A 144,179-nucleotide genomic window follows, 5' to 3' on the forward strand; every position below is an offset into this window, starting at 1 on the left:
GTGGTTTTCCCTACTTTTTTCAATTTAAGTCTGAATTTAGAAATAAGGAGTTCATGATCTGAGCCACAGTCAGCTCCCAGTCTTGTTTTCACTGACTGTATAGAGCATCTCCCTCTTTGGTGGCAAATAAACTAAGCAATCTGATTTCAGTATTGACCATCTGGTTATGTCCATGTGTAGAGTCATCTCTTGGGTTGTTGGAAGAGGGTGTTTGCAATGACCAGTGTGTTCCCATGCAAAACTCTGTTAGCTTTTGTCATGCTTCATTTTCTACTCCAAGGCCAAACTTGCTTGTTACTCCAGGTATCTCTTGACTTCCTATTTTTGCATTCCAGTCCCCTATGATGAAAAGGACATCTGTTTTTGGTGTTAGTTCTAGAAGGTCTTGCTGTTAGTTCTAGAAGGTCTTGTAGGTCTTCATAGAACCATTCAACTTCAGCTTCTCCAGCACCGATGGTTGGAACATAGACTTGGATTGCTGTGATATTGATTGGTTTGCCTTGGAAACAAACAGAGATTATTCTGTCATTTTTGAGATTGCATGCAAGTACTGCATTTAGAACTCTTTTGTTGACTTTGAAGGCTACTCCATTTCTTCTAAGTGATTCTTGCCCACAGTGGTAAATATAATGGTCATCTGAATTAAATTCACCTATTCCAGTAGAAATAACAAGATGACATGGTAGAAGGGTGTGTGCTCATCTTCTCCTCTGAGAACTCCAAATTGCAATTCACTTCTGATCAACCATCGACAGGAGAACGTTGGATCCCACCAAAAAATGATACTCCATGTCCAAAGCAAAGGAGCAGCCCCAATAAGATGGTAGGAGGGGTGAAATCTCAATTAGAATCAAATCCTATATTTTCCAGAGATGCTTGGAAGGTTTAAGCAAAAGCATGTGCACACCAGGACCCAGAGACCCCACAGAGACTGAGTCAGACCTGCCTTTGAGTGTTTGAGTGTCTCCTGCAGAGGCACAGGTCAGCAGTGGCCTGCTGTAGGGACAAGGGCTGTGGCTGCAGCAAGTCTGGGTCACCCAGCATGTGGCATAAGCCCACTTGGAGGAGGTCACCATTAACCCCACCATAAAGCTGCTGAGCAGATTACACACAGACTGCATAACAATTATAGCAAAGAAATTCTCACACTGTTAAGAAAGTTCTAGGACTGACAACAGATTTCCCAATCTGAGGATCCAGCAAAGAGACTGAAAACTCCCAGGGAATTTGACTTTGGAGGACAGTGGGATTTGATTGTAATCAAAGTTCTGTAGAACTTCCACAGGACTGGGGAAACAGACTCTTGGAGGGCACAAACAAAAATTTGTGCACACCAGGAGCCAGGAGAAAAGAACAGTGTCCCCATAAGAGATTGAGCCAGACTTGCCCGTGAGTGCCCAGGAGTTTCCAGTGGAGGCATGAGTCGACAGTGGCCTGCTACAGGGTCAGGGGCACTGAATACAACAGTGTGTGCACAAGTCCTTTTGAAGGAGGTTGCCATTACCACTACCTATAGTTTGGCCTTAGGCCAAACAACAGGGAGGGAACACAGCCCTGCCCATCAACAGAAAATTAAACAAGTTTTACTGAGCATGACCATCAGAACAAGACCCACTTTGCCCCACAGGCAGTCTCTCCCATCAGGAAGCTTCCATAAGCCTCTTATCCTATTCATCAGAGGGCAGACAGAATGAAAACCACAATCGCAGAAAACTAACCAAACTGATCACATGAGCCATGGCTGTGTAAAACTCAATGAAACTATGAGCCATGCCATGTAGGGTGACCCAAGACGTACGGGTCTTTGTGGAGAGTTCTGGCAAATGTGATCCACTGGAGAAGGGAATGGCAAACCACTTCAGTATTCTTGCCTTGAGAACCCCATGAACAGTATGAAAAGACAAAAAGATATGACACTGAAATATGAACTCCCCAGGTTGGTAGGTGCCCAATATGCTACTGGAAAAAATTGGAGAAATAATTCCAGAAAGAATGAAGAAATGGAGCTGTTAGGTAGTCAGAAAAGGAAAAAGAAGTCCAGAAGGGGGGTGGCTAAAAGACAAGCAAGGGAAAAGCCCACCAAAATAGAACAAAGGAGGGTCTGAGGACTGGAGTGAGGACCTCAGGTAGAACAAACAGCACTCCTGGGTAGCCCAATTTACATAGAGCGGGCCCAGGGGGTGGAAAAAACATACAAAAAGAGGGGCCAAAGAGCCAGGAGTCTCTCTCTCGCCTTCCCTCCTCTTCACATCTTTTGGGTCGGCATCTTCTCACACCTTGAGGATGTATTTTTCTTTATTTTCTAAATGAAACTGAGCTGTAACATGGAGCTGTAACACTGTCCCAGAGCTGTGATGCACAGGGGGCTTTAACGTCCATCGCTTCAAATTTTTGTTGTGATGAGACAGAACTGAGGAAATTACACACTCTCCTGACAGAGCCAAAGTGAAAACAATGCCCAGTTGTGAATGTGACTGGTGATGGAAGTAAAGTCTGATTCTTTAAGAAACAATATTGCATAGGAACCTGGAATATTAGGTCCATGAATCAAGGGAAATTAGAAGTGGTCAAATAGGAGATGGCAAGTGTGAACATTGACATTTCTGGAATTAGTGAACTTAAAATGGACTGGAATGGGCAAATTTAATTCAGATGACCACCTTACATAAAGTCCATTTACATATATCATTATCTAGATTCCACCAAATTTTATAGCTTTAGTTTTCATAAGGTTTCAATCAACAAGCTTTGGTCTTAGTGGAGAGATTAGAAGGCTTTTTCTTTTTGTTCCCTGTCTATTTTACCTACTTGTTAATAAAAGGCTCTGGGATCCCCAGAGTTGGGTAATGCCAAGGAAGTCAGGCCCTTAGCCTGACTGTCCCAAAATAGCTTGTCAACTACAAACTGGCACTTACCAAGAGCATTGCCAATGACTGAACAACAAAGGCATTTGTGATTTGCCTCTATGGAGAACCCCATCCTGCTGTAGATGTTGACCTTCAACAACCCCTGAGGGAGTTCAAGGTGGAGTGAGGCACTCTGTGCCCAGGGAATCTGGTGGGAAATAATAGCTAGACCTTTTTTGTTTTCTTTCCAATTTTTTAGTTGATATTCTTAATTGCTCTTTTTTAGCATCTGTAAGGCCCATTGTGAAGGCTTCAGTGAAGCTTCCTAAACCGATTTTTCTCATTAAAAAAAGTTGTTAGGTTAATTTGACTTTTGCTTTATAGGTCCCAACAAAACAGTTGTTTACAATGCATAGCTATTATTTCAATGAAGTAAAAAAAATTTTTTTATTTTATTTTAAAGAAAGGAGCTACCACAATGAATTAAAAAAAAATTCTTTGGATGGTTATTTAGAATGGGATAAGTAAAATAGAAATTTATGTGATTAAAACAAGATTTGATATTACTACACTACCTAAAGTGGGCTTTCCTCATAGCTCAGTCGGTTGAAATTCCTACCTTAATAAATCACTTATACAGGATTCCTTGTCTCAAAATCTGTTTCTAAATCTAAAATAAATACCTACTAAATCTAAATCATGATGTTAAGCAATAACAATGACTTGCTATAGAGGTATATATATAACACTGCTGAGATATATTATGAAACGATAATACTGAGAAGGGAGTGGTTATCATTAGTGAAGTGAAGTGAAGTTGCTCAGTCGTGTCCGACCCTTTGAGACCCCATGGACTGTAGCCTAACAGGCTCCTCCCTCCATGGGATTCTCCAGGCAAGAGTACTGGAGTGGGTTGCCATTTCCTTCTCCAGGGGATCTTCCCGACCCAGGGAGTAAGTCTCTTCAAAGAAAGTAACATTTAAACAAATTTATAAATATTTAAAATCAAATATTTAATACAATATACTCTGAGAATGAAAGGACTCTTTTGTATTATACAGGTTATATCAATAGTGTCTAATATGGGGCTTAAGACAGTGCCTAAATATTTTTTGACAAGTGAATCCATTTTCAGAATTAGTTTTGATCTTTCTTTATTTTCCCCAAGTTTGACAATAATTTCAAGGAAAACCTTAAACCACAAAAGTAATCATGGGAGTGATTTAAATTCTTGATTTTAAATATTTTTATTTGATACAAAATAAAGTCTACAAAATCTCTTTCCCAGTAAACTGTTATCAAAGCAAAATCTGTTTCCTTTGCTTAAAATGCCCTTCATTTCTTTTCATCCTAGTTGATACCTATGTATTCATTTATATTTCAAGAATTTAAATCACTACCTAGACCATCTGTATATACAGTTGGCCCTTGAGCAACATGGGTTTGAACTGCACAGATCCACATATATGTGGAATTTTTTCAGTACACTGCTACATGATTTGAGGTTGGTTAAATCTGTAGATAAAGAACCACAGATACAGAGGCTGATTATAAATCATATAGGGATTTTAGACTACACAAAGGGTCAGCACCTCTATTCCCCTGTTGTCCAAGGGTCAGATATAATAGGAAAATACTCAACAGACTAAGATGCTCTTTCTTTTTTAATGTACTAATTCATAAAAGTAGCAGTTAATCTCAATGTTCTAAAGTCTCTATCATGTTTCAGATATTCTGCAATGTTTTGATTGTGAGTTATAGATAGTAGGAATTTACAATTGAGAATTTGTATTTGAATACACATTCAAGCTGCTAGTATTCAATATGTGGCTCTGAACAAATAATTTACCACCATGAAAATAAACACAGTACCTATCTTACAGAGTACTAAGAAGAGTATGTGAGTTAAAGTGTGGAAAATTCAAATCACAGTGCCTGGAATATAGTAGTCAGTCAGTCAGTCAGTTCAGTCCCTCAGTCGTGTCCTACTCTTTGTGACGCCATGAATCACAGCACAACAGGCCTCCCTGTCCATCACCAACTCCCGGAGTTCACTCAAACTCACGTCCATCGAGTCGGTGATGCCATCCAGCCATCTCATCCTCTGTTGTCCCCTTCTCCTCCTGCCCCCAATCCCTCCCAGCATCAGGGTCTTTTCCAATGAGTCAACTTTTTGCATGAGGTGGCCAAAGTATTGGAGTTTCAACTTCAACATCAGTTGGTCCAATGAATACCCAGGACTGATCTCCTTTAGGATGGACTGGTTGGAACTTCTTGCAGTCCAAGGGACTCTCAAGAGTCTTCTCCAACACCACAGTTCAAAAGCATCAATTCTTCAGCACTCAGCTTTCTTTATAGTCCAACTCTCACATCCATACATGACCACTGGAAAAACCATAGCCTTGACTAGATGGACCTTTGTTGGCAAAGTAATATCTCTGCTTTTTAATATGCTATCTAGGTTGGTCATCACCTTCCTTCAAAGGAGTAAGCATCTGTTCTAACTGTTGCTTCCTGACCTGCATATAGGTTTCTCAAGAGGCAGGTCCATCATCACTAGTGTTGGTGTTATGGCTGGGGTTGTTTTTGTTATTCTGTCATACACAAGATTTGCACAGGTTCTGTGACTTTTTTGCTGTAGAGTCTAAGTTATTTTGTTCCATTCTTCTGAAAGATTAGGAAGGATGAATGACTAAAGCATACATTTACAGAAACCTTGACATGCCAATCATCTACAGAATTCTTAGTTCTCTCATTTGTCTCAAAAGCATACAATAAACTACATCTTGGCAAGACAAATTCATATGTATAAGGTTGGCTTCCGTTTAGTGAATGACTGTAGAATTTCAGTATAACCAAGAGTACTATTGTGTGCTGAAACTTCTCCTCTAGCAAACAAGGAAAAACAAATGCTTTTACACTGTAGAAAAACAACTTTAAAGATATTCAGTTAAACACTTGATAAATACTTAGACGTTGCACCATCCATTGTAAGCCAATTACAAAAGATAAGATGCTTTTAGTCTTAAAATTAGAACACTTACATTTTGCTCATGTAATTCTGTTCTGTTAATGATAAAAATCATCACTCAGCTTCTTGTATTTGAAATGAGAAATCAGTTACAGCTGTCTCATTGGTAAATTTTCTGAAAGAAATATAACTGCTCACTTAATTTGTTTCAATTATTTTCTGATTAAAATGTCTAATTTTATAAATGGAAACTAGGGTCTCATAATAATAATTATTGTGCAGTAGTTTGAGCATTCTTTGGCATTGCCTTTCTTTGGGATTGGAATGAAAACTGAGCTTTTCCAGTCCTTTGGCCACTGCTGAGTTTTCCCAATTTGCTGGCATATTGAGTGCAGCACTTTCACAGCATCATTTTTCAGGATTTGAAACAGCTCAACTGGAATTCCATCACCTCCACTAGCTTTGTTTGTAGTGATGCTTTCTAAGGCCCACTTGACTTCACATTCCAGGATGTCTGGCTCTAGGTGAGTGATCACACCATCGTGATTATCTGGGTGGTGAAGATCTTTTTTGTACAGTTCTTCCATGTATTCTTGCCACCTCTTCTTAATATCTTCTGCTTCTGTTAGGTCCATACCATTTCTGTCCTTTATTGAGCTCATCTTTGCATGAAATGTTCCCTTGGTATCTCTAATTTTCTTGAATTCTCCAAGCCAGGCTTCAGCAATACGTGAACCGTGAACTCCCTGATGTTCAAGCTGGTTTTAGAAAAGGCAGAGGAACCAGAGATCAAATTGCCAACATCCACTGGATCATCAAAAAAGCAAGAGAGTTCCAGAAAAACATCTATTTCTGCTGTATTGACTATGCCAAAGCCTTTGACTGTGTGGATCACAATAAACTGTGGAAAATTCTGAAAGAGATGGGAATACCAGACCACCTGACCTGCCTCTTGAGAAATCTGTATGCAGGTCAGGAAGCAACAGTTAGAACTGGACATGGAACAACAGACTGGTTCCAAATAGGAAAAGGAGTACGCCAAGGCTGTATATTGTCACCCTGCTTATTTAACTTATATGCAGAGTACATCATGAGAAATGCTGGACTGGAAGAAACACAAGCTGGAATCAAGATTGCTGGGAGAAATATCAATAACTTCATATATGCAGATGACACCACCCTTATGTCAGAAAGTGAAGAGGAACTAAAAAGCCTCTTGATGGAAGTGAAAGAGGAGAGTGAAAAAGTGGGCTTAAAGCTCAACATTCAGAAAACGAAGATCATGGCATCCGGTCCCATCACTTCATGGGAAATAGATGGGCAAACAGTGGAAACAGTGTCAGACTTTAGTTTTTTGGGCTCCAAAATCACTGCAGATGGTGATTGCAGCCATGAAATTAAAAGACGCTTACTCTTTGGAAGAAAAGTTATGACCAACCTAGATAGCATATTCAAAAACAGCGACATTATTTTGCTGACTAAGGTCCATCTGGTCAAGGCTATGGTTTTTCCTGTGGTCATGTATGGATGTGAGAGTTGGACTGTGAAGAAGGCTGAGCGCCGAAGAATTGATGCTTTTGAACTGTGGTGTTAGAGAAGACTCTTGAGAGTCCCTTGGACTGCAAGAAGATCCAACCAGTCCATTCTGAAGGAGATCAACCCTGGGATTTCCTTGGAAGGAATGATGCTAAAGCTGAAACTCCAGTACTTTGGCCACCTCATGCGAAGAGTTGACTCATTGGAAAAGACTTTGATGCTGGGAGGGATTGGGGGCAGGAGGAGAAAGGGACGACAGAGGATGAGATGGCTGGATGGCATCACTGACTCAATGGACCTGAGTCTGAGTGAACTCCGGGAGTTGATGATGGACAGGGAGACCTGGCATGCTGCGATTCATGGGGTCGCAAAGAGTCGGACACGACTGAGTGACTGAACTGAACTGAATAATAATTATCTAAGACTTCAGTATTATATATATGGACTAACTGACATCAGTCACTTGCCAACCGCTTCAATATAATTTTCTGCACATAATAACTGGGAGAAGACACTGGGGATGTTTAAAAGATAATTTGAATATCAAGTTCAGTAAGGCCTGTCATTTTTCATTGCTTGGTTAAATAAAACCTGGATAAATACTTAACTATGAAATATCATACACTCCTTTTTACCTATACTTCAGACATAATAAAGGCATCAAAACAATGGTTATTAAACCTGGGAGTTTAATTTGTCTCAACTTATTCTTTTGGTTTACAGTTGAAAGAATATAATTAAAAATCAGGTTTGATATTTTATACTACTTTTACACACTTAGCTCTTTCAAAATAAAAATGATATACAATGTATACCACTTTTATTCAGCTCCTCACTGTGGTCCAGGAAATAGTGTTTGTTTTTTAGTATAGGTTTGAAAAATGGCTCTGACAAGTTTCCAATACTGTTCACACACTATTTTGAAAACTTGAGGGTCTCCAAATCAATATTTTTTTCATTTGGTCCCAGCAGTGATAGCTTTCCTTGCTATTGTGAAAATTATTCCTTTTTGCAAGTAGAATGGCAAAATCTGGATCATGAACATCAAAAGTTCATGAATTTCTAATTCACTTTGAAAGGCTCTAAAATACTTTGCACATTGAAAAGGCTTTGTAGTTCAAATAATACTTTTAGCAAAGTTAAAGTATCACCCAGATTATTCTTGGAATACTTGGGAAAGCATTATGTGAAATTATACTGCAATGCTTAGGTATTTCATTGAATTGCGTCTTCAAGAGCCATCAATTTTTATAACTCTTCTGAATAATTTCTTATACTATCAAGCACTCTTATCAACAGATATTTATTGAATTCAGAATTTCCCTAAGTGTTATATATAGTGCAACATATAGAAAATACAATTTTTACTTTTAGTAAACAGTGAAATTGATTACCCCTGCAGAATTTATGATTAACCTCTCTGCTCAAAACTTTATTCTCTTTCTTGTTTTGTCCTGTTCACCTCAGGATTGAGGAGTATCAAAGAAAATGGAAAATCAAAACCACGGAGCATCTTATAGGGTCCTCCTAGGTACAAAAGCCCCTCCATTTCTTGTTTGTAGAAAAAAGGCTTTAGTCTCCTAGGCCTTCCCTGAGCTCCAAAGAGCAGACTCAATCAGTTACTAATTAGGGAAGTGATAGAACACAAAAACAAAGGGAAAGCAATAGTTCAGCAATAAAACAGAGTGCTAGTTGCTTCTCAAGGAATATACATAACAATCTGATGCATATATTTGAGTTCTGCAGAAACTAAGACCCTCCCCCCCACACTCAGGTAAATGATAGTGACTCCATGCATATAGACCTCACACTGGTTGGAAAAGGAAGGTTGATGATTAAGATTCCCAAAGCATCATCCTGTTAGCTTACCACCAACCAATCAGAAGAAAGTCCACAAGCTGCAACCCTCATCTCAAATGTTGCATTTAAAAACTCTTCCCCGAGAGCCAGTGGGAAGTTTGGTCTTTTAAACACAAGCTGTCCTTCTCCTTGCTTGATGCCTTGCACATAAATGCTGTATTTTCTTGCCCCACAACCCAGTGTCAGTGTGCAATGTGGTGCAATGGTGTATTTGCTATGTGGCGTGCAAATGGACTCAAGTTCAGTAACATTAATTTTTATTTGGGGAAATACATTGAGTAGAAATAATTCTATTAGAGAAGTTTTAGGTGTAAATCTGTACGGCACTACTGCAAGCTTAATAGTTTACAGAAGAGGAAGACCATTAAAGGCTCATATTTATGGAGAAGTCTCAAGGGGCAGTTGAGGATCACACTGAATTTGAAGAATAACTAGAATTTAAGCATGAATGGAGAGAGACTATTACCATAATCCTTGCATTTTTGTTTATAAGAAAATGTCTTTTTCATCTTTAGAAAAAATATTAGATTATTAGAGAAAGGGAGAATTTCGCACATCAAAATGTACCCCTTGGCATAAGGATTATCTTGACCTGGTTATTTATAAGAAACAGCAGGAAAAAAAAAAAAAAAAAAGAAACAGCAGACAAAGCAGAAGCTCTGAAAACCAAGAAGAGACATTTAACATTTATAAGGAACCTCCATTTGTAAGTTTCTCCCTCACTGTACAAGGAAGAGGGGGATGACTAAATCTCTAGGAACCTTTTATCAATGGAGAAGGCAAGACATAAATTTGCATAATAACCTTACTTTTGTTTGTTTTACTTTTCCTGATAATCTCCCATAATTGGCCTCCCTTCTTGCCTGTGCTAACACATCTTTTGTCTTTACCTGAAGATGGCATTTAGGCTGTGTGCTTGGGCTATTTCACAGAGGTATTCAGTTTTCCTGGGTATCTTCTATATATAGAGGAGGTATACATGATATTAAACTTCTGTTTGTTTGTCCTCTGTTCATTTGTCTTTTATTATGAGAAGGTGGGTCTCAGCAAAAACCTAGAACGGTATAAGGAAAATTATTTTTCCTCTTCTAAACTAATAAGCAGTATATATACAGGAAAAAAAATTTTTGAGAACGAAATGTATGTATAGACTTTCAATAAACATTGTGAAAATGCAGATGAACCATTTGTAAATTGTATCTGTTTTCTTATATCAGACTATATTTTAGTGGTCAAAGAGTTGTCTGTGGAGTTAGATCTTAATTTAAATCCTGGCTCTGTAGTTTAGCAGATATGTGATTTCTGTGACTATGACAAAGCCTTTGACTGTGTGGATCACAACAAACTGTGGAAAATTCTTCAAGACAAGGGAATGCCAGACCACCCGACCTGCCTCCTGAGAAATCAGTATGCAGGTCAAGTAACAGTTAGAACTGGACATGGAATAACAGATTGGTTCCAAACAGGAAAAGGAGTATGTCAAGACTGTATATTCTCACCCTGTTCACTTAACTTATATGCAGACATGAAGCACAAGCTGGAATCAAGATTGCTGGAAGAAATATCAATAACCTCAGATATGCAGATGACACCACCCTTATGGCAGAAAGCAAAGAGCAAAAGAGCCTCGTGATGAAAGTAAAAGAAGAGAGTGAAAAAGTTGGCTTAAAATTCAACATTCAGAAAACTAAGATCATGGCATCTGGTCCCATCACTTCATGGCAAATCAATGGGGAAACAGTGGAAACAGTGACAGACTTTAATTTTTTTGGGAGCTTCAAAATCACTGCAGATGGTGACTGCAACCATGAAATGAAAAGACGCTTACTCCTTGGAAGAAAAGTTATGACTAATCTAGACAGCATATTAAAAAGCAGAGAAATTACTTTGCCAACAAAAGTCTGTCTAGTCAAAGCTATGGTTTTTCCAGTGGTCATGTATCGATGTGAGAGTTGGACTGTGAAGAAAGCTGAGTGCTGAAGAATTGACGCTTTTGAACTGTGGTGTTGGAGAAGACACGTGAGAGTCCCTTGGACTGCAAAGAGATCCAACCAGTCCATCTTAAAGGAAATCAGTCCTGAATATTCACTGTAAGGACTGACGCTGAAGTTGAAACTCCAATACTTTGGCCACCTGATGCGAAGAACTGACTTATTAGAAAAGACCCTGATGCTAGGAAAGATTGAAGATGAGAGGAGAAGGGGAAGACAGAAGATGAGATAGTTGGATGGCATCATGGGCTCAATGGACATGAGTTTGAGTAAACTCTGGGGGTTGGTGATGGACAGGGAGGCCTGGTATGCTGCAGTCATGGGGTAACATAGAGTCGGACATGACTGAGTGACTGAACTGAACTGAACTGAACTGATCTTGGGAAGTTATGGATCTCAGTTTCTTCATCTATAAAGTCAGTAAATTCTTTGCAAAATGTAGACATTTACTCTGTAGAACCACAGTACATATTCATAAGATATTGCCTATTATTTATCACGTTCTATTTTTATGTATTCTGCTCTATTTCACAAAGGATTTGAAATAGCAACAATAATATATAGAATAAGATAATATATAACTGGAATTATTCCTTTAAAATGAAGTCAGATCATTTCAGTTCATCTGCTTAAACCCTTCAATGAATTTCCATCTTAATCAGAGTAAAAACCAAATCCTTTATTTTATACTGGCCTATCAGGTCAGTTCAGTCACTCAGTTGTGTCCGACTCTTTGTGACCCCATGAATCACAGCATGCAAAGCCTCCATGTCTATCACCAACTCCCGGAGTTCACTCAGGCTCATGTCCATCGCGTCAGTGATGCCATCTAGCCATCTCATCCTCTGTTGTCCCCTTCTCCTCTTGCTCCCAATCCCTCCCAGCATCAGAGTCTTTTCCAATGAGTCAGCTCTTCGCATGAGGTGGCCAAAGTACTGGAGTTTCAGCTTTAACATCATTCCTTCCAAAGAACACCCAGGGCTGATCTCCTTGAGAATGGACTAGTTGGATCTCCTTGCAGTCCAAGGGACTCTCAAGAGTCTTCTCTAACACCACAGTTCAAAAGCATCAATTCTTTGGCACTCAGCTTTCTTTATAGTCCAACTCACATTCATACATGACCACTGGAAAAACCATAGCCTTGACTAGACGGACCTTAGTCAGCAAAGTAATGTCTCTGCTTTTCAATATGCTATCTAGGTTGGTCATAACTTTTCTTCCAAAGAGTAAGTGTCTTTTAATTTCGTGGCTGCAATCAACATCTGCAGTGATTTGGAGCCCCTCAAAATAAAGTTTGACACTGTTTCCATTGTTTCTTCATCTATTTCCCATGAAGAGATGGGACCAGATGCCATGATCTTCGTTTTCTGAATGTTGAGCTTAAGCCAACTTTCCCACTCTCCACTTTCACTTCCATCAAGAGGCTTTTTAGTTCCTCTTCACTTTCTGACATAAGGGTGGTGTCACCTGCATATCTGAGATTATTGATATTTCTCCCAGCAATCTTGATTCAAGCTTGTGTTTCTTTCAGCCCAGCGTTTCTCATGATGTACTCTGCATATAAGTTAAATAAGCAGGGTGACAATATACAGCCTTGACGTACTCCTTTTCCTATTTGGAACCAGTCTGTTGTTCCATGTCCAGTTCTAACTGTTGCTTCCTGACCTGCATACAGATTTCTCAAGAGGCAGGTCAGGTGGTCTGGTATTCCCATCTCTTTCAGAATTTTCCAGTTTATTTTGATCCACACAAAGGCTTTGGCATAATCAATAAAGCAGAAATAGATGTTTTTCTGGAACTCTCTTCCTTTTCCATGATCCAGTGGATGTTGGCAATTTGATCTCTGGTTCCTCTACCTTTTCTAAAACCAGCTTGAACATCTGGAAGTTCACGGTTCACGTATTGCTGAAGCCTGGCTTGGAGAACTTTGAGCATTACTTTACTAGCATGTGAGATGAGTGCAATTGTGTGGTAGTTTAAGCATTCTTTGGCATTGCCTTTCTTTAGGATTGGAATGAAAACTGACCTTTTCCAGTCCTGTGGCCACTGCTGAGTTTTCCAAATTTGCTGGCATATTGAGTGCAGCACTTTCACAGCATCTTTTTTCAGGATTTGAAACAGCTCAACTGAAATTCCATCACCTCCACTAGCTTTGTTCGTAGTGATGCTTTCTAAAGCCCACTTGACTTCACATTCCAGGATGTCTGGCTCTAGGTGAGTGATCACAGCATCGTGATTATCTGGGTGGTGGAGATCTTTTTTGTACAGTTCTTCCGTGTATTCTTGCCACCTCTTCTTAATATCTTCTGCTTCTGTTATGTCCATACCATTTCTGTCCTTTATCGAGCCCATCTTTGCATGAAATGTTCCCTTGGTATCTCTAATTTTCTTTCCCATTCTGTTGTTTTCCTCTATTTCTTTGCATTGATCGCTGAAGAAGGCTTTCTTATCTCTGCTTGCTATTCTTTGGAACTCTGCATTCAGATGCTTGTATCTTTTCTTTTCTCCTTTGCTTTTCACTTCTCTTCTTTTCACAGCTATTTGTAAGGCCTCCCCAGACAGCCATTTTGCTTTTTTGCATTTCTTTTCCATGGGGATGGTCTTGACCCCTGTCTCCTGTACAATGTCACGAACCTCATTCCATAGTTCATCAGGCACTCTATCTATCAGATCTAGGCCCTTAAATCTATTTCTCACTTCAACTTTATAATCATAAGGGATTTGATTTAGTTCATACCTGAATGGTCTAGTGGTTTTTCCTACTTTCTTCAATTTAAGTCTGAATTTGGCAAAAAAGGGTTCGTGAGCTTAGCTTATAATGTCCTCTAATTTCTGGCTTGTTGTTAGATTTGACCTCATCTCTTACTTACTCCCCGGAATTCACTCTAATTTAGTGAATTGGCCTAATCAATATTTTCTACGTGTGCCAGGAAAATTCTTTACTCATCTGCTTGACTATCTTAGTCCGGCTGTCCACAGAGCTCCTCCCTCATCTTCCTTTTCTGAATCATTCCCAGGCCAATGTGTTTAGAACTGAAAACCTCACTCCCGATTGAGTGCATTTTATCCTTTTATTCTTTTTCACTTTTCTCTATAGCATTTATTGGGTTTCCCAGGTGGCACTAGTGGTAAAGAACCCACCTCCCAATGCAGGAGACTCAAGAGATTGGGGTTCGATCTCTGGGTTGAGTAGATCCCCTTGAGGAGGGCATGGCAACCCACTCCAGTATTCCTGCCTGGAGAATCCCATGGACAGAAGAGCCTGGTGGGCTATAGTCCATAGGGTCTCAAAGAGTCGGACATGACTGGAGTGACTTAGCACACACACATAGCACTTATCCCTCTCCTTCTTCTTCTCCTCCTTTTCCTTCTACTTACTTATTTCTTATTTGATGTACCACTAGAACATAAGTCCCACAAAAGCAAAACTTTGTGTTATATATATCCGCAGCTTTATGCTTAGTAGAGGCTCAATAAATATTATTGTCATTCATGCAATTACTGGGTTAGCCAAAATTTTCGTTCAGGTTTTCCCACTGTTATGCAAAACCTGAATGAAATTTTTTGGCCAACCCATATTTGCAAATTTAATGAAATGTCATTTTGTTTCAAATAAAGCTGTCTTCTCTTTGGATACTGCCTTTTGTTGAATAAATATATTGCACATTTATTATCTCATTTAATCTTTACAACTACATGGTAAGTTTGGTAGAGTAGGAATTAATGTTCATTTTCTCACATAACAGGAAACTGAGAAACTGAAAGGGGAAATGATTGATGCAAAGTTACACAATTAGTAAGTTGCAGCATTGGGATAAGAAGTTATTTTCCTTGGCTAATTTTCCTTCATATGCTGTTTCCCTAGCTTGACAGATGAAGGAAATGAAACTTATAATACGTATGCATGCTGTTGAAGTTGACCTAATATTTTAGATTCACTGAGCATTGAATATTTCCCGGTTTTCTTCAAGGATAGTTCAGTCACTCGCAAAACTTATTTCTGGAGAGCTTGTGAATTTTTTTCAGTGATTGCCTGAGAATTTTCATAGATTCATCCTCTTAAAGAAATGCATATCTGTGTAGCAATCAATGCTTATTGCCTGCCTAATATGTATGAGAAAATATACTTGTCACTGTACAGACTACTGCTGGTTCCTCTTTCTAGAGTGTTCTTCCCCAACCTTAGTGTTTTATCCTTCCTTCTCATCACTTGGGTTCTTAATCAAATATCATCTTCTCAGAAAGGCCTTGATTGAATTCCCTATCAAAAAGACCTAAAACTATATTTTGTCTCACTTGCAATCTTTTCCTGTTAATTTCCTTAATATAATTTGTCACTTCCTAAAAGGGTGTTGTTTATTTGTTAATTATTTTAAGAGTTCCTTACTAGAGTGTCAACACCATGAAAGCATCTTTTTCTTTTTTGGTTGTGTCCCCAGTGTCTAGAAGTGTGTGGCACATAGTAGGAATTCAATAATTAAGGGGAATAGAATTTGCCACTCCAAAATATACCCTTTTGGCATAAGAATTATCTTGATCTGGTTACTTTTAAGAAACATCAGATACAGGAAAAGCTCTGAAAACCTAGTAGAAACTACTCTTTTTTAGGGGACATTACATTTATAAGGGAAATCTCCATTTGTAAGAATGTCTCCCTTGGTGTACCAGGAAGAGAAAGATGTCCCTAAATCTCTAGAAACTTATTAATGGAGAAAGCAGAGACTTAAACCTGCATAATAACCTTACCCTGTTTATTGTGCCTTTCCCATAACTAACCTCCCCCACCAACATCTTTTGTTATAGCTGGAGATGGTATTTAAGCCGTTGGCTTGGGCTATTTTGGGGAGTTACTCACGAGAGGTTCACATATTATTAAACTTTTGTTTTTCTCCCGTTAATCTGTCTTTTTTTTTTATTGGGGGAGAAAGCATCTCAGTTAAGAAACTAAAAAATTAGTTTTCCTCCCCTGTAGTAAAAGCATGTTAATTGAAAGAATAGTCATATTGTAATTTATGCTTCAGAGTGTTCATTACAATTAAATAATAAATGTAGAGTTAATTCTGTATACATTTATCCACTTTCACACTGTAATATAAAATCCATGGGGCATGAATTATATCTTTCTTGTTCATTGCATCTGAGCTAAATGGTTTGGAAACCACAAAAGTTCTATTGCTTACTCTCAAGGAATCTAGAGATTTATTCTCTATATGGAAGAAAAATATGAGGAAATGAAAATATAAGAATTCAAATAGCAGATCAAGGCAATATAAAAGTAAGGAACTTGATACATGCTAGGCACTCAAATTTGTTGACATTAAGCTATTAAAAATAGTATGAGATTAGATGACAGATATTAAGAAATATTCAGCATATATTCTTAGAAGTGTTACAAAAGCAATGTAGGTTGAAGAAGCCAGAAAGGGTTTCATATAAGAGGCTGCTGCTGCTAAGTCGCTTCAGTCATGTCTGACTCTTAGCGACCCCATGGACTGCAGCCCACCAGGCTCCTCTGTCCATGGGATTTTCCAGGCAAGAGTACTGGAGTGGGGTGCCATTGCCTTCTCCAATATAAGAGGCAGAGGTCAAGTATTTTAAAGGTAATGAATCTTACACAGGAATAGGAAAAGTATTAGGGGAACATTTGCATAGGTGCAGCTGAGGATTGTCACTGCAGGTAAGCAGTAAGAAGAAAGGCTAAAAATTAGGTTGCCAGGAACTCGAAATGCAGTTTTAGATATCTGGACTAATAAAGTTAATCTGTATATCAGGACCCACAAAATGGAGGCTGCCCCAGTTGTTCGGCCCTCTTCACAAATCTAAACCTAAATCAACCTGCATTTACGGTAAACGCCTATCAAAGGAAGCTAATATTCACCGGTTATAATACTTTCAACTCAGCTCCAGCTAGCTCACTTTATCCTAGAACTTGCTCTTCTTCTAAGGAAATCTCTGACCTCCTAGGCAATCATGCCCCATTTCCACATCGCCACTTCTAATGCTGTATAAACCTCACTCTTGCCCCAGATCCCTCAAACAGTGCTCTACTAAGGCACTGTATTCCCTCAACCCATGGATATTTTTTTCCCCTTGAATAAAGTACATCAAACTCATTACTAAATTATTTTAGCTTTGTCATCTGGTAATGACTGTCGGGAGATCAAGAAAGGCTGGGAAAATATAAATGTGATATTTTAGAGATAATCAAAAAGGCACACATAAATACAAGAGTAGAAACTGAAGGAAGGAAAATGAGATAGTAGACCAGTAATGAAGAAAGTAGCAAATGTTTCCAGTGGAAACTTAAAGGCAAGTGTTGAGGTAAAACACACATTTTTCTAATCAAAATCACATCCCTAAAATATTTTCTGACTTGTGACACAAAGATGATAATTGATCTGCTGTACTCAGGGCAAGGATGTATCATTTGCTTTTTCTCAGTAAATCACGTTTGTGAAGAGGTTCAGAATGACACCTATCCCACCCTCCTCACCCCACCCCAAATGTGCCACTTTGGCATGTAGATTATTTTGAGTTGAATGCAAACAAGACCTAGAATACTCAAGAAAAACTGTATCTCTCTTAACTGCTTTAAAAAAGTTTAAATAAAAGGCCTGGTCCAGAAAGAGAGCTATTACCAAGAGATAATTTTTTTCTGAATGACCCATCTGTGTGGCAGGACAAACATCTAATTACCAAACATCTGCTCTTCTTATGTCCTGTGAATGACCCTCCTCCCTTTTAAAGTCCCAGGATCCTACCCCATTCCTTAGCTCAAGATGGCATGCAACCCTTAATTGCCTGGCTTATTCTTGGGTTTCATTGTCTTTGCAGAATCCTTCTTCATTCATAATTAAATTTGCTTTTTTTCCTGTTAATCTGTCTTACGGGAATTTGATTATTGGACCGGCCAGAGAATTCAGAAGGGTACAGGAAAAAGTTTTTCTCCCCAAACATTTAGATATTTCCAAACCATTATATCCTATAAATTACTCAGAATTATATATATGTTTATCTTAAGAATATCAGAGCAACCACATCATTTATTAGAAATAAAAGTTTTGTTTATATGTTTCTGGTTAGAAGCACTTTTTTTTTTCAAAGGCCTGGTAAGCATTCACCATCTGCTTAGCTGGTTTAGAACAAATGCTCTTGTTCCTACCTTTAAAAGGGTAAATTCCCTGTATGATACATGTGCAAAACTCCAAGTAGAGTTAATTGGGATTATATGTGAAGAACAAAGGGAAAATTATTTCCAAAGAGTGAATAAACCTATATACATTCATGACCACTATCATCCCCTTTTAAAGAAAAAGAAAACCTCCAATGCTATAACTTATAAAAAATTAGAATGTCTCCAAAGAAAAAAAGAGGAAGAAAAGGAAAAAGAAGCATTTAACCTCTGTCAGAGCAAAAAAACAAAATATAATAAGAGGACAAGTGAAAGGGCTCATTAGGATCCATTCATTCTAAGATACCTTTTGGTTATAATTGATGATATGAAATAATATATTTCATTAAGGAGGAAAAAATTATCTCAAGTACTCTTTTAATTTATATTAAAATTGGGCCCATGAATCTAAAGGTATTACTTAAGTTGTAATTTTTGCAGAAATTGAGGTTATGTTACATTGCAAACCATAGACTAATTCAGCCTGGTTATGGTATGATACTAAATGCCAATGGAACAAAAGGATGATTCACTGCTTGAGGTAGAGCTTGTAATTCCACAGCAAGGACACTGCAATTTAGCCTGAAGCAATGTACTCCAGTGCCTTTTATTATTACATGGTGCATCACTGCTTGTCATCAATTTTGCTCCAAGGTAAAAAATCCCCATGATCACAATTATTTTGAGTAGTTTGTGAAAATTCTTTTTTGGAAGGAAAAGGAAAAATTTCACACTGACAATAATGTTACTATAATATATTAAAAGCAGTGTTTTTTTTTTTACTAGCTATGAAACTGAAAGCAGATTCCATTTGCTGTTAATTATTATTAAGAATATGATAATTAAAAAATTACTTTATAATTTTGAAATAAAAATAATTATTATTGTTACCTATTATTTTAGGAACAAAGTTGAAAGTTCTGCTTTCTGCTGCTGCTGCTGCTGCTGCTGCTGTGTCACTTCAGTCATGTCCAACTCTGTGCGACGCTGAACTTACTGCAAATTAATAAAACTTCAGTTCAGGAGGTCAAGGAACAGCAAAAATTATTTTAGGAAAGAGGAAAGTGCTAGAAGAAATCTAATTTCCTTCTGGTGTTCGCCTGCTTATCCCTACCTGAGCCCACAGTATTTGCTTTTGGGTAACCAGCTCCTTGTTGCTCTGACCATTGTCTAAACATTTTTTTTTTCCACATTGCATGGCTTGTGGGATTTTAGTTCCCCAACCAGGGATTGAACCCAGGCCCTCAGCTGTAAGTGTGTGTAATCTTAACCACTGGGCTGCCAGGGAATTCCCTAAAACTAGTTAAATGGCTTAATTTAAAACAAATTTATTTTGACATTTTCCTTAGTGCCAGATTAATATTGCTTTGAGGACTGTGATTTTAATGCTAACAAACACACACAAATCTTCATATTTAATTCCAGAGATCATACTTTTTTATAGCTATATAAACCCTCTAAAACTTATTTCAATTATGTTTTCCAATTTTTGAGCCATTTCTTCTGCCTGTCTGGATAGGTGATGCAACAGAGGTCAAGACATTTTTGGTTACTTAAAAACACTTAACCTTATTAGGTTACAAATGAAGAGAGAGTTTTCATGAATGTGTAACGTAGTATATAATCTTACAGGAAATTGAAGGAAGCCTTAAACAGCTGTTCATGAGCCCTATGATTCAAGGTATTGCTCTCAGAAAGGAGAAAAGAATTTCTGTGGAATGCTCATTCCACAATAGCTGAATGAATCATTTCCTGTTGGCTCCCAGGACAGCTATGACCCTTTATTTCCTGAAATATAATTAGGGCACGGTTTTAGAGTGTGCTTAAGAAAGGTATAAGAAATAATATTAAGCAAGTTTGCTTAATTAACTTTATGCATTATTTATACAACTCAATCTATATTGAATAACCTCCTTCCTTCCTCTCTCCCCCAGAACGCAGATACCAAAAGCAGATATTTCTGTGCAACTGTTCACAGAATTCTGAATATTTTGAAGAAATAGATTGCAGTTAATTATGATTTAATATGTTTCCTTCTATCTTTTCTAAATGATGATTTGTGAAATCAAATAAATGTCTATTTAAAATTTATTGACTGCTGGGAAGCTCAAAGGTATATCTCAGTTTTATCTGTGGTAAATACGCAGAAATCAAATAACTTTTAATTACTTTTTAGTGATATATAATTTCCATACAAGAAAGTATGCAAATTTTGTGTACAGATGGGTGAATTTTTATATTATGGGAGCTTTTATGCCCACAAATTCACTACCCAGTTCAAAAGAGAGACTGTTTGCAGCACCTCAGAATGTTGTTTCCACATGCTTTTCCTATCAGTACCAACCAAAGATTACTACTCTGACCACTATATACTGTGAAATTTTGTATGGGACTTATGTCATACTATATGAATTATTCTTGTTTATGTTTTGACTTTATTTTTCTTTACCTACCTCTAAACTGCATGTTCCTGATTTATTTTATTTATGTGTATAGGACATCTTGTATTCTTAACTTGGACCAAGATAGGCCATAAAATATTCTTGTACAAGTGTTGAATAATTTCCAAAATTACTAAGGAAGTGAGACTTGAACGGGAATGTAGGAAGTTGAAGTGAAGTGAAGTGAAAGTCGCTCAGTCGTGTCCAACTCTTTGTGACCTCATGGACTATGCAGTCCGTGGAATTCTCCAGGCGAGAATACTGGAGAGGATAGCTGTTCCCTTCTCCAGGGGATCTCCCCAACTCAGGGATCGAACCCAGGTCTCCCATATTGCAGGTGGATTCTTTACTAGCTGAGCCACCCGGGAAGCATACAATTACTGATACACTTCTGAATTTAAATAATAAAACTGAAATATTAATATAATCTTGCCTTTAAAATTTTAAAAGACATTTTATCCAACATTCTGCCTTCATTCCCCTAAAAATAGATGTATCATTAGACTCAATATGTACATCAAAAATATGACTCTGGGACTTAATAGTGCCTCTGATTAGACAATAAATCAGTAACAATATCTCATGTGAGGGACTTCAACTTCCAGAGTAACAGACTGGGCTTACCTGAAATAATGAAATATCAGGTAATCTATTGGAAATAACAGCTATATTGGAAGAATCCAATAATGGAAAATCTTGGAAATAATAGAAAAACTGGAAATAACAGAAACAGAATAGGGAAAGGAACCTAGGTGGAGCCCAGCAGAATTTCTGAATTGAGGACACAAATGAATCTGGGGAAACCAAAGCAACTAGACTTCATAGGATAGATTATGTGAGACTAGAGAAAGACAGAGAAAAAAGTCTGAAGTTCCACAGAAGGACTTTCTTTTAAGTATTTATCTGAGTACTAATGTGCAAACATGAGGAAACCATACAAGGCCTTACATGTTCTGTGGCTCTCTTTGTTTGCTCTGAGCCCCTGGAAGGTTCTTCTTGTTGACTTAAAAAAAAAAAAAGAAGAAAAGTACAATGTGAGAGTTGTAAGTTAAGTTTTATTTGGGGCAAAATGAGAACTGCAGCCTGGGAGACAGCACTTCAGATGGCTCTGAGAAACAGCTCCAAAAAGGGGTGGGGAGGGGGATGTCAATATATATGTGATTTTGGTGAAGGTGGAGTTCATGCAATCAAGCACTAACCTTACAAAAATGTTTTCTGCCAGTCACAGGGAGCCGATGTCACCATGAAGGGGTTTAATGCTTTTCTAGATATGAAAAGATGCAAGGATGGGGTTCAGAAGGTCAGTTCCTGAAGATATCTAACTAACTTAACACATGTTCCACCAGTTTTCTTGGAGGACCAAGTGCCTCATTCTTGTTATCCACCCTGAACTCCCTTCAGAATGTGTCAAAGGTCAACAGCTGCAGCTGCACAGGATTCAGTCACCAAAGAGACAGATGGCAAATGCCCTGGGCAAGCACCAATTTGTTGTTGACATCCTCAAAGACTAAATCACCTAGTCTTCTTTGTCTTTGTCTTTTGGTTACATTTAGACACTGAGTCACTTTTGAAAGGTGGGCAGAGAGGAGAGACAGATATGTTCATTCTTTCCATTTCTTCCCTGCCTCCTTGAGATTCTGGGGCAATTGTCATTCCAAGTGTGATCCCTGAACCAGAAGCATAGGCATCACTTGGGAACTTGTTAGAAACAGAATTTCTGGCTCACTCCAGGTTTTCAGAATCAGAATCTGCATTTAAATAGGATCCTTAGGTGTCTCAAATGCATGTTATCTTTAATAGGCACTCCCTCTTCCAAAGCTCCAGCTTTCACCAAGTTAACACCTTTTCTTCCTCTTGACTCTTCTGTCCCAAGGGCCATAATGGCTTTCTACTGTCACTAGTCCCTAGTTAGATCCCTTAACTCTGTTCACATCTCTGAAAACAGACCCTTTTAAAAGCTATTTTCCAGTTAAACACTTTTGAGTATATAATCTGTTTCCTGATATACACTTATGATGCATAATATATTATCTATCTTGATATCTGTATATCTACGTTGGTAACTACATATATCTCTACCTCTGTCTTTTACCATCTCTACCTCTAGTGTCTTTATCTCTACCTCTTCCTAAATTTCCAGTCTTCATACTTTAAACAAGTACATGGTATTTTGTAGCAGCTTTTTCTTAGTTACAGCTCAATTATATCAAATTATGTACATAACAATTTCCCAACAAAGCAAATTCAAATTTAGAGTTTATGAAGAAGAATTTACTATCCCTAGTTCATTAGGAAATTTTGTAAATCTAGGGAGGAAAGCATGGCATAATTTTGCTTGCATGTTAGTGTGGTGAGCAGTCTCTAAATTGGTACTCAATAATCCCTGCCTCCTGGTAAGTATACTCTGTGTAATCATCTCCCCTTGAGACTATGCTGGATGTATTGGCTCCTAATAAAGAGAGTATGGAAGAAGTGATGAGATATGACTCTAAGGTTAAGTTATAAAAAGATAATGACTTCTGATTTGGGTGCTTTATCTTACTTTCTCTTGCATTGCTTATCTTGGAGGAAGCTAAGCTACAACGTTGTGAGGAAGTCCTATGGAGAAACCTATCTGCAAAGGGACTGAGGCCTACCAACATGCACAGGAGTGTAGATCTCCATCCTCACATCATTTAACACTGGGGATGGGCAGCCCCAGCCATAGGGACAAAAGCTTAACTGTAGTCTCACAAGAGACCTTCAGCTGGAGGCAACAAGCTCACCTCCTTCCACGTTCCCTGACCCACAGAAATTGTAAGATTATAATGTGCTGTTTATAGCTGGTAAATTTTGGAATAAATTTTTACATCATAATTTTTAAACTGATTTTTCACAGAGATGCCAGGATATATCTTTTGTACTCCTTTTTTAAAAACAGTTTGAGGGGAAAATGCATATGAAAACATAAAGTGAAAGCAAAAATCAATGATAATAATGAGCCAACAAATATATGTGGCTGCAAAGAGAGCACAACCATTCCTGTTTCATTAGAAACAGTGTGAGGAAAACAACTTTAATCCAGTGATGTTGGTGGTCAAATTGAAAGGATTCCAAATATCTTTTAAAATTCAAATAGTTTTCAAATAGGTTTTTTCATCACTAAGAAACACATAAAGCATAGAAGAAAATTCCAAGTTTACAAACATAGGTATGTTCATCTGAGAGAACTATCAATTTTTCTTTGATTTTTTAAAATATCCTCTCTCCTTACCCCCACACTCTCTGGCCCCCTTTTTAGATGAAAGGAGAACAGTGAATAAAAATGCGAAAATGAAGTGTCATCTCCACAACTGTGTTCTTTTAGAGGCCAAAACAGACTGTGAACATTTAGAGGTCTGGACTTCAACGTAAATAAATGTTATTATCTTGATGAAATCTCTTGGTTTATTTTTTTCTAGATGTGTAAAATTACAAAGTGGTATACCTCATAACCATATTGTTAAAAATAAAGCCTTTGTGATAAGTACTATCATGAGGAAAATTAATACTCCTTCTGGATCCAATGGTTAGAATAAGACATATGAGGAGAAAGAAAAAGATAAGAAAAGGTTTTGGGAACAGAGTTGGTTAAAGACTAGAGCAGGGATACTCAAAGTTGAAGAGTCATCAGAATCACCTAGAAGGCTCACCATTAAACTTATACATGAAAATTTCTGATGTCTGAGATTGGGCCCCCATTTTTATGCCTAACAAATTTCCAGGTCATGTTGATTCTCCTAATCTGGAACCACATTTTTCTAAACACTAGAGTATAGTGTGTGGGACTTGTCAATATTTCAATTTAGTCAATGGTCTCTAAGCTTTATTTGTTGCACTCCTATTTTAAATTCTCAGTGAAGGCATAAATATCAGTTATCCTGGTAGTTATTGATGTTTCTCTTCCTTTATCTTTGGGGGAAAGTGGAAAGAGGGGGAAGTGATTGTATAAACCAGATATTTGGTGTTGGCTAATTTTGTAATAGCTCATTTTGTGAAGTGAGGAAATATTTTTGGTTAGCAGGAAAATCTTGATTAGTTACTGCTGCAGATTAAGGGCTCTTTTAAGGAAACTCCTTGATGAATAGTGTAAAACTACTTCACCGTGGAATGGCCTGTTGGAGGCTCTGCCCAGTCAACTGGATATAATTGTGGTACAGAAAGAGATAGCTGTAAGCTTGACCTAATAGTACCATCTGTATGAAAAGGAAAGGAACAAATATTTAGTGAACAATATATAAAGCTTTTATGAATTTAATTATACTACTGTTACATATAGTTTTTAAATCTTATTTATACTGGATTTATATAGCTTGAACAAAATCAATAACATATATATGTGTGTGTGTGTGTGTGTGTGTATATATATATATATATATATTTGTGTGTGTGTGGCACTGTTAAGCTCTAAATTTAGGTGTTTCTTGGCCTAGTATAAGTAATACTAAATGAGAGTAAGGTTGTTCTGCAGATTTACATCATTATTCTTTCCACTGATAAGAGTTTCTAGACATTTAGAGTCATCCTTCTCTTCCTGTATTGAGACACCCTTACAATTGGAGATTTCCCTTATAAATGTCAATGTCCCTTAAAAAGAGTTATGTCTACTTGGTGTTTTGAGCTTTTTCTGTGTCTGCTGTTTCTTAAAATGTACTAGCTCAAGAAAATCCTTATGCCAGAGATATATTTTAGGGTGGCAAATTCTACTCTCGATCAAAGAGAAATGACTTATGATCTCTTAACTTTGCTCCCCTGTGGTTCTGTATTCTCATACCGTGGCTTCTGCAAGGACTTCCTCAACCTTTCCTGTGACTCGACCCTAGATCTCAATGTGTTCTAAGGATTATTTGATCATATCTCTCAGAATTTTGGTCCTTAATTTTGACAGGTGGCACTGGCAGCGCTGTTTCAGTTTGGAGTTCTCATTCCTGGTCACATGGGGCTGAGGAAATTATTTGTTGTATTGTTTATTGTCCATTTTATTCTTTACATTTACTGTATGGAGAGATTTGAGAGAGGGTATGTATCAAAAATTCTACTTTATTATATTCAAGCAGAAGTCTTAAAGTATGTTTTATTTTCAAACTTGTTCCCTGAACTGCTCCCATCAGTAAATACAAAAATAAAGAAGAGAGATTAAATCTTTTACCAAAGATAATACTGTTAACAATGCAAAAGAAAAAAACAAAATAGACCCTTAGTCAAGGGTCATTTTTGGCCAGCCTACTCATTAATTTATTATCTTGGAAGTTAATTATTAGAGAAGTGATTTTCCTAACCTGACAAGGAAAGTAAAGCAGGAAGAGATGCTTAGCATCAAAAAATATTTTTCTAATAGCCAAGAGAAGTTGGTAATAGTGAGCCAAAAAGAACTAGTTAATATGTTATATCAAAGTTGTCAGTTTTAAAACTTAAATTTCATTTCTATTCTTTTTTCCTCACAACACATACACTATTAAACTGCTGGATGTTTAGCCTAACTGTCCCTCCAAGGTTGCTGCTCTTTTCTTAGATACGTCTTCACAATCATAAGAAATAGCCCGGAAAGGGTAACTAAAGTATTACAGCTCCAAAGCAGTCAATAGGCTTTAGCACCTCCAGTATCTTCTTTTAGGTTAAATTGTATTGCAATGCTTTAAAAAAAAACTCGTTGCCACAGTAACCTTAGTAATCTGCTTTTTGAGAATCACATGATTTTTTTTTTTTTCATACCGTTCCTCTGGTGAATTTATTGTTCCTATAGAACTGAGAGTGGAGGGGAAGCATTGGGGCTAAATGCTATGATTTTATATTCTTACTTGATGGTTCTGAGTGAGACTAAAGGAAACTATCTTCTACCATGTAGAGTTTGTGTTTTGGGAAAGGAGAAGGCAGCTCTTAAATTCACACAGCTGCAGGCTATTAAAATCGAACAGAATGCAATCAAAATAAATTCTGACATCAGAACATAACACTTTTAAGATCTTTTTTGGCTGTGTCTACTCATAAACAACTGTTGGAAAATCAGGCATGAACTAAATTGCTCAAATCAATGGTTAGTTGTAAAACAATATGTAAGTAATCGATTGACTGTATTCTACTATTGATTCAAAGTGACTTGTATACATTGGCCTAGACTTTAATAATAATACATAGAAAACAGAGAGGATTACCGAGCATTTAGCATAGGTAGTGGTTAAATGAATTTTTAAAAACCATGAAATTTCCTATAATAACTTTCATCCAGGTGCTTCTTCACAAGTGAATCTCTTGCTCTCTTTCTTTCCCTCTGTCTCTCTTTTGAATGGTTTGTACAGCTATGCTTTTGTTCCTGACAATTTTTATGTTTAAATTCAGGTAGCTGTCTCCAAAGAATTTAAAATTAAAGTTGTTTTTTTTTTTTAATTGCCTCATCTAAGCATGTAGCCCTAACAAAGTACATCAGGTAAAGTGTTACTATAGAGGTACATATGCAGTGTTCTCAGATGGAAAATGTCAGTATATTATAAGACATTCAGGCTGTTGGATGTTTTGGTGATATGAAACATAACCTATTTTACCTTAAAGTAACTTCTTTTTTATCCCCACTCCATTCTCTCAGCCCATACACAATCATGATGGGAGACAGAAAAATCTACTTCACATTCCAGTTATAGCAATGCATATTTTCATTTTGACACGTCTCTAGAGTAGATGGTGTAGGGATTGTTTTCACTTTTATTTTGAATAAAATGTAGGTCTCAGATAAATATTTGTACTTAGAAAATTAAAGTCATGTTTCATTTGGAGTTGTGTACAAAGACTTACTTGAATTTTTCTAGAGATATTTAACTAATTATATTTTCATAAATTGATTCACACTTTTAGGTTAGAGTTTAATGTAAAACTGTGACCAATATCAAGCTTGAAAATGGTGCACACTTACACTGAAAACTTTATTTTTAAATTCATTGGTAAGATGAATAAGGGAAAGCAAGAGATAATCAGGATAAATACATGTCATATTAAAATCAGTTTAAAAATATTGGCATACACTATAGATAGTGATCATTTTTCCTTTTATAAAGTCATAATGCAGGACTTTTTCCAACTATTCACAAAAATGTGTTCAAAATTTTACTATTTTATTACCAATGTTGAGAAAAGTAACTATTGGATTAAATTTTTATTTTTAATATTTTAGTAACACCTCACTTTATAACTTTTCTTTCTTTTTCCTTCTTTTGAATGGTACATTCATCCTTTGACTAGAAGAACTCTACAATTTTCTATTATTACAAGCTTTAATATTTGAAATGTTAATAAACATTCATAATTCTAAAATTTTCTATTACTACAAGCTGTTTTATATATGCAGTCTATTAATAACTGATTCTTATTTAGGTCATACTCAGTTGTAAGCAACAAATGTTCATTTTAAAATAGGGGCAAAACAATGACATTGGTTAAATTTCCTACTAAGTTACCTATATCGGGAAAGGAGTACGTCAAGGCTGTATATTGTCACCCTGCTTACTTAACTTATATGCAGAGTACATCATGCAAAATGCCAGGCTGGATGAAGCACAAGCTGCAATCAAGATTGTCGGGAGAAATATCAATAACCTCAGATATGCAGATGACACCACCCTTATGATAGAAAGCTAAGAAGAACTTAAGAGCCCCTTGATGAAAGTGAAAGGAGAGTGAAAAAGTTGGCTTAAAACTCAACATTCAGAAAACTAAGATCATGGGATCTGGTCCCATCACTTCATGGCAAATAGATGGGGAAACAGAGGAAACAGTGACAGACTTTATTTTGGGGAGCTCCAAAATCACTGCAGATGGTGATTTCAGCCATGAAATTAAAAGATACTTGCTCCTTGGAAGAAAAGCTATGACCAACCTAGATAGCATAAGCAGAAACATTACTTTGCCAACAAAAAGGTCTGTCTAGTCAAAGCTATGGTTTTTCCAGTAATCATGTATGGATGTGAGAGTTGGACTACAAAGAAAGCTGAGCACCAAAGAATTGATGCTTTTGAACTGTGGTGTTAGAGAAGACTCTTGAGAGTCCCTTGGACAGCAAGGAGATCCAATCAGTCCATCCTAAAGGAGATCAGTCCTGAATATTCATTGGAAGGACTGATGCTGAGGCTGAAACTCCAATATTTTGGCCACCTGATGTGAAGAACTGACTCGGAAAAGACCCTGATGCTGGGAAAGATTGAAGGCGGGAGAAGGGGACGACAGAGGATGAGATGGTTGGATGGCTTCACCGATGTGATGGACATGAGTTTGAGTAGGCTTCGGGAGTTGGTGATGGACAGGGATGTCTGGCATGTTGCAGCCCATGGGGTCGAAAAGAGTTGGATACAACTGAGTGACTTAACTGAACTGAAGTTACCTACTAAGAGATAATAGCACTCACTAAACAAGCACTGTTCTAAAAACTTTGACCTAATTCAGGTATTGGAAAATAAGGGCAAATACTTTGTCAGTTATAGTGAGAGTTCACTATATATTACCAAGGATGTGGGGTACAGCCTTTAAGTCTCCAAATAGGTAAACTGATACTTTAATAAAGTGCTTCATAGCAAGATTTGACTGTTCTGAAAAAAAAAATGCTTAGAAGAGAGTTCTGAAAATGCACATCTACAGCTTCAGAAAAGCAAAGAACGTACAGATGTGTTATATTCTCAGAAATGCTTTGCTTATCTATTATTTAGCATGTTTCAGCTAACATGTCAATACTTGCTAATTCAGTGAGCTATAGATAGGTAAAGACTTATAAATTCTTTCTTCTTCTGATTTTAGGCGTGCCTGTACTCTTTTACTACCTGTTATATCATGAGGAATATTATTAAGTTGTTTATCTGCAAGGTGGAAAAAGGGAGGAAATTTATACCAAATGTTCTTTAAGGTTTTATTTCATTTTTTGGTTTGTTTTTAGGTTGCTAATTTCTTTCTCCTCCTTTTTTCCTGTCCTCTTCCTGCTCCTCCTCTACCTCTTCTTAAGAGTATATGTATAACAAGCTGTGGATTTTAGTGGTTTTTCTTTCTTTTGAATTAACAGTGTATGAAGTTTTAGCTAACACAAAGCCAATAGAATTTTAGCACAAACTTTGGCACATTTTCCATATCAAGCATGCTGTAGTCCATGGAGTCACAAGGAGTTGGATTTTGTGACTGAATAACAACAGTGATCTTGAAAATCCAAAAGTTGAGACTTTGGAATAACTAATACAACTGAAAAAATTCACTGAAACTAATAAGGAGAAGGAGCAAGGTCTAGTCCTTCAAAGGGGAGGAAGGCAATTCACAAGAAGACACAAATGCAAATATTTGGTAAACAAAGGTTTGCCATGCCTTTAGGGGAATCTTTCTTATATAAGGCAAAGTTACCTTTGGTGATAGCTCTCTTTTTGGTACAGAATCCATATCCAAATTCTTTTAAACAATTAAGGGGGAAGTAAAAAGAAAATGACATGAGTTTGAGCAAGTTCTGGGAGTTGCTGATGGACAGGGAGGCCTGGCATACTGCAGTCCATGGGGCCGCAAAGAGTCGGACACAATTGAACTGAACTGAAAAAGAAAAACTTCCTGAATTTCATGTTTCTTTAAAATAAGTGAACTAAAATGAACTGCAAGCCAAAGAGACACATTTTGGGGTGGCAAGTAATGCCAAAAAATCTGAAAAAAATATAGTAAAACTTTCATTTAAATATAAAACTTGTATTTGTATAAGAATAAATCTAAACAAAATATATCTCATAAGTCTACATGTAAAACTATACAATTTAAAAACTCCTTAAAGGAATATACAGAAATGGAGGCATATACTGTTTATGAATTGGAATATTCAGTAATGTAGAGATACCAATTATTCCTCAATTTAATTATAGATTCAAAGTAATTCCAGTCAAAAGCACTATAGATTTTTATGAAATTTGATAAGCTGTTTCTCCATTGGTTTTGGAATAAAAAAGGAACACATATAGATAAGTAATTTTTGAAATATAGTTAAGTATTGTTACTATATGGTTATTAAGCTTTTGGACACAATGATAGAATAACAGACAAAAAGAATAGAATACAAAACCCCAAAATAACTCATGTGCATGGCCACTTGATTCATGACAGACATAGTGAAACAGGAGGGAATGGGGGCAGAGCACAACCTTTAAAAGAATGATATCGTTATTGATATTATTGATCAGAACTAACTAGGTCCAACATGTGGAAGATTCGACTTCCAGTGGACCTTGAGTCCAGGATTGTGGGTTCAAGTCCAATCACATACTTGAGTCCCAGGACTTAATGAAGCTCAGCTTCTTTATGTTTCAGCACAAAAAGAATTCAGTGAGAGGCAAAGTAATAGATATGAAGTGGATTAATTTAGAGAGATACACATTCCATAGACAAAATGTGGTCTTTCTCAAAAGGTAAGAACTGCCCCAGAATATGGAGTCATCTCAGAAAGTGAGAGAGGCCCCGGAAGAAACATACCCCACAGAGTGTGGGCCATTTCATCAGGCAAAAGGCCTTCATGACAAATAGATGGGGAAACAGTGGAAACAGTGACAGACTTTATATTCTTGGGTTCCAAAATCACTGCAGATGGTAACTGCAGCTATGAAATTAAAAGACGCTTGTTCCCTGGAAGGAAAGCTAAGACCAACCTAGACAGCATATTAAAAAGCAGAGACATTACTTTGCCGACAAACGTCTGTCTAGTCAAGGCTATGGTCTTTCCAGTAAGTCATGTATGGATGTGAGAGTTGGACCATAAAGAAAAGCTGAGTGCAGAAGAATTGATGCTTTTGAACTGTGGTGTTGGAGAAGACTCTTGAGAGTCCCTTGGATGGCAAGGAGATCAAACCAGTCAATACTTTTTTTTTTTTTTTAACTTAAAAAAATTTATTTATTTAAATTGGAGGCAAATTACTTTACAATATTGTGGTAGTTTTTGCCATACATTGACATGGCAAATGGAATCAGCCACAAGTGTACATGTGTCTCCCCATCCCAACCCCCCCTTCCACCTCCCTTCCCATCCCATCCCTCTGGGTTGTCCTAGTATACCAGCTTTGAGTACCCTGTTTCACGCATTGAATTTGGACTGATCATCTAGTTCACATATGGTAATATACATGTTTAAATGCTATTCTCTCAAATCACCCCACCCTCACCTTCTCCCACAGAGCCCAAAAGATTTCTCCCACAGTCTCCCACAGTCTTTATATCTGTGTCTCTTTTGCTGTCTCACAGATTGGGTCATTGTTACTGTCTTTTAAAATTCCATTTATATGCATTAATATACTGTATTTGTGTTTTTCTCTCTGACTTATTTCACCCTGTATAATAAGCTCCAGTTTCATCCACCTCATTAGAACTGACTCAAATGTGTTCTTTTTAATAGCTGAGTAAACATCTGCTGGATCATGGATAAATGAAGATAGTTCCAGAAAAACATCTATTTCTGCTTTATTGACTATGCCAAAGCCTTTGACTGTGTGGATCACAATAAGCTGTGGAAAATTCTGAAAGAGATGGGAATACCAGACCACCTGACCTGCCTCTTGAGAAATCTGTATGCAGGTCAGGAAGCAACAGTTAGAACTGGACATGGAACAACAGACTAGTTCCAAATAGGAAAAGAAGTATATCAAAGCTGTATATTGTCACCCTGCTTATTTAACTTCTATGCAGAGCACATCATGAGAAACGCTGGGCTAGAAGAAGCACAAGCTGGAATCAAGATTGCCGGGAGAAATATCAATAACCTCAGATATGCAGATGACACCACCCTTATGGCAGAAAGTGAAGAAGAACTAAAGAGCTTCTTGATGAAAGTGAAAGTGGGAGAGTGAAAAAGTGGCCTTAAAGCTCAACATTCAGAAGACTAAGATCGTGGCATCTGGTCCCATCACTTCACAGGAAATAGATGGGGAAACAGTGGAAAGTGTCAGACTTTATTTTTTTGGGCTCAAAAATCACTGCAGATGATGATTGCAGCCATGAAGTTAAAAGACACTTACTCCTTGGAAGGAAAGTTATGACCAACCTAGATAGCATATTCAAAAGCAGAGACATTACTTTGCCAACAAAGGTCCGTCTAGTCAAGGCTATGGTTTTTCCAGTGGTCATGTATGAACGTGAGAGTTGGACTGTGAAGAAAGCTGAGTGCTGAAGAATTGATGCTTTTGAACTGTGGTGTTGGAGAAGACTCTTGAGAGTCCCTTGGACTGCAAGGAGATCCAACCAGTCCATCTTAAAGGAGATCAGTCCTGGGTGTTCATTGGAAGGACTGATGCTAAAGCTGAAGCTCCAGTACTTTGGCCACCTCATGCAAAAAGTTGACTCATTGGAAAAGACTCTGATGCTGGGAGAGATTGGGGGCAGGAGGAGAAGGGGATGACAGAGGATGAGATGGCTGGATGGCATCACTGACTCAATGGACATGAATTTGGGTGAACTCTGGGAGTTGGTGATAGACAGGGAGGCCTGGTGTGCTGCAATTCATGGGGGTCACAAACAGTCGGGCATGACTGAGTGACAGAACTGAACTGAACTGAACTGAACTGAATCTTCCATTGTGTATATGTACCACAACTTTCTCATCCATTCGTCTGCCAATGGACATCTAGGTTGCTTCCATGTCCTAGCTATTGCAAACAGTGCTGCGATGAACATTGGAATACACGTGTCTCTTTCAATTCTGGTTTCTTCGGTGTGTATGCCCAGCAGTAGGATTGCTGGGTCGAATGGCAGTTCTATTTCCAGTTTTTTAAAAGGAATCTCCACACTGTCCTCCACAGTGGCTGTACCTTGCATTACCACCAACAGTGTAAGAATTTTCCCTTTTATCCATACCCTCTCCAGCATTTATTGCTTGTAAACTTTTTGACAGCAGCCATTCTGACCAGTGTGAGGTGGTACCTCATTGTGCAAGCCAGTCAAGGAAATCAACCCTGAATATTCATTGGAAGGACTGATGCTGAAGCTGAAGCTTCAAACATTTAGCCACCTGTTGCAAAGAGCCAACTCATTGGAAAAAAACCCTTGATGCTGGGAAAGATGAAAGGCAAAAGGAGAAGAGTGTGACAGAGGATGAGATGATTAGAAAGCATCACCAACTCAATGGACCTGAATCTGAGCAAACTCTGGGAGATACTGAAGGACAGGGAAGTCTGACCTGTTGCAGTCCATGGGGTCTCAAAGAGTCAGACAGGACTTAGCTACTGAACAACAACCCTGTGCCTCAGTTTTTCCATCTATCAAGCTATTCATCTAACAATATAATCTGCTTTCTAGGATTTTTGTGAGATTAAATCAGTTAACATACATAAACTTCTTAGAACAGTATCTGGATAGGGAATTTTATACAAACACTTGACATCATTAATACTAAGGAGAATATATTAGAAGAGCAGATGGCTGAGATACAAAATTCAGGTTACAGAGAAAAATTTTTGAAAGAACAGAGAGCAGTTAACTTGGACCAAAGACTAAAAAACCACATTATAAGTGTCTTTATAATGTGTTGCTCCTGAAAATAATGTTAGGAACAAAGAAAAGTCACAGAAGATAATCTTTGCTTCAACATGAGTATATGTCATTTGTTAAAGTATATATCAGAAATTAAAACATTGAAAGAGATTAAACTCAATGATATGTTTTAGATATAGCATGATTAATGATTGCTGCTTCCAACCTCTCTCTTTTGTTAATAGCCTGTCCTTAAATCTTCTTGTATTGGGAATTGGGGGAGTGAGAAGATTAACAAGTGATAGTTACCTGATTTTTTGGGAATTTCTGAGTTCAGCATACAGTCAGTTATTTTAAGTATGACTTTCTTCTCTTTACTTTAGTTCTTTTGACAATTTAGGCTGTTTGAAAAACATATATATTTTTAAATTTTTGATACTGTGATACCACATTTTATGTGATTAAATTCTTGGATATTGCATAGCATGCTCTAGTGGAGTTTTAAGGGTATCCTACTAGGTTAGCAAAGAGTCTCTGTTTTAAGCTCCCTGAATGGACCTGTGCTGCCCAGACTCTTCAACTTCATGTCTGGGACACTCAAACCATCCCACGATCAAGAAACTGCCCAGCAGGTCATATCAGAGATGCTGCTTTAAACCAAGTCTGTTGTCCATTTGTCTAATCTGATTTTTCAGTTAGTTGAAGATATTGAATGACACCCAGATTCCCATGCATTTCTTGTGTTTTCTTTATGGCACTTAATCAAAAGATAAGTATTTGTTTATTTATTTGTTCATTGTCAAAAGGACACAATCTTATTCTGTTTGATTAATCACCACAAATCCAAGAAGAGATCCTAGCACAAAGAAGTATACTAAGTAGGTGACCAATTAATGGATGAGTGAATACATGAATGTACATATCTCTTAAGTACAGATGATCATTTTGTGAATAATGTGTTACATGTGAAGTCCATCTGGGAATTATCAACAAAATTGAACACATACAAAAAATTGAGTGTGGGGAACACTTAATAAATACCATAAACTTAAGATATATCTGTATTTCATTGATATTAAAATTCATTTTGTATTGCTCATAATAGCTGAAAAAGCTCACTCCTGACTTTATTGATGCTAATTACAATGTAAAACACATTTTAATAGCACCATAATGGATATAATTAATCTCTGCAATGTGATGAATCCATTATTTAAATTACTAATTGGATTTCAATAAGCATTTAGTAGATCGTCAGTGATTTTAAGTCTGTGTAATGAGTGATTGGAAGTCTTATAAAATATGACACATTAATACCAAAGAATGTAAATAGCAAAAAAAAAAATGTCAGAAGTATAACATCTTAGGAATCTCTTAAAAAAGATATTCAAAATTTAAGGACATGGAACTCATGTAAAACAAATGGAGTCTACTAATCTAACATGTAGATAAGTATTTGATTATAATAATAATTTTGTAGGAAGTATAGACTTGCAGAAACCTAAGGGAAATTGTAACTTGAGGGAGAGGGTGCAAGAGAAGGAATAATTTGCTGTGGAAATTATACTGGTGATAGACACTGAGACGACCCAGAGGGATGGTACAGGGAGGGAGGAGGGAGCGGGGTTCAGGATGGAGAGCACGTGTATACCTGTGGCAGATTCATGTCGATGTATGGCAAAACCAATACAATATTGTAACATAATTAACCTCCAATTAAAATAAATAAATTTATATGTATATAAAAGAAATTCTAGAGGCAGGATGGTTTATTAACTTTGGCATCAGACCTGAATTCAGATTTTGACTCTACCACTGACAAGTTGGGAGACTTAGGCAAATTATAAAAACTTTCTAAGTTAATTTTTAACTTTAAAATTTAAATATTTAAAAAATCTCTCTCTTTTTTTCCCTACATTTTCTTTCTCTTTTCCTTCTTTCCTGGCTTTTCTCTCTCTTACTCTATCTCTCTCTATGGGTACACACAGATGTGTTTGAGAACCCTGGATTTCTTTCTTTATAAATGTAGTACATTTTTAGCAATATTATTACCATAGGCTTTTATAGCTTAATCCATACATAAGACCTATTTTCCTCTCTGGGGGACATATTCTCAATGCAAAAGGCTGGTAAACATTAGGACAGATATAGTGAAAACTAAATTTATTGTACAGAGAAATATTTTACTCATCTGCTTCCACTGAAGTCTTCTGTGCCTGTTTTTGAAATAATATAGTTCAGAAGTTTTATTGATCAGATTCAACATTTCTTGATGTGATCAACTCATATCAACATCATTCTGACTTGATGGACATATTTCATTTTTCTCTGCCAGTCTTTTTTGTTTCCTAGATTTGAAGAGCAGATTAAGTCTATAAGTTTAGAATAAATAGTTGATCAAGATCTGTAAGGAAAATATATATGAGGATAGTTTCTCATTCTAGTTCACCATTTATTCCAATAATTGTAATCCTTTGGCTGAAAATACTATCCTGAAACCAAAGGGCATTCAAATATTTGTATTTTAGATATTATATGAGAGCATATGAAATATTTGTATTTAGAGTAAATGTGAGCATGCTTATGTGATCTGCAGTGATGACAAAAAATCTAAAATTGGCCTTTTATAAGGTAGCACTACTGCATTTTCTGGAGGAGAGCATGGCAACCCACTCCAGTATTCTTGCCTGGGAAATCCCATGGACAGAGGAGCCTGGCTGGCCAGGGTCCATAGGGTTGCAAAGAGCCAGACACAACTGCAGCAACTTAGAACGCATGCACGTGCTACTGTATTTGAAGGAAAAACTGAAATAATGGACATAAATATTTTAATTTTTAAATAATGGAATGAAGTATATTGGAGTTCAGCAACAAAGACTTCTATATCCTTTAAATCTTCTTTAATAATAGGCATGGTAATTCTCTTTGTATATGAGGAGAGTTTGGGTTCATCAAGTATATACTGTTTACTTTGTTATCCTAAATTTGTGGTTAATCTACTTTCATCTCTGCTCAAGTATCATCATATTTTTCAGTTTTTTAAATTTTCCATTGCCTTTTCTTCATTTTCAAGGTTCAGGCTACTACCAATGACCCTCTGGGTTTGCCCACAAGCAGGAGAGTGCCAGGAAGAAAAGCAGGATGAGCACAAGGATCCAGGACTGAAGCCAAGGAAAAAATGGTAATGGACATACCTACATATAAAGATTTTCAACGAAGACTAAATTAGGTGGTATTTGGAAGTTTCCTACAGAAAATGAACATTACAGAAGTCTTCTACACTAGTATGGTAGTAAGACATATGTCAATAAATGAAAGCTCTTTTGTAATTGACTTTCTCTAATTTGAATTCTAGACACTTAGACATCACCGCATTATTTTTAAATATCTACTCAAGAAATCATTTCCCACTTTTAGACATGAATAAAGAACACTGAATTTGGAGTTAAAATATTTGTTTCAGAAATGGCTGCATCTCAAAACAGTCCTGTGATGTAAATTTAACACAATTAATTTCTCTTGTGGTGATCCACACAGTCAAAGGCTTTGGCATAGTCAATAAAGCAGAAATAGATGTTTTTCTGGAACTCTCTTTCTTCTTCCATAATCCAGAAGATGTTGGTAATTTGATCTCTGGTTCCTCTGCCTTTTCTAAATCCAGCTTGAACATTTGGAAGTTCACGGTTCACTTACTGTTAAAGCCTGGCTTGGAGAATTTTGAGCATTACTTTACTAGCGTGTGAAATGAGTGCAATTGTTCAGTAGTTTGAGCATTCTTTGGCATTGCCTTTCTTTGTGATTGGAAAGAAAAATGACATTTTCCGGTCCTGTGGCCACTGCTGAGTTTTCCAAATTTGCTGACATATTGAGTACACCACTTTCACAGCATCATCTTTTAGAATTTGAAATCGCTCAACTGAAATTCCATCACCTCCTTAGCTTTGTTCGTAGTGATGCTTTCTAAGGCCCACCTGACTTCACATTCCAGGATGTCTGGCTCTAGGTGAGTGATCACACCATCAGGGTTATCTGGGTCGTGAAGATCTTTTTTGTATAGTTTTTCTGTGTATTCTTGCCACCTCTTCTTAATATCTTCTTCTTCTGCTAGGTCCATACTGTTTCTGTCCTTTATTGAACCCTTTATTGCATGACATTTTCCCTTCATATCTCTGATTTTCTTGAAGAGATCTCTAGTCTTTCTCATTCTATTGTTTCCCTCTGTTTCTTTGCACTGATCACTGAGGAAGGCTTTCTTCTCTCTCCTTGCTATTCTTTGGAAATCTGCATCCAAATGGGTATATCTTTTCTTTTCTCCTTTGTTTTTCACTTCTCTTCTTTTCACAGCTATTTGTAAAGCCTCCTCAGACAACCATTTTGCTTTTTTTCATTTCTTTTTCTTGGGGATGGTCTTGATCCCTGTCTCCTGTACAGTGTCATGAACCTCATTCCATAGTTCATCAGGCACTCTGTCTATTAGATCTAATCCCTTGAATCTATTTCTCACTTCCACTGTATAATCATAAGGGATTTGACTTAGGTCATACCTGAATGGTCTAGTAGTTTTCCCTACTTTTTTCAATTTAAGTCTGAATTTGGCAATAAGGAGTTCACGATCTGAGCCACAGACCACTCCTGGTCTTCTTTTTGCTGACGGTATAGAGCATCTCCATCTTTGGCTGCAAAGAATATAATCAATCTGATTTTGGTATTGACCATCTGGTGATGTCCATGTGAAGAGTCTTCTCCTGTGTTGCTGGAAGAGGGTGTTTGCTATGACCAGCATGTTCTCTTGGCAAAACTGTTAGCCTTTAACCTGTTTCATTTTGTGCCCGAAGGCCAAATTTGCCTGTTATTCCAGGTGTTTCTTGACTTCCTACTTTTCCATTCCAGTTCCCTGTAATGAAAAGGACATCTTTTGGGGGTGTTAGTTCTAGAAGGTCTTGGAGGTCTTCATTGAACCGTTCAACTTCGGCTTCTTCAGCATTATTGTTCGGGGCATAGACTTGGATTACTGTGATATTAAACGGTTTGCCTTGGAAATGAACAGAGATCATTCTGTCGTTTTTGAGATTGCAAGTACTGCATTTTGGACTCTTGTGTTGACTATGATGGCTACTCCATTTCTTCTAAGGGATATTTGCCCACAGTAGTAGATATAATGGTGATCTGAGTTAAATTCACCCATTCCAGTCCATTTTAGTTCACTGATTCCTAAAATGTCAACGTTCCCTCTTGCCATCTCCTGCTTGACCACTTCCAATTTGCCTTGATTCATGGACCTAACATTCCAGGTTCTTATGCAATATTGCTCTTTACAGCATTGGACTTTGCTTCTATCCCCAGTCACATCCACAACTGGGTGTTGTGTTTGCTTTGGCTCCATTTCTTCATTCTTTCTGGAGTTAATTCCCCACTGATCTCCAGTAGGATTTTGGACATGTACTGACCTGGGGAATTCATCTTTCAGTGTCCTATCTTTTTGCCTTTTCATATACCAGACCACCTGACCTGCCTCTTGAGAAATCTGTATGTAGGTCAGGAAGCAAGAGTTAGAACTGACATGGAACAACAGACTGGTTCCAAATAAGAAAAGGAGTATATCAAGGCTGTATATTGTCACCCTGCTTATTTAATTTATACAGAGTACATCATGAGAAATGCTGGGTTGGATGAAGCCCAAGCTGGAATCAAGATTGCTGGGAGAAATAACAATAACCTCAGATATGCAGATGGATCACCCTTATGGCAGAAAGTGAAGGACTAAAGAGCCTCTTGATGAAAGTGAAAGAGGAGAGTGACAGGTTGGATTAAAGTTCAATATTCAGAAAACTAAGATCATGGCATCTGGTCCCATCACTTCATGGGAAATAGACGGGGAAACAGTGGAAACAGTGACAGATTTTACTTTTGGAGGGGCTCCAAAATCACTGTAGATGGTGGCAGCAGCCATGAAATTAAAAGACACTTACTCCTTGGAAGGAAAGTTATGACCAACATAGACAGCATATTCAAAAGCAGAGACATTACTTTGCCAACAAAGGTCTGTCTAGTCAAGGCTATGGATTTTCCAGTGGTCATGTATGGATGTGAGAGTTGGACTGTGAAGAAAACTGAGCGCTGAAGAATTGATGCTTTTAAACTGTGGTGTTGGAGAAGACTCTTGAGAGTCCCTTGGACTGCTCAAAGATCCAACCAGTCAATCATAAAGTAAATCAGTCCTAAATATCCATTGGAAGGACTGATCCTGAAGCTGAAACTCCAGTATTTTGGCCACCTGATGTAAACAACCGACTCACTGGAATAGACCCTGATGCTGGGAAAGATTGAAGGTGGCAGGAGAAGGGGATGACAGGATGAGATGGTTGGATGGCATCATCGACTCAATGGACATGCATTTGAGTAAACTCTGGGAGCTGATGATGGACAGGCAGGCTTGGCTGCAGAGTTATAAAGAGTCAGGCATGACTGAGAGACTGAACTGACCTGAATTAACTTCTCTAAATCATTCTCATTTATAGTATCAGAATCATAGTTTATACTTGTAATGAAGTGAACTGAGATCATGAGTTATGAATATAAATACAATTTACAAGATGTAAGACACCTCAAGTTATTATTTAATTACACAAATATTGAACTCATCCAGGATATTTACATAGCCTTCTTCAGAGAAAGATATGGGAGTTTCCAAAGAAGATTTACTCAAGTAACCTCCCTTCCTATGCCATCTCCTATCTCATATGTTTTGTTGTTGTTCAGTCTGCTAAGTTGTGCCCAACTCTTTGCAACCCCATAGATTGCGATAAGCCAGGCTCCCAGTCCTCCACTATATTGCAGAATTTGCTCAGTTCATGGCCATTGAGTTGGAGACGCTACCCAACCATCTCATCCTCGGCTGCCCTCTTCTCCTTTCAGTGCAGTTCAGTTCAGTTCAGTTCAGTTCAGTTCAGTCACTCAGTCATGTCTGACTCTTTGTGACCCCATGAATTGCAGAATGCCAGGCCTCCTTGTCCATCACCAACTACTGGAGTTCACCCAAACTCATGTCCATTGAGTCGGTGATGCCATCCAGCCATCTCGTCCTCTGTCCTCCCCTTCTCCTCCTGCCCCCAATCCTTCCCAGCATCAGAGTCTTTTCCAGTGAATCAACTCTTCGCATGAGGTGGCCAAAGTATTGGAGTTTCAGCTTTAGCATCAGTCCTTCCAATGAATACCCAGGACTAATCTCCTTTAGAATGGACTGGTTGGATCTCCTTGCAGTCCAAGGGACTCTCAAGAGTCTTCTCCAACATCACAGTTCAAAAGCATCAATTCTTCAATGCTCAGCTTTCTTCACAGTCCAACATTCACATCCATACATGACCACTGGAAAAACCATAGCCTTGACTACACGGACCTTTGTTGGCAAAGTAATGTCTCTGCTTTGGAATACGCTATCTAGGTTGGTCATAAATTTTCTTCCAAAGAGTAAACGTCTTTTAATTTCAGGGCTGAAATCAACATCTGCAGTGATTTTCAGTTCAGTTCAGTTCAGTTGCTCAGTCGTGTCCGACTCTTTGTGACCCCATGAATCACAGCACGCCAGGCCTCCCTGTCCATCACCAACTCCTGGAGTTCACTCAGACTCACATCCATCGAGTCTGTGATGTCATCCAGCCATCTCATCCTCTGTCATCCCCTTCTCCTCCTGCCCCCAATCTTTCCCAGCATCAGAGTCTTTTCCGATGAGTCAACTCTTCCCACTAGGTGGCCAAAGTACTGGAGTTTCAGCTTAGCATCATTCCTTCCAAATAAATCCCAGGGTTGATCTCCTTCAGAATGGACTGGTTGGATCTCCTTGCAGTCCAACGGACTCTCAAGAGTCTTCTCCAACACCACAGTTCAAAAGCATCAATTCTTTAGCGCTCAGCCTTCTTCACTGTCCAACTCTCACATCCATACATGACCACAGGAAAAACCATAGCCTTGACTAGACGGACCTTTGTTGGCAAAGTAATGTCTCTGCTTTTGAATATACTATCTAGGTTGGTCATAACTTTTCTTCCAAGGAGTAAGCGTCTTTTAATTTTGTGGCTGCAGTCACCATCTGCAGTGATTTTGGAGCCCCCCAAAATAAAGTCTGACACTGTTTCCACTGTTTCCCCATCTATTTCCCATGGATTGATGGGACCGGATGCCATAATCTTCGTTTTCTGAATGTTGAGCTTTAGGCCAACTTTTTCACTCTCCACTTTCACTTTCATCAAGAGGCTTTTTAGTTTCTCTTCACTTTCTGCCATAAGGGTGGTGTCATCTGCATATCTGAGGTTATTGATATTTCTCCCAGCAGAGGCTTTTTAGTTCCTCTTCACTTAATGCCATAAAGGTGGTGTCATCTGCATATCTGAAGTTATTGATTTTTCTCCTGGCAATCTTGATTCCAGCTTGTGCTTCTTCCAGCCCAACGTTTCTCATGATGTACTCTGCATATAAGTTAAATAAGCAGGGTGACAGTACACAGCCTTGACGTACTCCTTTCCTATTTGGAACCAGTCTGTTGTTCCATGTCCAGTTCTAACTGTTGCTTCCTGATGTGCGTATAGGTTTCTGAAGAGGCAGGTCAGGTGGTCTGGTATTCCCATCTCTTTCAGAATTTTCCACAGTTGATTGTGATCCACACAGTCAAAGGCTTTGCCATAGTCAATAAAGCAGAAATAGAAGTTTTCTGGAACTCTCTTGCTTTTTCCATGATCCAGCGGATGTTGGCCATTTGATCTCTGGTTCCTCTGCCTTTTCTAAATCCAGCTTGAACATTTGGAAGTTCACATTTCACATATTGCTGAAGCTTGGTTTGGAGAATTTTGAGCATTACTTTACTAGCGCGTGAGATGAGTGCAATTGTGTGGTAGTTTGAGCATTCTTTGGCATTGCCTTTCTTTGGAATTGTAATGAAAACTGACCTTTTCCAGTCCTGTGGTCACTGCTGAGTTTTCCCAATTTGCTGGCATATTGAGTGCAGCACTTTCACAGCATCATCTTTCAGGATTTGAAATAGCTCCACTGGAATTCCATCACCTCCACTAGCTTTGTTTGTAGTGATGCTTTCTAAGGCCCACTTGACTTCACATTCCAGTATGTCTGGCTCTAGGTGAGTGATCACATCATCTTCTGCTTTAGCCAGATATTTTTCTCTTTTTTTTTTGGCAAGGAGACGGATAAAAACAGCCTCAAGGGGCTTCAGTGCTTTAAAACAAACATCAATTTCTTTAGGATACTATCACACCAGGTAGAGCCACACTTAGTTGTACTTTTAAAGCAGCTATTTAGTTTACTTATTCTGTGTAGGATAAGCCACTGGAAGAATTTCAAAACTAAACCTGAGGTCTGGTTATCCTTTCTAGTGTTGGGGCAAATTATCATCAGTATAGGGGAGAAGATTATCTTTTCTTTTTTTTTTTTATCTCTCTGATCATATTAGCAGTGTTTTGAAGTATTCTTGTGAGGCTGGACTATTTCTGAAACTATAGTGAAAATTCATGGACTCAGGCCTCAAATGTAAACTTACCCTAGAGAGATTTGACTAGTTGGTTGAAACTTATTAATAATGAGTTTAAATTATCTGTTATGGAACAATGGAATATGTTCTGTTCTATGGTCTCAGGCTACATTCGAAATTTAGCTAATCATCTCAGCATGGTAAGCCAGACTGAACTGGATGAATCAGCAGAAATAAATCTCCATGACTACGAAAATTATATGCCCTACTGGTCTAAATTAGTATCATTATGCTTTGATATGGAGAAAAGCAATTGGATTTTGAATACAAATTGATAAACCTCAAGCTGACCAAATTTCCCAAACTTCCTCTGATATCTGGTCAGTTATTTCTAAGTTCTAAATTATACCTCTAAGTCAGAGTCATGTTCATAATAATAATAATAATAATAAGCAGAATAACACTTGATTAATAAGATTCCCATATTTGGAAATGATTGATTCTAGTATGTACCTCATATGAGACTGAGAGATCATATGTATGATCAAGATTTTCAAATCCCACTAGCATCCCTAGCAACAAATATTTCTTCAGTGACTGGTAACATGTCAGAAGATTTTGGTTGAGCATCAAGGATCAACTCAAAAAACCACCAGAAACACCTGTTGTTCAAGCAAGTCTAAATTTATTACATTTAATGCAGTGAAGGAGAACATCTTGTCAGAGGGTTAGTGATGTCTCAAAATGGGGGAAATTAGGAAAATATAACTTATAGGGTTTTATGGCTTGGGATGGATGACTTTAAGGTAGGCTTTGTAATGTGGAGAACTGGCTCAGAGTGGGCAGAATTTACAATATAATAGCTTTCAATTGATAGGTACAGTGAAGCAAGGGCTTGAAATACTCTTGATAAGTAAGCTTACTCTTGATTTTAAAAAAAGGTTTTTAGTTGAGTCATAGTTTTACCTTTGAGGAGTGGACATTTCTTGGTGCAAGAGCTAAGGTATTTTTCCTTGGTATCAGTACAATTTTACATAGGGCAAGAAAGTATGCCTGGTTTCAGTATTGTTTAACACAAGGGCAAGAACTAATATTGGTATTAGTTAATTAAAAATGAGATGAAGAGTAAGTAAATCTTTACAGAACCACCTAATGACAAAAATTATCTTAATGAGATTGTTGCATCTACCTCATTGCAAAGAAATTACTCTTTTCAGTTGTATTATTCTTAGTTAATTCTTTCTATGTCTACTCTATGCCTTTTTGAATGTAACTGAATGGACTGAGAGAGCAATTACTCCTTTTCTGAGGTAGTCAATACTCTATATCAATTTCAATTCACTATTTTTGGTACTCAAGAGCTTTTGTATGTGTATATCTGCCTAACTTATTTTTCCATACTCCATATCAGAGGCCAAAAGCAGTAAAAGAAGACTGTGAATTTTTTCATCTTTCTGTTAATTGATACTTTTGGCATTTCAAATGTTGATACTGTATCATGCATAGGTTAAAAAAAAACTTTCACTTTTTGAAGTTTGTTATTTCAAGTTTTGATTGGGAGATCACATTTCTTTTTGGCTACACCATCTTCCATCAGTGTTATAGACTTTTGTTCCTTCTACCTTGCTTCATTAGTCCAAGATAGAAGGCATTCTATCTTGAAGGAAACTCATAGAAGTCCCTTTTATTCCATTTGCTCTGTTGATTTGGTTTTTAAAATAGTTTTTCATTCCTTTGCTGTCATTTTATTGGGTTTTAGGAAGAAAAGGAGAAAAGAATGTATACTCGGTCTATCATCTTGACTGAAAGATGTTTTGTTAATTTTACATATCAATTGGGATATTCTGTTTATTTTTAACTGATTATTAAGTAAAGAAACCTCTACTATCCTAAAATATATTGTACATCTCAATGGAAAGTAATATAGAATGGCGAAAAAAATAACTCTAGATTTAGATTCAGTTCTAGTTCTACTTTTGATGATTCTAGCTATATGAAGTTAAACAAGTTACTTAACCATTTCAATTTCAGTACCTCATCTGTGAAACAGTCATGTTACTTTGTACACCCTTCTAGGAACCTTCCAGTGCTAATGTTCTGATTCTGTTTCATCCCAAGACAAGGCATCTTGATTAGCTATGTGAGTACAGAACAATTTGATGATTTTAGTATAAGTTTTAGGAACCTGTCTGTGAAATTTGCTCAGTCGTGTCTGACTCTTTGCAATCCCATAGACTATATAGTCCTTGGAATTCTCTAGGCCAGAATACTGGAGTGGGTAGTCTTTCCCTTTTCCAGGGGATCTTCTCAACCCAGGGATCGAACCCAGGTCTCCCATATTGCAAGTGGATTCTTTACCAGCTGAGCCATAAGGGAAGTGCAATTTTAGGAACATTAAATCTCAAATCCAAACTTTTGAGTTTTATGTTATAGGTCTACATGCTTTAAAATATTTTAATGCTTTTATAGATATAGAATGATATATATATAGAACGATATAGATATAGAACAACCAGATGATGAGAATTCAGTTCTGACACTGAATAACTGGTGTTAGCATCAAACTCCATAGGTAAGAACTCAGTCCCACAAGACTGCCCTTACTTAAGATTCCAGTCATAAGTATCCAAGTTATCCACACTGTCCAACTTGGCTCCTAAGCTGGCTTTTTTATTACAACCCCCCTCAAGTTTGAAAATTTGGTAGAATGTCTCACATAACTCAAGAAAAATTATACTTGCTATTATAGTTTGTTATAAAGGATACAAATAACAGTCAGATGAGAGGTACATAGGGCAAGGGCAGGAAGAGTCCTGAGTACAGGAACCTCTGCTCCATGGAGTTGGAGTGTGCCATTTCCTAGCATGTGGATGTGTTCTTCATTTCCTAAGTTCTCAGAACTCTGTTATTTTGGGGGTTTATGGAGGATTCACTACATAAGCATCAGTGATTAGCTCAATATCTAGCCCTTCTCCACTCTCTGGAAGTTGGGGAGTGAGAATGAAAATTCCAAGTTTTTAACCAGGGCTTGATCTTTCTGGGACCATTTCCACCCTAAAACTATTTAGGGGCCTGCCAGGAATCACCTGACTAGAACAAAATATATTCCTATCACTCTTATCAGTTAGAAAACTAAGGGTTGTGGGAGCTCTGCCAGGAAATGGAGACAAAGACGAAATATTTTTCTTCTTTATAATACATTATATATATATATATATAATATACTTGCATATATATGTATATTGATTTCCCATTTTAAAAATTGGTAGAAATGTCTCATTTTACTTTAATGTCATGAATTTTAATTCACTTCTTTATTAAAGAAAGTTTTACAAGAAACTGATTAGACTACATAAGTAAACAGTATCTAGAATTGTATACACCTACTCAATTGATTTCATCAGGGTAATAAAATACTCCCTTGTGGTATATTAGATACTTTGGGAAGCTATGTTGACTTGTCAAGTCACCAGGGTACCATTTAGTAAATTGCAACTTCTATGGATTATTAACTTTTTACATAATATATTTCAATTAAAACAAAATTGGATCTCGATAAAATCAAATGGCTGATGCTGAGTTTAGTCTATGAGCAGGAAAGTAAGCACTGGAAATGTTGCTTAAAGGCATATTACCTACAAGAAATTAAATCACTTCTGAAGTGAGCTAATCATATATAGAAGGAATGGATACATATCCTAACACTTCATCTTCCTTAGAGATTCTCCCAGATCTTACCTTTAAAAAATATAGCTTTACAAAGTATTCCTCACCTGAATACTATAAAAATAATTGCTTTAAAAAATTCAGCATGGAAGGTATTGGTATTAGTTTCCCCTCACATAGCTATTTCAGTAAGTTAGAATTCTTCAAACCTGCTATACTCACAAAGCTATATTGTCTCACTGCATGTAAACTATACTCCGCTAACTATTGACTCATTTTCAAAATAGAATTAACTATTTCTTACCCACTAAGGGCCCATTTGAATGCATTGAACAGCAGTTATTGCGACCCACATCACCTCAACTTTCACACACTGGCTTAGTTTTGAACTGTAATTCAAAGCCTCACTGGATTCACTGAATCTTATAGATAGAAGAGACATTTTGCTAAATTTATTTATGATATTTTTGACTGATTGATTTTTGTTATACTACTTTGAGTAGTATTCAGAGCATGTTGAAGTTAGGCTAGGCTAAGCTATGATGTTTGGTAGGCTAAGAATATTAAACACATTTTTGAATTATGATATTGGACTTCCCAATTGGCTCAGTGTTAAAGAATCTGTCTGCCAATGCAGGAGCTGAGGAGATGTGGATGAGATCCCTGGGTCAGGAAGACTCCTAGTGGAGGAAATGGCAACCCACTCCATTGAGGTTATGGCTCTATAGTAATTGTACAAGTTGCATTCTTTCAGGGTGTTCATAATATAATTGGGGACATAATGTATATGAAACATTAGTTGGTCTTCCTTATATTTCTCAGGAAAGATATTTTTTCTCTATAAATTTTTAAAATGTAATGTATGAGATATACTATGACCCACATCTTGGATATTTATGCCCTTGAATAGTTTCCTAACATATTTAATAGGTACCTGATGGTATGTAACTTCCAAAGCTAGGTCATAAAATGCATTGCAGTTTCTACCTTGCTTTTGTTTGGATCACTTCTGGGAGAAGCCAGCTAATACATGATGAGAAAACTCAGGCAGTTCATGAATAGGTACACTGTAGAAGAACTGAATTCTCTTGGCAATAGCCAGCACTAGCCATAAAAGTGAAAACAGATTCTCTAGCATCATTCAGTGATTTTTTTTTTTTTTTTTTGGTGCCTGTTCGGCTTACTTGCAGGATCTTAGTTCCAAGACCAGGGACTGAACCCAGGTCATGGCAGTGAAAGTGCCAAGTTCTAATCACTGGATAACCAGGGAGTTCTCCATTCAGTATATTCTGAAGATGAAGGAAGCCTTGGCTGACATCTGACTGAACCTCATGAGAGACCCTAAGACATCCATACTACTAAGTTGCTCCTAAATTTCTGCCCAACCAGGTTTAGGATAATGTACAGCAGTAGATAAATATTACTCCATAGAAAAGATTATATGTAACATCATATATATTGGAGAAGGCAATGGCACCCCACTCCAGTACTCTTGCCTGGAAAATCCCATGGATGGAGGAGCCTGGTAGGCTGCAGTCCATGGGGTCGCTAAGAGTCGGACACGACTGAGCGACTTCCCTTTCACTTTTCACTTTCATGCATTGGAGAAGGAAATGGCAACCCACTCCAGTGTTCTTGCCTGGAGAATCCCAGGGACGGGGGAGCCTGGTGGACTGCCGTCTATGGGGTCGCACACAGTCGGACACGACTGAAGTGACTTAGCAGCAGCAGCAGCAACATCATATATATTATTTATAAAACATGGTAATAAACAACAGTGATACTACCCTTCCCAAAATATGTAAAATAGGACAATATCATATATGTTAGTACAGCACTTTTAAATTAGTATTGATTAGTACTGCATGTTTTATGGCCGAATATGTGCCCTCATCCAACTTTTTTGTTTCTTTTACAGGACTGGGTAGGCTATTCCCTCTGCCATTTCCTATACATTTTATTTTTAATTACCCCAGGGTCAAGATCTTGGGATCTATGAAAGACACTTTTGGGATACTCATCTGGATTGCATTTTGGACAACTGAATATTTGACATTGAATCTTCTTGACCATTAACTTCATTTGCCTAGGTCTTTCAGTAAATGTTTATAACATTCCTCACACATGTTTCACACATCTTTTGTTGGATTTATAATTAGGCACCTTATATAGCCATAGAAGTTGCTCTTCATTAGCTTATTTCATTAAATTTTAATTCCAGATTTTCTTTTTTTAATATAAATTTATTAATTTTAATTGGAGGTTAATTACTTTATTGTATTGGTTTTGCCATACATCAACATGAATCCTTTTGGACTCTGGGAGAGGGAGAGGGTAGGATGATTTGGGAGAATGGCATTGAAACATGTATAATTCCAGATTTTCATTGCCTTATTCATCCCAGAGGTAGGAACAAAATGATCATTTTAATTTTTTTAGAAAAACAAAAGAACTTATTATTTTTCTTTTTACTATTGTTCAGCTTATTCAGACCTTACATAAAAAAATCATTTGTAATACTAGAACTCAAACTGACTTTTGCAACCAGATCCTAATGATGAGCAAAAAATATTCATTTATTCAATGCTAAATATTTCTGGCTCATACTTCTTTTTTTAGGTGACCTTAAAATAATGTAATATATGACATTCCCCATGTGTTTCCAAATATGATGGTAAACGTTCTGTAATAAAATTATGTAGGCTAAATTAGAGGAGATCAACAAAAGTATTATGTAAGGCAAAATATGAGAAACATTTCAGTGAGTATGTTTAATATGCTTTATCATTTCTTTCATTATTATCCTGTTAGTTATTTACTACTGAAAAGAGATAAATTGTACACCATCCAGTCAACTTATTGACTATTACCTATAGAATATGTACGTACCTATATTCTGCATAAGGAAAAAAAAGTTCATTTATGTAACAGCTGCTCTGTGTAGAGTTAATAGTAGTTAACCTTAAGTTCTATTTCCAGACCAACCATGAATCTTTGCTTCAGAGTACACGTAAAATATTGTGTTATAATTCTTAAATTTGTAATCAAAGATTTTTTATCAATAAATATTATGAAATTGATGAGAAGGTAAATAATTTCCTAAGACAAAGTAGCTATGAAATGTAAACAAAAGATTTCTTAGTTTCTTGCCTTTTAGTTAACAGCATCACAAATGACTTGGAAAATCAGTCTAGAGATAAGTTTAATAAACTGCCTTTTCCCTTATTCTTGAAGCCAATCATTCTTGAGAAATAATCTGGCATCACCTGTCTTTGAATATCACAAGAAAGGCAGCATTTGATTAAAAGTCTTGATTCTGGATTAGTCTTGGATTGATCAAGAGTCATTTCCTTTTCACAATCCTCATTAGTGCGTATAAGCAAGTATGTGTGAGCACTATCTTCTCTTTTAGGTCTGCAGTCTTTTCTGGTAGAGAAGTCCATTGCACTTCTCCATTTCAGCTATACTTACTATAGCTTTTGTTTCTAATAACTGGTATACCAGAAGTAAGGCAGAAGTAACCTCTCAGAGAAGCTAAGGAAGGATCACTGGAATGAAAATGGAAACCAATGGGAATTCCACAGTAATTACAGAATAAAAGATTATATATAGGTGCTGCTTCTTAGTCAGCCTTCAATGCCCAATGTAAGGATGTTTCTCAAAGGATGTTCTCTGATTCTTTTTGAGCTGCATGAAACCAAGGTTTTGGCTCTTCAGCCCCCGTCCTGCAAGACCCAGGAATGGGGGCCTCTTTAAATCTGCTTGTTCTACTCCAAGGAATTTATAAAAGAAGTTTCAATAATTGCTTTCTGAGTCTTGCTATCACAAAAGCCACCATGTAGCAACTTAGCATAGCACAAAAAAGTCTTCTAATATCTAAAGAGGTACTTTTTAATGTTTCTATGTTTATTTTTGACTTATTGTTGAGGTAAATGAAACTGTAAGCTCTCACAGTGCTGGAGTGTATAATTGAGAAAAGCTTTTTGTGATTTGACATCTTTTCCTATCTCTGGAGTGTATTAATGATTCAACTATACAGTCTTAAAAATTATTGGAGCTTTATTTTAATGAATTCATAGAGATTTATAAATGCTTCTCTATATCTAGCAGTTCTAAACATCTACAAAGAAAAAAAAAGAAAATAAAACTTATCATGTGCTAGCCTTTTAAGAGAAAAAGAAAAACTTCATACAGAAATTTTGAGCATATTTATACAGAAACCCAAGCTCATATATTCAAGGTGAATCTTTTTTACAACTTAGACTAGTTTCAGAACACTTATATGACTTTTTTTTCTAATTTTTATGTGTTAAATATAACACAATCAATGAATTTTATTTTTATTATGTTTAGGTTTGTTTTTTCATGAATAGTGATTCTGAGCTTCATAAACTTTTTATACTGGCTTATTGATCAGATAAATAAATTTAGTTCTATACACTGAATAGGATTGTGAAAAAGTGAAAACTATGTGTTCATAATTTGGGATTCCCAGGTGGCTCAGAGGTAAAGAATCCACCTGCCAATGCAGGAGGCATTGGAGATGTGGGTTTGATCCCTGGATCGGGAAGATCCTCTAGAGGAGGAAATGGCAACCCACTCCAGTATTCTTGCCTGGAAAATTCCATGGACCGAGGAGCCTGGTGGGCTGCAGTCCATGGGGTTATAGAGAGTCAGACATGACTTAGTGTCTGAGCATGCACACAAGGTCATTATATACAAAGCAGTACACATGTCTGACCATGATTTCCAAGATTCTTACGTAGACTCATGAGCTTTGTTCATCTGCTACTTGTTTGATGATAGATGTTTTCTTTGTGAAAAAAGAAGTTAGTCATGTTGATTAAAGGATATAGTTACTATGCGTAACTGAGACTGTACTAAATTAACAGTAGCAGAAAAGCACAACTGCATGTACAAGGTAATGAATGGGAGATGTTTTATTAAAAAAATGAGAGTAGTTTGTAAAATAAAGTGTCTGTTTCAAAAAGTGAATGATTAGTAAAAGACATAACCTGGATAGACATAGAAAGTTGCAGATTTTTGCAGGGAAAAAAATCTAGTCTTCGCTTATAATAACTGCAGATAATAGAGTGAAAAGAGGCATTGAAATGTATTAATATTTTGACAAATTTTGCTAAATGTTGATGGGTTTACTAGCAAGATGATTTGTTAAGAAAGGAGCTCCTGAATCTTATTTGGTTTTCTCTTTGTTAAAATGAAAATTGATCTTGAAGTTTTTAGTCTTAACAAGGAGTAGTAAAAAGGTTACTCTTTATGTAATCTACTCAGAAAGCAATAGATTCAGTATCTCAACCAAAAAAAAATTTCACTGCTCTGTGTTGAACTTATTGATCTCTATAACAGGAATAAGCAATTTTTTTTTTCTGTAAAGGGCCAGATGATAAATATTTTAGGCTTGGCAGATTAGAAGGACTGTAAGATTTGTCACAGCTACTCTATCACTGTAGTGGGAAAGCAGCCATAAATAAGCATATAAATGATTAAGTGTGGCCATGTTCAATAAAACATCATTAATGAACACTGGAATGTCATATAAATTTCACATGTCATAAAATGTTATTCCTATTTTAAGTTTTTAAACATTAAAATATATAAAAATTATTATTAGCTTATAAACTATACCCATGAATTCATGGCTAGACTGATCAGTCATGGTTTGCTAATGTCTATGATAGGTTAAAAAAAATAACAGGACATTTTTGAAAGAGCTAAAATTTCTTACAACCACATAACCTTTTCCTATACTTATTTTAAAATATAATATTGTCACTTTGATTAAACAGATAGGCAAACATTGTTTCACAGGTGCCCATCATTCCATCTTAATCAAGTACTCAGATCTCCTCTGATAATTATTTTGATTTTGTCTTCTCAGGATCAGATTCTTAATTTAAAAAAATTAAAATATCTTTGCACCTGGAAGTATCTTTGAGATTTCCCAGTGCATCCAAGCAAATCACAAATATTTCTTCTTATTAAGAGAAAATAAATATTTAGGGTTATTTGATCCTCTCCATATTTATTAATTAGCTCAATATTATTATAAGAGATAAATGAGAATAATAATGATAAAATGGGAGGAACTCATTCTTACCTAGGTTAATTTTGTAGATGTAAAATGCTTTTAATATTAAAATGTGAAAAAAAAAATAAAATGTGGAGTATTTGTCAATATGCTCGTTATTCATAATATCTTATTCTTACCCCCAAGGGAAGAGAGTTGAAAATTTTATGAAATAGTTATGTACTGTACACTCCAATGGCTCTTTTCCATTTTGGTATTAATGATTACTGTAATAAATTAACAACAGCCATTTACTCTCATAGACAGGTGAACTTTGCTTTCCCCTAGTTCTTACTTAAATACTCAATGGTTGGAACTCATGTTTTCAACAAAGTCAGTTTTCATGTCTCTACCAGCTATCTTAACTGGTACCTCAAAGAAGACAGAAAAGATATCTGAAGATTATTAAGCATATGTCACTTAGAATCCTTTCCATCTATACTAGAGGACTGACTCAAGCTTTCCAGGACATTTTTATTTCATAATGAGATGCCTTCTTGAAAACCAATTGCTGATTTGAGATCCAGGGGAACCAAAATTAATTATATTGGACTAAACAAACTGATGGGAAAACTTAATAGTAGTTATTTGTTTGGAATATTGCTTATGTAGTTTTAATGCTCTATTGACTGATGAATATTTAAGAATTCACTTTTTCTTTCAGATCTCTGACCCTCAATTTAGAATATTATGCTTTTATAATGGAAATGAAACATTTAAAAATGGAATCTAATTTCCAATGAAATCTCATAGTTCAGAACCAAGTATTTTAAATGAGTTTTCTTATTTTTTTTAGTAATAGTTATGTAAAAAAATTAATAAAGAGAAACCTCAGTTGAATAGAGTAGGGTGACCAGAGAGGGAGCTTTCACACGCTGCATGGATAGCAGAGACCAATAGGAAAAAGAGAGTCCTCTTTTTCCTGGCAAGGACTCAACGAATGAAAAGTTCTGGACTCTTCATTTACTACAGCCCTCTCCCAACTTCCTTTTCCTCTCTGTAAAAGTGTTCTTTACCCTGCAGGGTGACTTTACTATGGCTCATCATTGTTGTAGGCCCCAAATTGCAATTCTCTGCTGATACTGAATAGTTACATCTTTGCTGGAGAAATATCTGGCAACTTATTGATTTCAGGTCAACATTTTAATGGCCCACAAGGGGTCCAGAGAAGACAGCTAGTGGTTGTGGGCCTGGTGAGCACAAGGTGCAATACCTAAAACTGAGTCCAATGTCACTCATTGATTTTCTCACTGACCCTGGAGTTTGAATGTGTCTTTCTCCTGGGTCATAGCTCATGTTCTCTTTGTGTTTCATGTTCTCTAAGCTTTATTTGTGATCTATTTAAATGTTTCTGGTTAAGGCTTTGTTCTGTATGTGAGTACTTGTTTGATAATTTGCTCTTATCTTAAGATCAGACCATTTCAATCAAAGCTGGCTGAAAATGCCTTTGCCCCAATTCCTTTGGGAAGGGGCTGCTTTGAATAAAACTGTGCCAGTTTTTCAGCCCTTTGGCCTGTTTCTTTGGATGGGCTGTCCTCTGGAGAGTGGCTAAAAAATGCCATGTTCTCCAGAACAGGGCTGTCTCCTTAAGACTGGCTGGGATCACCTTAAGAGCTGTGTAAATTGAGCTGTTTGAAGATTGATCTTTACTCTAGAGGAAAAATAACTGAGAAGGGAACCCTAGTTATCTAAATATCTTGACACCTTCTCCCCAACTCTAGCTTTTATGTTTAAAAACCATGGCCCTTTTTCATGTGCATTTCTAACTAAATGGACTAGCACAACCAAAGGGAACTTAGAGTATCAGCATCCATACAGGGTGTAGGTTCAATCTGGGCCCCCAAGCAATAAACACTATTATCACTTGACATTCTATTATTTCTAATCCTGTTGTTATTAACTTTGTTTTTACTACCATGCATTTCCACCAAAAATAAATTCTTTACTATAATCTATTTATGCAGTGCATTCTTTAGTATCCCAGTAGATGAAACTAGTCAATACCTTTTTGCCTTCATGTCAGAAGAAAAACAATTCACCTGACAGTAATGTCTCATGGTTTTATTGAGAGTCCTTATTTCTAGCAAATACTGAAGGCTGATCTGAATAACATAAATTTCCCTAGAATCTCTACTTTATTGCAATGCATGGATGATTTGCTTTCTTGCTCACCTTCTTAAGCCTCTCAACAGGAAGACAGGATCCAGCTGCTAAGGATATTAGCCTTAAAGGGACATAAGGTCATCAAAGAAAAAATGCAGTTTGCCCAAAATCTAATATTGACAAATTCAGACTTAAATTGAAGAAAGTAGGAAAAACCACTGGACAATGCAGGTATGACCTAAATCAAATCTCTTATGATTATACAGTGGAAGTGAGAAATAGATTTAAGGGACTAAATCTGATAGACAAAGTGCCGGAAGAACTATGGACGGAGGTTTGTGACATTGTACAGGAGACAGGAATCAAGACCGTCCCCATGGAAAAGAAATGCAAAAAAGCAAAATGGCTGTCTGAGGAAGTCTTACAAATAACTGTGAAAAGAAGAGAAGCCAAAAGCAAAGGAGAAAAGGAAAGATATAAGCATTTGAATGCAGAGTTCCAAAGGATAGCAAGAAGAGATAAGAAAGCCTTCCTCAAAGATCAATGCAAACAAATAGAGGCAAACAACAGAATGGGAAAGACTAGAGATCTCCTCAAGAAAATTAGAGATATCAAGGGAACATTTCATACAAAGATGGGCTCGATAAAGGACAGAAATGGTATGGACCTAACAGAAGCAGAAGATATTAAGAAGAGGAGGCAAGAATACACAGAAGAACCGTACAAAAAAGATCTTCACGACCCAGATAATCATGATGGTGTGATCACTCACGTAGAGCCAGACATCCTGGAATGTGAAGTGAAGTGGGCCTTAGAAATCATCACTATGAACAAAGCTAGTGGAGGTGATGGAATTCCAGCTGAGCTACTTCAAATTCTAAAAGATGATACTGTGAAAGTGGTGTACTCAATATGCCAGCAAATTTGGAAAACTCAGCAGTGGCCACAGGACTGGAAAAGATCAATTTTCATTCCAATCCCAAAGAAAAGCAATGCCAAAGAACACTCAAACTACCGCACATTTGCACTCATCTCAAACGCTAACAAAGTAATGCTCAAAATTCTCCAAACCAGGCTTCAGCAATATATGAACCGTGAACTTCCAGATGTTCAAGCTGGTTTTAGAAAAGGCAGAGGAACCAGAGATCAAATGGCCAACATCCGCTGGATCATCAAAAAAGCAAGAGAGTTCCAGAAAAACATCTATTTCTGCTTTATTGACTATGCCAAAGCCTTTGACTGTGTGGATCACAATAAGCTGTGGAAAATTCTTCAAGAGATGGGAATACCAGACCACCTGACCTGCCTCTTGAGAAACCTATATGTAGGTCAGGAAGCAACAGAACTGGACATGGAACAACAGACTGGTTCCAAACAGGAAAAAGGGTACGTCAAGGCTGTATATTGTCACCTGTTTATTTAACTTATGTGCTGAGCACATCATGAGAAACACTGGGCTGGAAGAAGCACAAGCTGGAATCAAGATTGTCAGGAGAAATATCAATAACCTCAGATATGCAGATGACACCACCCTTATGGCAGAAAGTGAAGAGGAACTACAAAGTCTGTTGATGAAAATGAAAGCAAAGAGTGAAAAAGTGGGCTTAAAGCTCAACATTCAGAAAACGAAGATCATGGCATCTGGTCCCATCACTTCATGGAAATAGATGGGGAAACAGTGGAAACAGTGTCAGACTTTATTTGGCGGGGGGGGGCTCCAGAATTACTGCAGATGTTGATTGCAGCCATGAAATTAAAAGATGCTTACTCTTTGGAAGGAAAGTTATGATCAATCTAGATAGCATATTGAAAAGCAGAGACATTACTTTGCCAACAAAGATCCATCTAGTCAAGGCTATGGTTTTTCCAGTGGTCATGTATGGATGTGAGAGTTGGACTCTGAAGAAAGCTGAGTGCTGAAGAATTGATGCTTTTGAACTGTGGTGTTGGAGAAGACTCTTGAGAGTCCCTTGGACTGCAAGGAGATCCAACCAGTCCATCCTAAAGGAGATCAGTCTTGGGTGTTCTTTGGAAGGACTGATGCTGAGGCTGAAACTCCAATACTTTGGCCACCTCACACGAAGAGTTGAGTCATTGGAAAAGACCCTGATGCTGGGAGGGATTGGGGGCAAGAGGAGAAGGGGACAACAGAGGATGAGATGGCTGGATGGCATCATTGACTCTATGGACGTGAGTCTGAGTGAACTCCGGGAGTTGGTGATGGACAGGGAGGCCTGGCGTGCTGCGATTCATGGGGTCGCATAGAGTCAGACATGACTGAGCGACTGAAAGGAACCAAACTGAACTGAATATCAGAACAATGACGATACCAAGATCCAAATAGACTTCATTATGTCCTAAGTCTCCCAAAACCTGAAAGTAAATGCCAACTGTGAGGTTTTCTCAGACTAGTTGGTTATTGCCAAAACTGGATTCTAAATTTTTCTTTTATGGCCAAACCCCTGTATTCTTTACTCAGTAATAACAAGCCAAACCCAATTTTATGGGATAGACTGGATAACTTAGCCTTAAAGGCCTTAAAGGAGAGTTTGATGAACTCATTGTCCTTGGGCATCTCAATGATCAGATTCCCTTTTCTTTGCGTTTCTCCCTAAAGACCACAGGGACCCATAGGGTAATATGGCCAGTCATTGGACTGTGTGGCACATGGATATGCCCCTTGCCTTAGAGTCATTATTGCCACTTTTTTTTGGTTAAGGCCACTGAGAAAATTGTTGTGGGCTCTCCTTTAATCATTTTTGTACTTCATACATTTGAAATTCTTTTGAATTCTCATCACTTTCAATATTTCTCAGGCAGCCACTTCATCTCCTATGAAGTCCTTTTAACTACCCCTCCATAACTTTTTACATTGCAAAAACATTACATCACCAATGAAATCCCTCACAATTGCTTAATGCTGACAGATCACCTTCTGACTCCTCGTAATGATCTACAGAAAGTTCCACTGGGTAACATTTACTTCTCATGGGTCAGTGATGGTTCTTATTTAAAAGGTAACAATGGCAAATATTGTGCTAGATATGCTATTACAACTTCTTTTGAGATTGTTGAGGCAGCATCTTTGCCTAAGCTGCTTTGGCCCAAGAGGCTGAATTATACGCTCTTATAGGCTCTTGTACTTTAGCCGAGGATGAAACTGCCAAATTTATACTCATAGTAAGATATGCTTTTGGAGCAGTTCATGATTTTGGAATATTGTGGAAGTAATGTGGCTTCCTTACTTCCAGTGGAAATAAAATTAAAAATGACCCCTATGCTCCCTATGACTAGACTGAAGCTTCCCCTTGCAGATAGGCCACTGCCTTTCTACTGCTGAGGTTCTTTTGGATTAACCCTATTGGATATTGGGCTTCCCTGGTGGCACAGAGGTTAAAGCATCTGCCTGCAATGCAGGAGACCTGCGTTCAATCCCTGGGTCGGGAAGATCCCCTGGAGAAGGAAATGGCAACCCACTCCAGTATTCTTGCCTGGAGAATCCCATGGACAGAGGGGCCTGGTAGGCTACAGCCTATAGGGTCACAAAGTGTCAGACACGACTGAGCGACTTCACTTTCAACCCTATTGGAAGAACTTTTCTTGAAATTTAAGGAACCCATTTTACTGGCCACATGCTTCAACAAGTTTGTTTTGGCCAGTTTTATAAAACTTTCACTGTGCTTACTACTCTCAATCCTCTTGTTAATGGAATGCATTAACATTATTATTAAGACTCAGTTGGCAAAATTGCAGAAGGTCCCCAGATACCTTGGCCAAAAGCACTGCCATTAGTCTTTCTAAATCTCAGATCCACCACTTTTGAAACTCAAACTTTTACCCTTAGAGAGAGCCACAGGAAACCCAGTACACTTGGTTCCTACTTTTGACCCACAACTGATAGGAGGAGAGATATTCCAATATTGCAATGGCTTAACTGTGTCTATTGAAAATAACCATGCTTTGGTAGAGTAATTGTTTCACAGCACACCCTCTGGAGATAGACACCTTAAGCACCAATACTGGCCAAAACAAACTTGTTGAAGCACATGGCCAGAAAAATGGGTTCCTTAAATTTCAAGAAGCATTCTTCCAATAGGGTTAATCTTTCCCAAAAGAACTTCAGCAGTAGAAAGGCAGTAGCCTGTCTGCAAGGGGAAGCTTCAGTTTAGTCCTGAGCATAGGGATCGTTTTTAATTTTATTTTCACTGGAAGTAAGGAAGCCACATTACTTCTGCAATATTCCAAAATCATGAACTGCTCCAAAAGCATATCTTACTATGAGTATAAATATTGGCAGTTTCATCCTCAGCTAAAGTACAAGAGCCTATAAGAGCATATAATTCAGCTTCTTGGGTCAAAGCAACTTAGGTAAAGATGCTGCCTCAACAATCTCAAAAGAAGTTGCAATAGCATATCTAGTACAATATTTGCCATTGTTACCTTTTAAATAAGAATCATCACTGACCCATGGAAGTAAATGTTACCCAGTGGAATTTTCTGTAGATCATTACGAGGAGTCAGGAGGTGGTCTGTCAGCATCAAGCAATTGTGAGGGATTTCATTGGTGATGTAATGTTTTTGCAATGTAAAAGAGTTATGGAGGGGTAGTTAAAAGGACTTCATAGGAGGTGAAGTGGCTGCCTGAGAAATGTTCCAAAAGAACTCCCTTTAACCTCAATGGAAAGGCTTCTACTAGGTTCTGCTTAACAAACCCGTATGCCACATAATTCCAAAGAACAGACTCTTGTATTCATGTAGCACATCTAAAGTTTTGGACCCTGACTGACTGGACCAGCATGTCATCTGGTGAACAGAAAGTGACAGTCTCCCAGAATTGAAGTAGATGACATCTGATGAAACAGCTTTCTCAAGATATCTGGACCAGGCCTGTTGGAAGTTTGTCACCAAACCTTTGATGCTGACATAACACTTCAGATGATCTCCAATGTTTATGATCTTGGTAACATATGGATTTTACATAAAAAGTGCCCGAGAGTTCTCCGTCTCACTTTGTGTAACTGAAATGTGACCTTAATAGGTTTCCAATCTATGTACTTTCCCTTCAATATGAGACACTACAGCCAGGAAAGATTTTTCCTGGAATTGAGGGACAAAAAGCCACTGAAACTAGAAAACCTGACTCTTGATCAGCAATGTTTTCAGAGAAAGATCTTGTTCAACACAGGGAAATGTAAAAAAAATTAAAACAGTAGCCTTAATAAATAGAGTTGGGAGATCAGAAGGGGAATTTCTCACACCCTATAAGAACAGCAGAGCCCAACAACAAGAAGAAGAGTCCTCTTCTTCCCTGGCAAGGACTCAGCCAATGAAAAGCCCCGGACTCTTTATTTACTGAGTAACATCTTCCAACTTTCTTTTCATCTCTGTAAAAGCATTCTCCTTCCCTTACCATGTGGGAGGACTTGGTTGTAGACCCCCAAAATGCAATTCTTTGCTGGTCCTAAATAAACCTGTCAGTTGAGTGTATACTCCTCAGTTCTGTCTCGTTACAACAAAGATTTGGAGTGATGGACATTAAAGCCCTCAGCATGTCACAGCTCTCTGGTCTTGGACAGACTGTGTTATAGCGCTCAGGTCTTGAAAGGACTGTGTTATAGCTCTTAGACAAATCAGTATTACAGCTCCATGTTAGAGCTCTATTTTATTTAGATAATAACAGGAAAATCCATCCTCGAGGCATGAGGGCATGTTGACCCAAAGACCTGAAGAGAAGAGCACCCCAGTTCACGAGAGAGGGAGAGAGAGCAAGCGAGAGCTTTGGTTCCTCTTTTTATATGTTTTTCTCTCCCTGGGCCTGTCCTATGTAAATTGGGCCAGCCAGGAGTGCTGTTTCTTTTACCTGAGGTCCTCACTCCGGTCCTCGGACATTCCTTTGTTCTATTTTTGCAGGCTTTCCCCTTGTCTTTTAGCTACCGCCATTTTGGACTCCTTTTCTCTATTCTAACTACCTAACAAACTCATCTTTACTGGAGAAATATGTGGCAATCTATTGATTTCAGGCCAATAGTTAATTTCATTATTTTAATAAGAATCAGTCTCCATTTTACCTCGAGTTAGAAATGATCATTCAACCAAAGACATACTACAGTGTTATATTTGAGAATGAATCACTTTTAGTTGGGTACAGCAAGCCCACCATACAAAGGTATAAACGCCTACAAAACCATCATAGGAAACTGTTGGGGTACTTGGTTTATAGGGCTCCAGCCTCACAAGTGACAAAATCACTTTCTGGAAGGTCAGGAAACTTAGCATATTTGGGGGACCTTGAAAAGAGAAGAATTTACTAATTCTCTGGATACTACAGTAAAATCCAGGGGAGAGATTTTCTTAACCTTGACTTCCTAGCCTAGACTTTATTAGAGTCTTTTAAATCGTCCAATCTTGGATTTTTTAATAAAATTCACAAACAAAAGCTAATTGTTTTAAGCAGATTCACAGATATAGAGAACAAGCTAGTGGTTAACAATGGGGAGAGGGGAAGAGGAAGGGCAATATAGGGGTAGGAGATTAAGAGGTACAAATTACTAGGTATAGAATAAGCTACAAGGGTATATTGTGTAGCACAGGGGATATAACCAATATTCTATAATAACTATAAATTAAGTATAACCTTTAAAAATTATGAATCACTCTTTTGTACACTTGAAACTTGTATAGTATTATACAGCAACTATACTTCAATTTTAGAAAAGCTGATAGTTTTGCCTCAGTATCTGTTAAATGTTATATGATCAAGAAGCTTATATGGTTATTTAATACCACTTAATGCATTTGTAAAAATATTCAGTCTAGGCTACAATGAAGCCAGCCATTTTTGCTGATCACTATTTGAAACTTATTTATGACCAAAACATAGAATGCTATGAACTAAAATTTGGGTTCCCCCCAAATTCAAAAGTTGAACTCCCAATCCCCAATGTGATGCTATTTGGAGATGGGGGTCTTTGGAATATAATTAGGTCATGAAAGTAGAACCTTAATGAATGGGATTACTGCCTTTATAAGAAGAGACATGAGACAGATGATTTTTTCTCTGCCATATGAGGACACAGCAAGAAGATGGCCATCTTCAAACCATGAAGTCCTCACCAGAATCTGACCATGCTTGGCACCCTGATCTTGGACTCCACAACCTCCAAAACTGTGAGAAATAAATGTTTGTTGTTTAAGCCACCCAGTCACCAGTTTGAACTAAGACAAGGAAATTGTTAAGAAAATTATTAAAACTGGAAAAATGGAGGAAGAGGTGGTTAACATGTCTTTTCAATGTTATGTTGAGACATTGTTTAATAACTTCCCCCAGGGTTATATAATTCTCTAGGGGAAGGTACCTATGTTTGACTTTGCTATTTATTGCTTTATTAGAACTCAGACAATATAAAGTTGCTTGCTAATATGTAAATTCTATTTGATAGAAAAGATAACCCTGATGATTATGGCTTAATGGATTCATAGGACAACAATGAGTTTTATATCTGATCTAACAATCCTACTCTAAAATTTTTTAGATGGTTTTCTTGATAGACTTCATAAAACTCTGTTTCATCAAATGCTTTTATAGCCATTTTACTATCTTAGTAGTTTCCATTTCAATTAATGAATAAAATCTTTGAGATATGTTTATTTTATGTTTCTGTAAGTCATTTCAGTTCAGTTCAGTTCAGTTCAGTCACTCAGTCATGTCCGACTTTTTGCGGCCCCATGAACCACAGCATGTCAGGCCTCCCTGTCCATCATCAACTCCGGAACCCAACTAAATCCATGTCCATTGTGTCAGTGATGCCATTTAACCATTTCATCCTGTCATCCCCTTCTCCTCCTGCCCTCAGTCTTTCCCAATTCAAGGTCTTTTCAAATGAGTCAGTTCTTCACATCAGGTGGCAAAATTATTGGAGTTTCAGCTTCAACTTTAGGCCCTCCATGAACACCCAGGACTGATCTCCATAGAATGCACTGGTTGGAACTCCTTGCAGTCCAAGGAACTCTCAAGAGTCTTTTCCAACACCACATTTCAAAAGCATCAATTCTTCATCACTCAGCTTTCTTTATAGTCCAACTTTCACATCCATATACGACCACTGGAAAAACCATAGCCTTGACTAGATGGATCTTTGTTGGCAAAGTAATATCTCTGTTTTTTAATATGCTGTCTAGGTTGGTTATAACTTTCCTTCCAAGGAGTAAGCGTCTTTTAAGTTCATTGCTGCGGTTGCCAATTGCAGTGATTTTGGAGCCCCCCAAAATAAAGTGTGACACTGTTTCCACTGTTTCCCCATCTATTTCCCATGAAGTGATGGGACCAGATGCCATGATCTTCGTTTTCTGAATGTTGAGCTTTAAGCCAACTTTTTCACTCTCCTCTTTTACTTTCATCAAGAGGCTTTTTAGTTCCTCTTCACTTTCTGCCATAAGGGTGGTGTCATCTGCATATCTGAGGTTATTGGTATTTCTCCTGGCAATCTTGATTCCAGCTTGTGCTTCTTCCAGTCCAGCGTTTCTCATGATGTACTCTGCATAGAAGTTAAATAAGCAGGGTGACAATATACAGCCTTGACATACTCCTTTTCCTATTTGGAACCAGTCTGTTGTTCCATGTCCAGTTCTAACTGTTGCTTCCTGACCTGCATTCAGATTTCTCAAGAGGCAGGTCAGGTGGTCTGGTATTCCCATCTCTTTCAGAATTTTCCACAGATTATTGTGATCCACACAGTCAAAGGCTTTGGCACAGTCAATAAAGCAGAAATAGATGTTTTTCTGGAACTCTCTTGCTTTTTCCATGATCCAGTGGATGTTGGCAATTTGATCTCTGGTTCCTCTGCCTTTTCTAAAACCAGCTTGAACATCTGGAAGATCATGTTTCACATATTGTTGAAGCCTGGCTTGGAGAATTTTGAGCATTACTTTACTACTGTGTGATATGAGTGCAATTGTGCAGTAGTTTGAGAATTCTTTGGTATTACTTTTCTTTGGGATTGGAATGAAAACTGACCTTTTCCAGTCCTGTGGCCACTGTTGAGTTCTCGAAATTTGCTGACATATGAAGTGCAGCACTTTCACAGCATCATTTTTCAGGATTTGAAAGAGCTCAACTGGAATGCCATCACCTCCATTAGCTTTGTTTGTAGTGATGCTTCCTAAGGCCCACCTGACTTCACATTCCAGGATGTCTGGCTCTAGGTGAGTATGAGTGATCACACCTTTGTGAGTATCTGGGTTGTGAAGATCTTTCTTGTACAGTTCGTCTGTGTGTTTTTGTCACCTCTTCTTAATATCTTCCACTTCTGTTAGGTCCGTACAATTTCTGTCATTTATTGAGCCCATCTTTGCATGAAATGTTCCCTTGGTATCTCTAATTTTCTTGAGAGATCTCTAGTCTTTCCCATTATATTGTTTCCTCCATTTCTTTGCATTGATTGCTGAGGAAGGCTTTCTTATGTCTCATAGCTATTCTTTGGAACTCTACATTCAAATGGCTATATCTTTCCTTTTCTCCTTTGCTTTTCACTTCCCTTCTTTTCACAGCTATTTGTAAAGCCTCCTCAGACAGCCATTTTGCTTTTTTGCATTTCTTTTTCTTGGGGATGGTCTTCCTCCCTGTCTCCTTTACAATGTCACGAACCTCCAATCATAGTTCATTAGGCACTCTATCAGATCTAGTCCTTTAAATCTATTTCTCACTTCCACTGTATAATCATAACGGATTTAATTTAGGTTATACCTGAATGGTATAAGTCAATTAAAATTTTTCATACTTAATAATTTGACCCATATAAGGTATTCATGTTTATAAATGCCTGCATTTTAATGTAAGAATTCATACAGGTAATCCTATAAGGCAGGTCATGGTGTAGAGAGCTGATAAAATGCAGTCCACTGGAGAAGGGAATGGCAAATCACTTCAGTATTCTTGCCTTGAGAACCCCATGAACAGTATGAAAAGGCAAAATGGTAGGATACTGAAAGAGGTACTCCGCAGGTCAGTAGGTGCCCAATATGCTACTGGAGGTCAGTGGAGAAATAACTCCAGAAAGAATGAAGGGATGGAGCCAAAGCAAAAACAATACCCAGCTGTGGATGTGACTAGTGATAGAAGCAAGGTCCGATGCTGTAAAGAGCAATATTGCATAGGAAACTGGAATGTCAGGTCCATGAATCAAGGCAAATTGGGAGTGGTCAAACCGTGAACTTCCTGATGTTCAAGCTGGTTTTAGAAAAGGCAGAGGAACCAGAGATCAAATTGCCAACATCCACTGCATCATGGAAAAAGCAAGAGAGTTCCAGAAAAAACATCTATTTCTGCTTTATTGACTATGCCAAAGCGTTTGACTGTGTGGATCACAAAAACTGTGGAAAATTCTGAAAGAGATGGGAATACCAGACCACCTGACCTGCCTCTTGAGAAATCTGAATGCAGGCCAGGCCAGGAAGCAACAGTTAGAACTGGACATGGAAAAACAGACTGGTTCCAAATAGGAAAAGGAGTATGTCAAGGCTGTATATTGTCACCCTGCTTATTTAACTTCTATGCAGAGTACATCATGAGAAACGCTGGACTGGAAGAAACACAAGCTGGAATCAAGATTGCCGGGAGAAATACCAGTAACCTCAGATATGCAGATGACACCACCCTTATGTCAGAAAGTAAAGAGGAGCTAAAAAGCCTCTTGATGAAAGTAAAAGAGGAGAGTGAAAAAGTTGGCTTAAAGCTCAACATTCAGAAAACGAAGATCATGGCATCTGGTCCCATCACTTCACAGGAAATAGATGGGGAAACAGTGGAAACAGTGTCAGACTTTATTTGGGGGGGCTCCAAAATCACTGCAGATGTTGATTGCAGCCATGAAATTAAAAGACGTTTACTCCTTGGAAGGAAAGTTATGAGCAACCTAGATAATATATTCAAATGCAAAGACATTACTCTGCCAACTAAGGTCCGTCTAGTCAAGGCTATGGTTTTTCCAGTAGTCATGTATGGATGTGCGAGTTGGACTGTGAAGAAGGCTGAGCGCTGAAGAATTGATGCTTTTGAACTGTGGTGTTGGAGAAGACTCTTGAGAGTCCCTTGGACTGCAAGGCGATCCAACCAGTCCATTCTGAAGGAGATCAACCCTGGGATTTCTTTGGAAGAAATGATGCTAAAGCTGAAACTCCAGTACTTTGGCCACCTCATGCAAAGAGTTGACTCATTGGAAAAGACTTTGATGCTGGGAGGGATTGGGGCCAGGAGAAGAAGGGGACGACAGAGTATGAGATGGCTGGATGGCATCACTAACGCGATGGACATGAGTTTGAGTGAACTCCTGGAGTTGGTGATAGACAGGGAGGCCTAGCGTGCTGTGATTCATGGGGTCACAAAGAGTTGGACACGACTGAGCGACTGAACTGAACTCAATCATATAAAGTTTCATCATAGAATAGAAAATAAGGCTAGATTTTATCCTCTTTTTAGTTTGACATATTTAAGCTTTCTGGTGCAGACTTTAGATTAATTAGGTATGTATCCTTCTGTGATGGAAAAGAGGATGCAAGTAATCTCAACATAGATTAAGTGGTTTTAATGTCGTGAACCAGCAATTGTCTCTAGAAATAACTGACCCTATGTTCCAATTACTTTCAGAAATGGCAGAATGATAGTAAGTCTGCCAAAACCAAAATTGTTGTTGGTAGATATTTTTGAAAGTTCATATGGCAAATACTAATGATGCCAGTGTGGCAATTTGTTTAGTTATTTCAATGTGCATTTAGCAGCTGACTCAAACCTGGAAGCCCGCTGGGAAATGGTGCTGCACATAATCAGAATATTTTTTTTTCCCCCTACAACAGCAATACTGAAATTATCCTCTGGACAGGGTATATCACTAAATACGCTTGTACTTATAAATTTCCTGTATAAAGTATATATACCATATTCTATAATATGGGACTCTGAGGTCCTCATCAATTTTTTGCTAAGGCTCATGAACTAATTCAAAGTTGTTCATAGAAACATGCTGACCTTGTCTGCAGGCAAAATTAAATGGATGTGAGAAGGTATTTTGTCATTTTATGTGAGTGAGAATAAGGTCATTTGCTGTCTTAATTTGAATAATCACACTCTTCCCATCCCAACCTACAGTTCTTTTACTTTCCTTCTTAGCAATTATCAACATACAACATGTTTTATATCTTACCTTTTTTATTGTTAATTTTCTTTTTCTCTTACTGAAGTATAAGTTTCATGAAGTCAGAGATTTTTGTAACTTTTTCCTGCTATAACCTGCCAGTTATTATATATGCCTGGTGCATAGCCAGTGCTCAATAAATATATGTTAAATGAATTAAATTAAGGGAATAAGTGAATGGACCTTCTCTAAGTTCATTTAACACTATGATAATATGAGAACATTTTAAAACAGGTCAAAGCAACTTTCACTTGAATTTTTCTTCTATTGGATAATAAAATTCATATAATTTTTTTCTTTTATTTTGCTTTAGCAAAATTTAATGTCTAGTAAATGACAGAAACTGTTACCCTAGGTCACTATTGCATTACTTCTTATAAATTCAATAATTTATAAAGATTTTTCTTTCCATTTTAGTACTTTCCTTATATATTTTATAGGTCCTCTTAAATTCTGTTATTAATCATAGAAAGTATACACTAAAATAAATATAATCTATATTTAACTAATAATTCAGTTTTAAAAACTCTGAAAAGGTTGTTAAAATATTATTCATGTACCTATTCTACCAAAACCCTTCAGAAAACAAAATATGTTGTAAAGAGAAATACTTTTTCTACTTTAAATCAGTGAACAAGTATGAATTGTGACATTAAATAATTCCCACAGACTTGTTACATACACTTATGTTAATTATTCTAGCAACAGGAGTTTCATTTTAGGACATGTACTGTGACTACATTGGTAGGAGAATGACAACATTTTCTCCTATTGAGAAAGATACAATCAAAAGCTGTTAGTGTTGAAGAATAATTAAATACCTGCAAAAACTAAATTCTAACTTCTGGGAGGCTTTGCCTTTTATGTAGTGAATTCAAACAAAAAATTACCAGTGTGAAAATAAGTTATTAGGTAGTATTACTTCACTACCAACTATTCAGTTTGATTAAACATATTTATTTTCCCATAAATGCTAACTAAACTGTTCAGTGTACAGTTGAATAAAGGAAAGAAAAATATCTGACATTGCCTATGAATATATATTTTTAATCTGTAATATATGTTAACATTCTAGTGGATATTTTGGACTATAAATATAAACATAATATATTATTGAAGCTTAAAATTTAATTGGAAGTACAAAAGAAATAGAATACTGATAGATGATCTAAATATTCCATTTATTTGTGTACCAGAAGAGTCTTGGTCAGTTAGTCTTTGGAACCTGTAATAATTTTATCCTTAAGAACATTGTAAATATTATGTAGGGATTTTCAGGCTATGATGGCACGTAATACTATAACTACTATTTGGTTTTGATCATTGGAATACACATCAAAATCCTCCCAAAAGTTTCAAACTTTTAACAGCATTGGAAACTTGGAATCTTCAGTCTGCAAAGCTTAAAGAAGTATTTCTATTTACTGAAGTGTAAGTGAGGTCATAAAGCAGGATGTTGGTGTGGACAACAGAGATACGGCTGGAAGAAGGGACCACAAAATTTTCACTCATGTGTTTATTAAATACCTTCACTTTCCCACTGGAAAAAAAAGGGAGGATTGTATCATCTGTCCTCCCAATCCACCTTATCCATGTTTCTCGTTCCATAATCAGCCTTGTCTGAGCTGAGAGAGCTGTGAGAATGGTGTCCTTTGGAGAATACATAAAGTTCTTTATTTACCATCTCTGCTAGTGAAAGAAAAGAGTTTCTGATGATATCCAGAAAATCTCTTTCTAGTGGGCATATAACCAGGTAGTGAAACCAAGATATCCTTCCTTTAGACCAGAAAACTTACATAAAACAGATATAATTACAAAATAGTAACAATAATAATAAATATTATGTACCAGCTATAGAATGGGCTAATTAGCTATCTCTTTGTTTTGCAAATTAAGAAAATAATTCCAATAGCAGGTTATTATAAGAAAGGAGAATTCACTGATTTAGACCTGATACTGACATAACACCAAAGTTTCATATCTTCTATTTCATGCATATCACAAGTTGCAGCAACAACCACAAAAATGAAATAAAGAAAACTCTTTTTTTTTTTTTTGGATAAAAATGTACCACATGAAGTGAAATTAATTTTAAGACACTGATACGCTCTTGTCTATGATGAAAATACAAGAACCCATAATCAAAATTTGAGTTGATTTTAAAGTCAGAAAGAAATGAATAGAGTGCAATGAGACAAGAAAATATGGCAAAGGGTTTAATATTGCAGATTGAAATCCAGTCTTAGAAACAGTGAACTGTAGTGATGGTGTGGGGAAGCTGAATCCATCATATGGAAGGCAAACCAAGGATACTTTCTCTGAATGCAGAAAAACAGAAAAGAGAGTATGACAATTAAAACTATAGGAAAAGACATGGGGAAGATAGAATGAGAAAGTTTATCTTCCTAAGGAGGAGATCAAAACCAAAAGATAATGAAAGAAAAGCAATATAAGATTTAATTTAGTAAAATATCACACAATTGAAGAAAGGTTTGACTTATAAGATGAAGTGTTTACCAAGAAAAATATCTCATTCTAGTGAATTTGTGAGACATTTCATGAAAAATTAATAATTCTATAATCAAGGAAGCAGAAAATAAAAATTTTACTTCAGGGAATTAAAAAAAAATAGACTTTGGAACATTTGCAATAATGAAGAAGAGAATAGAGTAAAATCTACAATATTTTGAGAGAAAAAAGAAGTAAAAAAAAATTTATATTCCAGATAGTCTGTCAACATACACAGGTGGCATGTAGGGCAGAGAAAGTGAACCACCATGTTCCTTCACAAGAAACACTGGAAGATATATTCTAGCGAGTAAAAATATGAATTATTATATTCATTAATTTGTTCATCAAATATTTATTGATTGCTCTCTGTAGTACCATTATTATAGAAAGACAGTATGCTAGGCATTGAGGATAAAAATGTGGGCCAAACTTTGTATGGTGCTTGAACTTAACGTATTTATAGAATGCATAACTGGGAGATAGGATCCAAAGAGGAAATAAAAAAGGATTCATTCTCAAGATTATCATCATCCTTAGCAAATTATTTTGGTTATCAAGTTCTCTGGTTCCAAGATTGCTGCTATATCCCTAACATCATGTCTTGTTAAGGATAGAGGATATCGAGAAGACTTACCTAAACTATGCTTCACCTTGTTGTTCACTTTTGGGTACACGGGCACTAGGAAATTTAGTTTCGGTCTTAGCACATTGAAATCTAGAATAAAATGTGCTTTCTGTTAGTAAAGAATGAGAGAATAGACATTGGAGAGACAACCAGTTGTCTTGGATATACACATACATGGGAAAATTACTCTCATACACTACTTTTTAAGGTATATATTATTACAGACTTTCTGAATGAAATTTTGCAAAATTATATTAAAATATTTAAAATCTTTATATACTTTTGATGGCGCTTTTTACTTTAAGGAAGCTGTTCTAATGAAACAGAGTAATTCTGTCTCACCAAGCAGACTTCAGAAGTTGACAGCTATGGTCATCTTGGTACGTAGATTGGAAACAATCCAAACATCAAGAAAACCAATCAAAATTGTAGGTTCTGGATATCAACTAATTACTTCTTGAATGGGGTATGGGATACAGTTGTGCCCTTTAAGGTACTTCAAATTGTAGCTCCTAATCCCTTTATTTTAATAATAAGGATTAAGTAATGTTAAACTTGAGACTTTTTTCTTAAATTTTGATATCCTATATGCTGCTGAGCTTTCCCAAAGTCACCAGTTTTTTAAATTCTCACTTGTCCAATGCTCTATAGTTTTCTGCCTACTAAATATTGTATACTGATCTGATTTGTAATCAAAATTGTAGATAAGTAAGACATTATCATCTAATTATATTTAGTTTCATCATTCAGAGAGTTTAGGGTTTGGTCAATGAAGAATATGATATTTAGCTCATTCATCTTGCAAAAACCATTTGAAATTTCTTTCTTCCTTCCTACATAGGGTGGGAAATTACCAATTATAATCAATTTGTTTCTGTAGGGTCTTAATTTTCATAAACATAACAAATATTGAAAAGGTACAATTTTATTCTTCATAAAAAGATAATTTCTTAACAGAAAATGGATGTTATACACATTACTTTCCTTTATCATTAAAATTAACCAATTAACTAAAATTTATTGATATCAGCAATCAATTCCTAAAAGATGATGCTGTCAAAGTGATGCACTCAATATGCCAGCAAATCTGGAAAACTCAGCAGTGGCCACAGGGCTGGAAAAGGTCAGTTTCCATTCCAATCCAAAGAAAGGCAATGCCAAAGAATGTTCAAATTACTGCACAATTATACTCATCTCAAATGCTACCAAAGTAATGCTCAAAATTCTCCAAGCCAGGCTTCAACAGTACATGAACCATGAACTTCCAGATGTTCAAGCTGGTTTTAGAAAAGGCAGAGGAAAAAGAGATCAAATTGCCAACATCCACTGGATCATGGAAAAAGCAAGAGAGTTCCAGAAAAACATCTACTTTTGCTTTATTGACTATGCCAAATTCTTTGACTGTGTGGATCACAATAAACTGAGGAAAATACTTCAAGAGATGGGAATACCAGACCACTTGACCTGCCTCCTGAGAAATCTGTATGCAGGTCAAGAAGCAACAGTTAGAACTGGACATGGAACAACAGACTTGTTCCGAATACAAAAGGAGTACATCAAGACTGTATATTGTCACCTTGCTTATTTAACTTATATGCAGAGTACATCATGAGAAATCCCAGGCTGGATGAAGCACAAGCTGGAATCAAGACAGCTGGGAGAAATATCAATAACTTCAGATACACAGATGACACCACACTCGTGGCAGAAAGAGAAGAAGAACTAAACAGCCTCTTGATGAAAGTGAAAGAGGAGAGTGAAAAAGTTGGCTTAAAATTCAACATTCAGAAAACTAAGATCATGGCATCCGGTTCCATCACTTCATGGAAAATAGATGGGGAAACAGTGGAAACAGTGACAGACTTAATTTTCTTGGGCTCCAAAATCACTGCAGACAGTGACTGCAACCATGAAATGAAAAGACGCTTACTCCTTGGAAGGAAAGTTATGACCAACCTAGATAGCATATTCAAAAGCAGAGACATTACTTTTCCCACTAAGGTCCATCTAGTCAAGGCTATGGTTTTTCCAGTGGTCATGTATGGATGTGAGAGTTGGACTGTGAAGAAAGCTGTGTGCTGAAGAATTGATGCTTTTGAACTGTGGTGTTGGAGAAGACTCTTGAGAGTCCCTTGGACTGTAAGGAGATCCAACCAGTCCATTCTAAAGGAGATCAGTCCTGGGTGTTCTTTGGAAGGAATGATGCTAAAGCTGAAACTCCAGTACTTTGGCCACCTCATGCAAAGAGTTGACTCATTGGAAAAGACCCTGATGCTGGGAGAGATTGGGGGCAGGAGGAGAAGGGGACAACAGAGGATGAGATGGCTGGATGGCATCACTGAGTGGATGGATGTGAGTTTGAGTGAACTCCGGGAGTTGGTGATGGACAGGGAGGCCTGGCGTGCTGTGATTCATGGAATCACAGAGTCAGACACGAATGAGTGACTGAACTGAACTGATGTGTGTATATATATATATTTGGGCTTCTCTGGTGGCTCAGTGGTAAAGAATCTGTCTGCCAATGCTGGAGACATGGGTCTTGCCTGGGAAATTCCATGGACAGAGGAACTTGGTGGACTACAGTATATGGGGTCATAAGGAATCAAGCACAACTTAGCAACAGCAAGACATATATATAAATTTATGCTTTAAGTAAAAGAAAAATTCATTATATGAAGTTATTTTTAGAAAATATAAAAATGAACACCATTTGGTGTGCTGTTATGAAGTATACCATTTGTTTTCTTGGAGATCTTAATAATCCTCGTGCAAATATGAAATGCAAATACTTAACTAGCTAATTTATTAACAATTCATCTAAAATATTTATTTACTATGTACTCTGTGTCAAACATTCTTCAAGTTCTAGGGATATGATAGTAAGTAAAATACTTATAATTCCCTCCTCTCCAAATTACAAAACAGTTGATAAAACATCCAGTTAAATAAATGATTATAATGTAGTTTGATGAATGGTAACATTCATCCTGAAGGTAGGAGAAACCAGAATTCTATGGGAACCAATGGCAATGGAATAAAACCTGTCTGAGTGATGGTCTTCTTGAGAACGCCGCATTTAGGTTAAGAACTGGAGAATGAATAGGACTCAGCTAGACAGAAGGTAGAGGTTGCATAGTGGAAGTGATAGCCTTTTGGAGTGATAGTTATTGATTTCTAGGAGTCAGACATTATCCAAAAGGCAAAAGTTAGTAATTGAAGGGACTTGGTGAATAATCAGATTTCTATTTTTCAAAATACTATTTAAATTGGAAATTGGAACTGTAGAAGGACAGGACTGGGGCAACAGAGCAATTAGGAGGCTGTTTCAGAACTGCAGTAAAGGACGATAATGGCCTAGCACAGTGCTGGGCAAGTGATGATAGAAAGATGGAAAATAATCCATATCCAGACTATCAAAGCCTATTGAATTTGACATTAAAATTTTTCCAAAATCTGATCACTGCTCACCATCTGCCTTGCCACCATCCTGGTACAAGCCGACAACATATCTCATTTCAATTACTTCAATAACCTCTTAGCTAGAGTTGCCAGATTTAGTCAATCAAAATTTTATCTGGCAACACTGCTCCTAACTATTTCCCACCTTCTGCCTCTTCTCACATGTCAGTCTCTTCTCAACATGACAGTTAAGAGTACTGTTAGGCAAACACAACTCAATCTTGAAAAGTTCTAAACAGCCCACTGGTCACGATGTATTATGCTTATTTAGTTCAGTTCAGTTGCTCAGTTGTTTCTGACTGTTTGTGACCCCATGGACTGTAGCACACCAGGCCTTGCTGTCTAACACCAACTCCCGGAGTTTACTCAAACTCATGTCCTTTGAGTCAGTGATTCCAGCCAACAATCTCATCCTCTGTCATCCCTTTCTCCTCCCTCCTTCAATCTTTCTCAGCATCAGGATCTTTTCAAATGAGTCCATCAACAGAAAATTGGATTGAAGATTTACTGAGCATGGCCCTGCCCATCAGAACAAGACCCAATATCCCCTTCAGTCAGTCTCTCCCATCAGGAAGCCTCTTATCCTCCTCCATCAGAGGGAAGATAGAATGAAAACCATAATCACAGAAAACTAAACAATCTGATCACTTGGACCACAGCCTTGCCTAACTCAATGAAACTATGAGCCATACCGTGTAAGGCCACCCAAGACAGACAGGTCATGGTGGAGAGTTCTGACAAAACGTGGTCCACTGGAGAAGGGAATGGCAAACCACTTCAGTATTCTTGCCTTGAGAATCCCATGAGCAGTATGAAAAGGCAAAAAGATAGGACACTAAAAGATGAACTCTCCAGGTCAGTAGGTGCTCAATATGCTACTGGAGATCAGTGGAGAAATAATTCCAGAAAGAATGAAGAGATGGAGCCAAAGAAAAAATAGCACCCAATTGTGGATGTGACTGGTGATGGAAGTAAAGTCCGATGGTGTAAAGAGTAATATTGCATAGGAACCTGGAATGTTAGGTCCATGAATCAAGGCAAATTGGAAGTGGTCTAATAGGAGATGGCAAGAGTGAACATCGACATTTTAGGAATCAGCGAACTAAAAAATGAACTGAAATGGGTGAATTTAACTCAGATGACCATTATATCTACTACTGTGAGCAAGAATCCCTTAGAAGAAATGGAGTAGCTATCATAGTCAACAAAAGAGTCCGAGATTATGCTTCTTACATACGGCTGGGATAAATTTGTTAACATTTTATCTAAGATCTTTATGTTAATAAGTGCTTTTGTCTCTAATTTCTTTTTGTTAGCCTGCTATGGTCAAATTTTGCTATTGAGGTTATATTTGCATCATTAAGTGAATTGTGGAGTAATTTATTTTTTTCCCTTCTCTTCTCTGGAAATGTGCTTTTAAGATTATATTTATCTTCTCTTTGTAATTGACAGAATTTTCCTGAAAACCTTAGGCCTGGTATTTGTTATTTTACATTTTAAAATACTGATTCAATGTATTTGTTAAAAGACAATGTTTTTGAGTCAATTATTAAAACTCAGTTTCTAGGAAATTGAATATTTTGTTTAAATATTCAAGGTTCTTATCATAAAGTTTTTCTTGTTCTCTCTAGGTAATCTGAGTATTATCTCTACTTATGTCTTTTCTCCGTTTTCTTCCCTCATATTGTTTATATGTACTGCTGTTCTTCTTGATTAATTTTGCCAACATTTTTGTGTTATCTTTTTAAAATAATCAACTTTTGTCTTGCTTATTCTCTTTATTTTGCATTTGTCTTGAATTGCATAAATTTCCAGATCTTACATTTATTATCTCCTAACTTCTATATTTGGTTTATCCTATTGTTCACATACTATTCTGTTTATATTGACTTTGAAATTTTCATTTATCCCCACTTTTTCAAAATTTCACATAACAGTTAATCTAGATGTCTAATTGATTCAGTGTGAATATTTTATAAGTAGTGCTATGCAATTCCTATTGATTATTTTACTATATGTATGAATTTCCTCGAATAACGAGCTGGTTGCCTAAGCAGGATCTCAACAGATGAAAAATGAGGGATTAAGAATAAGTAGGATATTAAGTGTAATTATCAATTTTAATGTTGGGTTGGGCAAAAAGTTCATTTGGGTTTTCTTGTACCATTGTTTGGAAAAGCCTGAACACATTTTTTGGCCAACTCATTAGATTTGCTGTATTTCAGTATTCATTCTATTTGAAGCTCAAATGATCCTATGTTTGGCTAACGAGAGTCCTTTCAAGTTGCCCCTTCATGTGTCCTTTCATGGTCTATGAGGAAGTCTAGGTACAGGATTTCAGAAGTGACAAGATGATCAGGCTTACCTTGAATATTTCTTTTTTTGTTTTTTTTTTTTTTGATTTTTTTATTTGAAAAAAATTTTTTTTACTTTACAATACTATATTGGTTTTGCCATGCATTGACATGAATCCACCACAGGTGTACATGAGTTCCCAACCCTGAATCCCCCTCCCACCACCCTCCCCATATCATCTCTCTGGGTCATCCCAGTGCACCAGCCCCAAGCATCCTGTATCCTGTATTGAACCTAGACTAGCGATTCGTTTCTTACATGATAGTATACATGTTTCAATGCCATTCTTCCAAATCATCCCACCCTCTCCCTCTCCCACACAGTCCAAAAGTCTTTCTGATAACAGATATATTTTAAGAAACCCTGGTAATTTTTGTAAGTGGAAAATAATATTTGGAAACTATATCTGGGTAGTAAGTTTGCATTTTCTACTGGATTGTCACAGCTTTTAGGGCATTTCAGTGGAGAGCTAATAACACATGTATTTTGTTTATCTTACAAGGAGAAAAATAAATTCTACCTTTCCACACTATTCAAAGAGGAGTCCAAATGTTGTCGTCTTCAGTTTCTGTCAGAAAGGCGAGCATTCACAATGTTTGAAGTACTTGCCTGGCGGTAGTGCACAAGAAGGATGAGACTCTACCTAAATTCCTTGCCACAGGAACCTACTCAGGTGGCACCAACCTTGACTTTCAAATGGAACATTATATCTACAAAAAGGAAAGTGGTGGCATCTACATCTTAAGTATGAAGAGACCCTGGGAGAATTTTCTGCCAGCAGCTCACGCCATGGTTGCCACTGAAAATCCATCTGATATTGGCATCATCTCCTTCAGGAATACTGGCCAGTGGGACGCACTGAAATCTGTAGCTAATACTCAGGCCACCTCTATTGCTGGCCACTTCAGTTCTGGAAACTTCACTAACCAGATCCAGGCAGCGTTCCAGGAGCCTCGACTTCTTGTGGTTACATATCCCAGAACTGACCATCTGCCTCTCCCAGAGGCGTCTTAAGTTAACTTGTCTACTATTGTTCTGTGTAACACAGATTCTCCTCTAGGCTATGTAGACATTGCTGCCCCATTCAGCAACAAGGGAGCACCTTCAGTTGGGGCTGACGCAGTGGCTGCTGGACCCGGAGATTCTGCACATGCACAGCATGTTTCCCCGCGTGAACTCAACAGGAGGTTGCGCCTAACCTCTACTTTCTGAGGAGGAACTTCAGGGTGAATGGACCTATCGAGTTCCAGAGTTTACTGCTACTAAAGTCAAGGTTGCAGATTAGTCTGAGGGCAGGCAGTGCCCTCTGTCCCTATTCAGCATTTCCATGCTGAATATGATAACTGACTGGTCTCAAGCTGCTCCCTCTCAAGCTCTTAAACAGAAAATGGAAATATAAAGTTAATGGAAAAGAACATTTCTACAAAAGTAAGTAAATCTATACATTCTAATTTCATATTACTAATTTTCCACATTTAAATGGACATTATAGTAGAGGACTGCCCCCCTTGCCAGTCAGAATGTCTGCTATCCAAAATTCTACAAGCAATAAATGCTGGAGAGGGTGTGGAGAAAAGGGAACCCTCTTACACTGTTGGTGGGAATGCAAACTAGTACAGCCACTATGGAGAACAGTGTGGCGATTCCTTAAAAAACTGGAAATAGAACTGCCATACGGCCCAGGAATCCCACTGCTGGGCATACACACTGAGGAAACCAGAACTGAAAGAGACATGTGTACCCCAATGTTTATCGCAGCACTATTTATAATAGCCAGGACATGGAAGCAACCTAGATGTCCATCAGCAGATGAATGGATAAGAAAGCTGTGGTACATATACACAATGGAGTATTACTCAGCCATTAAAATGAATACATTTGAATCAGTCCTAATGAGGTGATGAAACTGGAGCCTATTATACAGAGTGAAGTAAGCCAGAAAGAAAAACACCAGTACAGTATCCTAACTCATATATATGGAATTTAGAATGATGGTAACGATAACCCTGTATGAGAGATAGCAAAAGAGACACAGATGTATAGAACAGTCTTTTGGACTCTGTGGGAGAGGGCGAGGGTGGGATGATTTGGGAAAATGGCATTGAAACACATATACTATCATATATGAAATGAATTGCCAGTCCAGGTTCAATGCATGATACAGGATGCTCAGGGCTGGTGCACTGGGATGACCCAGAGGGATGGTATGGGGAGGGAAGTGGGAGGGGGGTTCAGGGAGGGGAATACGTGTACACCCCTGGTGGATTCATGTTGGTGTATGGCAAAACCAATACAATATTGTAAAGTAATTAGCCTCCAATTAAAATCAGTAAATTTATATTTAAAAAATGGACATTATAGGATTCTGTTTCACATTTTATTTGTATCTTGATGTTGTCTTTTATGCTGAAGATCTTGGTTCCTAGTGATATAAGTGTAATTGCGTATATGGTTTATTCTACTCTGTGTATGGTGGAGTATGTATATATCTTTACAAGAGTTTTAGAATGATCCCAATAGTGCAACCTAAGATTCTGTGATTTTCATTTTTATATGCTTAGGCATATAAATCCCAGGGACGGGGGAGCCTGGTGGGCTGCTGTCTATGGGATCACACAGAGTCGGACATGACTGAAGTGACTTAGCAGCAGCAGGTATATAAAGTCAACATTCTATTTTAAAATGTTTGAGGTAAATATATTTGCCATTAGGCCACAAATTTGATATAAAGTGATAATCAGTCAGTCAGTCAGTTCAGTCGCTCAGTCGTGTACAACTCTTTGCGATCCCATGGACTGCGGCATGCCAGGCTTCCCTGTCCATCACCAACTCCCAGAGCTTGCTCAAACTCATGTCCATCCAGTTGGTGATGCCATCCAGCCATCTCATCCTCTGTCATCCCCTTCTCCTCCCATCTTCAATCTTTCCCAGCATCAGGGTCTTTTCTAGTGAGTCAGTTCTTCACATCAGGTGGCCAAAGTACTGGAGTTTCAGCTTTAGCTTTCAGTCCTTCCAATAAATATTCAAGATTGATTTCCTTTAGGATGGACTGGTTGGATGTCCTTGCTGTCCAAGGGACTCTCAAGAGTCTTCTCCAACACCACAGTTCAAAAGTATCAATTCTTCAGCACTCAGCTTTCTTTATAGTCCAACTCTCACAGCCATACATGACTACTGGAAAAACCATAGCTTTGACTAGACAGACCTTTGTTGGCAAATTAATGAGTTTCAATTTATTTTTTGTGTTAGGGATTGCTTCACTTTTTTCTATTTTATTTAATGTTATTTTTCACATGTATAAACAAATGAAGACTGTGCTAAGGTCAAAACTATAACACAAATCACATTGAAAAATGCCTAGTTTTTATCTTTGTTCTTCCCACTACCTCTCTTTTGTCTTCTTTCCCAAATTTACTATTTTGGTTTATCCTTCTATTGTCTTTTGGAAAATATTAGCAACCATATATGTTCATGTGTATGAGTGTGCATATAAATTCCCACACTTGTTACCCAAAAGGTTCCCAGAAAAGTGTAAGATATTTCTTTCATTCTTTTTCTTTTTTTTTGCAACTGTTTTGCTTTTGCAATTAGTGGAGAAGTAGCTTTATGCATGTTTCTGAGTGTATCTTGGAAATAGAAGCCTAGAAGTGGGACTTCTGGGTCTCAGAGAAAATGCATGTGTAATTTTGCTAATTCAAATTCTTAGAGCCAGTATCGTTTTGCTTTTCCATTAGCAATGTATGAGGGCTTCCCTGAATATCAGTTGGTAAAAAATCTACCTGCAGTGTGGGAGACCTGGGTTCAATCCCTGAGTTGGGAAGATCCTCTGGAGAAGGAAAGGCTACCCACTTTAGTATTCTGGACTGGAGAATTCCATGTACTGTATAGTTCATGGGGTTGCAAAGAGTTGGACAAAACTGAGCGACTTTCACTCAGTTCAGATCGGTCATTCAGTCTTGTCCAACTCTTTGTGACCCCATGAATCGCAGCACGCCAGGCCTCCCTGTCCATCACCAACTCCTGGAGTTCACTCAGACTCACGGTCATCGAGTCAGTGATGCCATCCAGCCATCTCATCCTGTGCCGTCCCCTTCTCCTCCTGCCCCCAATCCCTCCCAGCATCAGAGTCTTTTCCAATGAGTCAACTCTTTGCATGAGGTGGCCAAAGTACTGGAGTTTCAGCTTTAGCATCATTCCTTCCAAAGAAATCCCAGGGCTGATCTCCTTCAGAATGGACTGGTTGGATCTCCTTGCAGTCCAAGGGACTCTCAAGAGTCTTCTCCAACACCACAGTTCAAAAATATCAATTCTTTGGCACTCAGCTTTCTTCACAGTCCAACTCTCACATCCATACATGACCACTGGAAAAACCATAGCCTTGACTAGATGGACCTTAGTGGGAAAAGTAATGTCTCTGCTTTTGAATATGCTATCTAGGTTGGTCATAACTTTTTTTCCAAGGAGTAACCATCTTTTAATTTCATAGCTGCAGTCACCATCTGCAGTGATTTTGCAGCCCCCCAAAATAAAGTCTGGCACTGTTTCCACTGTTTCCCCATCTATTTCATGGGACCAGATGCCACGATCTTAGTTTTCTGAATGTTGAGCTCTAAGCCAACATTTTTACTCTCCTCTTTCACTTTCATCAAGAGGCTTTTTAGTTCCTCTTCACTTTCTGCCATAAGGGTGATGCCACTGCATATCTGAGGTTATTGATATTTCTCCTGGCAATCTTGATTCCAGCTTGTGCTTCTTCCAGCACAGTGTTTCTCATCATGTACTCTGCATAGAAGTTAAATAAGCATGGTGACAATATGCAGCCTTGACATACTCCTTTTCCTATTTGGAACCAGTCTGTTGTTCCATGTCCAGTTTTAACTGTTTTTTCATGATCTGCATATAGGTTTCTCAAGAGGCCGGTTAGGTGGTCTGGTGGTATTCCCATCTCTTTCCACAGTTTATTGTGATCCACACAGTCAAAGGCTTTGACATAGTCAATAAAGCAGAAATAGATGGTTTTCTGAACTCTCTTGCTTTTTCTATGATACAGCGGATGTTGGCAATTTGATCTCTGGTTCCTCTGCCTTTTCTAAAACCAGCTTGAACATCAGAATGTTCACAGTTCATGTATTGCTGAAGCCTGACTTGGAGAATTTTGAGCATTACTTTACTAGCGTGTGAGATGAGCACAATTGTGTGGTATTTTGAGCATTCTTTGGCATTGCCTTTCTTTGGGATGGGAATGAAAACTGACCTGTTCCAGTCCTGTGGCCACTGCTGAGTTTTCCCAATTTGCTGGCATATTGAGTGCAGCACTTTCACAGCATCATCTTTCAGGATTTGAGATAGCTCCACTGGAATTCCATCACCTCCACTAGCTTTGCTTGTAGTGATGCTTTCTAAGGCCCACTTCACTTCACATTCCAGGATGTCTGGCTCTACGTGAGTGATCACACCATCGTGATTATCTTGGTTGTGAAGATCTTTTTTGTACAGTTCTTGTGTGTATTCTTGCCTCCTCTTCTTAATATCTTCTGCTTCTGTTAGGTCCATACCATTTCTGTCCTTTATCGAGCCACCTTTGCATGAAATGTTCCCTTGGTATCTCTAATTTTCTTGAAGAGATCTCTAGCTTTTCCCATTGTGTTGTTTTCCTCTATTTGTTTGCACTGATCACTGAGGAAGGCTTTCTTATCTCTTCTTGCTATTCTTTGGAACTCTGCAGTCAGATGCTTATATCTTTCCTTTTCTCCTTTGCTTTTGGCTTCTCTTCTTTTCACAGTTATTTGTAAGGCCTCCCCAGACAGCCATTTTGCTTTTTTGCATTTCTTTTCCATGGGGATGGTCTTGATCCCTGTCTCCTGTACAATGTCACGAACCTCATTCCATAGTTCATCAGGCACTCTATCTATCAGATCTAGGCCCTTAAATCTATTTCTCACTTCCACTGTATAATCATAAGGGATTTGATTTAGGTCATACTTGAATGGTCTAGCGGTTTTTTCTGCTTTCTTCAATTTCAGTCTGAATTTGGCAATAAGGAGTTCATAATCTGAGCTACGGTCTGCTCCCGGTCTTGTTTTTGCTGACTGTATAGAGCTTCTCCATCTTTGGCTGCAGAGTGTAATCAATCTGATTTCGGTGTTGACCATCTGGTGATGTCCATGTGTAGAGTCTTCTCCTGTGTTGTTGGAAGAGGGTGTTTGCTATGACCAGTGCATTCTCTTGGCAGAACTCTATTAGCCTTTGCCCTGCTTCATTCTGTACTCCAAGGCCAAATTTGCCTGTTATTCCAGGTGTTTGTTGACTTCCTACTTTTGCATTCCATTCCCCTGTAGTGAAAAGGACATCTTTTTTGAGTGTTAATTCTAGAAGATCTTATAGGTCTTCATAGAACCCTTCAGCTTCAGCTTCTTCAGCATTACTGGTCAGGGCATAGATTTAGTTTATCGTGATATTGAATGGTTTGCCTTGGAAACGAACAGAGATCATTCTGTCATTTTTGAGATTGCATCCAAGTACTGCATTTCGGACTTTTTTGTTGACCATGATGGCTACTCCATTTCTTCTAAGGGATTCCTGCCTGCAGCAGTAGATATAATGGACATCTGAGTTAAATTCACCCATTCCAGTACATTTTAGTTCGCTGATTATTAGAATGTCGACATTCAGTCTTGCCATCTCCTGTTTGACCACTTCCAGTTTGCCTTGATTCATGGACCTGACATTCTTGGTTTCTATACCATATTTCTCTTTACAGCATCGGACCTTGCTTCTATCACTAGTGACATCCACAACTAGGTATTTTTTTTTGCTTTGGTTCCATCCCTTCCTTCTTTCTGGAGTTATTTCTCCACTGATCTCCAGTAGCACATTGGGCACCTACCTTCCCAGGAGTTCCTCTTTCAGTGTCCTATCATTTTGCCTTTTCATACTGTTCATGGGGTTCTCAAGGCAGGAATACTGAAGTGGTTTGCCATTCCCTTCTCCAGTGGACCACTAAATCCATATTGTTTAGGTTTATTTTTTCTGATATTAGTATAACTGTCTCAACTGTAATTTCATTAGTGTTTAACTGATATATATTTATTAACTACTTTAATTTTAATCTTTACTTAGCTTTGGGTTTTAGGTGCATTTATTATAAAAAGAATATAGCTTAAATTTTATATTTTTGTTTAACCTGAAAATATACATCTTAATTAATAAGTTCAGTTCATATGTTCTTGAAAGGTTAAGGTTAGCTTTCCTCAGACTGGTCTCCTGCAGGTTGTTCCCCTGAAACAAAAGTTGAGTTCACATATTCCTTTAAAGCTCTGTGGAGAAGAATTATGGCCTGCTGACTAAGAAAATCGTTTCTGGTACATAATAAGGTTTGAACCTCAGCTCCTGATCATATGAAGAGAACACTTCAAATCTTGCTGCTATATTGATATAGTGCATGGCTGTACTCACATGGCTTGAAGTAGAAGGGACAGATAATGCTACCCACCTGCCATGAATGCTGAGATTGCAAGGCAGGGCTGGAGTCAAGATTCTACCTTGTCAAATTGCTATTGTAGCCTGGTTGCTGATCTAACCATGGGAGCGACTAATGCTTCCCATGGATTAATGATGCTTTAAAAATGCATAGCTCACGTGTTGAAGATCTTCTTTCAGAGTCTGTGGGCTAATGTGAATATTCTTCATTGCCTAAGAATTCAGTGGGCAACAGAGTACTTGCACACGTGTTATTGCTTCTATTTCCATGGGGTTTCCACAATAAATACTACAAGCAGGTGCAGTGTGTGGGCTTTTAGCCATATAGATTTTATTTATACATGACAAGAAGGATAATAAATACAGGTACTGCCTGGATTTCTTTCTATAAATTTACTTTTCCTTTTGTATTTGTTTCATTTTCTCTGAGGTGCTTCTTTTCTCCTTTCTTGTTTTTTTGGTTTGTTTATGTGGGGATTGATTGAGCTATGTTTGGTTTCTTTCACCTATTTTTCCTTCTGTTAGTTTTGAAAGAAAATTACAGCATTTTTCTTTTACTGATTATAGTGGATATTTTATCCTGAATATTTAACACAGTCTAAAGTTAATGATTCAAACACCTACTGACCAATGCAAAAACCTTAACTCTTTAACTTTTATCATCCCAGTTTGACAATGTCTTATTGTGTTAAGTATCTGCCCTTTTTTGAGCTACACATATTAGACTTTCTGTTGCTATTTTGTTATTATTCTTATTTTATATGGAAAGTACTTGTTAGACATGCCTACATTTTAATCTTTTATTTTCCTCAGTGTTAAGCATTTTCATCAGATCCTTTAGAAGTTCCTTCAGTGCAGGCTTATTTATGGTAAAATCTCTTTTCATGTATGTTAAAATGTTTTTGTTTTCCTTGTTGAAAGACAACTTTGCAAGGCGCACACTATAAGGTTGATAGCTTTTTTCTTCACCAATTTGAAAATAATATTTCTCTATCTGGCTTTCATTATTGCTATTGAGTTTTTAATTTGTTTTGTTTTTGTTAGTTTAATTCTCATTTCTCTCAGGTAATCTGTCTAAGTGCTTTAAAATTTTTTCTATTCATCTTTGTGGTTCTTCAATGTTATTTTAAATGTATCTAGGAATCAATTTGTATTTCTTCTTTACTATGCTATAGTTAGTGTCTATGCTTTTAACCACCTATTCAATCTTCATTTCCTTATAATTTCCTCACTCTTCTGATAGTCTATTCAACCTCATCACTCTGCCAGATTAGCTCACTCAAAAGTGAACATGATCCACCAGATTAACAGTACAGTGTCTTTTTCTTAGTACTTGACCTTCTTTAACCTGCCACAGCTACTTATACTTTGTTTATCCATTTGTTATTTTTTCTTTTTTAAAATTTAAGTATAATGTATAATACTATATAAATTACTGGTGTATAATATAGTGATTCATAATTTTTCAATGTTATATTCATCTAGTTTTTATGAATATTGGCTATATTCCCCATGTTGTACAATATATCCTTGTAGCTTATTTTATAACTAGTAGTTTGTTTCTCTTAATCCCCTACCCCTATCTGTGCTTAAAATCTTTTTTCTTTATTTACTGATGTGGTAGGCAAAATTCTAAAGATGTCTCCACCCCTAGATTCCTCTCCTTTGATTCTTCAATCAGACAACAATCTAGGAATTGTTGTGAAGGGATCATACATATGTAATTAAAGTCTCAAGTCAGTTGACCTTAAAATATGTAAATTATTTGGGTGGGCCCTTTAAAATAGAGTTTTATCCATCTGGTTGAAGAAAAGGAAGTCAGAGAGATTCAAAGCGTGAGAAGGAATCAACTCACGAAAGCTTAAGATGTGGACATTTGGGGAGCATGTGTGAAAGAATGTGGTCACCCTTAAGTTGGCCTCTGGATGATGGTGAGCAAGAAGATGAGAACCTCAGGCCTACCATTATAGAGAACTGAATTCTGCCAGCAACTTGAATAGGCTTGTACACAGATTCTTCCCCAGAGTCTCCAGATAATAGATCAAGCTGGCTGACACTTTGATTTTTGGCTGTGAGATCTTGTCCCTGACTGGACTTCTGACCAATATAACTGTGATGGGATAAATGGATGTTGTTTTAAGCTGCCGAATTTGTTGTAGTTTGTTACACAGTATTTGAATGCTTAAAGTTTTATCAAAAGGGTAAATCTTCTGTTAAGTGCTCTTACAACAACGATAACAATGACAACATTTCCAAAAAAGCAGTAGAAAATTAGTATATTGGGCCTCTATATTCCTGTCTCTCCTCTGACCATTGCAAACACTCTGCCTCTGGCTTGTCTTCTGGATTCCCTTCCTCTGTCTGAGCCTTAAATTTGGGGTTTTTCCAGAGATCACCAATAAATCACTGCCTTTATAATTTTGTCACCTAGAATAAGACAGTGCATCAATCTACGCAAAAGCCCCCCCGCCTTTTTTCTTTTCTTTTTCATTATTTTATGAAGGAATGGACTTTGTTTTTTGGATTTAAATAATATTTGCAAATCTTGAGTATTATCTCATAATTCTTTAGTTTAAAGAAAAATTAAGAATAAAGGTAACAACTCTATATAAACAATGTTTTAAATTTGACACTAAAACTTCAGTTACAATTTAATTGAATCCATAATTTTTAAGCTATTTGTGTTTTCTCTAATTTCTTTTCCAGCCTCATTCTACCCCTGTTGTCTGTTTGATAACATGTAGAATTTAATATTTTATTAGGACTGTTTGCTGGTTGTTTTAAGTACATATGTCTCCTGTCCCTAAAGGTGAAGAATTCCTAGATTTTTGAAGAGGAATTCTACTTTATTTTGAACCTCACTCCCAAAGAGCACAATTTTGGAAATATTACATATGTTTAATGCACGTTTTCTGACTTGCAGAGAAAATGAAATCTAAAAAGGGGACTTCTGTATAAAAGGTGAAATGGGGATGTTTTTGCAATAGTTTCTACCACCATATTATCGCGAATTTCTCTCTACTGTCAACATTTTAACTCAGCAATACCAGTGCCATAGTATTACATCAGAAAAAGAGCTGTTCTATTTGTTTACTTTCCTTACAGTTATATATATATATCTATATATAGATATATCTATATATCTATATATAGATATATATAGATATATATATATCTCCAGTGTCTCCTGTATATATCTACTCTGGCTATTTTCTTTTTGATCTTATTAAGACACAAGGTTTTTCAAAGTAGAACCCTTGGTTTGTTTTGACAGAGACAGCAAAGGAGACATTTGATAAATGCTACATAATCAACACCTAAAGATGCCTGTCAGAGCTAGCAGATCATGCCCATTTAACTTGCTCTCTCTAATGTTCACCCTAGCCTGTACGCAGCTGGGATGTAATAAGCTCTTTCTCTTGATACATAAGAATACCCTGAGGGCCATGAGCTGCAGAGACCTAAGGTCAAATCTGGCCACTGTGCTTCTCCTTTGTCCCAAATCTGAATTTATTCATGATTAGTTCTGCTTGCTGCTACAATCAGAAAAGCTAAAGAGGTCATATGGAAAGCAGAGGAAAAAGATGTGATGGATGTAGAAACAGTAGGAAATGATGGATGATCCTGCAGTCTCTCTGGGCAAGCAGTTTCAAAAGAATGCATATGAAAGAATAGATTTTCCTGTGCTTTGAATGTATTGTCAAGAAACAAACTACTTGAAATGCACCTTTTTAATGTTCTCATTTGTCTTTTCTACATATCTCAACACATCCTTTTAAAAAAGCAAAATACCACAGCCTGATGAAATATTAAGAATTCCCACACATATAGTCTGTGATAAAAGTGTTATAAGTGAATGTCATCAAAGGCATTTCAGAATAAGGTAAATGAAAATAAAGGTAAAGAGCTATAGGAATTTAGTAATTAGTAATAATAAGATGATAGCAATATTAGCTATTATTCATTAAATATATTCTGCATACTAGGCACTGCTAAGCAGTTTATATAAATTAACTCATTTAATATTTTAAAAATAGGGTTATGTAGACAGATGGTGAAATGGAGGAAACACTTATCAAAGGTCATACAGCAAATATAATGTAGAATCAATTTTTTTTTATCCATTTCTGTCTGACTCACATTCTTGAAATCCTTGATCTAGTGCCTCTCAAAAAGAGTTATTGATTTTGAGTGTATTCTTAGAAATTGGGGGGCTTCTGTTGAAGATTTATATTTTGCTTGGTACTATTTTCTTTGCGTCATTATAAAAATTACTGTTTCAGAAATAGAAATGTGCATCTTAACCACATTATTATGTGTTTACTTCCCAAGTCTTATATCAAATGATGTTAATGGATAAATCTTTATAGCTCTTATGTCTAGTGAATTTTGGAGATAGGAATCTTGTAATTTTCTGAGAGAATAAAAGATTTGTGGAAAGTTCTGAACAAATTCCTAGAATATGGAAAAATTCAGTTTTCTCTGTTGAATGGCTCACCACAGAAGTTTTGGTTACAAGACATGGGGCCAGTCCTAGAGAGCTTGGACTTGGAACTAGATGTACTTACTAGAGAAAAAAATTGCTGATAAGGTGAAGAAGTCCATTCAGACAGGATATTCAGTTATCTTGAGAGAAACTGAAAGGCAACTGGTCAGCCTGAGGAGCTACCTAGTATACAGGGCAGAAAAAAGAGGGGCCTACAAGGAAGTGATATATTGAGGTATGTGTTAAGAATTTGGAAACAGGAAGCCAGACCTAAAACATGGGGTTTGAAGTTTGGAATCACATCTCAAGAGGCAAGGATGCAGGCATGAGAAAATTAGAATCCCAGTCCTATCAGGGCTAATAACAGAGTCCAATAGGACTCTGGATCATGAATCATAAGGTGAGAGTTGATCTCAAGAAGAAGTCAAGTTACTAGAACTGGGGCATAAAATAGATCTATAGGGGCAGACAGATTAACTTGAATATAGATAGCAATTATGGATTCCCTCTTTTAAAAGGCTCAAATCTTTCTAAAACTAAGACAGGGCCTACATGTCAGTGTTAGTCAGACAGTAAAAAAAAAAAAATCTGGGCATAATAAACCTGAGAGATTAGAGTAAGTTTTCACTTTAGGACTGGTATTTAAGGCAACAAGAATTTAATTCACATTTTAGTTGAGTTTGTTTGAGCAATCATTTTCACTATTAACAACACATATATGATGGAAGTGAAACATAGGTAGAGTTACACCTCAACAGACCAAACTGAAACTATAAAGGTGGAGAGTATGAGAGGATCCAAAAGGTCACACTGAAACACCCTTAAAAGAAAAACACTCCAACTCATAGAGCAGTAGTGATTTGATCAGCCTGATATTTTGCTGCTTTAAGGAAACATTTGTCAACTTTATATTCAAGAACTTGGCTGGAGGAAAGGAGATTTTACTTTTACTTTTGATTTATTCACTATCTAGATTTGAGAATTCCTTGGGTCTTTCAATCATTCCTTTCTAAATAATAAATAAAAAATATGAGATATTTTAGAAATATCTAATTAATTCTCTAGTTAAGGACACTTGTTAATAGAACTTTGGAAATAATATGTTGGTAAAAAAGTTAAATGATCACCTTAAAATTCTGATCGCATATTTGCTTCTCAATCACATCCACACACAAAAATTATAATCACCATCAGAAGAGATATTTTTGAACATGAAGTCCAGTGATAAATAGCTGTAATTTCACAAATATCACCCCATTCTTCAAACTCTAATAATTTCAGTTCCCATTATGCACTTTAGATTCTAATTTATTATATATTAAATATATTAGTCTCTTCCAACAAAAATGAGATAGCAAGTATATTATTATAAAGTAGGAGCAAAAATATAAACTTGCTCATTTTATAACTTTAGGACACAAAACAACTCATAGTTTGATAAGCATCAATGGATTTTTAAAACTTCAACCAATACAGAATTTTACGTGCCTTTAAAAAAAAGAAAAAAATAAATCAGTAGGAGTATTTTGTACAGCTAGGGAAAGATATGTTGACATAGCTAGCTTTGAGCATGTGGCGCTAGATTCCTACTGGCACACATACATGTCACTTCCTTTTTACCTTTCAGAGCCACTGAATTGCTGTTGCTTGACCATGGAAGTTCAATTATTTCCCATACTGACACCTGACCTTCCATAGCTTAATGAACTTAACCACCCAAGACAAATGTATATATTTGTTCTCCAAATGACTTCATGGCAGCCATATGAAGGCAAGTGAGGCCCAATCCCTGAACTCCTGTATATATATTTTAAATAACCTGAATATATATTTTATGTCCCCTTTGTTCTTTCTGACTGCCCTTAGGCCTCAAATCAGCTAAATTCTGTGTGTTTTTAACAAACACACTTCAGACTGGCTTTTCTTAAACCTAAGGGACATGATCATAGTCAAATCTTCCAATTCTAAAATGTCTTAACACCTTAACACCTAACACCTTGACCTCTTTATCTTTCATAGTCTTAAGATGTTTTGGCATAAGAGGGGAACTGTCTGAATGAATTTTGCAGTTATAATAAGAAGGGCTCTATGTGAGGTGAAAATAAGAAAAACTGACTACCATGGGATATTACATTTAAGGTATTATGGAAATGTAGATTTTGTTTTATATTATTTAAAGGTCTTGGCATACTGCACATGTGGAATCCATAAAACAAAGCAAATCACCTAGGTATACAGGGAAGAGTCTATGTTGATGCTAATGATACTTCTGATAATCTCCTCATTCAGTTCCTAGACCACTATTATTGCAGTGAATTCTACTTTCTCCTGCTCATGATTCAGTTCATACTTCTCTGACAGCAGAATGCCGTCTCAAAGTCTTAGTCTTTCCAGCTTTCCATCTTTCCTTCTTTTTCATTTTGTTCTTTATTTTCTTTATTGTCTATAGTCTCTTATTCTTTAAGCACAATCCTAGAAACACATTCTTTTTGCCCTATCTGGGTGCCAAAATGGACAGTTTCATTAATCTCCTTACCTCCTTAACCCGGCTTGCCAATTTCCTTCTTTTCAGTTTAAGCTTCCACTTTCTATGACAAAAAACAAAAAGATTTAGGTGAATTCTTAGAGAAGACACTTAAATGTGTGAATATGTTCTATAATAAATTCATCCTTTTCTAATTCATTGGATGACAATGACTACTGGGGCCTGCCACTCTCACACTTTCTACATTTAGAAACAAAAAAAGCAAACTTTGGGAGAATATAGAAAAACAGATTCTATATCCTAGAACTTTATTAGAGACCTCTAGAGAAGTAAAAGAGATTGGAAAGTTTTACTTAAATTATGAAGTTCAGATTGGTAGCAACAAAGAAATCATACATTGTTACTAATCACAGATTGTTGGGTTGGAAAATCAATGCTCATTCATGTAATTTTATTTCTTATTAAACATTATATTGATTGGTTATATGTGCTCACTCGACTAGCCATTTAAAATTCTTCCTATTTACATTTCATGTTTCTGTTTTAATCTCCTGTCTCTAATGATTTTCTTCAAAAGATCCCAGAAGCTGTCTTCTGCCCAATCAAGCCATCGTTCACCTTTTGTACCTATGCAGTCACATTAATACAAAGCAGAATGCTCTGTCTTCATATTTGTTGTCATTATTAGAATAATTTCAGTAATCTCTTTGACTTTTGAGACCATGTCAATTTGTGTTACTGATACTTAACTGATTGATCTTGTTATATATGTGCTTTACTGAAGTGAGATTACTGTTAAACCAGGTTTGTAGGATCTCTCCCCTCCTACATTCTCACAGCAGATTTTGTCACATTATCATAATTCTAAGGGCTTGTAAACTCTTTTACTCATTACCATATAGACTAATGTTTAAATGCACAGGTCCTTGTGTTTAAAGTTCTGTCACTTATTAAGCTGTGGGACATCATAGAATTAATGCATATCTTTGGATTCCCTGTGATTATCTGTAAAATGCAGGTAATAATAGCATTACATCATGTTGTTATGAGACAGAAATGAGGTAATTCATGTAAATATCTTAACTTGATGCCTAATATATGATGAGCTCTCAGGAACTGTAGGCTGTTTTTATTAGCAGATGCAAGCTACTGATGCTGTAAAAGCTTTCAGCAAGTATGTGTATTTCTTTCTTATATAAAACAAACTGCCATTAAGGCTGCCCTAATATTTTTTTATAGATTACCTTTACCTGTAGATCACTCACAGATTCAAATCTACAGTGGAAATAACTGTTTTTTTTTTTCTTTTTAATTAGCTCTGGAAAGATGTTTTAAAACCAGTCCTTAGAAGACTCCAAAGTTATCCACACTAGTAAAACATACCTTCAGGTACTCCTCTGTTTTAAGGCAACAGCAGTGTAAAATATCTAAACAAATGAGTGACCTTATTTGCTAAAATTTAATCTGTTAATAATTTTGTATTATTGCTCTTCCTCGAATTCTCTCTATCAGGTAACATTCCTCATTATTAAGAAGTTCCTTACCATATTATTTCAACAGCATGATTTAACCAGATGATTGTCATTATGATGATGCTTTAGATTCGTTTAAAGTCCATCATTCTGAGAGGAAGAAGAGATGCATTATTCCTCATACTTATTAAGAATTGTGGCATTCCCGTTTGTGAGTTTGCTGAACATCTGGGTAGCATGCCTTTTTATAAAGATAAAATGGAGACTAATAAACAAAAACACTCCCTAGCTATAGTCTTGGTTTCATTGGTTATTAAAATAATCTCATATTATACTTGCATTTTGCTCTTGGAAAACTGGCAAAATGCTAATATATTTAGTTTAACTGGACAAGTACATGTCTTTTTTTTTATTATTTTTTTAAGTACATGTCTTATTTAACTTTGATTTCCCCACACAAACTCATTTATTAAGAATAAATGTTTGTTAACTTGAATTAAGCTGCCAAACAGTAGACAAGTAAAGCTGTGGTTAGCAAGATGGACCAGACTGAAATATTCTTGCAGAGAAGCTTATTTTAATCACCTTGTTATTTTCCAACCTAATATAATCATCTCCAGTAGCATATTGGGTACCTACCGACCTGGGAGTTCATCTTTCAGTCTCCTATCTTTTTGCCTTTTCATACTGTTCATGGGGTTCTCAAGGCAAGAATACTGAAGTGGTTTGCCATTCCCTTCTCCAGTGGACCACGTTTTGTCAGAACTGTCCACCATGACCAGTCCGTCTTGGGTGGCCCTACATGGCATGGCTCATAGTTTCATTGAGTTAGACAAAGCTGTGGTCCATGTGATTAGATTGGTTAGTTTTCTGTGATTGTGGTTTTCAGTATGTCTGCCCTCTGATGGAGAAGGATAAGAGGCTTATAAAAGCTTCCTGATGGGATAGACTGACTGAGGGGGGATACTGGGTCTTGTTCTGATGGGTAGGGCCATGCTCAGTAAATCTTTAATCCAATTTTCTGTTGATAGGTGGAGCTGTGTTCCCTCCTTGCTATTTACCTGGGGCAGAATGTGGTCCACTGGAGAAGGGAATGGAAAACCACTTCAGTATTCTTGCCTTGAGAACCCCATGAACAGTATGAAAAGGCAAAATGGTAGGACACTGAAAGAGGTACACCCCATGTCAGTAGGTGCCCAATATGCTACTGGAGGTCAGTGGAGAAATAACTCCAGAAAAAATGAAGGGATGGAGCCAATGCAAAAACAATACCCAGTTGTGGATGTGACTGGTGATAGAAGCAAGGTCCAATGCTGTAAAGAGCAATATTGCATAGGAACCTGAAATGTCAGGTCCATGAATCAAGGCAAATTGGAAGTGGTCAAACAAAAGATGGCAAGAGTGAATATCGACATTCTAGGATCAGCGAACTAAAATGGACTGGAATGGGTGAATTTAACTCAGATGACCATTATATCTACTACTGTGGGCAGGAAGCCCTCAGAAGAAATGGACAAGCCATCATGGTCAACAAAAGAGTCCGAAATGCAGTACTTGGATGCAGTCTCAAAAACGACAGAAGGATCTCTGTTCGTTTCCAAGGCAAACCATTCAATATTACAGTAATCCAAGTCTATTCCCCAACCAGTAATGCTGAAGGAGCTGAAGTTGAATGATTCTATGAAGACCTACAAGACCTTTTAGAACTAACACCCCCAAAAGATGTCCTTTTCATTATAGGGGACTGGAATGCAAAAGTAGGAAGTCAAGAAACACCTGGGGTAACAGGCAAATTTGGCCTTGGAATGCAGAATGAAGAAGGGCAAAGACTAATAGAGTTTTGCCAAGAAAATGCACTGGTCATAGCAAACACCGTCTTCCAACAACACAAGAGAAGACACTACAAATGGACATCACCAGATGGTCAACACCAAAATCAGATTGATTGTATTCTTTGAAGCAAAAGATGGAGAAGCTCTATACAGTCAGCAAAAACAAGACGAGGAGCTGACTGTGGCTCAGATCATGAACTCCTTATTATCAAATTCAGACTGAAATTGAAGAAAGCAGAGAAAACCACTAGACCATTCAAGTATGACCTAAATCAAATCCCTTATGATTATACAGTGGAAGTGAGAAATAGATTTAAGGGCCTAGATCTGATAGATAGAGTGCCTGAGGAACTATGGAATGAGGTTCATGACATTGTACAGGAGACAGGGATCAAGACCATCCCCATGGAAAAGAAATGCAAAAAAGCAAAATGGCTGTTTGGGGAGGCCTTACAAATAACTGTGAAAAGAAGAGAAGTGAAAAGCCAAGGAGGAAAGGAAAGATACAAGCATCTGACTGCAGAGTTCCAAAGAATAGCAAGAAGAGATAAGAAAGCCTTCTTCAGCGATCAATGCAAAGAAATAGAGGAAAACAACACAATAGGAAAGACTAGAGATCTCTTCAAGAAAATTAGAGATACAAAGGGAACATTTCATGCAAAGATGGACTTGATAAAGGACAGAAATGGTAGGGACCTAACAGAAGCAGAAGATACTAAGAAGAGGTGGCAAGAATACACAGAAGAACTGTACAAAAAAGATCTTCACAACCAAGATAATCACAAGGGTGTGATCACTCACCTAGAGACAGACATCTTGGAATGTGAAGTCAAGTGGGCCTCAGAAAGCATCACTACGAACAAAGCTAGTGGAGGTGATGGAATTCCAGTTGAGCTATTTAAAATCCTAAAAGATGATGCTGTGAAAGTGCTACACTCAATATGCCAGCAAATTTGGAAAACTCAGCAGTGGCCACAGGACTGGAAAAGTTCAGTTTTCATTCCAATCCCAAAGAAAGGCAATGCCAAAAAATGCTCAAACTACCGCACAATTGCGCTCATCTCACGCGCTAGTAAAGTAATGCTCAAAATTCTCCAAGCCAGGCTTCAGCAATACGTGAACTGTGAACTTCCTGATGTTCAAGCTGGTTTTAGAAAAGGCAGAGGCACCAGAGATTAAATTGCCAACATCTGCTGGATCATGGAAAAAGCAAGAAAGTTCCAGAAAACCATCTATTTCTGCTTTATTGACTATGCCAAAGCCTTTGACTGTGTGGATCACAAGAAACTGTGGAAAATTCTGAAAGAGATGGGAATACCAGACCACCTGACCTGCCTCTTGAGAAATGTGTATGCAGGTCAGGAAGCAACAGTTAGAACTGGACATGGAACAACAGACTGGTTCCAAATAAGAAAAGGAGTACGTCAAGGCTGTATATTGTCACCCTGCTTATTTAACTTCTATGCAGAGTACATCATGAGAAATGCTGGGCTGGAAGAAGCACAAGCTGGAATCAAGATTGCTGGGAGAAATATCAATAACCTCAGATAAGCAGATGACATCACCCTTATGTCAGAAAGTGAAGAGGAACTAAAAAGCCTCTTGATGAAAGTGAAAGAAGAGAGTGAAAAAGTTGGCTTAAAGCTCAACATTCAGAAAACTTAGATCATGGCATCTGGTCCCATCCCTTCATGGGAAATAGATGGGGAAACAGTGGAAACAGTGTCAGACTTTATTTTGCGGGGCTGCAAAATCACTGCAGAAGGTGACTGCAGCCATGAAATTAAAAGACGGTTACTCCTTGGAAGAAAAGTTAGGACCAACCTAGACAGCATATTAGAAAGCAGAGACATTACTTTGCCGACTAAGGTCCGTCTAGTCAAGGCTATGGTTTTTCCAGTGGTCATGTATGGATGTGAGAGTTGGACTGTGAAAAAGGCTGAGCGCCAAAGAATTGATGCTTTTGAACTGTGGTGTTGGAGAAGACTCTTGAGAGTCCCTTGGACTGCAGGGAGATCCAACCAGTCCATTCTGAAAGAGATCAACCCTGGGATTTCTTTGGAAAGAATGATGCTAAAGCTGAAACTCCAGTACTTTGGCTACCTCATGCGAAGAGTTGACTCATTGGAAAAGACTTTGATGCTGGGAGGGATTGGGGGCAGGAGAAGAAGGGGATGACAGAGGATGAGATGGCTGGATAGCATCACTGACTCGATGGACGCGAGTTTGAGTGAACTCCGGGAGTTGGTGATGGACAGGGAGTCCTGGCGTGCTGCAATTCATGGGTCAGACGTGTGCGCAAAGAGTCAGACACGACTGAGCGACTGAAGTGAACTTAACTGAACTGATGGCAACCCACTCCAGTGTTCTTGCCTGGAAAATCCCGTGGAAGGAGGAGCCTGGTTACATTTTACAGACTACAGTCCATGGGGTCACAAAGAGTCAGACACAACTGAGCGACTTCACTTTAAACTATGGTGATCTTCCCCTGTGGCTCAATGGTAAAGCATCTGCCTGCAATGCAGGAGACCTGGGTTCAATCCCTGGGTCAGGAAGATCCCCTGGAGAAGGAAATGGCAACCCACTCCAGTACTCTTGCTTGGAAAATTCCATGGACAGAGAAGCCTGGTAGACTACAGTCCATGAGATCGCAAAGGATCGGACACGACTGAGCAACTTCACTTTCTTTCTTTAAACTATGGTGGAGGTAATGAAGATAATGGTGACCTCCCTCAAAAGATCTCATGTATGTACTGCTATAGTCCATGCCCCCAACCTTGCAGCAGGCCACCACCGACCTTCGCTGACTCCTGGACACCCACAGGCAAGTCCTGTGGGGTCACTGTTCCTTTCTCCTGGGTCTTGGTGCACAAGATTCTGTTGTGCCCTCCAGAAGTCTATTTCCCAGTCCTGTGTAAGTTCTGGCAGCTCTATGGTGGGGTTAATGGGGACCTCCTCCAAGAGGATTTATGCCATACCCACACCCCGAGCCCCTGGCCCTGTGGCAGACCACTGCCGATCCATACTTCCACAGGAGACGCTCAAACACGGTTCTGTCTCAGTCTCTGTGGGGTCCCTGGGTCCTGGTGCACACAAGGTTTGTTTGAGCCCTCTGAGCGTCTCTGGCAGGAATGGGGTTTGATTCTAAATGTGAATTCACCCTTCCTACGGTCTTGCTGGGGCTTCTCCTTTGCCCATAGATGTGGGGTGTCTCCTCACAGCTGCTCCAGTGCCTACCGTCTTACTGGGATTTCTCTGACTTTGGACGTGGGGTATCTCCACAGATGGTTGGATGGCATCACCGACTCAACGGACATGAGTTTGAGTAAACACTGGGAGTTGGTGATGGACAGGGAGGCCTGGCATGCTGCAGTCCATGGGGTCACAAAGAGTCAGACATGACTGAGCGACTGAACTGAACTGAATATAATCATCTATTAAAGTGATAGAATATTTTTCATGTTGAGGAAACAATGGCTTTGTATTATGTTGAATCTGCCAGGGAATAAAATAGACACCTTATCAAATTCATTGGAGGTGTCATGAAAATTGATACTTGAGATTAGTTGTGGGAACACATATAAATAAAAATATATGCAATATTTTTGATATTGTCTCATGCCCACTATTATTTGGGAATATTGCAGTTTCAATTTATAAAATTGTATCATGTATTTTAGTACTGGAGAGAAACTTGATAGGTCCTCTATTTAACCTGAAGAGAATGCATTGCTATAAGATGCTCATTCAAAAATCAAATAATGATGTGGATAATGTTGATCATCTCTATTGGAGGAAAAAATGCTACATATTAAGCATGGTGCTCATTATATATTTATTTAACAATCCTGGAATTTATTAATAAAATGCTTTGTAGCATGTATGCCTTATTATTATTATTTTTTCTTTCTTATGCTTAAATGTCTGAATTCTGAGAAATGTCAGCATGCTTTGGTGAGAGGAACCATCATCTTATTTTCAGATGCAGGCACAGACTTATTTTGACCAAAAAATGTATTATTGACCAAAATTGGCCTGTATAGTTTAGAAAATAAAGGAAAAATTCTGCTGCTGGTGAGATGAATACATAGGTAGAGGGAGGTGAAGAATATAAGCTACTTGGTAGCCTTGGACTTTCTCATGACTTTAATAGAAGTGCTGGAGATATATCAATGTCATCATTCCCAGAGCCATTTATTTAGAAATGAAAATTAGAATTTCAATTTTATATTTTCATTTCCCAATTGGAGTTGCCTATCTAGAAACAAAATGGATATGTGTGATATCTACCCACTCTCATGGTGAGGGCCCTGCATTACACTTACTGTCCTAAAACTTACTGTCCTGGAACCTTCTCAGCAAACGTTCCAGTTTCTCATAATGACCTCTAAGTGAATGTGAATGAGGTTTAGATACCAGGTATGTGCTTCTGGTAACTAAGAAAACTAACCAATCTAATCACATGGACCACAGCTTTGTCTAACTCAATGAAACTATGAGCCATGCCATGTAGGGCCACCCAAGATGGACAGGTCATGGTGGAGAGTTCTGACAAAACATGGTCCACTGGAGAAGGGAATGGCAAACCACTTCAGTACTCTTGCCTTGAGAATCCCATGAACAGTATGAAAAAGCAAAAAGATAGAACACTGAAAGATGAACTCCCAGGTTGGTAGGTGCCCAATATGCTACTGGAGATCAGTAGAGAAATAATTCCAGAAAGAATGTAGGGATGGAGCCAAAGCAAAAACAATACCCAGTTGTGGATGTGACTGTTGATGGAGGCAAGGTTCAATGCTGTAAAGAGAAATATTGCATAGGAACCTGGAATGTTAGGTCCATGAATCACGGCAAATTGGAAGTGATCAAACAGGAGATGGCAAGACTGAATGTCGACATTTTAGGAATCAGTGAACTAAAATGGACTGGAATGGGTGAATTTAACTCAGATGACCAATATATCTACTACTGTGGGCAAGAATCCCTTAGAAGAAATGGAGTAGCCATCATAATTCACAAAAGAGTCCAAAATGCAGTACTTGGATGCAATCTCAAAAACGACAGAAGGATCTCTGTTCATCTCCATGGCAAACCATTCAATACTATGGTAATCCAAATCTGTGCCCTGAGCAGTAATGCTGAAGAAGCTGAAGCTGAAGGGTTCTATGAAGACCTATAAGATCTTCTAGAATTAACACTCAAAAAAGATGTTCTTTTCACTACAGGGGAATGGAATGCAAAAGTAGGAAGTCAAGAAACACCTGGAATAACAGGCAAATTTGACCTTGGAGTACAGAATGAAGCAGGGCAAAGGCTAGTAAAATTCTGCCAAGAAAATGCACTGGTCATAACAAAACACCTTCTTCCAAAAACACAGGAGAACATTCTACACATGGACATCACCAGATGGTCAACACCAAAATCAGATTAATTACACTCTTTGCAGTCAAAGATGGAGAAGCTCTATACAGTCAGCAAAAACAAGACGAGGAGCTGACCGTGGCTCAGATTACGAACTCCTTATTGCCAAATTCAGACTGAAATTGAAGAAAGCAGGGAAAACCGCTAGACCATTCAAGTATGACCTAAATCAAATCCCTTATGATTATACAGTGGAAGTGAGAAATAGATTTAAGGGCCTAGATCTGATAGATAGAGTGCCTGATGAACTATGGAATGAGGTTCATGACATTGTACAGGAGACAGGGATCAAGACCATCCCCATGGAAAAGAAATGCAAAAAAGCAAAATGGCTGTTTGGGGAGGCCTTACAAATAACTGTGAAAAGAAGAGAAGCCAAAAGCAAAGCAGAAAAGGAAAGATATACCCATTTGAATGCAGAGTTCCAAAGAAAAGCAAGGAGAGATAAGAAAGCCTTCCTCAGTAATCAGTGCAAAGAAATAGAGGAAAAGAACAGGATGGGAAAGACAAGACATCTATTCAGGAAAATTAGAGATACCAAGGGAACATTTCATGCAAAGATGGGCTTGATAAAGGACAGAAATGGTAGGGACCTAACAGAAGCAGAAGATATTAAGAAGAGGTGGCAGGAATATACAGAAGAATTAAAGATCTTCATGACTCAGATAATCATGATGGTGTGAGTACTCACCTAGAGCCAGATATCCTGGAATGTGAAGTCAAGTGGGCCTTAGGAAGCATCACTTCGAACCAAGCTAGTGGAGGTGATGGAATTCCAGTTGAGAGATTTCAAATCCAAAAAGATGATGTGAAAGTGCTACACTGTGAAAGTGCTGCACTCAATATGCCAGCAAATCTGGAAAACTCAGCAGTGGCCACAGGACTGGAAAAGGTCACTTTTCATTCTAATCCCTAAGAAAAGCAATGCCAAAGAATGCCCAAACTCCTGCAAAAATGCACTCATCTCACATGCTAACAAAGTAATGCTCAAAATTCTCCAAGCCAGGCTTCAACAGTATGTGAACCGTGAACTTCCAGATGTTCAAGCTGGTTTTAGAAAAGACAGAGGAACCAGAGATCAAACTGCTAACATCCGCTGGATTATCGAAAAAGTAAGAAAGTTTCAGAAAAACATCTATTTCTGCTTTATTGACTATGCCAAAGCCTTTGACTGTGTGGATCACAATAAACTGTGGAAAATTCTGAAAGAGATGGGAATACCAGACCACCTGATCTGCCTCCTGAGAAATGTGTATGCAGGTCAGGAAGCAACAGTTAGAACTGGACATGGAACAACAGACTGGTTCCAAATAGGAAAAGGAGTCCATCAAGGCTATATATTGTCACCCTGCTTATTTAACTTCTATGCAGAGTACATCATGAGAAACGCTGGGCTGGAAGAAGCACGAGCTGGAATCAAGATTGCCGGGAGAAATACCAATAACCTCTGATATGCAGATGATACCACCCTTATGGCAGAAAGTGAAGAAGAACTAAAGAGCCTCTTGATGAAAGTCAAAGAGGAGAGAGAAAAAGTTGGCTTAAAGCTCAACATTTGGAAAATTAAGATGATGGTATCTGGACCCATCCCTTCATGGCAAATAGATGGGGAAACAGTGGAAACAATGACAGACTTTATTTTTGGGGGCTCCAAAATCACTGCAGATGGTGACTGCAGCCATGAAATAAAAAGATGCTTACTCCTTGGAAGGAAAGTTATGACCAACCTAGACAGCATATTAGAAAGCAGAGATATTACTTTGCCAACAAAGGTCCATCTAGTCAAGGCTATGGTTTTTCCATTAGTCATGTATGGATGTGAGAGTTGGACATTAAGAAACCTGAGCATAGAAGAATTGATGCCTTTGAACTGTGGCACTGGAGAAGACTCTTGAGAGTCCGTTGGACTGCAAGGAGATCCAACCTGTCCATTCTAAAGGAAATCAGTCCTGAATTTTCATTGGAAGAACTGATGTTGAAGCTGAAACTCCAATACTTTGGTCACCTGATGTGAAGAGCTGACTCATTTGAAAAGACCCTGATGCAGGGAAAGACTGAAGGTAGGAGGAGAAGGGGATGACAGAGGATGAGATGGTTGGATGGCATCACTGACTCAGTGGACATGAGTTTGAGTAAACTCTGGGGGTTGGTGATGGACCGGGAGGCCTGGAGTGCTGCAGTCCATGGGGTCGCAAAGAGTTGGACACGACCGAGAGACTGAACTGAACTGAGCACCCAATGACATTTTTTTAGGAGATAATGAAATTTATATAATTTACCATAAATATATAGACCTAGAGATTTCCATTTTTGTCCTTTGCAACAAATAGCATAGAATCATTAATCTATATCCTGGCTGAGTATCAGAATCACTTGTGGCACTTCTTAAAAGTACAGTTGATCATTGAACACATGGGTATGGATTCACTTATCATACAGTACTACTCAGTCTGGGGTTGACTGAATATGAAGACGTGGAACCATTGATACACAAGGCTGACTGTAAAATCATACCTGAATTTTAGGCTGTGTTGGGGTTCACACTCATAACTCTAAAGTTGTTCAAGGGTCAATTGTACATATGCCAGGGTTTAACTCTGGACTTGCTGAGAAATTGAGAATTTCTTCAAATGATTTCGATTCATAGCCAAGAGTTGAAATCCTTGGGCATAAAATCATTTGGCCACAGTATCTGCAAGAGGATATAGTCCAAGATAATCTTCTTAAAATAAAAGGCTTAAGATTAAGGGAAAACAAATCACTTATTCAAATTACCAAAAAGGTTAAGAATAAACAGTATCAGGCTAATATTTTTTTCACATTTCTAGAAAGTATCTTTTATTTTCCTATATAGAAATTTCCAGAAAAAATAGAAGTGGTGTTCCTATCACTCAGTGCACATAGTGTATGCATATTTTATCATCTGATCCACAGCTCCAGTTCTGATTGACTATTTCCTGAATATTATAATCTAACAGAGGCAGCTCTATTTTATAAGGTAGTTCAAGCCATGTACACATGAAATTATCTGGTATCTCTAATTTTCTTGAAGAGATCTCTAGTCTTTCCCATTCTATTGTTTTCCTCTATTTCTTTGCATTGTTCAATTTCTTATCTCTCCTTGTTATTCTTTGGAACTCTGCATTCAGAAGGGTATATATCTTTCCTTTTCTCCTTTGCCTTTCACTTCTCTTCTTTTCTCAGCTATTTTAAGGCCTCCTCAGACCACCATTTTGCCTTCTTGCATTTCACCTTCTGTACAATGTTATGAACCTCCATCCATAGTTCTTCAAGCACTCTATCAGATCTAATCCCTTGAATCTACTTGTCACTTCCACTGCATAATCATAAGGGATTTGACTTAAGTAATACCTGAATGGCTTAGTTGTTTTCTTTACTTTCTTCATTTTAAGACTGAATTTTGCAATAAGGAGCTCATGATAAACAAACATAGAGTACAATTTTATCTCACTGAGAAATTGATCATGTAGTTCTCTTCCATGTTTAATGTATGATTCTAATATTAAAATCAACTTATCAAAAAGACATTGTTATTATTCTATTTCTTTACAGACTCAACAATTAAATGCCTCTATAACTGCTTAAATAGGTTTACAGTGTGACATTGGATATTTGATCCTTTGCTTCCTTCATAAACGATTATAGGATAGCATGAGCTTTCTAAGAGAAATAGAGATCCTCTCAATAGGTAAGTTAATCAAAACCATTGTAATAAAACCTTAAGGGAAAACAGCTATATTATCCAAACTAAAGCCATCTGAGAGCGCTTAGAACAGTCCATCACTTGATCTTGTACCTTGAGAACAGAGATCATGTTTGATTCTTCTTTGTATCTCCAAAGTCAAACAGTGTCTGACACATAATTGGAATATATAAATGGCTGTTGAATTAATGTGATGCACAAATTAATTACAAATACCTAGATTGGTCTATGTCTCCTACTATAATATCCTTAACTTCTAAGAAAATATATTAACCTTTTAATTTCATATACATGCATAATATCTTATATGTATTTACTGGAGACAATAAAGAAAGAAAAACAGTAGTTTGTTTTGTTTTGGTCTGCTTCACTGGAATACAAATCCCATAGGAACAGACTCTTTGTTACTAATATATGCCCAAATCCCAGATTAGTGCCAGGGGCCACATTAGATAATCAATAAATATTTGTTGAAGGAATGAATGAAAGACAATTTGAGATCAATGGTATTTCCTACCACTGTGGCTCATTCCATACAGCATAATTGAGGGGTTAAAAAAATGCTTGCTGAATGGCAGTGAAAGGACAAATGAGGCTGGGGGGTATGAACATATCCACATGTGCTTTCTCTAAGAATGCATCTAAGTCTTTTGTTTTCTGACAGAGAAAAGAGAAGTTTGCACTTACCCAAGAGGAAAGAAATTGGTAAGTCAGGTGAAAGGGCTGGGTTCCTAGGACTGTGCTGAAAGATTAAGAGATGAGAGAGAACAAAGGGAGCATAATGAAGTTCAAAAAGAGTGAAAGCTGCAGAGGTGCAAAGATTCACTGAGACTCTGGAGGTGGCGCTCCGCTGTCAGACAAGTGTGAACTTGACCAGAAACAGAAAAGTGGAGATCACTGGGGTTAATGAGGTCCAGGAACCCCATGAAGAACCTATCAGAAGTGTCGTTAGTATGGGTGTTGAAGTCACTGAGGAAAGCTGCCTTCAAAAACAGCTCTGTAATAGTAAATATAACCATGATACCAAAGAGCACTGTTTAATGAAACAGTCACATTAAAGCCCTATTCAAATAAGTTGTGCACAGAAATCACACACCTAATTAACTCCAACTGGTTGCACTTATATTTGTGAATAACATTTTAAAATTATACAAGCCAGATGCTCAGCGTAGTCTCCCTGCCTCACCCAGGCCTGGATGGAACCTGGAACACCGCGCTCACGCCCTTCTCTGACTGCAACAGATTCTCTCCGGCTTCTGACCCCTCAAAAACAGACTCGCCTTCCAGTCCCATGGCGGAGCCTAATCCCAGAGCCCACCCTGGGAACTCCTCGAAGATCCGTCTCCACACACTCTGGGAATGCTCTGAGGTGGCGGCTGCCTCCGTGCCTGCTGCCTCCGTGCCTGCCTCTGCCAGACCCGCGGCTGCAGCTTCCCCTCCGCTTTCACTGTGGCCTTCATGGCCACCGCACACAAGCCACGAGCCATGATGCCCGCTCCCTTGCAGGAGCGCCAGAACTACCACCCAGACTGCGAGGCCGGCATCAACGGTCAAGTCAACCTGCAGATCTATGCCTCCTATGTGTACCTTGTCCATGGCCTTCTACTTCGACAGGGATGTCATGGCCTTGAAGCTCTTCTCCCACTTCTTCCTGCGCTGCTCTCACAAGCATAAGGAGCAGATCAAGAGCCTGATGCACCTGCAGAACCGTCATGGGGGCCGCTTCTGTCTCCAAGACCTCAGAAAGCCTGACTGCACTAACTGGGAGAGTGGCCTTCAGGCCATGCAGTGCGCCCTGCACCTAGAGAAGAGCGTCAACCAGAGCCTGCTCGAACTGCACCAGCTGGTCACTGACAAGAACGACCCTTACCTGTGCCACTTCCTGAAGATCCGCCACCTGGACCAGCAGGTCGAGTTTATTAAGGAGCTGGGGGACCATGTCAGCAACCTGTGTAAGATGGGGGCGCCGGAAGTCAGCATGGCAGAATACCTCTTTGACAAGCTCACCCTGGGTGACGGTGACAAGGAGGACTGAGCTTGAACTGGACCTTTTTTCTTCCAGTTTTACCAGGTCTTCAAATAAAGTTATTGGTTCTTCAAATAAAGTTATTGATGCATAAAAAAGGTCTCTGATTCGTGTGTGCAAATCTCTCCTTTTAAATTTTAAACAGTTATCCAGGAGCCTCTCCATCCACCCATGCCCCATCTGTGTGCAGCTTAGGACCTTCACAGAGGGAAGGCCTTACATGGGCCCTTGGAAAACACAAAATCAGTCTTCCCCTTATAAATAATGTGGGTATATGGGGTAGACTGGGGTGGGGTGGGATGAGGTGGGAGTGAGGTAGGGCCCCGGTGAATGTGGGTGCATATGCAGAGTAAAAGTATAGAAGCATAGCCTGAAAATCATGACTGCAGTTGCCTCTGGTGAAGAACTAAAGGGAATGGGATTGGGCAGGGGTTAAAGTAAAGGGAGTCTTCAGTTTCATCTGAACTGTTTATATTCATTAAAGTATACAAATATTATTGGTTAAGAATGACTAGCAAGCCCTGGAGAAGGAAATGGCAACCCACTCCAGTATTCTTGCCTGGAAAGTTCCATGGACAGAGGAGTCTAATGGGTCCATGGAGTTGCAAAGAGTCAGATATGACCGAGCACTATCCACACACACACATGAATAGCAAGATGGAGGGTTGAGAGGATGACTTGGGTGTCTGAATGGTAGAGAATCTCTTTGACAAGTTCACTCTTGGCAACAGTGATTATGGAAAAATGAGTGTTAAAACTGGCTTGCCCATTAACATGGGGGTGACTTCCCATGGTCAGCAGTGCCTGGCATGTATGTTGCAATAACTAAACTTCCACTTATGTATGTCTTCTTTTCTTTGTATCAAACATATATATGTATGCATGTCTCTGTGTGTATATATCTGTATATACATTTTTATTCCAACCAGCAGCAGAGTTCATTTTAAATCTCTAGACTAGATTCTGAATGTATGCTTAAGAAGATGCCCTTTGTTGAAAAGCAGTTAGATGATTACATTACTGGAAATGATATAGCTGCTTCTGAGACCTTTCCTGAGCCTGGCTGTATTTCTGTCCTTGGGTTTTATACATCTAACTTGATTTAGTTTTTATTTGCTACCAAGAGAACTTAATAGTATGTCTTATTATCAACACACCTTTACCAGCCTCTGCTGTAGTTATCTACAGTAGAATAAATAGCTCTTCTAGGGTAGTACATGACATTTTTCTCTTCATCTTTACCACAGAGTCTACTGAAAAGAAAAAGGATCAAAGAGTGGAAGGGATCAAATAGAAACAATTGCCTGAATGGAAATACAAAATACTGAAGGCTGCTACCACATGCATCCCTTCTCACTCGGAAGTATTTCTCTCATAATTTACAGAATTTTAATTCCTTAGACCAACCTTCCAAAGAATATGTTCAGTATCAGGCAGTGTCACAACACCATTCACAAGTGTTCAGTGAAAAATTGTTATCAATCAAAGTAACAGGATTTGGGGTTTGTTTTTTTTCAGTTTTTGCTTACTCTAGTAATTTTAGGATTGATGTGAAAAATATACATTGTGACTTTATAACACAGGGATGAGGTATTCAAGTTTTCCCAAACATTCTGACCATGAGAGCCTTCTTCTACTAAACCTCACAGAACAGTATTCCAAAGAAAATAGCTTTGGAAAAAACATTAAAAGTCTCCCACCATATGTTGTTCCAGAAGCACATCAATTTAGTTCAGTTGAGTCGCTCAGTCCTGTCCGACTCTTTGCAACACCATGGACTGCAGCACGCCAGGCCTCCCTGTCCATCACCAACCTCTGGAATTTACTCAAGCTCATGTCCATTGAGTAAGTGATGCCATCCAACCATCTCATCTTCTGGTATCCCCTTCTCCTCTCGCCTTCAATCTTTCCCTGCATCAGAGTCTTTTAAAGTGACTCAGCACTTCACATCAGGTGACCAAAGTATTGGAGTTTCAGCTTCAACATCAGTCCTTCCAATGAACACTCAAGACTGATTTCCTTTAGGATGGACTGGTTGGATCTCCTTGCAGTCCAACAGACTCTCAAGAGTCTTCTCCAACACCACAGTTCAAATGCATCAATTCTTCATCACTCAGCTTTCTTCACAGTCCAACTCTCACATCCATACATGACCATTGGAAAAACCATAGCCTTGACTAGATGGACCTTTGTTGGCAAAGTAATATCTCTGCTTTCTAATATGCTGTCTAGGTTGGTCATAACTTTCCTTCCAAGGAGTAAGCATCTTTTTATTTCATGGCTGCAGTCACCATCTGCAGTGATTTTGGAGCCCCCCCAAATAAAGTCTGACACTGTTTCCACTGTTTCCCCATCTATTTGCCATGAAGTGATGGGACCAGATGCCATGATCTTCATTTTCTGAATGTTGAGCTCTAAGCCAACTTTTTCACTCTCCTCTTTCACCTTCATCAAGAAGCTCTTTAGTTCTTCTTCACTTTCTGCCATAAGCGTGGTGTCATCTGCATATCTGAGATTATTGATATTTCTCCCAGCAGTCTTGATTCCAGCTTGTGTTTCTTCCAGGCCAGCGTTTCTCATGATGTACTCTGCATAGAAGTTAAATAAGCAGGGTGACAATATACAGCCTTGACTTACTCCTTTTCCTATTTGCAACCAGTCTGTTGTTCCATGTCCAGTTCTAACTGTTGCTTCCTAACCTGCATACAGATTTCTCAAGAGGCGATTCAGGTGGTCTGGTATTCCCATCTCTTTCAGAATTTTCCACAGTTTGTTTTGATCCACACAGTCAAAGGCTTTGGCATAGTCAATAAAGCAGAAATAGATGTTTTTCTGGAACTCTCTTGCTTTTTCGATAATCCAGCGGATGTTAGCAATTTGATCTCTGGTTCCTCTGCCTTTTCTAAAACCAGCTTGAACATCTGGAAGTTCACGGTTCACATACTGTTGAAGCCTGGCTTGGAGAATTTTGAGTATTACTTTGTTAGCGTATGAGATGAGTGCAATTGTGCGGTAGTTTGGGCATTCTTTGGCATTGCCTTTCTTTGGGATTGGAATGAAAACTGACGTTTTCCAGTCCTTTGGCCACTGCTGAATTTTCCAAATTTGCTGGCATATTGAGTGTAGCACTTTCACAGCATCACCTTTTAGGATTTGGAATAGGTCAACTGGAATCCCATACCTTCTTAAAAAATATGTCATTCAGTGTAGTGATGGTAAAATAGTTGCAGTGTATTTCATTATGAGAAAAGATGGTTATGGTGTTACTGGTAGAAATATGCTCAGAATGGACCTGTATTTGTTAGGGTTCTCCAGAGAAATAGACCTAATAGGATATTTACATTATGTTATACTGGATTGGATTGGATAGGATATATAATAGGATATTATATAGAATAGGGTAAAATATAGTAATGCAATTGACCCTTGAACAATTTAGGTTTGAACTGTGTGGGGCCACTTATGCATGGACATTTTTCAGTGAACACTACAGTGCTACATGATTCATGGTTGGTTGAATTTGCAGATGCAGAAATGGATTATGCAATTTTTAACTGTGCCCTAACCCCATGTTGTCCAAGGGTCAATGTATATATGTAGAGGGGGGTTGATTTCTTTTAAGGAATTGGCTATTAACTTTGGTTTATGTGATTGTGGGGCCTGGAAGTTGTAAATCTGCAGGGTAGGTTAGTAGCTTGGAAATTAAGGTAAATGTTTATGTTGCAGTCTTGAGTCTGAAAGCTAGAAACTCAGACAGAATTTCTATATTACAGTCTAGAGGCATAGTTATTTCTTCATAGAAGGACTTCAGTCTCTGTTCTTAAGGCCTTCAACTGACTGGACAATGTCCAAGCACACTATGGAGGGATAATCTGCTTTACTCAAAGTCTACTGATTTAAAAGTTAATCACATCTAAACTGTATCTTCACAGCAACTTCTATACCAAACAACCAGGATCCATAGCTTAAATTTATATGTAAAATTAACCATCAGATGGTAAACACCAGTGAGGGCAGGTTGATGCAGGCAAAGTGTACAAGTGGGTTCAATCAGAGTGAGTGTGATTGGGTATCTCAGAAGGGCTGGTTCATGCTCTGTGGGTCAGGAAGGCAGCAAGGTTGCAGACAACCTGAATCTGTTGGGGCTCAAAAATGGTGCCCTGAGCTAGCAAGAAGTCTGCCATAGTAAATGTGGTAGGTAACTAAGATTAGGCAGAGACACACAGGATGTCATAATTGAGACCAGGCTTCCCTGGTGGCTCAAACGGTAAAGCGTCTGCCTGCAGTGTGGGAGACCTGGGTTTGATCCCTGGGTTGGGAAGATCCCCTGGAGAAGGAAATGGCAACCCACTCCAATACTCTTGCCTGGAAAATTCCATAGACTGAGGAGCCTGGTAAACTACAGTCCATGGGGTCGCAAAGAGTTGGACATGACTGAGTGACTTCACTCACTCAGGCTTCATTTGGAGAAGACAATGGCACCCCACTCCAGTACTCTTGCCTGGAAAATCCCATGGACAGAAGAGCCTGGTGGGCTGCAGTCCATACGATCACGAAGAGTCGGACACGACTGAGCAACTTCACTTTCCCTTTTCACTTTCATGCATTGGAGAAGGAAATGGCAACCTACTCCAGTGTTCTTACCTGGAGAATCCCAGGGACGAGGGAGCCTGGTGGGTTGCCATCTATGGGGTCGCACAGAGTTGGACATGACTGAAGCGACTTAGCAGCAGTAGCAGCAGCAGGCTTCATTTAACCAGTGAGTTTCATCATGTTGATTTTCATAGTTTATTCTCATACCCTTGTTCATCTATTCATTATTAATATTCTAGTCAGAGCCTTTCAGCTTGCTTGAGCATTTGTTTATTAGCTTGGTGGTGTTGCTTTTGGTTGTCAGTATTGCAGTATTCAGTTTTGGAATAACAGTTCATACTAAGGCGGTTATTGCCTGTTGACTGAACAAGCCAGTTGTAGTTCCTCTGCACTCCATAGTGATGTCACTTTTCTTCAACCCAGGAAGGGTTGTTTGAATAAGCAAATTGCTTCCACTTCTAGTCTTTCAACTACCACTTGGATACTATCATGACTCCATTATCCTGTGTGCCCACCAATTATATACATACTACTTTTCCTTTCCTATCTTGCATATGCTGAATTTTTATTTTCTTCAAATTTGATTACCTTGGATAATACCACTACTACTTTGGTTTTTAAAGCTTTTGAAAACCTTTTGGGCCTGTAAAAGGCACAGGGCTCTAGGAATGGAATCCTCATATTTTGGTATGTGTAAGAATCATCTATAGACTATGTGAAAGGCAGATTCTTGGTTCTGTTTCTAGAAAGTTCAGATGCAATTTAAATGGAGAGGGGGGTGTCCAAAATCTGCATTTTACAGGAGCTACACTTTGTTTCTCTCTACTATGCTTAATATTTATTCTGTGTTTATTCATTATAATGCAATATGCACTTTAAAAAAACTAAACCTTTTTTGAGGGATAGTAGATTTATCAAACAGTTTGCAGATATAGTACAGAGAATCCTCATGTGCCATTCACCCATCTTCCCCTAATGTTAATCTTTTACATAGTACATATATTACAACTAAAAAAGAAGTCAGTGTTATTTTTAGCTAAACTCTAGACATTTTTCAGATTTATCAGTTTTTTTTTTTTTTTTACAATTATGTCTTTTTTCTGTTCTAGGATCCAATTCAATATATCACATTGAATTTAGCTGTAATCTCTCTTCTATGGTCTCTGACATGTTCCCAGCCTTTCCTTGTTTCCTATGACCTTTATTAGTTTTGAGAAATACTGGCCAGGCTTTTGTAGAATGGCCTTGAATTTGGCTTTATTAGGTGATTTTCTCATGATTAGACGAGGGTTTGGGGTTTGGGGGAATATTACCATAGAGGTGAAATGTCTTTCTCATCACATTGTGTCAAAGGGGTACATGGGTTTTCACTGGTGATGTTAGCCTTGATCACTTGTTAAGGTGAAGTCTGCCAGATGTCTTTGCTGTGAAGTTGTTCCCTTTCCATACTCTTTCTTTTGGAATCCATCCCACACTCCTGAGAGGGATTTTTAAAGCCCCATCTCCTGGAGGGAAGAAGATTTACATGTTATTTGAAATTCTTTGTAAGAAAAATTTGTACCTTTCCCCCATTTATCTATGTATTCAGTATAGGCTCATAAATATTTATTCCATATTCCTCTATAAATTTAAAATATAATTAATTTTGTTACTCTAATTGTTTCAGCTTAGGCTATCCAGTGCTGCTTCAGTTGAGTTTTTATGTTCCTTTGATCTACTTCCCTCCTTTTGTTTTTGAGTGTTTCCTTATTTCCTGGCAGGACATAATGCTCCAGACTCATCTTGTGGTTTCATTGCCCTAGCCCTAGAATTAGTCATTTCTTCAAGGATGTCTGCTTTTTCTGTTGTTGTTGTTGTTTTGGAGAACCATGTTTAGAAATTAAGGCCTAGATGCTAGGTGTGCTTTTTGCTACTTGTTGTCATTGTTTCCAGTTTTTCTGCAGACAGTTATGAAATATATGCATGTACACACATCTATAATCATTTCTGTAGATGTCTGTCTCTATGCATATTAAACTAAACATGAGTTCATACTAATGTCTGAGACTCTAATCCAATATCACATGGTTCATTCTAGCTTTTGCCCCTTACTTCTATGTAATTACTTTTACTGACTCACCTTGACTCACCTTGTGCTCATGTGCTCTGTCATGTCTGACTCTTTGTGACCCTTTGGACTGTAGCCTGCCAGGCTCCTCTGTCCATGGGGTTTTTCAGGCAAGAATACTGGAGTGAGTTGTCATTTTCTCCTCCAGGGAATATTCCCAACTCAGGGATTGAACCCAAGTCTTCTGTGGCTCCTGCATTGCAGGCAGATTCTTTACCCGATGAGCCATCAGGAAGCCCAAATTGTTTACCATTTATTCACTTATTTGTTCTATCCTAATGTAAATGTGTTTTCATATTTTAAAACTGTATTCCTGTGAGGAACAAACTTACAAACTAAAATTGTGTTTATGTACAGTTATTTTTGTGCCTCATCTTATATTTCCCAATCAAAACATCATTTTCCAAAGTCGCTTATGTTAGCTCTTTCCCTATCCCTCTCAATGCCATTTTATCATATATTGATAATACAGTTAAATTCATCTGTCACAGTATGCATTCTTTCCAGGATACTCTGATTAAAAATGCATATATTACCCAGGTGGTTCAGTGGTAAAGAATCTGCCTGCCAATGCAGGAGATGCAGGTTTGACCCCTGGATCAGGAAAATCCCCTGGAGGAGGGAATGGCAACCCACTCCAGTATTTTTGCCTGGAAAATCCGATGGACAGAGGAGCCTGGCGGGCTACAGTTCATGGAGTTGCAAAGACTCAGACACGACTGAGCATATACACACATGCACATTAAACTTCACCCTGTGATGTACTCTTCTATGAGTTTTGACAAATGCATAGTCATGTATCTTCTGCCTAGTTCTGTACAGTACAGTTTCATCAACTTAAAATATTCTCTGTGAGTCCCCTTTGTAATAAATTACTCCCAACCCCTGACAAATGCTGATTTGTTTTCCATCTCTATAATTTTTCTTTTCCAGAATGTAAAATAAATAGTCATACAATATGTAGACTTTTGAATCGGGCATCTTTGACTTACCAACATGCATTTAAGATTTAGCCATGTTGTGTGACTCTATAGTTTCTTCCTTTTTATTACTGAAGTATCCATCATCTCAAATACCAAGTTTGTTTATCTATTCACCTGTTGAAGGATAATATGATTATTTCCAGTTTGGGACAAAATATAAATAAAGCTGTTATAAACATTTGTGTTTAGGCCTTTGTGTTATTTTCAAATATCTTTTGATATTGATTTCTAACATAATTCCACAGTGATAAGAGAACAAACTCTGTATGCTTTCAGTACCTTTAGACTGTGTAAACATAGGTTTTCAATTAACTGGAGAGTATGATTGGATCCATTAGTAATACTATGCTTGGCTCTATAGGAAACTATCAAACTGTCTTCCCAAATAACTGTGTCATTACATTCCCATTAGCAATGAATGTATGCTCCTGTTGCACTTTGTCAACATTTGGTATTGTCAGTTATCGGATTTTAACTATTCTGTTAGGTGTGTAGTGACCTCATTGCGGTTTTATTTCTACTTCCTTAGTGACATATGCTGGAATAGGAAATGGCAACCTACTCCAGTCTTCATGCCTAGAAATTTCCATGGACAGAGGAGCTGGGCAGGCTACACTCCATAGGATCATAAAAAGTCAGACATGACTGAGTATACATGAACATGCATGCAATGACATATTATGCTGAGCATCTTTTCATGTGCTTATTTGCCATCTGTATACCTTCTTTGGTAGAAATATATATATGTGTATTTTTCTTCCTTTTATTCTTGTAGATTGTGTGTGTGTGTTATAAGTTAGGTTGCTTGTTTTCTCATTGTTGAGTTTTAAGAGTTCTTTGTGTATCCTAGATATAAGTTCTTTCTACAGTATATTCTTTTGGCAAGTAAATGAAGTGGATACAAGGTATAAATAAACTTTAAGAGTAATATTAAAAATTTTGAATATGCCCAATTGAACTTTTGTATATTTTAGATAAGTGAATACTCATCTTAACTTGCTCTGTTGTTGCTGTTCAGTCACTCAGTCGAATACGACTCTTTGTGACCTCATAGACTGTAGCACACAAGTCTTCCCTGTCCTTCACTGTCTCCTGGAGTTTGCTCAAACTCACGTCCACTGAATCGGTGATGCCATTCAACAATTGTGTCATCCTTGGTCAATCTCCTTCTGCCCTCAATCTTTCCCAGCATCAGGGTTGTTTTCAATGAGTCAGTTCTTTGCATCAGGTGGCCAAAGTATTGGAGCTTCAGCCTCAGCATCAGTCCTTTCAATGAACATTCAGGGTTGATCTCCTTTAGGATTATCTGGTTTGACCTCCTTGCTAGTCAAGGAACTCTTAAGAATCTTCTCCAGCAAAACAGTTTGAAAGCATCAATTCTTCAGTGTTCAGCCTTCTGTATGGTGCAACTATCATATCTGTATATGACTACTGGAAAAATCATAGCTTTGACTATCTGGACCTTTGTAAGCAAAGTGATATCTCTGCTTTTTAATACACTGTCTGGGTTTGTCATAGCTTTTCTTCCTATTTACCTTGATTCATGGACCTAACATTCCAGGTTCCTATGCCATATTGTTCTTTACAGCATCAGACTCTACTTCAACCACCAGACACATCCATAACTGGGAGTTGTTTCTGCTTTGGCTCAGCCTCTTCATTCCTTCTAGAGCTATTTCTCTGCTGTACTCCAGTAGTATATTGGACACCTACTGACCTGGGTAGGGGTTGATCTTTCAGTGTCCTATCTTTTTGCCTTTTCATACTGTTCATGGGGTTCTCAAGGCAAGAATGCTGAAGTGGTTTGCCATATTATCAAAAGAAATGGTTGAAACACTGGATCTTATACAATCCTTAGAACTTGCTAAGTAAGGAAGCTAAAATTATACTCTTATGAAAATATTGTCTTACTATTTAAACATCATGAAATCTACTAAATATCTTGAGACTTTAAGGCTTATCCCTATATAGAGAATATGTATTGTGTCCAGTTTACAGAAGAGGAACCAGAGTCAAAAGAGGCATTTATCATGCCTCATTCACAAGGAGGAACTAAAGGATAGTTACTACTAATGGTACAAAACATCATTCAGTTACATCTAACAAAGGAAAAGATAAATATTTCCTTGACAAGTTAATAAATGTTTTTAGAACAACTAATTCTGTCATGAAAGATGGTGTGATAAAGGAATAATCCAACATGAATTTGCCTGTATTTAATCTCTATAAAACAGCTTTTCACAGGCATTGTTGTAAGCAAGCACTATAAAAGAGATAAAAATCCAACTGATACTATTCATGAAAAAATCAAGAATTGAAATTGAATCTATATAGTAACAAATATAAATCTGTGATGTTAACTATTTACTGCTTAAGAGGAAAATGTCTCAGTTTTCAAAATCTAATGTATTTATTTTTATTTCTTTGGTGCTTTATTTTCCTCTTATAGATCTTAGGATGTTACCACTGTTTAAAATTCTCATATTATTCTTTCATTTAAAAATTATTTTGTTAAAATACTTAAAATTAAAAAAAACTTACAGAACTTTTAAAGGTTACTTTCCATTTGCAATTATTACAAAATATTGACTGTATTCCCCATGTTGTGCAATACATACTTGAACCTCTCTTACACTGAAGAGTTTGTACCTCCCACTCTTCCATCCCTATACTTATATCTCTCCACCCTCCCCACCCCCCCAAACTCTGGCCCTCTGAGAACTGGTAACCATTAATTTGTTTTCTGTATATGTGAGTCTGTTTCTTTTGTGTTACACTAATTAGTTTGCTGTGTTTTTTAGATTATACATATAATCAGTATAATCTTTCTGCTTATACAGTATTTATCTTTCTGATTTAGTTCACTTAGCATAATGCCCTTCAATTTCCTCAGTTTTGCTGCAAATGCAAAACGTCATTCTTTTTATGGCTGAGTAGTATCCCATTGTGTGTGCATGTGTGTGTGTGTGTGTCTATATATAGATATATATTTCACATCTTCTTTATCCATTTATCTGCTGATGGACACTTAGGTTGCTTCCATACCTTGACAATTGTAAATAACATTGCTATGTACATTTGGATGCATGTATCTTTTTGAATTAGAATTTTTGTTGTTGTTTGGATATGTACCCAGGAGTAGAATTGCTGGGTCATATGGTAGTTCTATCTTTAGTGTTTTGAGAAACCTCCATACTGCTTTTCACAGTGGCTGCACAGATTTACATTTCCACTTTTCTCCACATCCTCCCCAACATTTGTTACTTATCAACTTTTTTGATAGTAGCCATTTGGACAGGTGTGAAGTGATATCTCATTGTGGTTTTTGTTTGCATTTCCCTGATTATTAGTGGTGTTGATCATCTTTTCATGTGCCAGTTGGCTATCTGCATTTCTTCTTTGGAAAAATATCTTTTCAGTGCTTCTTTCCATTTTTTAAATTGGGTTGTCTGCTTTTTGATGTTGAATTGTATGAGCTGTATATATATATATATATATATATATATATATATGTTGGATATTAATACCATATTGATCCTATCATTTGCAAATATATTCCTCCCATTCATTAGGTTGTCTTTTCATTTTGTTGATGGTTTCCTTTGCTTTGAAAAAACTTTTAAGTTTAATTTGGTCCCATTTGTTTATTTTTGCTTATATTTTCTTTACTTTAGGAGAGGGATCCAAAAAACATAGCAGAAATAAACCAATAGATAAACCAAAGGAAAAAAAAAAGTTCAGTGAAACTAAAATCTGGTTCTTTGAAAAGATAAGCAAAATTGATAAATTTTTAGTTAAACTCATCAAGAAAAAAAGGAGAGAGTCTAAATCAATAAAATTAGAAATTAAAAAGAAGTTACAACAGATACCACAGAAAATAAGAAATGGACAAGCTAGAAAAAAATGTTTAAATTCATAGAAGGGTACAATCTCCCAAGATTGATTACCAGTACTGAAGTTGAATCATTAATTAAAAACTCCCAACAACTCCCAACAAAAAAGTCCAGGACAAGGTGGTTTCACAGATGAATTCTACCAACCATTTGTGCTTAGTCACTCAGTCGTATCTGACTCTTTGCGACCCCATGGACTGTATGTAGCCCGCCAGGCTCCTCTGTCCATCGGGATTCTCTAGGCGAGGATACTGGAGTGGATTGCCATGCCCTCCTCCAGGGGATCTTCCCAACCCAAGGATCAAACCCAGGTCTCCTGCATTGCAGGCCGATTCTTTACTGTCTGAGTCACCAGGGAAACCAAACATTTAGAGAAGAGTTAATACCTATCCTCCTGAAACTAATCCAAAAAATTGCAGAGGCAGGAATACTTCTGAATTCATTCTTTGAAGTCACCATCACTCTGATAGCAAAACCAGACAAAGGTACCAGAGAAAAAGAAAATTACAGGCCCAGTATCACTGATGAACATAGGTGCAAAAAGTCTTACAAAAATGTTAGCAAACTTAATCCACCAATACATTAAAAAGATCATATGCCATGAGCAAGTGGGATTTATCTCAGGGATGCAAGGGTTTTTCAATATATAAAATCAGTGTAATATACCATATTATTAATAAGAAATTAAAATATAAAAGTCAGATGATCATATCAATAGATGCAGAAAAAGCTTTTGATAATATTCAGCATCCATTTATAATAAAAACTCTTGAGAAAGTAGGTCTAGATGGAACCTAGCTCAACATAATAAGGGCCATATATGACAAGCCCACAGCTAACCTCATACTCAAAGGTGAAAACCTGAAAGCATTCCCTCTAAGATCAGGAACAAGACAAGGATGCTCACTCTTGTCATTTTCATTCAGTATAGTTTTGAAAGCCCTAGCCATAGCAATTGGAGAAGAAATAAATAAAAGGAATCTAAATTTGGTTTGCAGATGACATGATACTATTATACACAGAAAATCCTAAAGGCACCAGTAGAAAACCACTGAAGTTCATCAGTGAATCTGGTAAAGTTGCAGGGTACAAAATTAGTATGAAGAAATCTGTTGCATTTTTATATGCTAACAAAGAAATGTAAGAAAGAAAAACTAAGGAAACAATCTACTTTGCTTTCTCACCAGGAAGAATAAAATCCCAGGAATAAACCTACCTAAGGAGGCAAAAGACCTGTACTCCAAAATCTGCCAGATACTAGATGTCAATAGAATAATGCCTGATGAAAATTATTTCATGCCAACAATTTATACCCTGTCAGAAGACCAATTCTGTGAAAGAGAAATATAGTAAAAATTTTTTCCTATCATGCATTCATATAAAAAAAACTATCAAAAGTACTTTATCAAAGAATATTACTTTGATTCATGTCAAAGTGTTCTGCCTATTTTCTTCTAGGAGTTTTATAGTGTCCTGTTTTACATTGGGGTCTTAATCAATTTTGAGTTTATTTTCATGTATGGATTTAGAAAAATTGCCAACATCCGTTGGATCATAGCAAAAGCAAGAAAGTCCCAGAAAAACATCTACTTCTGTTTTATTGATTATGCTAATGCATTTGACTGTGTAGATCACAGCAAACTGTGGAAAATTCTTAAAGAGATGGGGATACCACCACTTCACCTGCCTCTTGAGAAATCTGTATGCAGGTCAAGAAGCAACAGTTAGAACCAGCCATGGAACAATGGACTGGTTCCAAACTGGGAAAGGAGTATCAAGGCTGTATATTGTCACCCTGTTGATTTAACTTATATGCAGAGTACATCATGTGAAATGCTGGGTTGGATGAAGCACAAGCTGGAATCAAGATTGCCAGGAGAAATATCAATAACCTCAGATATGCAGATGACACCACCCTTATGGCAGAAAGTGAAGAGGAACTAAAGAGTCTCTTGAAAGTGAAAAAGAAGAGTGAAAAAGCTGGCTTAAAATTCAACTTTCAAAAAACAAAGATCACGGCATCTGGTCTGGTCACTTTATGGCAAATAGATGGGGAAACAATGGAAACAGAGACAGACTTTATTTTGGGGGGTTCCAAAATCATGGTGACTGCAGCCATGAAATTAAAAGATGCTTGCTCCTTTGAAGAAAAGCTCTGGCCAACCTAGACAGTATATTAAAAAGCAGAGACATTACTTTGCTGACCAAGTTCCATCTAGTCAAAGTTGTGGTTTTTCCCATAGTCATGTATGGATGTGAGAGTTAGACTATAAAGAAAGCTGAACGCTGAAGAATTGATGCTTTTGAACTGTGTTGTTGGAGAACACTCTTAAGAGTCCCTTGGACTGAAAGGAGATCCAACCAGTCCATCCTAAAGGAAATCAGTCCTGAATATTCATGGAAGGACTGATGCTGAAGTTGAAGCTTCAATACTTTGGTCACCTGATGCGAAGAACTGACTCATTTGAAAAGACCCTGATGGTGGGAAAGATTGAAGGCAGGAGGAGAAGGGGACGACAGAGGATGAGATGGTTGGATGGCATCACCGACTCGATGGACATGAGTTTGAGCAAGCTCTGGGAGCTGGTGATGGACAGGGAAGCCTGGCATGCTGCAGTTCATGGGTCGGAACGCAGGCTGAGTGACTGAACTGAACTGATGATGTTAGAGAGTGTCTAATTTCATTTTTGTACGTGTAGCACCACTTATTGAAGACTGTCTTTTCTCCATTTTAAATTCTTGACTCTTTTATCAGGCATTATTCTATTGAGATCTAGTATCCAGCAGTTATAGTAAAGGGTACAATGTACATCTGATTATTCTTCCTTAGTATATCCCTTGCTTTTCTGCTCTGACATCTTTTTAAAAAACCTTATACATGGGGTTCTGAAATTTCATCAGCCTGTTTCAGTATGGATCTTTTTTTATAATATTTTGAACAGAGTGAGTCCTATTTCAATGTGAAAACTAAGATATTTCTCCAGCTCAGTAATATTATCTTACTAATGTGCTCTGTCTGGGAGTTGGTGAAGGACAGGGAAGACTGGCATGCTGCAGTCTGTGGGGTCGTAAGGAGTCAGATAGGACTGAACGACTGAACTGAACTGAACTGAACTGAACTGAACTGAACTGAACTGAATGACTCTGATGGTTTCTTCTCTATTTCATATTTTATCTGATTTTAGAACTTTTGCTAGTTTTGTATTGAACTTAATCACCACATTTCTTAATTATGTGTCATATATTTAAACTTTTACATTTTGTTCAACATTCTGTAATATTTCCTCAATTTTATTTCCCTTTTGCCTGATTCATTACATTATTTAGTTCACCTACTGAAGATACAAATTATAGAAATAGCATTTTAATTATTTATTTATACTATGTGTAGTGTAGTATATATACTATATATATACTATATATACTATATAATTGTAATATTGTGATCAGTTCAGTTCAGTCGCTCAGTCGTGTCCGACTCTTTGCAACCCCAAGAATTGCAGCATGCCAGGCCTCCCTGTCCATCACCAACTCCTGGAGTTCACTCAAATTCATGTCCATCGAGTCAGTGATGCCATCTGGCCATCTCATCCTCCGTCGTCACCTTCTCCTCCTGCCCCAAATCCTTCCCAGCATCAGCGTCTTTTCCAATGAGTCAACTCTTCGCATCAGGTGGCCAAAGTATTGGAGCTTCAGTTTTAGCATCAGTCCTTCTAATGAATACCCAGGACTGATCTCCTTTAGGATGGACTGGTTGGATCTCCTTACAGTCCAAGGGACTCTCAAGAGTCTTCTCCAACACCACACTTCAAAAAGCATCAATTCTTCAGTGCTCAGCTTTCTTCACAGTCCAACTCTCACATCCATACATGACCACTGGAAAAACCATAGCCTTGACTAGATGGACCTTTGTTGGCAAAGTAATGTCTCTGCTCTTGAATATGCTATCTAGGTTGGTCATAACTTTCCTTCCAAGGACTAAGCATCTTTTAATTTCATGGCTGTAGTCACCATGTGCAGTGATTTAGGAGCCCCCGAAAATAAAGTCTGACACTGTTTCCACGGTTTCCTCATCTATTTCCCATGAAGGGAAGGGACCGGATGCCATGATCTAAGTTTTCTGAATGTTGAACTTTAAGCCCACTTTTTCACTCTCCTCTTTCACTTTCATCGGGATGCTTTTTAGTTCCTCTTCACTTTCTGCCATAAGGGTGGTGTCATCTGCAAATCTGAGGTTATTGATATTTCTCCAGGCAAGCTTGATTCCAGCTTATGATTCTACCGTCCAGCATTTCTCATGATGTACTCTGCATATAAGTTAAATAAGCAGGGTGACTATATACAGCCTTGACGTACTCCTTTTCCTATTTGGAACCAGTCTGTTGTTCCATGTCCAGTTCTAACTGTTGCTTCCTGACCTGCATATAGGTTTCTCAAGAGGCAGGTCAGGTGGTCTGTTATGCTTATCTCTTTCAGAATTTTCCACAGTTTATTGTGATCCACACAGTCAAAGGCTTTGGCATAGTCAATAAAGCAGAAATAGATGTTTTTCTGGAACTCTCTTGCTTTTTTGATGATCCAGCGGATGTTGGCCATTTGATCTCTGGTTCCTCTGTCTTTTCTAAAACCAGCTTGAACATCTGGAAGATCACAGTTCACTTATTGCTGAAGCCTGGCTTGGAGAATTTTGAGCATTACTTTACTAGCGTGTGAGATGAGTACAATTGTGCAGTAGTTTGAGCATTCTTTGGCATTGCCTTTCTTTGCGATTGGAATGAAAACTGACCTGTTCCAGTCCTGTGGCCACTGCTGAGTTTTCCCAATTTGCTGGCATATTGAGTGCAGCACTTTCACAGCATCATCTTTCAGGATTTGAAATAGCTCAACTGGAATTCCATCACCTCCACTAGCTTTGTTTGTAGTGATGATTTCTAAGGCCCACTTGACTTCACATTCCAGTATGTCTGGCTCCAGGTGAGTAATCACACCATCGTGATTATCTTGGTCATGAAGATCTTTTTTGTACAGTTCTTTTGTGTATTCTTGCCACCTCTTAATATCTTCTGCTTCTATTTAGTCCACAACATTTCTGTCCTTTATCGAGCCCATCTTTGCATGAAGTGTTCCCTTGGTATCTCTAATTTTCTTGAAGAGTTCTCTAGTCTTTCCCATTCTGTTGTTTTCCTCTATTTCTTTGCATTGATCGCTGAGGAAGGCTTTCTTATCTCTTCTTGCTATCCTTTGGAACTCTGCATTCAGATGCTATGTCTTTCCTTTTCTACTTTGCTTTTCACTTCTCTTCTTTTCACAGCTATTTGTAAGGCCTCCCCAGACAGTCATTTTGCTTTTTGCATTTCTTTTCCATAGGGATGGTCTTGATCCCTGCCTCCTGTACAATGTCATGAACCTCCATCCATAGTTCAAATTATTAATCTTTATAACTTGACTAAACTGAATTGTAAATACAGAAAATATTCATGTATCTGATTTTTTTCAAAAGAATATTCCACTTGATCTATGAAAATTTAATAGGAACTACTTGAAAAAAAATTTTTTTACATCAAATGGGTTTAGGAAACACTGCTTTTAGAAATGTTAAATTTATTTCTTGAATCCCTTATTATAAATAGCATTTAATGAACTCATGGACATTAGGCCACCCTAAAGCAATTTTAAAAGGAGAATTTTTCAGATTTATTTTGCTAAAAATATTTATGAATTAACATATTCAGTCACCAGGCTGTTTAAGAAATGGAACAACGTGACTTTAGAATATATGGCATTGAAAAGTAATTTTTTTAGAATCAAATTTTGTTCAGTTTAATGTGTATTTCTAGAAATTTCTAATATGTTTCTATTATATAAATATGATAAGAGATACTATCTGAAAATAGGAGCAAGGGGATATCATTTATTCCTTCTTGCCCCATATCATTTCCTCCTCCAGAATTTCAAAACTAATTTTTCACATTTTTATTTTGGTAACAAGTTAGAGTTTGGTTGTTTTTTCTCTAGATGATTATAATGATATTAAATGAATTTATTTAAAATCTTGAAATTTGGATGCCAATTAAAGTACTGCAGAAAGGCTTGACTAAGTTTATTCAGCTTCTCTTCTTATCACTATTAAGAAAAAAAAAGTATTCAATCAAGATCTGTCTGTATGGAGACTGTTACAGGGTTTAAAAAGCACTGTGTAAGATTATTTCTTGTAGAAAATGTTTATGATTAGATCAAAAGTGGGCCACAGAAATAGCTTTGTAAAAGCTTCCTATACCTTTGTAATGTAGAGAGCTGTATTACTTGTATATTTGCTGTTTTGTTGCCAAATAACAGGAAAAAAAGACATTTACTTACTGCAGTAACTTTTTTACCCAACAGGACTGACAGAAATTCTCAGAAACATTATATTTTCAATGTAGTCAGTTTTGTCTTTGCAACTCTATTTATTTTAATTGATTTAACTCATGGTTATGTATTTGTAAGTACTTCAGCATGTAAATCTTTGGTGCATTATTGGACATTTTTGAACTAGAGTTCATTAGACAACAGTTTTAAGAACTTTATTTTTTCCTTTATTTACCCAGAAGTAAATAAATAAGAGTCTTTCTCTAAATAATAAAATTTTTAAACTGTTGGTGAGATGGCTTTACTTTAAAAAATGGCTAGCAAAAAGAAATAAATGAAAAGCTTGTTGCTATCTTCTGCCATCATCATCTTGCAGAACACAAATTTCATATTCATATTAAAAAGACATATTGCTCATGTTGATCATTAACTAGGAAAATGAGCCATAGGGGATACATTTTGCTAAAGAACAGTTAATGAGACAAATTCCCAAAACACTTACTTCTTGAAAACAGCCTTTAAGTAAGATATTTTTAACACCATACTGTCATTTGATAAACTGTTATATTGAAAAGGTAAAAGTCAGTACCCAAATTTGAGATATCACCACATGCATATACTGTGTGACTTCATTTGTCTGTAAATGGCATCCTCTTTTTACAAGTGGTGATTGCTACAACAGGTAAGGTGGAAAAGCAGAGTACAACTTGTTCTAGAAAATGAAAGTATATCTTTATTTTTCCTTTATTAGAGGCCCTGGTACATATGTTATTGCCCTAGTTTCAGTGGTTAGGGTCCAAGGTTTCAAGACGAATATTTCATTTTTCATTATATTGCTGAATGTCAGTGTGGAAATAACATATACAATTAGAAGACATTGACTTTGATCTCACACTTTAGGTAACTCAAGTTATATGGAGTTTTCTCAGTTATAAAAATGGCAGTAATACTTTTGGGTTTCTCTATATTGTAAATCTCAAAAAAGAAATCAAAGATTGTAAATGGGTTTTGAAAACTTTAGAAGGCTACACTGACACAGATACATAAGGCTCTCCTGGTTTCTCTGTCTTAAAACCTACAAATTCGAGGTCAGATTATTTTTTAAAGTCTCATTGATGCTAAGTAAATAAATAAATCCAAAAATATCAAACATTGCTCTTGTTTTATTTCTATAAGACAACTAATACCAATATAGATAATTACAGCAATGAAAAAACCCACATAATTTCTCCAAGGAAAGTTTATTTCACTGGAAGTAGCCACCACCAATAAGCAAAAGAAACCTTTACTAGTGACTCTCATATTGCTAATACGTTGTTTTCATCTTAATAGATGAGATTAACTGAGCTTTAATTGAAGGCTATCACTTGCGATAAACACCATTAATGCTTTTCTTTGTCTTGGGTTCTTTCTTCATTTTTAGAACTCTCTTTCCTTCCACTCTTCTACAAATATATGCTGAATGTCCTATGAGGGCGTCCCTTGTGGCTCAGTAGTAAAGAATTGACCTGCCAATGTGGAGACGTGGATTTGATCACTGGGTCAGGAAGATCCTTTGGAGAGGGAAATGGCAACCCCTAGTATCTCAGCTGGTAAAGAATATGCCTGCAATGCAGGAGACCCTGGTTTGATTCGTGGCTCAGGAAGATCTGCTGGAGAAGGGATAGGCTACCCACTCCAGTATTCTTGGGCTTCCCTGGTGGCTCAGAGGGTAAAGAATCTGCCTGCAATATGGGACACCTGGGTTCAATCCCTGGGTTGGGAAGATCCCCTGGAGAAGGGAATGGCTACCCACTCCAGTATTCTTTCCTGGAGAATTCCATGGGATCGCAAAGAGTAGGACACAGTTGAGTGACCTTCACTTTCACTTTCAGCAGTATTCTTGTCTGGGGAATCCCATGGACAGTGGAACCTGGTGGGCTACAGACCATGGGGTCGCAAAGAGTCAGACCCTACTTAGGAACACAATGACAAACAACAAGTCATTCTATGATGCTTGTAATATTTGGCACTTATGTAATCATTTAATTCTAAACAAAATTTGAGTTTGATGAAGTAGTTTTCATTTTATAGATGAGGAAATGTGTTCTGTAAAATATAAGGTCACTTAACCAAAATGTGGAAAAGCAGATTTTATGGAACAGAATAGTAAATGTGTAAGGGAGAAAGCTGCTGCACAAAGTTAAAGGCTTGAATGGAAAGCCACAGAAACCAGATAATGCCGAGCCAGAGGACATAATATTGCCTTCTTTGATATCTGAATAGATAAGTTTGGCAATTTTCTAGATTTTGAAGGCATTAGTCACTCATTTCTCCAGGGTATTAGAGTGAGTTCTTTGGTAGAGGGAAACTGGCAAATGAGAGTCCTTGTCTAAAAATATAGGATCTTAATAAAACCAACCATAAAATTGGCCTTGAAGGAAAGAGCATTTAAACAGGATCACAGTGGTCTGAATGAAGTCCTAACAATAGGGAAGATCATGTACTTAGACAGAGAGGTATGAAAAGAACATGTCAACTGAAATCTGGCTGTGTGTGTGTGAGAGAGAGATGTGTTTCTGCATATGGGTAAGTTTAGATGAGCCTGGAGAATTAATAGGCATATGAATTTGATCAGATTTGCATTTTAGAAAAATATGCTTAAGAAGAGAGACTAACTTGTAAATCATTGTGTAAATAAGATACAGCGGTGATACAGATTTAAGGTGATGGTAAGAAATTTTAGGTTTGAAAGAAATTCTAGACTTTGGCTTACAAAACTATATAGAAAAGACCTGGTTCTTCAGGCACCTGATGGTCACAGGCAAACTTCATTTGAAATAGAAAATTTGCACATAGACAGATGTCCTCTTGTATAAGGATGAAATATATACATACACTTCCATTTATAGATGAATTCCTCCAGTAATGGAAGCAGAAATACACTCTAGATCTGCACTATAAATTTTCCTAGCTACAAGTTTTCCTGTCCCAGACAGTTTTAATTTTTATTTTGGAAATGTAAAGGAGTTGCTTGATTTCTTATATTAAATTAATGAGTGAATTTTAAATTGCTATTCATGAAATGCAAAGAATATGAATAGATTTGTGAGGATATTTGATGTGGCTCTGTAGTTTTTCTTACATATGTATTTTACAAACTAGATTTGCCAGGGACTTGAAGCACTCTGCTGTTCTGTATCTGTGTTATATAATATGGAACAACTCCTTTGTGGTAAATTTTTATGAATATTGTAAAATTTAACAAGTATATTCAGTTGGGAGGCATGACTCAAGGTTTACCTATAATTTAAGTACGTAGTATTCAATTTGGTTTTGGAGGGCTCGATGGAATCTTAAAAGGGGAGGTAATTTCATTATTAAGGAGAGTTAACATTGTTTTGACTATAAATTTCAGTTTTTGGTTAACAATATAATTGTCATAATTATTTCACTACAATTTTAGTAAGTGAAGCTATACAATTCTCTTTTCTTGGCACTATTATTTTGAGATGCCTCCCATGATGTACTGACTTAATGAGATCATTTTTTAAATTAAGAGTAATTCTGCTTTTATTTATGGCTTCATTTTTACCACTAATTGATATAACAGTATAATTCTCACAGTACTACAAATATGTGAGAAAAGTGTATATGAATGTTGGTCTCATAGTTGATAAAGTATTGATGAACCTGAACTTTAATAGATATAGGTTTATTTAGATTTTCAATTTCTTCTTTTTTTTTTTTTTCAGTTCAGTTCAGTTGCTCAATCGCGTCCCACTCTTTGCGACCGCATGAATCGCAGCACGCCAGGCCTCCCTGTCCAGCACCAACTCCTGGAGTTCACTCAGATTCATGTTCATCGAGTCAGTGATGCCATCCAGCCATCTCATCCTCTGTCGTCCCCTTCTCCTCCTGCCCCCAATCCCTCCCAGCATCAAAGTCTTTTCCAATGAGTCAACTCTTTGCATGAGGTGGCCAAAGTACTGGAGTTTCAGCTTTAGCATCATTCCTTCCAGAGAAGGTTAATGCAAATGTAATTGTGGTTTTTGTTTTTTGTTTTTCTAGTCATTTTATTTTATTTTATTTTTACTTTACAATATTGTATTGGTTTTGCCTGAATGAACTTGATTAGTTTGTATATTTTAAGGAATATATCTATTTCATCTATCTTGTCAAAATTTTAGTCAAAGTATTTGTATTACTTTTGTGTCCTTTAAATATCTGTGGAATCTGTAGAGTGATGTCACCTTTTTCATTGTTGATTTTAATAGTCTTTTTTTCCCCCACTAATTAGACTGACTTGAGGTTAATATACTTTGTTGGTCTTAAAGAATCAGCTTTTACTTTCATTGATTTATCTCCTTTTCTTGTCTTCTGTTTGAGTTTTCCCAATTTTGTTCTACTGTTGATATCCATTTCACTCTTAAATGTCTTTTAAATTTCACACTACTTAAAAAAAAATTACCTTTGCCCAAATACTGCATCAGCACTGATTTTAATATATAGGAAATCTTATGTGTTTACCCATGTAGTTATCAATTTCACTTCTCTTTATTCCTTTAAACACTTATTTCCATCTGGTATAATTTTCCTTCTTCTTAAATGAAACCATTCAACCATTTTAGGGATACTTTTTGTCTGCTGGTAATGAATTTGTTCATAGTATTTAAAAACAAATCCCTATTTTTGCCTTGATTTAAAGAGGTGTTTTCACTGTGTACAGAATTCTAAGTTGACCAGTTTTTTCTTTCTTTATTTTTTCTTTAAGAAGCTTGTCCACTGTTTTCTGAATTGCTTTATTCAGATAAGAGGTCTGATTTCATCCTGATTTTTGTTTCTTTGTATGTAATATGTCTTTTTTCCCTCTGGCTCTTTTAAAAGTTTTCTGTTTATCATCATTTTTGAACAATTTGCTTATGATATGATTTGCCATTTTTAATGTTTCTTTTGCTTAAAGTGTGTCAAAGTTCTTTGATCTGGGGATTTATAGTTTCCATCAAATTTGGGGAGAAGTTGCCATTATTTCTTCAAACATGTTTTATGTCCTGCCTTCTCTCTCTTCTTTAGAGTCTCTAATCTAGAGATTAGATTGTTCAAAGTTTTCTTCAGCTCACTGATGCTCTGCTTTTTAAAATTTTTTTCTTTGTTTGTGTTTTATATTACTTATTATTTTTTGCTTAGTCTTTAAGTTCACCAATCATCTACAGTGTCTAATATGTCATTAAATGCCATTCGCTGTGTTTTTTTTTTCATCTTACACTTTGAATTTTTTCATTTCTAGAAGTTTGATTTAGAACTTTAAAAAATGCATTCCATGTCTCTAACTTAACTTTTTGAACATTTTGAGTATAGTTATAGGAATTGTTTTATGGTCATTTCTGCTGATTCTAACATCTGTGTCAATTATGAGCTGGCTTTGATTGTTTCATTTCTTTATTACAAGGGAGATTATTACCTCTTTGTAAATTTTACTTCTTTGGGTGCTGGATAATTTTGTATCTTTGCAAATATTTTTTACCTTTTCTCTGAGGTATTGTTAGGTTGCTTTGAAATGGTTTGATCCTTTTAGGTCTTTTTTAAGATTTGATACAAATATAACAGTCTCCTGTTATATGGTTAAATAATGTTGTTGCATTATTAATTATAAATGGTTAAATATTTACCACTGAGGCAAGATCTTTCCATGTGTACTATCCACTGCCTTATTAATCTTGGTTTTACAGATTGGCTGATAGGAAAAGTCAGTGTTTCAGGCTCTATGTGAGTATTAGGCACTGTTTTCTATAATCCATCTAAGTGTGTCCTTTCCTGGCCTCTAGTAATGTGTTCACAGACATAAGCTGATCAGTAATCCAGCAGGCTAGAGTCCATTGTGTCACAAAGAGTCAGACACAACTTAGCTACTGAACAACAATAAATTGGGTGAACAGTTGTGGAAGCGCAAAATTTCAGAGTTCCCACTCTGTGAATCATTCTCTCTGATACTCTATCTTGAGAACTCTACCCATCTTGTTCTCTAGATTCTCTCAGCCCTTTCTCCTCAATTTAGTGAGACTGCTGGTCTGCCTGCAATCCCTCTCCCTGAGCTGAGGCCTTGAAACTCAGGTTATATGAAGTATTCATTAGGCTCACATCATTTGTTTCCTGCCTCTCAGAGATCAGTTTTTGCTCCATAATGTCCAATGTGTTGCAAAATATTGTTATTATTTCCCTACCATTAAATTAAAAAAAAATTTTTTTAAAGGTGTTCCAGCGGGTAACTCTTATCCCTGTTACTCTGTTTTGGCCAGAACAGAAAATATGATTTATCTTTTCTTGCTTTGTCTCCACCAATTTGTCAATCTATTAGTAGCTTCTCAAGAGTCACCAAAGACCATCAAGTATAGACAGTCCCTGACTTACCATGGTTCGACTTTGTGATGGTGTGGAAGTAAAACACATTCAGTAGAAACTGTATTTCAAGTTTTGAATTTTTATCTTTTCCCGGGCTAGTGATATGATATGATACTCTTTTATGATGCTGGGCAGCAGGAGTGAACTGCAGCTCTGAGTCAGCCACGCAATCATGAGTGTGAACAACTGGTATACTTAAAGCCATTCTGTACCGATAAACCATTCTGTTTTTCACTTTCAGTATAATATTCAGTAAATTATATGAGATATTTAACTCTTTATTTAAAAGTAGGATATTATGTTAGATGATTTTGCCCAACTATAGGCTAATATAATTGTAAGTGTTCCAAGTCTGCTTAAGGTATAGGCTAGGCTAAGCTATGCTGTTTGGTAGGTTAGATCTATTAAATGCATATTAAATTTACAATATTTTCAACTTACACTGGATTTGTCAGGACATAATCCTGTCATATGTTGAGGAAGATCTGTGCCTTATTACGTTTTTACTGATCTCCATCATTAGAATTTATAGATCACACTTATATTATTGAAACAGAGTTGTCACTTAACATCATACCATTCTATTTTTCTTTTTCCCCTAATACTCATGATATTTATCTACTTTAAAATCCATGAAATAAATACTAAATTCCTTAGCATACAGCACTAGATGTTTTACAACTTTGGGGCAGCATGGCTCTTCTTTTGCCATAGTCAATAATACTCCAATACACAAATTACATATTAGATGTAATTCTTCAACCCATGCTGCAACTTGTATCTTAAAATCTGTTTTTCATTGATTCATTTATTCAGCACACATTTGTTAAGTTCCCATTTTGTGTCAGACAGTTTGCTGTATGCTCAAACCATTGCAATTAAAGATACAAACAATATGACTTCCTATAATAAAATTTTGATTGTTCTTTGCCAGATGAAATAAATTTTGTCATGTGAATTATTTCAGAGATTTTTCTTCAAGTTTCATCCTTGAAGTATATTCTTTCTAAGTAAGTTTTTAGTGGGCCAGGTTAAGATTGCAAATCGATACAGTTGAGTTAAATGTGTTAGCACAACCAGGATGACCTGATTGGTGTGTCAGAAGCTTAAAGTATGAAGCAAAGGAATAAAAATTTATGTAACCATCATTCAATGAGAACTTGATTTAGTATAGTGCTCATTGCTTGTAGCTGGTATTATTATTCCCTGCTATATGAAGCACAGGCAGACTTATCTTCACCTAGGTCAAGAACAACATGTCATTTTAATTTAAAGAAGAAAAAAATGATTGACAAATTGCCTACAGTCAATGAACAGTTATGAAAACATCTGATATTTAAATACCTTTGAAAGCTCACTATCTGCCCACTTTGTTATATGGTGTATACTTTTTCTATATGAGGAGAGATATACACCTGAAATTACACACACCCATTATTATAATTATCAACTGAAATGTAATAAATCCGCATCAATCATGTGGTCCAAGTAATGCTTCCAGAACTCCTTTCACTCACATGAAAGAGATTACTTTATGATAGGAAAATGAGCATCTTACATCCATCCTACTCTGGTCATGGAAGTCAATTATCAAGAGATAGGGCTATTGAAAAGAAACCTGCTGAGATTGTTTAAAAATATCTCCAAAAGTCTATTTCTGAAAAGTGTTTATCAATGTAGAGCCCCATCTCTTTGCTCAATTGCCCCATTATTTGTTTCTTAAAGTATTAGGGAGAATGTTAATGTTGTATCTCAAAGGTAATTGTTACCATAATTTTGGTTCTTTATACCAACACATAACAAGAACATTTTTGATATCTTATTATCTAGCTAACCTTTTCAATATCAGGTTATTGTACTACCTTCCTCTTTTAGTTTTCATTTTGATTTTCCTTTTTAAAATCAACATGGCATTATTAATTATTTCTGTATATTCTTGGTTTCTGTGTGTCACTTTTCTTTCCTTTGACATCTATCAGGTATTAGTATATAGTTATGCTTCCACTTAGTTGTCTGCTTTCCAAGTTTTCCAAAATTTAGTCATCCTTGTTTAATATTTCTTTATAAATCATTCCAAGCATACAACATTCCGTTCATCTTTTCTGAACTTCAATTTTATCTAATTTTGCCCTTAATTTTCACTATGGAAACATGCGAATTTTGTTCTTGCTGAAATATCAAGTTCATATTTTATTTGAATACTTAAATGAAAATAACTTAACTATGAAATTTTAGATACATTTCTGGACTTGAAAAAAGAAACACAACTAAGATGCTCTGTTGTGTGAAGTTCAACCTTTATAGCATCAGAATCATAATGTGATAATCACAGACCAAAACTTTGTGAATTTTAGAAATTAAAGTGTTAAAAGATGAAATTCAGCTTTCAACTATCATGAGAGGCACAGATTCTTTCCTTCTCTGATAGCCCAGATGGGAAAGAAGTTGCCTGAAATACAGGAGACCAGGGTTTGATCCTATCAGGAAGATTCCCTGGAGAAGGGAATGACAACCTACTCCAGTATTCTTGCCTGGAGAATTCCATGGACAGAAGATCCTGGCAGACCATGGGGTTACAAAGAATTGGACACAACTGAGTAACAGTTACTTACTTTATAGGAAAATAGACAGGGAAACAGTGGAAACAGTGTCAGACTTTATTTTGGGGGGCTCCAAAATCACTGTACATGGTGACTGCAGCCATGAAATTAAAAGATGCTTACTCCTTGGAAGGAAAGTTATGACCAACCTAGATAGCATATTCAAAAGCAGAGACATTACTTTGCCAACAAAGGTCTGTCTGGTCGAGGTTATGGTTTTTCCAATGGTCATGTATGGATGTGAGAGTTGGACTGTGAAGAAAGCTGAGTGATGAAGAATTGATGCTTTTGACCTGTGGTGCTGGAGAAGACTCTTGAGAGTCCCTTGGACTGCAAGGAGATCCAACCAGTCCATCCTAAAGGAGACCAGCCCTGGGTGTTCATTGGAAGGACTGATGCTGAGGAGGAAACTCCAATACTTTGGCCATCTCATGTGAAGAGTTGACTCATTGGAAAAGGGGCAGGATTGGGGGCAGGAGGAGAAGGGGATGACAGAGGATGAGATGGCTGGATGACATCACTGACTCGATGCACATGAGTTTGGGAGAACTCTGGGTGTTAGTGATGGACAGGGAGGCCTGGCATGCTGCAATTCATAGGGTCGCAAAGAGTCAAATATGACTGAGCGACTGAACTGAACTGAACTGAACCAAGGTAAAAACTCATTTCTGATTTCTTAAAGAAGAAACATATTTTATCTTTTTAGAAATATAAGTCTGGTACATGTTAGTTTTTCTCCATTTTCCTGGATCAGATTTTCAGTATGTCTCATCAGAAAAAAAAAAAATACTATTATCCTCATGGCCTCTCTTATGTCAAGCTTGTACCCCTCCACTTTCTACATTGATGTAGCATATACTCTTCTTAAATAACAGCTTTATTTTGATTATAATTCACATACCATATAATTAGCCTATTTAAAGTGAACAATTCAATGGCTTTTAGTGTATTTACTTACTTGTGCAGCTATCATAGCAATCAATTTTAAAACATTGTCATCATCCCTAAAAGAAATATTGTACCTATTACTAGCCACTCCCTATTACCCCCAATTGACAACCACAAATCTTTTTGTCTGTAGATTTGCCCATTCTGAATAGTTCATATAAATGATTACATAGAATATATGGTCTTTTATGACTGGTTTATTTCACTTACCATGATCTTTTCAAGATTTATCCATGTTGTAGCATATATCAATACTTCATTTCTTTTTATTGCTAAATGGTATTCCATTGCATAGATATACAATATTTTATTTTTCTACTGTGAATAAGGCTACTATAAACATTTGCATATACTTTTTTATGTGGCATACATTTGTGTATCTCTTGTGTATATGCCCAGGAATGGAATTTCTGTCATACGGTAACTTCATGTTTAAGTTTTGTGAGATTATTTCAAAGTAGCTGCACCATTTTACCTTCCCAGTAGTAGTGTGTGAGGGTTCTGATTTCTTCACATCCTCACCAACACTTGTTATGTCTTTTTGATGATAGTCATGTAAGTCTGTGTGAAGTGGTATCTTGTTGTTTCAATTTGCATTTCTCTGATGGTTAATGACAGTAAACTTTTTTTTCATGAGCTTATATTGTATATCTCCTTTGGAGAAATATTAATTCAGATATTTTGCCCATTTATAATTGTATTGCTTGTCTTATTAATTTATAAGAATTTTTTATATATTCTAGATTATGGGCCCTTTATTTTTTATTTTATTTTATTTTATTTTTACTTTATTTTACTTTACAATACTGTATTGGTTTTGCCATACATTGACATGAATCCACCACAGATGTATACAAGCTCCCAATCCTGAATCCCCCTCCCACCTCCCACCCCATATCATCTCTCTGGATCATCCCCATGCACCAGCCCCAAGCATCCTGTATCCTGTATCGAACATAGACTGGCACTTCGTTTCTTACATGACAGTATACATGTTTCAATGCCATTCTCCCAAATCATCCCACCCTCTCCTTCTCCGTCAGAGTCCAAAAGTCCGTTCTATACATCTGTGTCTCTTTTGCTGTCTCGCATACAGGGTCATCATTACCATCTTTCTAAATTCCATATATATGTGTTAGTATACTGTATTGGTGTTTTTCTTTCTGGCTTACTTCACTCTGTATAATAGGCTCCAGTTTCATCCACCTCATTAGAACTGATTCAAATGTATTCTTTTTAATGGCTGAGTAATACTCCATTGTGTATATGTACCACAGCTTTCTTATCCATTCATCTGCTGATGGACATCTAGGTTGTTTCCATGTCCTGGCTATTATAAACAGTGCTGCAATGAACACTGGGGTACATGTGTCTCTTTCAATTCTGGTTTCCTCGGTGTGTATGCCCAGCAGTGGGATTGCTGGGTCACAAGGCAGCTCTATTTGCAATTTTTTAAGGAATCTCCACACTGTTTTCCATAGTGGCTGTACTAGTTTGCATTCCCACTAACAGTGTAAGAGGGTTCCCTTTTCTCCACATCCTCTCCAGCATTTATTGCTTGTAGACTTTTGGATTGCTGCCATTCTGACTGGTGTGAAATGGTACCTCATTGTGGTCTTGATTTGCATTTCTCTGATAATGAGTGATGTTGAGCATCTTTTCATGTGTTTTGTTAGCCATCCGTATGTCTTCTTTGGAGAAATGCCTATTTAGTTCTTTGGCCCATTTTTTGATTGGGTCGTTTATTTTTCTGGAGTTGAGCTGTATAAGTTGCTTGTATATTTTTGAGATTAGTTGTTTGTCAGTTGCTTCATTTGCTATTGTTTTCTCCCATTCAGAAGGCTGTCTTTTCACCTTAGTTATAGTTTCCTTTGTTGTGCAGAAGCTTTTAATTTTAATTAGATCCCATTTGTTTATTTTTGCTTTTATTTCCAGTATTCTGGGAGGTGGATCATAGAGGATCTTGCTGTGATTTATGTCGGAGAGTGTTTTGCTTATGTTCTCCTCTAGGAGTTTTATAGTTTCTGGTCTTACATTTAGATCTTTAATCCATTTTGAGTTTATTTTTGTGTATGGTGTTAGAAAGTGTTCTAGTTTCATTCTTTTACAAGTGGTTGACCAGTTTTCCCAGCACCACTTGTTAAAGAGATTGTCTTTACTCCATTGTATATTCTTGCCTCCTTTGTCGAAGATAAGGTGTCCATAGGTGTGTGGATTTATCTCTGGGCTTTCTATTTTGTTCCATTGATCTATATTTCTGTCTTTGTGCCAGTACCATACTGTCTTGATGACTGTGGTTTTGAGGTAGAGCCTGAAGTCAGGCAAGTTGATTCCTCCAGTTCCATTCTTCTTTCTCAAGATTTCTTTGGCTATTCGAGGTTTTTTGTATTTCCATACAAATCTTGAAATTATTTGTTCTAGTTCTGTGAAAAATACCGCTGGTAGCTTGATAGGGATTGCATTGAATCTGTAGATTGATTTCGGTAGTATCCTCATTTTCACTATATTGATTCTTCCAATCCATGAACATGGTATATTTTTCCATCTATTAGTGTCCTCCTTGATTTCTTTCATCAGTGTTTTATAGTTTTCCATATATAGGTCTTTAGTTTCTTTAGGTAGGCATATTCCTAATTATTTTATTCTTTTCGTTGCAATGGTGAATGGAATTGTTTCCTTAATTTCTTTTTCTACTTTCTCATTATTTGTGTATAGGAATGCAAGGGATTTCTGAGTGTTGATTTTATATCCTGCAACTTTACTATATTCATTGATTAGCTCTAGTAATTTTCTGGTGGAGTTTTTAGGATTTTCTATGTAAAGGATCATGTCATCTGCAAACAGTGAGAGTTTTACCTCTTCTTTTCCAATTTGGATTCCTTTTATTTCTTTTTCTGCTCTGATTGCTGTGCCCAAAACTTCCAGAACTATGTTGAATAGTAGTGGTGAAAGTGGGCACGCTTGTCTTGTTTCTGACTTTAGGGGAAATGCTTTCAATTTTTCACCATAGAGGATAATGTTTGCTGTGGGTTTGTCATATATAGCTTTTATTATGTTGAAGTATGTTCCATCTATTCCTGCTTTCTGAAGAGTTTTTATCATAAATGGATGCTGAACTTTGTCAAAGGCCTTCTCTGCATCTATTGAGATAATCAGATGGCTTTTATTTTTCAATTTGTTAATGTGGTGAATTACATTGATTGATTTGCGGATATTGAAGAATCCTTGCATCCCTGGGATAAAGCCCACTTGGTCATGGTGTATGATCTTTTAAATGTGTTGTTGGATTCTGATTGCTATAATTTTATTGAGGATTTTTGCATCTATGTTCATCAGTGATATTGGCCTGTAGTTTTCTTTTTTTGTGGTGTCTTTGTCAGGTTTTGGTATTAGGGTGATGGTGGCCTCATAGAATGAGTTTGGAAGTTTACCTTCCTCTGCAATTTTCTGGAAGAGTTTGAGTAGGATAGGTGTTAGCTCTTCTCTAAATTGTTGGTAGAATTCAGCTGTGAAGCCGTCTGGACCTGGGCTTTTGTTTGCTGGAAGATTTCTGATTACAGTTTCAATTTCCATGCTTGTGATGGGTCTGTTAACATTTTCTATTTCTTCCTGGTTCAGTTTTGGAAAGTTGTACTTTTCTAAGAATTTGTCCCTTTCTTCCACGTTATCCATTTTATTGGCATATAATTGCTGATAGTAGTCTCATATGATCCTTTGTATTTCTGTGTTGTCTGTTGTGATCTCCATTTTCATTTCTAATTTTATTGATTTTATTCTTCTCCCTTTGTTTCTTGATGAGTCTAGCTAATGGTTTGTCAATTTTATTTATCCTTTCAAAGAACCAGCTTTTGGCTTTGTTGATTTTTGCTATGGTATCTTTTGTTTCTTTTACATTTATTTCTGCCCTAATTTTTAAGATTTCTTTCCTTCTACTAACTCTGGGGTTCTCCATTTCTCCTTTTTCTAGTTGCTTTAGGTGTAGAGTTAGGTTATTTATTTGACTTTTTTCTTGTTTCTTGAGGTATGCCTGTATTGCTATGAACTTTCCTCTAAGCACTGCTTTTATAGTGTCCCACAGATTTTGGGTTGTTGTGTTTTCATTTTCATTCGTTTCTATGCATAATTTGATTTCTTTTTTGATTTCTTCTGTGATTTGTTGGTTATTCAGAAGCGTGTTGTTCAGCCTCCATATGTTGGGATTTTTAATATTTTTTTCTCCTGTAATTGAAATCTAATCTTAGTGCATTATGGTCAGAAAAGATGCTTGGAATGATTTCGATTTTTTTGAATTTATCAAGGTTAGATTTATGGCCCAGGATGTGATCTATCCTGGAAAAGGTTCCGTGAGCACTTGAAAAAAGGTGAAATTCATTGTTTTGGGGTGAAATGTCCTATAGATATCAATTAGGTCTAACTGGGCTATTGTATCATTTAAAGTTTGCATTTCTTTGTTAATTTTCTGTTTAGTTGATCTGGCCATAGGTGTGAGTGAGGTATTAAAGTCTCCCACTATTATTGTGTTATTGTTAATTTCCCCTTTCATGCTTGTTAGCATTTTTCTTACATATTGCGGTGCTCCTATGTTGGGTGCATATATATTTATAATTGTTATATCTTCTTCTTGGATTGATCCCTTGATTATTATGTAGTGGCCTTCTTTGTCTCTTTTCACAGCCTTTGTTTTAAAGTCTACTTTATCGGAGATGAGTACTGCTACTCCTGCTTTCTTTTGGTCTCTATTTGCATGGAATATCTTTTTCCAGCCCTTCACTTTCAGTCTGTATGTGTCCCTTGTTTTGAGGTGGGTCTCTTGTAAGCAGCATATATAGGGATCTCGTTTTTGTATCCATTCAGCCAGTCTTTGCCTTTTGGTTGGGGCATTCAACCCATTTACGTTTAAGGTAATTATTGATAAGTGTGATCCCGTTGCCATTTACTTTATTGTTTTGGGTTCGGGTGTATACGCTCTTTTTGTGTTTCCTGTCTAGAGAATATTCTTTAGTATTTGTTGGAGAGCTGGTTTGGTGGTGCTGAAATCTCTCAGCTTTTGCTTGTCTGTAAAGCTTTTTATTTCTCCTTCATATTTGAATGAGATCCTACATATATATGCTTTGTAAATATTTCATCCCATTCTGTAGATTGCCTTTTCATTTTCTTGATGATGTTTTTTGAAGCATGAATCTTTTCTAAAAATATTTTATAAAGTCCGATTTATTTACTTTTACTTTGGTTGCTTATGCTGTGATTTTTGTGTCATATTTAAGAAGCTATTGCCTAATGTAACATCACAAAGATTTACCCCTATGTTTTCTTATAAGAGTTTAGCTTTTACATTTCCATTTTGAGTTAAATTTGTGTATGATATGAGAGGTGGGTCATACTTCATTTTTTGAATATGAATATTCAGTCATGTCAGTCCCATTTGTTGAAAAGATTCTGCTTTCCCCCATTGACTTATCTTAGCAGTGCTGTTGAAAATCAATTAACTTTATATATGAAGATTTAATTCTGGACTATCCATTATATTCCACTGATCTATATATATGTCTAGCCTTATGCCAGTACCAAACTTGCTTGATTATTATAGTTTTGTTTTATATTTTGAAGTATGAAATTGTGAGTCCTCCATCTTTTATCAATGTTTTCAAGGTTGTTTTTGCTATTCTGGGTCTCTTGACTGTCCATATAATTTTAGAATCAGTGTGTCAAATTCTGCAAAACTAACTAGAATTTTGATGGGTATTGTGTTTAGGTAAAGATAAATTGGGGGAGTATTACTACCTTAACAATATGAAGTCTTCTGACCCATGATGTCTTTTCATTTATTTAGATTTTAATTTCTTTCAACAATGTAATGTTATTTTCAGAGTATAAATTTTATGCTTCTTTTGTTATAGGCCTCTGCCTATGAGTAGAGGCTTTAAATGGTTTAAAAAAATAATTTTCACCAGTTCTGATTAGTTTTCTGGGAAATGGATTTACTTTTCATATCATCATTCCATAAGCACTAGTGTGAGAATAATCTTGAGGTGGATTCTGATAATATCCATTTTTTCCTTGAATTATATTGCTTTCTCATTACTCTGCTGCTGCTGCTGCTGCTGCTAAGTCACTTCAGTCATGTCCAACTCTGTGCCACCCCATAGATGGCAGCCTACCAGGCTCCCCCGTCCCTGGGATTCCCCAGGCAAGAGTACTGGAGTGGGGTGCCATTGCCTTCTCCTCTCATTACTCTATACACAATTAATTACCATTTTCTAAATGTGATGTGCCATCTGCCTTAAAAACATTGTTTTTCATTTTCCCCATGATAATCTAGGCATAGAGAATGACTCACTATGTCTTGAAAACCCCTGTACCTTTTAGTAATTACACTTTAAAATATATCTTTTCACATAGCTCTTTCTTCTACTTCTGTCAAAGGGTTTTCAGTCTTTGAAAGGTTCCTCAAGTACCACCTTTTTAATGAATCTTTTTGCAGTTTCTGGAGGTGAAAGAAGTATTTCTATCATCTGCCTATATTAGCAATTAGAAATTCTTCCATAGCCCTTATCCCATTAAACTTTGCTTGAGAATCATTTTACGTACACTTTTCTAATATACTATTCCATGAGCACTATGTAGGCAAGATTCTTACCTTTTTATTCATTTCCACAATACTTAGCCTAATTCCTTTATTATAATAGAATCTCAATTTTTTTTTTTGCTGAATCCAAGTGAATAGTGTTCTGTGTCAAAGCACTATGCAGCTTTTGTATCCCTCACATGCATACTAAGTTGCTTCAGTTATGTCAGACTGACTCTGTGAAACCCTATGGACTCTAGCTCACCAGCCTCCTCTGTCCAGGGAGATTCTCCAGGCATGAATACTGGAGTGGCTTGCCCTGCTCTCCTCCAGGGGATCTTCCTGACCCAGGGATTGAACCTGAGTCTCCAGTATGGGGAGGCAGGTTCTTTACAAATAGCACCACCTGTGAAATCCTCTTTGTGTCCCTTAAGGAATTCTAAATATAAAACATTCAAAATTGATCATGGGTCAGTTTAAACTTGATCTCTTTTCATTCTTTTACTAAGCCATTAAAACACTATATTTCATCTTTTAATTAAGGAATCTAGCAAAAGGAACAAAGCTAGCCTTTTAGCCTTTACTGTGACTACAGTAACACCATAGATTACAGTGTAGATTACACTAATTTATTGCTAAGTAAATGGAGACTTGTGGACTAGTCAACACTGTGAATATTCTGATCATTGGTCATATTAGGTCACCATATTGCTTCTATTTGCAGTGGTTTAACTGACTTATGGGGAAAATAAAAATCTTTTCCTCCTGAGAGCTTTAACAGATCATATTTACTTTAGTTAAAATAAATACTTATGAAAAAATAAAATTTCCAAGGAGTGGGTAACATTAATAAGCACTGCTTTGCATTGATTTGATAATTTAGAAGTATCAAAAGTGGTTTGACAAATGTTATGAGCATTCACAGTCATTTAGATATTTTTTCCAGAGTGTTTTGAAAATGTGAAATTGAAAACAGATGAGATTTGGACTTGATGGTAAGCAGCCCTTAGATTTGCCATGAGATGGCATAAAATCCATTTTCTTTTTCTATGCAAAAGATAATGGAGAATTTGAGTATCATACTTGCACAATCTCGTAGACTTGTTTTCCAATCTATACGTGTTTCTGTGGTGAGGCATGATTCATTTCAAATTTATGTTATATTTTTGATGGGTTTTAAAAATTTATTTCATATTGGTTATCTTAGATTGTTTTGCTTTTTTCAATCAATTAGGATATATTGACAAAGAATTACAGCAGGGCATATAAGTACATATGTATACACACACATACACACACACACACAGAAAAATACAAATAAGAAAAAATAAAATAAGGAAAACCTTAGGGTCTTTCTAATATTATTCTAATGTTATTTTTCTTATTTCAACCTAAATCTATGCTTGAAAAACAGTTCACCAAATAAGATAGAATACATTTTTAGGATGGGGTCATATTTTTTTCCAATTTAATGTCTTACGACAAAAAATCTTGCACTTACATTCCCAGATTACCTTTCTAAAATTGATAATTTTTATTATTGACATCTAATTTAGGTTTTAAAATGATTAGAACTATGACATTATAAATCAATTAGTTGAAATTTCTTACAACACATGCTATGTATGTAATCCATAGATACAAGACAACAACAAGATGTGTGGCTCAGGTAAAGCTCAGATTTCAATTTAAACAATTAATAGTTTATTTTCTAAAGTAATTTCTAAATATCTTTAGCATAATTTTGTGCATTCGTGCTGAATTGCTTCAGTCGTGTCTGACTCTGTGCGACCCTATGGACTGTAGCCTGCCAGGCTCCTCTGTCCATGTGTAGCCCACCAGGCTCCTCTGTCCATGAGATTCCCCAGGAAAGAATATTAGAGTGGGTTGCCATGCACTCCTTCAGGGCATCTTTCCCTACTCAGGGGTTGGACCCATATCTTACATCTCCTCTTTTAGCAGATGTGTTCATTATTTTTTTTAATTGGAAGCTAATTACTTTACAGTATTGTAGTGGTTTTTGCCATATATTGACATGAATCTGCCATGGGTGTACATGTGTTCCCTATCCTGACCCCCCCCTCCCACCCCCCTCCCCATCCCATCCCTCAGGGTCTTCCCAGCACACCAGCCCTGAGCACCCAGTCTCATGCATCAAGCCTGGACTGGTGATCTGTTTCACATATGATAATATACATGTTCAAATACTATTCTCTCAAATCATCCCACCCTCACCTTCTCCCACAGAGTCCAAAAAACTGTTCTATACATCTGTGTCTCTTCTGCTGTCTCACATATAGGGTCATCGTTACCATCTTTCTAAATTCCATATATATGCATTAGTATATTGTATTGGTGTTTTTCTTTCTGGCTTACTTCACTCTGTATAAAATGCTCCAGTTTCATCCACCTCGTTAGAACTGATTCAAATGTATTCTTTTTAATGGCTGAGTAATACTCCATTGTGTATATGTACCACAGCTTTCTTATCCATTTGTCTGCTGATGGTTGCTTCCATGTCCTGGCTATTATAAACAGTGCTGTGATGAACATTGTGGTACACATGTCTCTTTCAATTCTGGTTTCCCTGGTGTGTATGCCCAGCACTGGGATTGCTGGGTCATATGGCAGTTCTATTTCCAGTTTTTTAAGGAATCTCCACACTGTTCTCCATAGTGGCTGTACTAGTTTGCATTCCCACCAACAGTGTAAGAGGGTTCCCTTTGTGCTGCACCCTCTCCAGCATTTATTGTTTGTAGACTTTTTGATAACAGCATGAGATGGTACCTCATTGTGGTTTTGATTTGCATTTCTCTGATAATGAGTGATGTTGAACATCTTTTCATGTTTTTGTTAGCTATCTGTGTGTCTTCTTTGGAGAAATGTCTGTTTAGGTCTTTGGCCCATTTTTTGATTGGGTCGTTTATTTTTGTGGAATTTAGCTGCATGAGCTGCTTGTATATTTTTGAGATTAATTCTTTATCAGTTGCTTCATTTGTTATTTTCTCCCATTCTGAAGGCTGTCTTTTCACCTTGCTTATAGTTTCCTTCATTATGCAAAAGCTTTTAAGTTTAATTAGGTCCCATTTGTTTATTTTTGCTTTTATATCCATTAATCTGGGAAGTGGGTCATAGAGGATCCTGCTGCGATTTATGTCAGAGAGTGTTTTGTCTATGTTTTCCTCTAGGATTTTTATAGTTTCTGGTCTTACATTTAGATCTTTAATCCATTTTGAGTTTATTTTTGTGTAAGGTGTTAGAAAGTGTTCTAGTTTCATTCTTTTACAAGTGGTTGACCGGTTTTCCCAGCACAACTTGTTAAAGAGATTGCCTTTTCACCATTGTATATTCTTGCCTCATTTGTCAAAGATAAGATATCCATAGGTGCGTGGATTTATCTCTGGGCTGTCTATTCTGTTACATTGATCTATATTTCTGTCTTTGTGTCAGTACCATAGTGTCTTGATGACTGTAGCTTTGTAGTAGAGCCTGAAGTCAGGCAGGTTGATTCCTCCAGTTCCATTCTTCTTTCTCAAGGTTGCTTTGGCTATTCAAGGTTTTTTGTATTTCCATACAAATTGTGAAATTATTTGTTCTAGTTCTCTGAAAAATACTGTTGTTAGCTAGATAGTGATTGCCTTGAATATATAGATTGTTTTGGGTAGTATACTCATTTTCACTATATTGATTCTTCCAGTCCACGAACACGGTATATTTCTCCATTAGCGTCCTCTTTGATTTCTTTCACTAGTGTTTTATAGTTTTCTATATATAGGTCTTTTGTTTCTTTAGGTAGATTTATTCCTAAGTATTTGATTCTTTTCATTGCAATGGTGAATGGAATTGTTTCCTTAATTTCTCTTTCTGTTTTCTCATTGTTAGTGTATAGGAATGCAAGGAATTTTGTTTGATTATTTTATATCCTGCAACTTTACTATATTCATTGATTAGCTCTAGTAATTTTCTGGTGGAGTCTTTAGGGTTTTCTATGCAGAGGATCATGTCATCTGCAAACAGTGAGTTTTACTTCTTTTCCAATCTGGATTCCTTTTATTTCTTTTTCTTCTCTGATTGCTGTGGCTAAAATTT

At 37.2% G+C, this 144,179-nt stretch overlaps 2 pseudogenes; both read left to right on the forward strand.

The window, feature by feature from the left end:
• Positions 1-24,128: 24,128 nt before the first annotated feature.
• Positions 24,129-77,948, forward strand: LOC120881681 (annotated as a pseudogene).
• Positions 77,949-105,107: 27,159 nt separating this feature from the next.
• On the forward strand, positions 105,108-105,684 carry LOC120882355 (annotated as a pseudogene).
• Positions 105,685-144,179: the final 38,495 nt, after the last annotated feature.

Source organism: Oryx dammah, unplaced genomic scaffold, assembly GCF_014754425.2.
Source record: "Oryx dammah isolate SB20612 unplaced genomic scaffold, SCBI_Odam_1.1 HiC_scaffold_23, whole genome shotgun sequence".
NCBI lineage: Eukaryota > Metazoa > Chordata > Mammalia > Artiodactyla > Bovidae > Oryx > Oryx dammah.